Source organism: Quercus robur, chromosome 6 (assembly GCF_932294415.1).
Source record: "Quercus robur chromosome 6, dhQueRobu3.1, whole genome shotgun sequence".
In the NCBI taxonomy this organism is placed as follows: domain Eukaryota; kingdom Viridiplantae; phylum Streptophyta; class Magnoliopsida; order Fagales; family Fagaceae; genus Quercus; species Quercus robur.
Window position 1 is genome coordinate 49,580,226 of NC_065539.1, and position 143,736 is coordinate 49,723,961.

The following is a 143,736-nucleotide window of genomic DNA, read 5'->3' on the forward strand; positions in this document are numbered from 1 at the left end:
CCTTCTGTTCTTGTCAAAAATATGACTGATAAAGTGATTCTTGGTCTGCCATTTATTAACGCTTTGTATCCCTTTCTTGTTGAACATGATGGAATTACTACTGATCCATTTGGACAGAAAGTAAAATTCAAATTTGCTTCAAAGTTTGAAATTGATATTGATAATCTGTCTTATAAGAAAGACTCTCCCATGAATGAACTTGTTCAAGAACTAATAAAGAATTCTGATGATTTTAAAGGTAATTTTCATAACACCAAAATGTTAAAAACTATCCATTATCCTAACAATATTAATGATTCTTTGCAGGAATCGAATAATGATGCGTGGATAAATACCACTAATAAGTGGGACAATAATAATATTCATATTTATACCACTAGTAAGTGGATTATAATGGAAAGGAAAAACAAGGGAAAAGCTCCTGCACAGGACTATTCCCAAAGCAAAGGGTTCCCAGCGGGACGACCTTTTAAAATGCATGAAGGCGCATCTTCTGGTGTAAAACCCAGTGGATCAACATCCCTTCAAGGAGATGTCCCGGCGGAGGTGACATACTCCAATGGTGATATATTAATTGCTTTACAGGAAGTTTTGTCAAAAAATCTACAATTCCACAATGGTACCTATTCAGAATTACCAGATTCTATTAAATTCATTCTTGATAACCTTCAGTTTGCTTTTACCAAAAACCACAGTAATGTTTTTCACAAAACCCTTAGAGCCCTTGAAATCCACCTTGTTAACCTTACTGCTCAAAACGAGATTTATATGAGCCATTATGGTAACCTTATTCCAGATAATGACCTTGCTTCAAATATTGACTTTGTTCTAGAAAATAACCTTGTTTCAAAAAATGAGGCTCTTGTGAGCCGTCTTAAAGCCTACATTAGTCAACTCTTTGGCAAAGAGGAAATCCATTCGATGGATAAAAAGACTATAATGGGCACTGATTATGCTAGATTGAGTCTTAAGACCCAATCCATGTTAAGAAGTGCTGTTGCCAACTTGCCTTCAGATTTACAATCTCGTATTCTGGATAGCAAGGCTATGTCTAGGTCTTTTGACCTATGGTCCAAGTATTTCAGAAAACTTGTTACTGCTACTATTCCTGACCCTAATGAAATAGACGAAGGTGATAATGTCTTTATTCAGCTTGAATGGGAAGATCACTTTGGGAGCAGTCTCAGAGTATATGAAAAGAAACATCCATTTCCTGGTCTCCTTATTAATTTTGATGATGGTTCATATTTCACTGATGAAGATTCAGATGATAGTGATGATGATGATCCTAATTCTAGCTGGCTTTCCCAAATGTTTGAATATGGCTTTGTTAGGTTTGCAAAGTTAACAGGCTAGCCAACTTCCACAGATCATTCAGAATGCTATTAAAGGGTTTGAAAACTCTTCCACTAGACCTTTTGTTACTATTAGATGCTGGAGCACTCTACCAAAATGGGAGAAAAATAACTGGATGAATGTTAACCCCTCAAAGCATCTCATTCTCATTAATGGCTATACTCACCAAGGGCCATGGTTCAAGGGAAATTCTCAATTGTCCTTTAAAGATCCTTTTGGTCTTGCAAAATGCTGGAGAAATTATTTTAATAATCAAATTCGTGAAGTTGCTCATGATCTATGGAAAAATTATCATTTCATAGGAAGCACAGGTAGAATTGCTGTTTTTGGCCCCAAACCCTATGCTGATGCCTTTGTTCACCTACAAACAAAAGATCATCCTAATCTAAACAGTCTTCTTATCCCAGGAAAAACTCCAAAGTTTGAGCCAATTTTATATTGTGGATTCTGTAACAAGTATGCTATTTACCATGAGCATGTATGTGATTCTCCACAAGGTCCTTTTGATCCTTTTGATGGTTATCCCTCCGATGCTCCCTCTACTGATTGATGAGGTCACTACCGCTACAAGACTGGTGTTACTTTATTTGCCTGGCTTGCACAACAGCCAAAATATTCAGAACTGATACTCCGGATTCTGCGGAGGATTTTGATTCTCTTATTTGTCTAGCCTGCACAATGGCCAATGCTCCAATATTTACTACTACTAGAAGCTGGTTTTTCACCATTATGATGCTTCTAAAGGATCCCAAAGAATGATGTTCACGTGAAGACAACAAAGTGCATGCCTATTAGTGACTTCTTTCTTATTGGCTTCTTTTTGTCTCTTAAGGACACCAATAATGAGGCCTTGTTCCTACACTTATAGGCCTATTGCTGATGTCTAAGAGGGATTCCCATAATCTTGTGGATTCCTCACAAGATTGGGTCAAAAAGAGAAGAAAAATTCCATTTTACTATTCACCTGTCACTATTCATCTGTCACTATTCACTGTTACTGTTCATCCGTTACTATTCATGACACTGTTCACTCCGAATTTTGCCTATTTAAGGGGGGTTGTCCCTTATGTTTTGGGGTTTTTTCTAAGCAAAGTTGGAAGCAAAGTTTTAGTTCTGATTTCTCTTCCTTAGAACTAACCTTCTTAGAGAGAGAACCCACTTGCTTCTACTACTACTACCTTGTTTACTACCTTGTTCATCCTTGTTCACTACAAGCCTTGTAATCCTACAAACCTTGTAACTAGGACTAGTTCAAGCTTTGTAACTGTTAACCTGTAACTGTTGAGATCTTGTATTCACTACTACTACTGTAAGTATTTATCCTACTTTCAATAAGAAGTATTTTCAGTTCTATGTTCACTACCTTACTTGTTGCTACCACCATCTTGGACGGATTACCGCCATACCGGATGGTTCTAAATTGCTTTCATTTATTTTGAACTATTGTTCTTATTTACTTTGAATTATTTTGATATATACTGCTTGGCTGGTTCTACCGCCTTATTATTGTTTTTACATTCAAGCTATTTACTTTCAAGTTATTTACTTACATTATTTCCATTTACATTATTACTATGCTTCCGTCTCCTTCTCTTCAGCAGTGCATCCCCTTCCCCCTTTATGGTATCAGAGCCACTCTTTTCTGGCCGGTGGTAGTGTGGTTGTGTTCTTTGTCTCTTGTCCGTGTCTACCCGAACGCTTGATATTCCGTTGTTGTGTTCCCTTCTTACCGTCATTGGCGCCACCCTAGTCGTAAAGTGAAGTCCTAGAACCTAGCTGTAAGGCCCGTTTGAGCCAAGAGAGGGCGTGTAGGGCATGAGAGGTATAAGGTTGGTTAGGGTATGTGTTACGAAATGCAACGGTTGTGAGAAAAACATGATAACTGAGTGTTGAACCTAGGTTAGTATGGATAAGTTGTGGAGATCCAACTCCTCTATCAGCTCCAGGACTAGTTGTCCTCCTGATATTGTAAATGAAGAAGATCACACTATTGATGATAATGAGGTGATCCCTGATTTTCGTAAATGGACTATTCCTAAAGTTGATACTAAAACTATTTATTAAACTAGTTTTGTTGAAAGTGCTTTTCATTCTGCTTACAAAGCTAGAACGGTTGAACAAATTTTCTCTATTTCGAGAATTCATGAAAAATGCTGTTTGTTTACTAAAAAGAATATTAATGACTTCCTTGCTACTAAGAAATTCAGTTATTTGCATATTGGTATGGTTCAAGTTGCTATTAAACCACTTACCCGAAAGGGTATTAATGCTTCTGTTCTCATGTGTTTAAGAGATGCTAGATTTAAGATTTTTAAAGATAGCATTCTTGGTATGATCACTGCTTCTATGTATGATGGTCCTGTTTATTTTAACTGTTATCCTGATCTTACTCTTGCTTTGGATGATCCTAATATTGTTAAAGCTTTGACTTTGAATATTGCTTCATCTGGTTATCACATGGAAGAGGGTAGTAAGCCTTTTGCTTTGATCTACCGCATTTATTATAAACTTATGGGTACTCAAATGAATCCTTGTGCTATGATTCCTAGAGAACCTTCAGGTAAAACCATGTTAATTCAATGTTCAACTCCTGATGCTAAAATCCAAGTTCCAAAAATGATTCAATGGCAAGATGTTAAACTTCCTAATGATTGGTTGTTAGAACAAGAAACCCCTCCTGCTAAACCCATTTTTGATGAGCTTGATCTCACCCATATTCAACAATATCTTGATGGTACTGTTAAAATAAGTTTTCAAAACAATCTACCTTTGAGGATCAACGAAGGAAGACATTCCTTTGCTGGATCTGAAAGCATTTCAAAAAGAGATCGCGAGATCAATGAATTTTTGAAAAAGAATTTGGAAACATCCTTTGATTTAAAGCTAAAAGGTATTTCAAGTGATAAATCCCAATTTAGCTCTGTTTACTATTCAACTAAACCTGAAACTTCCACTCCATTTAGTAAAACTGCTAATGAAGATGAGGAAGACACTGTTTCTGTTACTCCATCTGATTTTGATTCTCCTATTGAAAATCCTCATGTTTACCAAAATCAATTAAGAGTTTTGACTGTTTTAAATGATGATTTTGAAATTGATTGGGATTCTTTGTACAATGAGTTTATGCTTGCAACAAACAAAACCAAGAGAAAATATTTCCAAAATAATTTTGCTCAGTCTGATAAAGACCGTGTTAAAAGAAAATGGTTGGAAATGATGAATCAATTGAAAAAACATATTTTGTTCTTTGATTTTCTTGAAAACCATTATGTTCCAAATAATGAGGTTTCAAAACAACATTTATATGTGATAAAGAAATCAAATTTTGTTAAGATTGATAAAACCATTGTTAGGTCTAGTCATCCTCCTCTTGATTCAATTTTGATAACTACTAAGAAAGATGAAGTGACAAAAGAGGAAGTGAAGGCCTCTCCTTTCAAAATTGCTGATGACCAAACTCCTATTGTTAGCCTTATTGAACAAAACAATTTTACTAATCAATCTTTGCATATTATTGGTCAACAGCTTGACCGTATTGAAGAAAAATTTGTTGAAAAAACTGTTTCTGTTTCTGAAAAATCTGTTCCTATTAAAACTGAGAAACCTTTGATTGATTTACCCAGTCAAAGAGAAAAAGTTATGTTTAAAACTTTTCAGTCCAAGACTCTTGAAATTGTTGACAAAATGCTTTCTAATCTAAAGATTAAAACTGAGGGTACTAGTACTTCTACAAGTACTCCAACTGCTCGAACTATTTCCAAAAAAGAAATTGTTTCTGAAGAAAATACAGATTCTGATACTGTTTCTTCTGTTCCTACAAAAGAATCTTTGATGATGATTTCCCAGAAATTAAAAGATTTGTTGGGAACTCCAAACCCATGTCCTTTACAAAAAATTGGTATCCAAAACCTACTCCTCCTGATATGCAGTTTGAAGAGAGATCTTTTCAAACACAGTTTTCTGTCTCTGCTGATAAGCTCTATGAATGGAATATTGATGGTTTGTCTGAATAGGAAATCATTAATAAAATGAGTCACATGTCTATGGTTGGTATTGCTTATCAAAACAACCATGATCTTGATCAACCTGAAATTGTTAACTTGCTTCTTACTGGTTTTTCTGGTACTCTTCGTGGATGGTGGGATTCATACATCACTGAAGAATCCAAAGAGTCTATTAAACATGCTGTTAAAAAGAATGAAGAAGGTTTGCCTATTTTTGATGAAAGTATTGGTCGTGGTATTCCTGATGGTGTTAATACCTTGATCTATACCATTCTCAAACATTTTGTTGGTACTCCATCCAATATTTCATCCCGTGTTTCTGATTATCTAAATAATTTGAGTTGTCCAACTATGTCTGATTACAGATGGTATCAAGATGTTTTTACTTCCAGGGTGATGCTCCGAAAAGATTGCCATAAGCCTTATTGGAAAGAAAAGTTTATTGACGGTCTGCCTCCTATCTTTGCTCATAAGGTAAAACAAGAATTAATGGGTAAAAATGATTCTATTGATTATGATAATTTAACTTATGGTGATATTTTCAGTACTATTAAAAAACTTGGTATTAATATGTGCAATGATGAAAAATTGTTAAAACACCAATTAAAGAATAAAAGAAAAGCTAAATATGAAATGGGAAATTTCTGTGAACAATATGGTCTGCCTCCTATTGCTCCTTCTAGGCAAAAAAGTAAAAAACATGATAAAAGCCATAAAAAATACAGAAATAACTTTATTAAACCTAATGATTTCTATGCTAAGAAGAAAAATGTTTCTAAAAAACATGTTAAACAAAGACCAAGTAAAGGTAAATGCTTTAACTGTGGTAAACCTGGACACTTTAGTAAAGACTGTAAAGAAAAACCTGGTAAGTTAAAAAACAAGTTCAACATGTTAAACATTGATGATAATGTGCAAGAAGAATTATTCAGAATCCTTGAATCAAACACCCCGTTTGATTCTTTGGAAGATGATTTTTCTTCTTCATCTGATTCTTGCTATCAATCTGCTGATGATTCTTCTGATTCTCCTAATATTAAAATTGGTTGTAGAGATTCCTGTTGCAATGTTATTAATGCTCTCACCAAGAGTGAAGAAGATGAAAAATTGATAATTCAGCTAATAAATCAAATTCAAAACCCTGAACTCCAGAAAGAATATTTGGATAGGTTTAAGAAAAACTTGATAAGAGATGAAATTGGTAAAAAACCAAAATCAACCATAAGTTTTGAAGAAACTTTGGAAAGATTTAATAAAAAGAAATCTAAAGAACTAACTGTTAATGATCTCCAAAATGAAATTCATATTGTGAAGCTATATATATATGGATGTAGATAGAGGATTGGCAATGGTGAAGCTATGAAGATTTGGCAAAGACAAATGGCTTCCACTCTAGCTAGTGACTTACAAAGTGACTACTACTCCCAAGTAAAATCTTAGGGGAAGATGCAAAAGTGAGTGAGTTGATTGATGGCTATACACATGCAATGGTGGAAATCGAATCTAATATAATATATTTAATCTTATCAAATGAATAGAGCTGACAAAGAAAAATCCCTTAGAGCATTTGCATTGGGCTTGCGAAATGCCAAATGTAAGGAAAATTTGGCATTCAGGTCCAAAGCAACTTAGCATCCGAAAGTGGGAACTTGTAAAATTCCAAAATTTTTTGCCATACTGCTACAGTACCATCCTAAATGTATGATGGTACTGTAACTGAATGGTATGTACGAAAATAATTTTTTAATACATTCTCTCTCCTCCTTTTTAATTCCCCGAAATTTCTCTCTCCTCTTCTCTCTCTTCCTTCTCTCTTTCTCATCTGCTTTCTCCTCTCTTCAGACCTAAACACCATCCTCCTCCCAAATCCAACATCACACATCAATGATCAAACCTAAACAAAACCACATCAGAGACCCAACCTAGTTTTGAAATAGCAAAACTTGATTCAAAGGCAAAAACACATCACGGTGGTTCTTTTTTTTTCTGGTGGGTTGCGATCCGGGTTGTGTTTTGTGTTTTGGGTTTTGGAGTTCTGGATTGATATGGATGATGGGTTGATTTGGGTTGATCAACGATGGAGGAAACGTTAGACGAAACAAGAAAGAAATGAAGATGAAACGTTGGACGAAACGTTAAACGATGAGTTGATCTGAGAGTGAGTGAGAACCAGAGAGAAGCACAAAGAAAGAAAAAAAAGAAAGAAATGGAGGAGTCTGGAAGAAGGTGAAAAGTAAAGGTATGGAGGAGTCTGGAAGGTACATATTGTTGGATATTTTTATAAAAAATATCTTATTTATTTTAATACTCATTTATGTGAATTGAGGAAATCAATTATCCCTTAATGTCAGATACGTTGATTGCTAAATTTTGAAAATTCAAATATAATTTAAAATTTGAATAGCTATTGTCAATGGTTTTAATTAGGAAATCTCTAAAAATTAATGTGAATTTTAATACCATATATTGCCAACTTTTAGTATACTTTCCTTTATAAACTTTTGCTTTAAAATGTTTCTTTTAATATATTTAATAGCAACATTATAGATAGAAAGTGTCAGATATTGTACAACTATATATTTATATAATTTATTGTTGATGGGTTATAGCATTATATATTACTTTCCATTCTTGGTTGTAATTATGGTGTATAGTCAAAGTTTCAAAGAAAAGCATTATTTGACAGCTTAAACACAGCCACGTTAGGGGCTATAAATTTTGTTTTAATGGCATTATGAGTTATGACACTACAAGACAAATTTGATTTGTTTACTAACTTACCTCACCTCAACATACACTTTGGTAAATAGTTTGACCGGTATATATATATATGTATAAAAAGAAAGCTATTCATGACATTGATTTCAATACCTTTATGACCATTTAATTGATATAAAATCTTTTTGATTTTTTGGCTAAGGACAAGTTAAAGATCCGGCTATATATATATATGGAAAGAAACAAAAGTGGTAGACATGCATTATTTTTGAATTACAAAGTTGAAAACCTTTCAAAAAAAAAAAAAAAATTTATTGTCCTAAACACTTACCATCTATTGCTTTTTACTACTCAAAAAAAATTCTATCTTTTACAAAATTTTCTGGGAAAAGAAAGTACTATAGAGAGCTTATATCCTACGAGCAATGTAGGCTCGCAAGGATAATCAGCAAAGGTGGCTGGGCTGTTGTATCCTAGGGACAACATGCAGAAACCATTTGTCTAACTACATCGGATATACCGTAGACGACACGATTTGTCTCAAGACAGTGACTTGGTCCACACCTCATCTCTGCCACCTCTTTTGGTAAAATCAAATTGTGTAATTTCCAAGGAAAATTCAGATATTATCTCTCATTTATTTCCAACACATATGCGTGTGGAGGGGAAAATTGGGAAAAAATAAAAAAGGAAAAAATATATTTTATTGTGTAGATATATTATTTTAATGAATAGAATAAAAAAATAAAAGTTGAGATGCTAGGTATATTGTAAAATAGTATTATATAATGGATAAAATAAGTTTTTGAGATGGTAAAATAGAATATGATAGAATTTGTAGATGTAAATGCTCTTATGCAGTCAACTTCTGCAAGATACTTTGATATGGTGAGCAATACAAAAAGACTACATTCTTGGTTGGAAAGTGGCGTGGAATGGCAAAAACAAATTAAGCAGGCAAGAAAATGCTTAATTTATAAGGTAATTCCGGAGGGTGATTTGTTGATGACAATGCAAGCTCTTATATACGTTAAACAACTGAACCTGTCCATGGCTGCAAAGGACATATAGTGGAGGAAATAAAAACGAAATCTCAGGAGTGTTAGAAAATGGTGGCAACGAAAGGCTACGCAGATATTAGTTTGATATGCATACATGTTGACAGTGTACATCACAGATATGAATGAAAGAAGCATAAACAATGTTTTACTATTGAAAAAACACATCTAATGTTACATATTTATAGTACTCAGGTGATTTTTTTTTTTTCGCAAAGTAATTAAAGAATTGAACAAAACAAGTCTAGGTAACTCTCAAAGTAATTACTGCACTTTCTTGGTGCAATGGTCACTCTACAAGTATAAGTGCTTGTGGAGTACAATGGGACAAGGGTTGTAGTTCAAGTTTTCATAAAGGAGTTTTACACATATATACACTTAAATTAGGCTAAAATAAAATTTCTATCTTTAAAAAAAATAAAAAATCCACTATAGAGTTCTTAAAATTCTATTTATCTAATTTAAAATTAATGAATTAAATTTTGTTATGTCAATATTACAAATTGACATAAATTGATGTACATTTGTTTAAACATAGGTGACATGACAAAATTTAATTTTATTAGTTTTAAAATGGATAGATAGAAATTTTGAAACTTCATAGTGAAGTTACGGTACGAAATCTAGAGATTTTTTTATATATAATATGAAGTGGTTAATGCCAATATCAATTAAAAGTATTTCAAAAAATAAAATAGCAATTAAAAAAAGTAAGCAAATTCAGGAATTTTGTTTCAGGCATTTTAAAATTTTCCAAAATAAAAATGGCATATTTGCAGTAATTCGAAAAAGCAAGGGCATTAAAGTCAGGAAGTGGAAATCATAATAAAATATGATTAGAAATAGAAAAAGCAGGTACTATTATTATTATTATTTTTTATTTTTAAAAAGGTACTATAATTTTTTTTTAAATAATTAAAAAAATAAAAAATTAGTGGGAGGGAAAAGAGGAGCTGATTGATTCCACGCGCTTTCCCCATGATGTAACCAAGTGAAACTGTCATGTGGGTTCCATTCCCATAGCGGTGCGCCTGCGTTACAATCACTTTATTTGCGCGTGGACTATCCCACCGCGTCATGATTATGATAATGAACTCAAAGAGCCTTTTGTGTCCATTAAGCTTTTTCACGTAGAAAAAATAATAATAACAATAATCTTAGAGACACATTTTCACACTCGATTTGTGCGATCCTGAACAATTGACTATCGAAAGTAAGCGACAAAATAACAATGAATCCAATATCCATTTCAAAAATAGTAGACAAAAAATACGGATCAATTGCGGTCGCACAAATCAACGTGTTGTGAAATTTAGCGCAGAATTGAGTGTCTTATCAAAATTATTTAGAGATCCATATAGATTCTGAGGAGACCAAAGTGACCATCCAAATGGTGAAGTGCCAGTCACCACTAAAATTCACAATGGTATGGCATCGTTATCGATATCATGTTTCGGTGATATCAATTTAGTATTTATTTGGGGTTGGCCAAGCGGTTCGGCGCTTGGTCTCAGAGTGCTTGTACTTGGCTCGACTAGGTGTGCTCCCTAGTTCGAGTCCTGCTACCTGCACTTTGAAAAGAATCCCTGGGCCAGTGCTTTACCCCTTCGTGGGCCGACCCGGCACGAACAGTGATTAGTCTCTGGTTGAAAGCTTTGAGGATACACTGTGGGAAACCAAAAAAAAAAAAAAAAAAAAAAAATAGTATTTATTTTGGTATTTTTTACCTAATAAATGAGTGATATCTGTTTCAAAAAACCATATCATACTACTCCAATAAATAATTAATTTATTGAAATAGTCTGATATGGTTTTTTGAAACAAATGTCACTCATTTATTGGGTAGGAAATATCAAAACAAATACTAAGTTGATATTACTGAAACATGTATACTCTTTCGTTATCAACTCGTAGTTGCTTTCAATGTTTGCCAATTTTTTCTCTCTAGTTGTAATTGCATACATGTTTGCCAATTTTTTTTTTTTTTTATTAGACAAAAGCTAGCAAGAAGCTGTATATCTTCGTGTTGCTAGTAAACGCTTATGGCTGTATCTATGCTGCTATCCATGAAAAGAGAAAATTAAAGAAACGTCTTAACTAATCTGTGCTTTGTAGATACACTGGGTCAACATTTAAAAAAAAAAAAAAAAATCTAACATAAACATTTAAAGCTTAATTTTTCAACGTCAACTATCAATTATAAAAAATAAAAATAAAAATAAAAGTAAAATCTAAAAAAATTTCTTCGCTCAACATAACATATTATAGGTAAGATAGGTGGAATACATTTTTAAGTTTTAAGGGGAAGACTTCAAGTAGAATTTTTAATAATTAAATAATATTATTTAACTATATATATAATAATAATTAATATTGAGATGCAAAATTACTAATTAAGTTTTAGTATTTTAGATTTTATTGACATCTCTTTTGTAAGGACACAATTCGTAACGACCCGTAATAGTGTTGGGTTCGCACATAAAAAGGCCCAAACAATATCATTTATAGAGCGTGGGTTTGAAAGGTTAGGCCTTGGTCACAAGACAGTGGGTTTTTGGTGGTGTTCATACATAATTAAATCGTGTTCGTCCTAGGAATCTTTCTCCTGGAGGCGGGCTGGGAGGCTCTGGTTTTTGGTCATTTTTCCCAGCCCTCCCCTCTGGATCGCTTCCTTTTCCTTATATAATAGCCTGTCTTCTTTATCCAACGTCCACGTGTGGATTCGACTTTCCAGGACTGATACTTGTCCCATCAGCCCATACCCAGAGTGGTTGGGGTGGTTGTAAAAACTGAAGAGTATGGCTCTGTCAGGTGCAGAGTATTGAATGGCAGTTAGGGCAGCTTTCCCTTTGTCCTTGGTCGTTAAACTATCCAGCGTATCCTTCTCTATTAACATAGATATTTTAGATTTTTTCCCAAACTGTTCTTATACCGTTTTTGTCCTTCCTTCCTGGGGGACCTCGGATGTGCCGAGGACAGAATCATCCTCGGCTGTGTCCCAAGATTATTTGGACTTTTATTATCTATCCTTGGTTATAACCTTCCTCGGCTTGGACCTTGGGCCCCAATGTAAAAATGGGCCTGGGCCACAAATTGTTGGACCCCACATCTTTTATACTTGATAATGACTAATCTACTTAATCAAAATATTCATAAAAACTTTTCTTGCGGTGAAAATTTTAGGGGATTTTAAGAGAGTTTAATTTTTATTGGCCCAATATTGTGGAACGTCTTGGAGGTAGGAGAAAGAATGAAAAACACATTTTTATATCTTTTGTTTACAGAAATATATATTTTTTTGGTCCTTATATTTTGGGCCTACTTTCATTTTGGTCATCCAATTTCACAACATTTGGTAAAGTATTTAATAGTTGAATAAGAGATTTGAAATTTAATCCCTGTTTACAACAAAAACCGATTGGTATGTTAGTTTGATGATAAAGAGTGTAATTACTATAAGCGAATTTCATAAATTGAAACTATATAAAAAAAAATGGTCTTAGGGTTATTAGACTGGTTGTCATTTAGTCCTAGCCGCCATTAAATCAATGATGAAAAGCTATTAGGCCAACAAATTGTAATGCTGGTATATAGGTGGCTAAAATAATATTATAAATATATAATTGCTACTAGAAAAGCCACATCAGCAATTTTAGAAAAAAAAAATCACAATTGAAAAATAAAATAAAAACATGCATATATCTAGCTAGCTAGTACTTTGCAATGTCTTCCCCTTTTTGGTTGAAATGCCACAATGACCCACACCACCACCCCCCCCCCCCCCAACACACACACATAAAAGTTATTACACTGGATAAATAATTTAAAAATCTAACTGTTAGATTATATGTTTTCTATATTCTTAGCATATTTACCAAATTTTTGTAATTAATTGGACATTATTTACTATTTGATCCATAAACTCATCTTTTATACATGATTTTAAACAACAAAAACTTGTTCTTTAAATTTTTTATCAATGACCTAGTTATTAATATTTGATTGTCTTAAAATTTTGCAAAAAAAGAGTATATACAAAAATAATGTAGAGTCATGCTAACGAATGCCCTTAGGGAAATAGTTAACAATCTATTTTAGGAAAGTTTTGACATCACTTTTATGGGAAACAGAAAAACCTGTTAAAATATTAATTGTTTCTTTTTCTTTTTTTATAAAAATTTTCTTTAAATAGATTATTAATCATTACCTTAAGGTAATCCAACTATAGATTTGTCAAAATTCGCATACAATAAAAAAATTTTGAATAGTATAATATTCTTTAAAGTTATATAAGGTATAACTTGAACCCAATCATGCACACGCGTGCGTGCACGCGCGCCCACACACACACACATATATATATATATATATATATATAATTAAACTTAATAGTGGAGAAGGGGGTTCAAACATTGGTTTTCATACATAAAATAAATTAGGTAGCCTTCTCCTTAATAAACCAAATAAGTCAATACTCCCTCTTTGTCTCTTGGATCACATTAATCATTGTGATCTTGTGCCTAACACCCACCCATATTGTGTTATTATCTTGTACTTATCACTTGGGCTCATTGTTTTTGTTGTGATCCAATCTATGCTCATCACAAACTCAACTTAATGGTGAAATTAATTACATAAAACCGGGGTAGGGGATTCAAATATTGGTTTTTATGCATAAAAAATTAGGTAGCCTTCTCCTTAATAAACCAAACAAAGAGGACACTATCTCTTATTGTATTACATGCTAAATTCAATACTCCCTCTTTGTTTCTTGGATCGCATTAATTCATTGTGATCTCGTGCTTAAAACCCACCCATATTGTGTTATTATCTTGTGCTTATCACTTGGGCTCATTGTTTTGTTGTGATCCAATCTATGCTCATCACCAACTCAACTTAATGGTGATCTACGTTTGTCTCTTAAGAGTGCACATGACTTATATCTTTATTTGTAATGAAATTCCCCGGCCTAAAAAACTCAACAAGATACGGGAGGATGAATAATTTTTCATTAGCCTAGTCTCAAGAATCTGTTATAGGCACTGTGGATTAGATAAAGCATGTCCCCAAAATCTTAGTCCTCGTGTCAAACTTAGGAAGCCTTATCCAACAAACAAGGTCTTGGAAGCTCCTTATAATTTTTCTTTAGCCGTGCTTGAAGTAAGTAATTTCCATTATTAACCATAAAATAAATAAAGTATATATTAATTAGCTCTTCAAATTTATTTGATAAACTATCACTTTGTCCCAAAAACTTAAACCGATAAAAAAGAAGAAGATGAAATTACATAACTATTACCTCCTCAACACCAAGGACAACTCGAATGCAGAGCATAGTAATCAATGTATTTCCTATTGGTCTTGAAAAGTGTATAAAGGGATCACTATTCTTGCTTTTGTTGTAGTAACCACTGTTGGGTGAGAGGTCAAGGGGTGCCTAAACTCTAGTATGCCCTTGGTAGATATGGATTTCAAATAAGGGAGATGTTCAGGATACTAATGAATGTTACAAACCTAGATATGGCAGCTGAATTCGCAACCTACATGCAGCATATATATGAGTCCATCCTCAAGAAATTGGGTGTGTTAATTATATACTCTAGAACATGCAACGGAAGATTTCATATAAATTAAGAAGTGCATGAAAAAGAATATAGATCCCATAAAGGGTTCTCCTCCTTAAAATCTTTTCTAAGGTGGCTCTCAATATATAAACACAACCTTGTAAGTTCAATATAAATATGGTGATCCCTCACCAAAAATAAAGGATGCAACATATGCAGGTTAAACCATAAATAAACACAATAAATTAAGTAACCTGAAGCAATATATATTAATCAATTTAATACTATGATATGGTGATACTACTAATTAACTATTAAGTTATTGATAATACTAAATACTTATCTAAAACTCAGGCTCGGCTAAAATAAAAGCAACTGATGCAATCATCTAAAGCCCCCAAAGAAAAAGAATGCCGCACTAGTAAATAAATACATAAATAAATAAATATTTATATAAATAATATTTATCTATATATTTTTATTAAGAAAAAAATTTAAGTATTTTTATTGGTCAATAAAATGCATTAACAATTCCTTATTATATTCTAAAATAAGGCAGACTACCGACTGCACTACACACTTCCTATAGCATATTATCACATCACAACCACATGGCCCACAAACTATCACTAAAGGCACTAACCTACGGTACCTACCCACTGATCAAATTAGTTTGAGCATTAAACATTAAAGTACCAAGATTTTTTGAGTTTTAGGTTTTATTAACAAAACATTCTTAAACCCACCCGCTATATACACACACAATACATGAATTTCAACCCAAAAAATCTTGAAATTTTAAAAGGGTTTGGCTTTGTACGTAAAAGGAATTTCTTTTTGTTTTAATGAGAGACTGTCACATTATTTACTAACTAAATAAAAAATGTGAGGATTAAAATCTATTAACACTTGTCATTGTATATTTAAAATAAAAGGATATGTCCAATTAAAAAAGTAACGGAGGTAAACCAAATTCATTTTAAAACCCAAAACCCAAAAAACTTAAAACCCAAAAAATCTTTAGTGATACTAATTTATTGAATTGTGTAATAAATTAATTTTTATTTATGTAAAGTTAGACTTTAAAGTATAAAGTGGTCACAGTGTTAGAAAAGTTGCAATAATCAGATTCTATTACTCTATACTTCAAATTTTATTTTTACTTAAATTATAATTTTTAATTATAAATTTTGTTTTATTTATTGTAAGGACTGAATTTGGATTGGACCCAGTATAGGATTGGCTTTTAGCCCAACAAGCCCAAACAATGAATTTGTAGAGCGTGGATGAAAGAACAAGTTCTACTCCAGAAGAAAGACAATAAAAGTTGCTGATTTAAGATCATTAAACACAAATAAGATAAGAAAATCTGTCCTCGACACGGCCTGAGGAGCTTATGTTATAATGTCTTGTTGATGAACAAAGTTACAAGAGTTCACAGTATTATTACAAAGATTTCTTGATTTTTTCCGATCCTGCTCCTTTAGGCCACCTTCCCATGCTATATACTATAATCTTGGTATCATCCCTACCATACACGTGTAGGTTATATTCTAGGAACTCCTTCTTGTCCCATCCAATACCTCCCAGAACCATCAACTAGTAGCTGTAAGGCTGCTTGACCACTGTTCAGGTATCACATCCACATTAATGTGGCCAGAGAGTTAGTTGGGAGGCATTTAATGTGGAGGTAACAGCTTTTGAAGATATTTGTTGTCTTCCTTTGCTCATCCCTTATCCAATGTCCGACTCTTAGTTGTGATGCAACCTTGAAGAATGTCCGGGATGATAAGACATTCTTATTGACCTCGGATCTCCGTTTCCGAGATGGCTTTTCTCCTCGGACGTATTTTGGACTATCACATACAATCTTTATTTCTTTTTCTTATACCATTCCCATTATAACCTTATTTGACCATCCTCGAATTGGGCCTAGCCCAATTCGATCATACAATTTTAATAGTACCTTCTAGATAATTGGCCCCCATATTTATTTATAAATATTTGCTCATTATAAATGTCAACTAGAAAATATTTATTTGGATATATGAAAATTTTCAAAAAAAGAAATATTAGAGAAACTTAAATACAAAAACTTAATTAGTAATTTTGCATCTCAAAAAGCAAAAAAAAAATATTTTAAATAAAAAAAATATTTAATTCATATTTAAATATAAAAAATGCCCCTAAGGCCCCAAAATTGTTGAGCCAGCCCTGCTAAAACTAACATTAGTTAATATTCTCCTCATCTTCTACTAGTTAAACCAAAAAAACAATTAAAAAAAAATTTTGCCATCGTTTTTCCTTCTCTTGTTGGATTTCCAAAATGAGGTAGAAATTTGGAGTAGCCCTCTTCTATATATGTTAAACCTTTGCAAATGTTGACAATAATCTCATCTTGTATTTGCACTTACTCTCTTTTCTGCGACTGTGTTGTGATCTTGTGTTCATAACCTTTGCTCATCATATGGAAGAACCGCACTCTCCACATATACACCAAGGGTACATTTGTTTTGGCTGAAAAGGGTTTCAGGAAACCATTTTACACCTTTCTGTGTGTTTGGTAAACACAGAAAATTCGGTCAAACGGAAATAAGTTTCTGTGTTGATCATAAAATAACCCTCTTTTGGTGTAAAACCATTTCAGGTTCTATTTTACCTTCAAATCAATTACACCCCAGGAAAATAGAAGAGAGAGAGAGAAACAGCAAGGAGATCGCACCAAAAGCACTGTCTCGTCGCACCTAGCACCGACCCTAACCCCAGATCGCACTGGTCTCGTCGCACCCCAGTACCGGCGAGATCGCATCCTAACACCAGCGAGATCGCACCCCAGTATCGGCGAAAAGCGCACCCATAGTCGCCACTAGAAGCTCATCGACGCCGCCATCTAGATCGTCACCACCTAAGCCCGATCCACCCAAAACCGATCTCGTCCTTGACCCACCCAAGACCGAGCTCGTTCTCGACACACCGATCTTGTTCTCCCTCTTGCTCAACGTCACTGACCACTAGCCCACTCCACTCCACCCCCAAACCCACCCGATCTGGCTGCTGTCGTCCTCCATGGAACTCTGATCTCTCTCTGGCCGCCACCGATATATCTCTCTTTCCTTCAATCTGTCGCTCTTTCTCCCTTCGATCTCACTTTCTTCCTCTGCTCAATGTTTTTATTTTGATTTTTGGTTGTGTTAAGCGTATATATTGAAATTTTCTGTAATAAAATTTGTTCGGATGCTGAGAAAATGTGAAAAATTTGTAGGAAAATAGCATTTTTAGAATGTTACCAAACACCGAAAATCATTTTCTGGACTATTTTTCATTGCACAACCAAACACCCGGATTTTTTTTTTTTACGGGAATTCACTTACCCCTACATTCATTTTACACTCAGAATTCGATTTACATTGAACCAAACGCACCCCAAGTTCAAACCCATGAGAATAATATGAGTCATCTGGCTCTATATTTGAGACCACAGTTCTTTTATAAGAATTGTTTAAAAGATTATAGATGACTATTTTCTTTCTGCTCACCTCCATTAAAATATCACCCTTTTTGGTGAAACACAATGGCCTCAAACGCTCCTCAAAATAGGGAATGACAAACAATTTTTCCCAAGATTCTTCCACCCCATATTTCTTCATTACACAAGTCTCAAAGTGGCTTCCATTGGGATCGTATGTTAGAGAAAGGCATCCACCTAAAACCCCCAGCTCAAACTTTGAATCCTTATCTAACATGCATGGTAATGGCAGCTCATAAAAGTCTTCTTTAGCCGGATCAAAATAAACCAGTACTAAGGTTACAGATTTAGAATTGAATTCCATATCATATTCTTCACGTTGGGTTCTTCGCCGTGAAGAATATAGTTTCTCAAAAAAAAAATATTCTTCACGGCGAAGAACCCAATGTGGAGCTCCATTCAAAGTAACCCCTTGTGTCTCAAAATAAAATTTGTAAGGAAAATCACTGTAACCAATATCTTTCCAAGTATTGGTCCTAAAAGAGTAGTGAGAGATCAGGAGCGGCTTAATATATTTAGGAGCCTAAGATGAAAATTGAAATTGAGGCATTTTATATATTTAAATATGATTTTTAAAAATTTAAATTTTACTTTAATTCAATTATCTTGTTTTAAATGCAAAATTACTACTAATTAACATGAACTATGTAGATTTTTTTTTTTTTTGAAAGTCTATAGACAAAAAATTTGACAAAACATTTCACACCTGTTGACGTGGCAGATTGATAATTTGATAGTGGTAAGTAAAAAAGTGATGTTAGTGGTGGACTTAGATAAAAACTAGTAAAAGTTTGTCAACTCAACTTATGAAAAATGTTGTGAATTTTTTTTTGTATTGCTCTTTTTTTTTAGAAGTGCTACATTCATAATATTTTCATTACAAATCTTTCGTGTTAATTTGTTACTGGTTTTAAATTGAACTCATCATTGAAATTAATTTTTTATCATCTATAATACCCTGTAACAACCTATCTCTTAGGATTTATTTTGAAAGTGTTGTGAAAAATGTTATGTACGTAACATTTTTTTTTTCTTGTTTTTTATTTGATAAAAAAAATTATTTTATTCATTGGCTAATATTTGGACTTAATTAATATTATTATAATATTAAAAAAAAACCCCTATTGATTAAAATTTGGGGCCATTTTTTCTACTTGGGGCCTTAGGCGGCCGCATCAATTGCTTTACATATAGAGCTGTCAATGTGAGAGATAGAGATAGATTCAAAACTATAACCACTGTTGGGTGAGCCTTGTGGACTTACTAAATGAGATACAAAAACAGCCTTGTAATCATCCGAGGAAGAATCATAACCAAGTCCATAGTCCAGTGGTGACGCCATGTACAGCTCAGGGTGTTCTCAGGAACACCCTGACTTGAAAAAAAATTTTTAAAAAATATATATATTTAATTTGTATTAGAAACACCCTCAAATAAAAAAAATAAAAAAAAAAGTTTATCTGTTCAACTTTCAAGCAAAAAAAAAAAAAAAAAAAGCCCAAAAAAAATTGAACTAAAATCTGAAGAAAAAAAAGAAAATTTGTAGCAAAGCCAAGCCCATGGCGAGCCCAACAGATTACAGAGGTAGCAAACCCACCCACGGATTCTCAAAAAAAAAAAAAACCAACACAGAGAATCAGAAATCAAACCCATGGTCATGTCACTGGCAGAGAAAGCAAAGAAAACCAAACCCCAATACAGAGCAAAAGCAAAACAAACTCCAATACAGAGGTGTTTATAAAAAAATAAAAAATAAAAACCCAATACAGAGCAAACCAAAACCAAACCAAAAATACCCCAATACTCGCTCGTCATCACCGTAGCTCGCTCCTTGTCGTCACTCGCCTCTCATCGCAGATCGTAGATCGCTTTGCTCTGGTGCTCGATGCTTCCTCCCTCAAGGTATTTCTCTCTTTTTTTTCTCTCTCAGTCTCTTTCTCTTTATCTCACTGAAATGAAAACTAAATTAATGAATGTCTCTCTCTCTTTATTCTTTAAAAGTCTAACTCAGTAACTCTCTCTCTCTCTCTCTCTCTATGATTGGCTGGCCGAATGAATGAGCTTTATTTATATTTTGCTTTTTGCCTGTTTTTTGTCTTTTTGAATTTGGTTTTATCTTATTCGTTGGTGTTGGTCAGTGTGTGTTGGTGTTTGTGAGATATTAATTGTCTTTTAATGTAATGTGTATTGTGATTTGTGATTTGTGATTGTGAAATTTTCTTATTGGCAGGCTATTGTAATTGGGGCATCAGGCATGAGGCTTGTGCTTGTCTGTTGAGTGGGGTGGGGGTAGATGGGCTGATGGGCACATGGGGTCGGGTAAACAATAATTAAAGCAGTGTAATGTGTTGCACATTACACTGCTTTAATTATTGTGCTGCACATGGGATGTGTAATGTCTGGCTCTTTTAGTGTAATGTGCACAAGGGGTTAAACAATATAACAAATTAAAGCAATATAATTAATGACAAACAAATTAAAGTAATATAGTTTATTGTTACGCTAAACAACAATAATTAAAGCTGTATAATTAACCAATACATTATAAAAGACAAATAAATTAAATTATGTTAGACTAAATAATAATTAATAATTTTATAATTAATGAAACAACAATATAACAAATTATAGTTTATAAAAGACAAACAAATTAATGAAACAACTAAACAACAATAAATAATAATTTTATTAATATTTCAAATGAACTTATAGTTTATTGTTTATTGTTTTGCTAGAATTATGGACAAATATTTGATAAGAAAACCACGTACCCAAGATTCATCTCCTATGCAAGACCTGTGCAAGATTCATTTCCTGTGCAAGATTCATTTCCTGTGCAAGATTCATCTTCATCTTCTAAGCGAATTCGTGTTGACTTTAACTTAGAAAATCTTCTTTCAGATCTTGGGCTACGACAAAAGATATCATTTTATCATCCTAATAATCATGATGAAATAAGAAGATATTATTTAACAAATGGCCCTTGTCAACCTGTTGTTCATGATTACCCTATATCATATTTTTCTGGAAAGCCCCGTTGATTTAGATTCGAATGATATGTAAATAAAAAGTCGTTGGAATATAGTATAGACAAGGATGCGACATTTTGTTTTTATTGCTACCTATTTGGGCGGCAAGACGTTGGTAAGTAAGGAGGAGGTGAGACTTTTGTAACGAAGGGATTCAAACTTTGGAATCAGCTTGTGAAGTTAGATTCCCATGTTGGAAGAGTTAATAGTGCTCATAACCAAGCTGTCAAGAAGAGTGAAGATCTACTGAGGGAAAAACAACACATTCAAAGTGTTTTGGTTAAGCAATCAAATAAAGATAAACTTGATTATCAGATTCAATTAAATGCAATAGTTGATTGCATAAGATTCCTTTTATGCTGGGGATTAGCTTTTCATGGTCACAATGAATTTCAAGGTTCAAGTGATAAATGAAATTTTCTTGAGCTTCTACAATTTTTGGGGAATCACAATAAATCTATAAATAAAGTGTTGCAAACAGCTCCGAAAAATTGCAAGCTTACCCACTCGGATATTCAAAAAGACATTGTGAATGCAATTGCACGTGAAACATCCAAAACCATCATCAAGGATCTTGACAATGGGTTCTTTTCAATATTAGTTGATGAGTCACGTGATATCTCAGTGAAAGAACAAATGTCCCTCGTTCTTCGTTATGTGAACAAAAAATGAATTATTATAGAGCGGTTTTTTGGTATTGTACATGTTGCAAATACCACCGCTTTGTCACTCAAATGTGCTATTGAATGTTTACTTTATGAACATAATTTGAGTTTTTCGAACCTACGTGGGCAAGGTTATGACGAGGCTAGTAATATGCAAGGTGATATCAATGGTCTCAAAACTTTAATTTTGAAAGAGAATAAGTCAGCATTTTATGTCCATTGTTTTGCTCATCAACTTTAATTGACACTTGTTGCTGTTGCTAAAAAAAACATTAACATTGTTGAATTTTTTTATGTGGTTAGTAATTTAGTAACTGTTGTTAGAGGCTCTTGTAAGAAATGAGATACTCTTCGAAATGCATAATTTGCCAAAATTAAAGAAGATTTAGAGAATGGTGTATGTAGAAGTGGGCAAAATTTGAATCAAGAGACAAATCTTAAACGCCTTGGTGATACACGTTGGGGATCATATTATGAGACTATTCTCAATTTGATTTTGATGTTCTTTGCTGTTGTTGATGTACTTGAGATTATTAAAGAAGATGGCCTTTCCAACCAAAAAGTTGAAGCTCGATCTATTATGAGATCAATTCTATCTTTTGAATTTGTCTTTGCTCTACACTTGATGAAAAATATTTTAGGGATCACAAATGAGTTGTCAATAGCATTGCCAAAAAAAAAAAAAATCAAGATATAGTAAATGCTATGAATCTTGTTAAAGTGTCTAAGCAACGATTGCAAGTGATGAGAGATGATGAATGGAAATCTTTATTGATTGAAGTGTCTTCATTTTGTAACACACATGATATCTCTATCTTGAACATGGATAAAATATTTGTAGTTAGTGGGAGGCCGCGATGCAACACTCAACAAAATACAAATTTACATCATTATTGTGTTGAGCTATTCTACAGAGTCATAGATATGCAACTTTAAGAGCTTAACAACTGTTTTTCTAAGGCGAATACCAATTTGCTACTTTGTATGGCTTGCTTGAATCCAAGTAATTCATTTGTGGCTTTCGATAAGGAAAAGTTGATACATCTAGATAAGTTTTATCCCTCTGATTTTCTTGGGACAGATATTTTGGCACTTGACTCTCAACTGTGGAATTACATTTTTGATATGCGCAGCAACAACTTCTTTTTAGAGCTTCAAGGAGTTAGTGAACTTGCTGAAAAGTTAGTGAGTACAGAGAAGCATGAGACTTATCCCTTAGTCTATTTGCTTGTGAAGTTAGCTTTGACCCTTCCAGTTACTACTGCAAGGGTAGAAAGGAGTTTTTCAGCAATGAAATATATAAAGAATGAACTGCGTAATCGAATAGGAGATCAGTGGATGAATGATTGCTTGATTGTGTATATTGAAAAAGATGTAGCTTGTAGTATTGATAATGAGACTATCATGCAATGATTTCAAAATATGAAAATTCATAGAAGGCAATTGTAAATTTTATGTATTTGCATGTTTTTTTATTGTTGTTGTTGTCAATATATAAAATTTTCTTTTTATTAAATTGTGTAATTTATGCTTGTTGAGGAATACTCTAACAAAATTTCCTGGAGTCGTCACTAGTCCACACATGAGTATATTATCCAGGTCAATATGACTGCATAATTTAAACATATTATGTGTACCACAAGATGGGTTCCACAGATAAAGATCAAACCAACAATAAACAAGTAAGAAATTGTTGCAAGAGCCAAAGATCTTAGGGGTTATGCTTTTATACCTTGGAGGAAAGTCGAGAGATTTCACTTCGAGCATGAAGCCATTGTAATCTATGATGGAGAAGACACCGGAATTTATTTCTTCATCACTTTGCTCAATGCAGGCGCATCTCTAAAGGGTCATGTTGTTAGGCTCGTTGGCTTTGTCATAGCATGCTTTGGCAAACTTAGAGCTTGAAATCAGAGAACACCATGGTTTGCATACAAACTTCAATCGCTATAGAGATTTGACGGGGAGTCTTTTTAGTACATCATGCATGATATCTTCTGCAACGTTTTGTGAAAAAAATCTTGGGTTTTCCATGATTTTCAAGAATTGGTTTGTGAAAAGGTTACTAGGTTTTTGGTTTTTTGGTTTTCTGATTTCTTCTATGGTTGATGCTAGGGTTTTCCTTCATTTATATGGTGGCGTTGTAACTTTTGAGACAGAGAATCTTTGTTTATTTGGGCCTTTTTTTTTTAGTGGGTTTTTATCTTTGGAAGTTGCCTCTTAATTTCCTTAGTAGTTTCAATGGTTGAAGATACGAAGCTAAATCCAATCACATTATACGTAATAGCCCATGGATGCATATGATAGCCCATTTATTTTCATTCTTGATATGAATATGAATCCATTTTTTTTGGGGGTGGGGGTGGGGGTGAGGGGGGGGGGGGGGGGGGTGGTGGGCTATATATGATTCTTATTTTCATTCTATCTCAATGTTAACACAAACATGATTTGGGACACTTATACCTCCACATGTCGAGTGTAGCAAACATTAAGGCCTCGTTTGGGAGGAGAGAGTAGAATGAAATGGAAATGAATAAAAAGAATCATTTTAGAATATTCTTCCATTCCCTTGTTTGGGAATTTTAATGGAGGGAATGGAAAGCCCATTCCCTTGTTTGGGAGTTTAAGTGGGAGGGAATAGACTGGGTAAGAGAGAACACTCATTCCTCTCTATTCCTTTAAAACCTCAAATTTTCATTCCCCCCGAAATTGGAAGGAATGGGAGGGAATGAAATTAGATTTAATGATTTTTTTACTAAAACTCTCAAAATACCCCTATATATTCAACTCTTTATTTTAAAATAGGAGTCTAATAGTAATATTGTTATAAAATAATTTCATTCCATTCCCTCCAGATTGCTCCCAAACAAGATTACTTACATTCCATTCTTTTTCATTCCTTTCCATTCATTTATTTTAAAACATCCAATCAAAGTTACTTAATTCCATTCCATTCCGTTCTTTTCCATTCATTTCCCTTACTTAAATACATTTCATTCCATTCCTTTCCATTCCCTTATGAACTCTCAAACGGAGCCAAAGAGAGCCACCAAGGATGAGAAAGTGCACACACACTTTAGCTCGCAAAAAATTCTAACTTATCAAGCCAAAAATATTATCCCAATACAGAAGGAATCTAGTGATGACGGCATGAGCATGCTTCAATAAGCGCCTTACCACTTAACACAATACTTGTGAGAGTGTAAACTCTGTTATGTATCATTCATTCTTTCATCAAGAAAACCAAGAAAAATACTCTGAGATGAAACAAATGTTAAAAGTATGAAATTTAGGCTAAAAGGATCATGGTTATATATTCCTACCTTAGATTGAGAAGTTAAGGCCCGCCATACTATTTCAAGAGTTCGGGTGGGGCAGTTTTTTCAATCTCAACTCCTAGGACTGCAATAGGAACCTTATCCCCTGAAATAATCTCCAATATTAACCAGTTAACTATGACACAAAATTGTTAATTTTTTTTTTCTTCATTGCACTTGTACCCTTTAATAGAATAAATAGATAAATTTAGTAAGTCCTGGTTTGCAAGCAACTTGAAGCTAGAAAAAAACAATTGGAAAAGCAAATGATTTCCCAAAACCAAAGAAAATGCGTAATTACAGCCAAAAAAAAAAAAACTGAAGCTAATCAATGCTTTGTTTTTTGGAACACATAATAAGGAGCTTAATATTAATCGAATACTACAATAAAATAAGTTCTTGACAACGGTCTCATCTTGTTCTCTTTTTATTTTTATTTTCAATGTTGAGTTGTGATCTTGCAAATTCTTTTAACATCTTGTTCATAGCCAATCCAACATACGGAAAAATGATACTTCCCACTCCCACATATACACCGAGTTCAAACCCTTGATTATTATTATCTGGCTTCATAAAATCCACCACAATTCTTTTACAATTGTTTTGAAGATTGTAGGCATCTATTCTGTTGTTTATGTCCATTAAAACTTCACCATTTGCAATGAAACATAGTGGCCTCAAATGCTTATCACAATAGGGACTAGTGCGGGATCAAATGATTCCCAGCTGATCGCAACAGGGAATAATAAACAATTTCCCCCAAGACTCTTCCACCCCATATTCCTCCATTGCCTAAGTCATAACTTTTTGCTACAAGGGAGACATCATTTATCGTAATTTTTGCCACAACTTGATAAGATGGTTGATGTAAGTGGTGGCCAGTCACTTTAAACTTATCATTTTTTTCCATCACTTGTAAATTGACCACCTCATAATGGTAATTCTGAAATGGTACACTCGTACCAATTGGTATCCAAACATTTCGTTCTCCTAGCAAAACTGAAACGGACGAAATTAACTCCCTTGCTTACATGACCAAACTGAAAATAAAATAAAACTTACCAAAATGTTGTTGGGTGTTAAGTGCTAAGACCACAAATTTTCCCACAATTTTTATCTTAATTTACTCATGTGGCAAGATGTGAGTGTTGGAGTAAAAGTGGTGGGTCCACAACTCCACCACTTGTGTCTTGCCATGTGAGCAAGTTGTGGTAAAAGTTGTGATCCTAGTAGTACTCTAATTTCCATGATTACAAAACCATAAAATAAATAAAGTATTTATTAATTATCTATTCAAATTTACTTATTGATAAACTATTACTTCGTCGCAAAAAAAAAAAAAAAAAAAAAACTTGAACTGATAAAAAAGAAGGAGAAGAAATTACATAACTATTAATGTATTTCCTATTGGTCTTGAAAAGAGTATAAAGGGATCACTATTCTTGCTTTAGTAGTAGTAACTACTGTTGGGTGAGATGGGTGTAGTAATATGATGATCAAGGGCAACCTAAACTCTAGTACCCTTGGTAGATATGGATTTCAAATAAGGGAGATGTTAAGGATACTAATGAAAAAAAAAGTGTTACAAACCTAGCAAGATCTGTTGAATTTGCAAGCTACATGAAGGCATATATATGAGTCCATCCTCAAGAAATTAATTGGGTGTGTTCAGGGCGGCCCAACAAATTTGGAGGCCTAAGGTAATATATTTAAATGGGGCATTTTTGTTATCACTTAAATAATATTTAACTAGTATTTAATATCATAATTTTTTATAACAAAAATCTATTCCTTTTATTTTGTAATATGTTTTTTTTTTTTTTTGGTGGAAAAATGCTAAAGATATAACAAACTTTACTAAAAAAAAATTCAAACGATATAGAAATGAATGCGATTAGTGACACTTCAAGAAGATAATAAACAAATATTTGAATGAATGATGTTAGAGATATTATAAATTTTACAACATAAGGCTTACAAATATGTATCATTAATCACAAAATATAATTCAAAAATGCATTTAATAGGTTATTGATGTCCATATATTATATTAATTGTCACATCAATTTGTAAAGTTTTCAAGTAAAATTAATAATATTTCTAACATTTCCCTATTTTAATTATTTCTTGCGTTTAGTGACACATATATTTGTAAGGGAAAATGCTAGAGATACAAATTATTTTACAAAAACTTTTACAAATTGACGATGTGGTAAAGGATTATAGATAAATAAAAAAGTAATTTTATCGGTGGGCCCAGATGAAAACCAATAAAAAGTTGGCTACAACAACAATTTGTAAAAATATTGTAAAATAGTTTGTAAAACTATAGTATTACTCTATTTGTAAGACTCATATATTTAAAGTTGTATTATCTCTAGTATTACTCAATACTTTGGGACTTCTTAAAAGTAAAGAAAAATTATAAGGCTAATTTTTTTCCTATATCTCCAAATTTTTTATTATTATAAATATATCAATTTTTGCCCCAAAATTTAGGGCATTCCTTTAGTAGGGGCAGGGATGGAACTAGGATCAAAATTTAGGGGGGGCCAAAACCTCAATAAAAAAATTCTTTAAAATACAAAGTAGCATATATTTAATGTTAAGAAAATATCAACAAAAGAAAGGAGAAACAAAATAACCGTTTATTAATACATTTAAAATTAATAATTTAAAAATAGAATTTAACATTCTTTTAAATAACAAAAATCATCTATAGTTGATTTTGTACTAAACTTTGCAACAATCTCCCTTTCAATCCTAATTTCTTTTGATTAATGATACATGAATTTATAAAATTTATATAATAAAATTTGTAATACTAATGACTGTACACTACACATTAGCACCAATTTATTAATGCAACTATTCAATTCTATAATACCCCACATAAAATTAAACTAATTTACTAATAAACAACCAACTAGTAAGTAGTAAGTTAAAAAATAAAAAAAATAAATATTTTAAGTTAAAAATTAATAGCCAAACACACCTACCATCTCACCCCACACATTGATTAATGGCCACCCACACACCCCACTCTCACTCACTACAAGTACATTAACTTGGTTTGTAATTTGTATTCATCTATCTTTCTTCTTTTTTTCTTTGCACATTTTTTTTTCTTTTCAGCAAAAATAGTCATATATTTTTCAAGAAAATTCAAATAGTCAATCTTAACACTCATAAAAAACATAGCTTGGATCTAAGAAGAAAGAGTAAGAAACAGCCAACACAGTAATACAGATATTGTAGTATAGTTGTTTGCCAATTGGGTTTTATCATTTTCATGGGCCAATTTGTAACTTATTTTTGGCCCAATTGTTAAACTATTCATTAAAAATTTTGGGGGGGGGGGGGGGGGCAATGGCCCCCCTCTGCCTCTTACTAGTTTCGTCTTTGAGTAGGGGGCCCTAGGTGGTGGCCTAAGCCTAGGGCCGGCCTTGGGTGTGTTATGTAACATGCATCATATAAAATAAGAAGTGCAAGAAAAAGAATTTAAGACCCCATAAGGGTTCACCTCCTTAAAATCTTTGCTAAGGTGGCTCTCAATATACACAACCTTGTAAACTTAATTTAAATGGTGATCCTTACCAAAAATAAATAATGCAACATATGCACTTTAAACCATAAATAAACACAATAAATGAAGTAACCTGAAGTAATATATATTAATTAATTTAATGAGAAATGATATGTCCACAATGACATGATAATATTACAACTATAAAGTTTTTGATAATACTAAATACTTATTTAAAACTAACATTAATTAGTATTCTCCTCACATCTTCTACTAATTAAACAAAAAAAAAAGCCTAAATCCTGCCATTATTTTTCCTTCTTTTGTTGGACTTCCAAAATGAAGTTGAAAATTGGAGTAGCCCTCTTCTAAATATATTAAACCTTGCGAACGTTGACAATGATCTCATCTTGTTTTTGCACTTATTCTCTCTTTTCTGCCTTTTCCCATCACTTTGTTGTGATCTTGTGCTCATAAGGGACCCATCAAATTCTTCTGACTCTGTGTTCATTGCTAATTCATCATTGTGGGGAGAGAGGTTTAACCTTTGCTCATCATATGGAAGAACCATACTATCCACATTATATACACACCGTCCAAACCCACAATAATTTGACTCTATATTAGGGATCACAGTTCTTTTAGAATTGTTTAGAAGATTGTAGATGACTATTTTCTTTCTGTTCGCCTCCATTAAAACATCACCGTTTTTGGTGAAACACAATGGCCTCAAATGCTCCTCAAAATAGGGAATAACAAACAATTTTTCCCAAGATTCTTCCACCCCATATTTCTTCATTACCCAAGTCTCAAAGTGGCTTCCACTGGGGTCGTAATCATCGCATGTTAGAGAAAGGCATCCACCTAAAACCCCCAGCTCAAACTCATAATGCTTATCTAACATGCATGGTAATGGCAACTCATAAAAGTGTTCTTTAGCCGGATCAAAATAAACCAGTACCATTGCTATAGAGTTATAATTGACTTCCGTATTATATTCTTCACGGCGAAGAACCCAATGGGGAGCTCCATTCAAAGTAACCCCTTGTGTGTCAGAATCAAAATTGTAAGGAAATTCATTGTCATCAATTTCTTTCAAAGTATTGGTCCTGAAAGAGTAGGTGGAGATGGAAAAAGATTCTAAAGTATAATAATCATTGTTGGGTGAGCCTGGTGGACTTTCTGTATGAGATACCAACACAGCCTTGTAATCATCAGAGGAAGAATCATAACCAAGTCCACACATGAGTACACCACAAGAATAATCCGTACTATCATAGTCTAATTCAAACATATCATGTGTACCAGAAGATGGGTTCCACAGATAAAGATAAAAACAACAATAAACAAGTAACAAATTGTTGCAAGAGCCCAAGATCTCTGGGGTTTCTCTTCCAACAATAAACGAGTCGAGAGATTTCGCCTCAAGCATGAAGCCATTGTAATCTATGATATTAAGCCAGGCGGAGAAGACACCAGAATTTATATCTTCGCGTTGCTCAATGCAGCCGCATCTCCAAAGGGTCATGTTGTTGTTAGGCTCGTTGGCTCTGTCATAGCGTGCTTTGGCAAACTCAGAACTTGAAATCAAAGAACACCATGTTTCGCATACGGACTTAAATCGCTGTAGAGATTTGACGGGGAGTCTTTTTAGTACGTCATGCACGATGTCTTTTGGAATGTTTTGTGAAAAAATTCTTGGGTTTTCCATGATTTTCAAGAACCTGTTTGTGAAAGGTTACTAGGTTTTTGTTTTTGTTTTTTTTTTTTTTTTTTTTTTTTTTTTTTTGGGTTTCTTATATATGGTTGATGCTAGGGTTTTTCTCCATTTTATCTGCGTTGTAACTTTTAAGGCCAAGAATCGTTGTTCATTTGGGCCTTTTTTAATTGGGTTGGCTTCCTTAGTAGCTTCAATGGCTGAAGATACAAAGCTAAATCCAATTACATTATACGTGACAGCCCATGAATGCATATGAAAGCCCATTTATTTTCATTCTTGATAAGAATCCAATTTTGTTTTTTTGGGGGCTATAATCTATATATGATTCTTATTTTCATTCTATCTCAATATTTGAAAGGTTAGCAATATCATGATTTGGGACACTACACCTCCAAGAACCTCTGATTTGGCACACTTTTATGTCATGTCCACTATTTGAGATTCGTTTATTTTACTGAAACTGAAAACTTTTTGTTAAAAATACTATAAATAAATGTAAAAATTAGCTGAAATAGTACAGTGAGACCCATAAATAATATCAAAATGTGCAATGGGGCCTATAAATAGTAGTAAAAATAAGCTGAATAATAAAATAAATTGGCAAAAAAGACACCTTGACTTGGTAGAATCTAATCAAAGAAACCCACCGCGCACAAAGTACACACACTTTGCTCTCGCTAGTAGAGTAGCTAGTACAACCATGCTTTCAAGTAAAGCATGCGACTTTGCTGCTATCCGTGTAAAGAGAAAATTAAAGAAACTTCTTAGCCAATTTGTGCTTTGTAGATACACTGGGTCAACATTAATAAAAAAAATTTTAAAAAAAAAAATTCTAACATAAACATTTAAAGCTTAATTTTTCAACTTCAACTATCAATTATAAAAATAAAAATAAAAACTAAAAAAATTTCTTCGCTCAACATAACATATTATAGGTAAGATAGGTGGAATACATTTTTAAGTTTTAAGGGGAAGATTTCAAGTAGAATTTTTAATAATTAAATAATATTATTTAACTATATATATATATATATATATAATATAGAGATACAAAATTACTAATTAAGTTTTAGTATTTAGATTTTATTAACATCTCTTTTATACTTGATACTGACTAATCTACTTAATCAAAATATTCATAAAAAAATTTTCTTGTGGTGAAAATTTTAGGGGATTTTAAGAGAGTTTAATTTTTATTGGCCCAATATTGTGGAACGTCTTGGAGGTAGGAGAAAGGATGAAAAACACATTTTTATATCTTTTGTTTGACATAAATATTTTTTTGGTCCTTATATTTTGGGCCTACTTTCATTTTGGTAATCTAATTTCACAACATTTGATAAAGTATCTGATAGTTGAATAAGAGATTTGAAATTTAATCATCGTCTACAACAAAAACCGATTGATGTCTTAGTATGATGATAAAAAGTGCAATTACCATAAGCGAACGTCATAGGTTGAAATTATATAAAAAAATGGTCTTAAAGTTATTAGACTTGTTGTCATTTAGTTCTTGCCGCCATCAAATCAATGATGAAAAACTATTACGTGGCTAACAAATTGTAATGCTGGCATATAGGTGGCTAAAATAATAATAAATATATAATTGCTACTAGAAAAGCCACATGAACAATTTTAGGAAAAAAAATCACATTTGAAAAATAAAATAAAAACATGCATATACCTAGCTAGCTAGTACTTTGCAATGTCTTCCCCTTTTTGGTTGAAATGCCACAATGAGCCACACATATATATAAATGTATATATATATATATATATATATATATAAAAGCTATTACCCATCCTTATAACTTTTTATTAGATAAATAATCTAAAAATCTAACTGTTGGATTATATGTTCTCTATATTCTTAACATATTTGTCAAATTTCTAATTAATTGAACATTATTTACAATTTGATCCATAAACCCATCTTTTATACATAATTTTAAACAACAAAAACTTGCTCTTTAAATTTTTGATCAATGACCTAGTTATTGATATTTGATTGTCTTGAAATTTTGCAAAAAAAGAGAATATACAAAAATAATGTAGAGTCATGCTAAGGGGTGCCCTTATGACAATAGTTAACAATCCATTTTAGGAAAGTTTTTACATCACTTTTATGGGAAATGAAAAAAACTGTCAAAATATTAATTACTTTTTTTCCCATAAAAACTTTCTTTAAATGGATTTTTAACTATTGCTCTAAGGTAATTCAATGATAAATTTGTCAAAATTTGCATATAAAAAAAAAATTTGAGTTGTGTAATATTCCTTAAAGTTATACATGGTGTCACTTGAACTGCACGTGTGCCTACACACACATACATACATACATTCATACACACACACACATATATATATATATATATATATAAAAATTAAACTTAAAAGTGGAGAAGGGGGTTCAAACATTGGTTTTCATACATAAAATAAATTAGGTAGCCTTCTCCTTAATAAACCAAATAAGTCAATACTCCCTCTTTGTCTCTTGGATCACATTAATCATTGTGATCTCGTGCCTAACACCCACCCATATATTGTGTTATTATCTTGTACTTATCACTTGGGCTCATTGTTTTGTTGTGATCCAATCTATGCTCATCACAAACTCAACTTAATGGTGAAATTAATTACTGAAAACCGGGGTAGGGGATTCAAATCTTGGTTTTTATGCATAAAAAATTAGGTAGCCTTCTCCTTAATAAACCAAACAAAGAGGACACTATCTCTTATTGTATTACATGCTAAATTCAATACTCCCTCTTTGTTTCTTGGATCGCATTAATTCATTGTGATCTCGTGCTTAAAACCCACCCACATTGTGTTATTATCTTGCGCTTATCACTTGGGCTCATTGTTTTGTTGTGATCCAATCTATGCTCATCACCAACTCAACTTAATGGTGATCTGCGTTTGTCTCTTAAGAGTGCACATGATTTATATTTTTCATTAGCCTAGTCTCAAGAATCTGTTATAGGCATTGTGGATTAGATAAAGCATGTCCCCAAAATCAAAGTCCTCGTGTCAAACTTAGGAAGCCTTATCCAACAAACAAGGTCTTGGAAGCTCCTTATAATTTTTCTTTAGCCGTACTTGAAGTAAGTAATTTCCATTATTACAAAACCATAAAATAAATAAAGTATATATTAATTAGCTCTTCAAATTTATTTGATAAACTATCACTTTGTCCCAAAAACTTAAACTGATGAAAAAGAACTAGAAGATGAAATTACATAACTATTACCTCCTCAACACCAAGGACAACTCCAATGCAGAGCATAGTAATCAATGTATTTCCTATTGGTCTTGAAAAGTGTATAAAGGGATCACTATTCTTGCTTTTGTTGCAGTAACCACTGTTGGGTGAGAGGGGTGGAGTAATATGATGATTAAGGGGTACCTAAACTCTAGTATGCCCTTGGTAGATATGGATTTCAAATAAGGGAGATGTTCAGGATACTAATGAATGTTACAAACCTAGATATGGCAGCTGAATTCGCAACCTACATGCAGCATATATATTAGTCCATCCCCAAGAAATTGGGTGTGTTAATTATGTACTCTAGAACATGCAACAGAATATTTCATATAAATTAAGAAGTGCATGAAAAAGAATATAGATCCCATAAATGAGAAATTATACAATCCTCTAGTGAATCACATTATTTGTTCACTATTTCACTAAAAGACTCTAATTTATTTTAAATTGTTGAGTCAGTAATTAGTTTCTGTTTAAAAAAAATTTCTAACTCAGCAATTTTAAACAAGTGAGAGTTTTTTAATGAAATGGTGAATCACGTCACTTGTCCACCATAAGGATCTTATAATTTTTCTCCAAGATTCACCTCCTTGAAATCTTTGCTAAGGTGGCTCTCAATATATAAACACAATTGTAAGTTCAATATAAATATGGTGATCCCTCACCAAAAATAAACGATGCAATGATAAATAAACACAATAAATTAAATAACCTGAAGCAATATATATTAATTAATTTAATACCATGATAAGATGATACTATTAACTATTAAGTTTTTGATAATACTAAATACTTATATCTAAAACTTAGGCCTGGCTAAGCTAAAAGCAATTGATGCAATCATCTAAGGCCCCCCAAAAAAAGAAGGCCCCACTTATATATAAATAAATATATATATATATATATATAATATTTATCTATATATTTTGATTAAGAAAAAAAAATTAAGTCCTTTTATTGGTCAATAAAATGCATTAAAAATGCCTTATTGTATTCTAAAATACAACACACTACTGATTGCACTACACACTGCCCATAGCATATTATCACTGTAGCACATCACAATCACATGGCCTCCACACTATCACTAAAGGGGATTCGGATCCTCTCCATTTCAAAGTGGAATGGAGAGCATCCATTTTATGGACAGGATTCATTTGAAATACATCTAGAGTCTAAGACGTGCCACGTCAATTAAAAGGCTAAAAACTTAACTCAACAAATTTAAACTTTGGGTAAACCAAGGTTAACTCAGCATATTCTTTTCTCCCAGCAAGCCAACTGAAATTTCAAACTCTCTTCTCCAAGGATTCTCTCTCTGCATCCCACAATCCTCACTATTACCGGTGCCACTAGCCATCGTGCGAAGTCACCATTGTTGCGCGGGCTATGTCTCACACCAACCTAGCATCATCAGAAAGTGCCGCCCACCTGTAGGCATAGGCACTACCCAATAAGTTTTCTCTATTTGCTTGGTTTCTGAGAAAACGAAGGAAATTAAACTATTGATTTTGCAATTTTGTTGATTGATTTATTGGTTCTGAATATGGTTTCTTTTTTTGTGCTATATTTTTTCAGTGGTTGGTTTTGAGTTTACAGATTGAAATCAGCAGGTGGTGTTTCAGCTTTGTAAGATTTATGGGTTGTTTCAATCTGAATTCGTTACTAAAATTATTTTAGTATTTGATTTTTTTTCTCTGCTTTGCCTAATTCCAAACTCTTGCTCCTCATCATTATGACAAATATGGTCATTAACTTTTACCATTTTAGCTTATAAGCTGAATTAAACCTTTTACTTTCAAATTAACTTGTCAATGTCAATACTTTTAGGTTCTAATAGGAAGAAGTCAATATGGGGTCAAATGCTCTTTCGAGGTGTAACTCTTCTATGATATAGAACTGCTTTGTGATATGTTCATTCCATTTTCAAATTCTTCTATAAAAAAATTCCACCCTTCCCATACCTTTATCAATTTTACCTCAAGAATGGTTGCTGCAGTTCTTGGCACTAATTCTAAATTTAAGAACTTGGTTAACAATAATGCTTGATTATGATTGGTTTAATGCAAAACATGCTTTTTTGAACTTCTTTGTGCATTAACAATACTTTTAAGTACCTTGCTGAAATTTATGTCCCTAACATTACTTATTATCAGTAGTGCTTTGTAGAATTATCATTTAATTTTTTATCACATTAGTTTTGCATCTTGGCATGCTTGAATTTACTCCTACATTATATCATATGCTTTATGTATCATAGCTATTTATCATGGTTGAGTATGTGAATCACTTATAGTTTGTTATAGTGTATTTGCTATATGTGTAGAACATTCATTTGGTGGTATGTATTTTTGTCATAATGCATTTGATTTTTATTTTTATAGAAAATGAGTTGAAGCAGCTAGCAGCCATTTATTAAAAAGTCTGAAGAGAAGGATATTTGTACAAAAGTCTGTAGAGAAGGTTATAGTTGTTGTTCAAGAAGTCAAGTGCAAGATATATGCAAAGCTTCATGTACCAAATTTTACACACTTGTTATCAAGAAAAGGTTTTGAAGTATTCGATGACCGATTGAAGACAACGTATTTTGAAGCTAGCAAGGCTAATTTTCAGTTTTAGTAAAGATTTAGATTTGATATATTCTTAGCTTGTAGGACAACTTGGACAAGTGTTTGCATAATTTGTAGTAACATTTGGATAGTTTTCATAGTTGGCTTATGAAGGTACTCATATATGTTGGTTTATTATATGTACATGTTTGAGTAGTTTTTAGTCAATCATTGTTCATAAATGTGACAAGTTATTTTCCCTTGAAGCATTGCAACTATGTATGTACCTTTGCATGACAAATTTTCCCATTTATGCGTTGTTTCATAGAAACCATAAACCAATGAAATTTGTACCACATACTTGACTACAAGGTCATAGAGTATCATAAAAGATAGAGCAATTGCTTCAAATTGATCCATTTTGATGTCGCATGAAATTTGATCCAACGGAGTAGACAAGAAAGGAATATAATAAAAAACAAACAAATTTTATTAAAATGTACACTTTGGTCACATAACAAGAATTCCATTGAAATATACACTTTAATTACATGATTATAATAACATGAAACTTTTGCAATTGGTGTGCCTATTGCTTGACTACACATTCCACCTCTTGCTTCTTGACTATACATTCCATCCGAAGTCCACAACTTTCAATTTTAGCTTGATCACTTTGACTTGCCTCATGTTAAACAACTTGTCCATCTCTTAATATGAATGTATGATGTCTCTTTGTTAGGTAAGTTCTTTTGGTATCAAAGCTTTGGGATGTATCATAGCTTTGAAATCCTAGGTTTCACTACATGAAATGCAGTTGCCTAGAGTATCTGGCACTCCAAAGGCCCTTCTAAACTACTGATGATTAGGATTGATGAAACCTACAAGCAATATTAACAAATCCCAATCCTTCAGAATTCTAGAGAATCCAATAATAGAAACTGTCCAAAAAACAATACAGACTTTCCAAATGGATAACCAAAAAGCTTATATCTCAAAATACAAGAACCAATCTACGCAAAGAGAGGCACAACAAACAGTCAGAAAATTCAATTATTCTTCCTATAAGAGCTTCAAATACCAACCACAAAAGGGTTCTTAACAGTTCATATTTTTGAAAATCGAAAATTCATCTACCTCACCCTAAGAGACATTCACAATACATTCCCTAAAACCTTTCATAATAGAGTGAACAATTAAAAACACAATACATTCCCTAAAACCTTTCATAATAAAGTGAACAATTAAAAATTAATCGAGTGAACAATTATGATTACGTAAAACAGTAAGCTTGTATTTTGATCATTAATTCTATTTCCTCCCACGCCCTTCCAGTATTAGCTTTGCTTGTTGTTTTCGTTTTTCAGATTTTTCATCCTAGTCTCAAGAAACTTGGGTGTGGTATCAAAACAACCAAAAATCTCATACCTTTTGGAACAGATTCAGATCAAAACAAACCATAAACCCTGCAAAGCTTAAACACCCACCAACTGTTTTGTTTTCAAACAATCCCAAAGCTCAAACCCCCCCCCCCCCCAAAAAAAACACTTAGAGAATAGAAACCAAACTCAACATGACGAAATCAATAAAAAAAAATAGCAGTATACTAATTTATTTTCCTTTGTTTTCCAAGGATTTAGTTTACACAATGGGTGTTAGTGACTATCGGAAAGATTGGTTCTTTGCTCAGGTTACCAAGTAAACTCCTTTCCAAACATCAACTTATCTTTTATATAATGATTGCAATAATAATCAAATAACAATTCAAATTGGAGTTATTATTTCTTGTAAATCATAAAATTGAATTAATGATATCTAGACATTATTGTGTGGCAGAAAATTAAGTGATGACACATATCAAGGAACTACATGGCAAATCAAGTTTGAACTTGACCTGGTGGATACAAACAGATCCTATACTCTGCGATTGGCACTTGCAACTGCCCATATGTCTGAATTACAGGTATGGACCTTCAAGATTATTGTTCATTATACTAATTTATTTTCCTTTGTTTTCCAAGCAACCAAACAGACTTATAATGAATAAATAAGATTGAGAAAATTTACCGAGCAGTGGGTTCGGTTATGTTAGGCTAGTGTGAGACGTGGTCGAAGAAACAACGGTGGCTTGCTGCCACGTTGGTGATTGTGGCAGCGGCGACGGCAAGGTTGAGAGAGAGCAAAGAACAACGATGGAGAAGAGAGATTGAGAGAGAGAGAGCGAGATGGGTTTGCTGAGTTAACCCTTTTGTTTAACTACAGTTGAGCTTCCAAAGTTAAGTGCTTTAAATTTTAATTGACGTGGCAATTTTGACACCCTTCATTTATTTTAGATGCATCTTGTCCCTTAACTGGACACTCTCCATTTCTCTTTGAAATGGAGAGGATCCGGATCCCACTAAAGGCACTAACTTAAGGTAGCTACCCACTAATCAAATGAGTTTAAGCATTAAACTTTAAACTATCAAGATTTTTTAAGTTTTAGGTTTTATTAACAAAACATTCTTAAACCCACTTGTTATACACATAATATACGAATTTCAATCCAAAAAATCTTGAAATTTTAAAAGGGTTTGGCTTAGTAAATTTTAAAAAGGAATTCTTTTTTGTTTTAATAAGAGATTGTCATATCATCCATTAACTAAATAAATTGTGAGGATTAAAACCCACTAACACTTGTTATTGTATATTTAAAATAAAATAACATGTCCAATTAAAAAAGTAATGGAAGTAAGCCAAACTCATTTTAAAGCCTAAAATATAAAAAACTTAAAACCCAAATAATCATTAGTGATACTATTTTATTGAACCATGTAATAAATTAATTTTTATTTATGTAGGTTTAGATTTTAAAGTATAAAGTTGTCACAGTGTTAGAAAAGTTGCAATAATCAAATTCTATTACTCTACACTTCAAATTTTATTTTTACTTAAATTATAATTTTTAATTATAAATTTTGTTTTATTTATTTATAAATATTTGCTTATTATAAATGTCTATTAGAAAATATTTATCTAGATATGAAAATTTTCAAAAAAATAAATATTAGAGGAACTTAAATATAAAAACTTAATTAGTAATTTTGCATATAAAAAAAATAAATTTAAAAAAAATAAAAAATTTAATAAATATTATTTAATTAATATTTTAATATAAAAAATGGCCCACTACCTAAGGACCCAAAATTGTTGAGCCGGCCTACTAAAACTAACATTAATTAATATTCTCCTCATCTTCTACAAGTAAAAAAAAAAAAAAAAAACCCTAAATTTTGCCATCGTTTTTCCTTCTTTTGTTGGATTTCCAAAATGAGGTAGAAAGTTGGAGTAGCCCTCTTCTATATATGTTAAACCTTTGCAAATGTTGACAATAATCTCATCGATCTTGTATTTGCACTTACTCTCTTTTCTGCCACTGTGTTGTGATCTTGTGTTCATAACCTTTGCTCATCTTATGGAAGAACCACTCTCCACATATACACCAAGTTCAAACCCACGAGAATAATATGAGTCATCTGACTCTATATTTGAGATCACAGTTCTTTTATAAGAATTGTTTAAAAGATTATAGATGACTATTTTCTTTCTGTTCACCTCCATTAAAACATCATTGTTTTTGGTGAAACACATCACCTCCATTAAAACATCATTGTTTTTAGTGAAACACAATGGCCTCAGACGCTCCTCAAAATGGGGAATGACAAACAATTTTTCCCAAGATTCTTCCACCCCATATTTCTTCATTACCCAAGTCTCAAAGTGGCTTCCATTGGGATCGTATGTTAGAGAAAGGCATCCACCTAAAACCCCCAGCTCAAACTTTGAATCCTTATCTAACATGCATCGTAATGGCAGCTCATAAAAGTCTTCTTTAGCCGGATCAAAATAAACCAGTACTACGGTTACGGATTTAGAATAGGCTTCCATATCATATTCTTCACGGCGAAGAACCCAATGGGGAGCTCCATTCAAAGTAACCCCTTGTGTGTCAAAATAAAAATTGTAAGGAAAATCACTGTAATCAATATCTTTCCAAGTATTGGTCCTGAAAGAGTAGTGAGAGATAAAGATAGATTCAAAACTATAACCACTGTTGGGTGAGCCTGGTGGACTTACTAAATGAGATACAAAAACAGCCTTGTAATCATCAGAGGAAGAATCATAACCAAGTCCACACATGAGTATATTATCCGTGTCAATATGATAGTATAATTCAAACATATTATGTGTACCAGAAGATGGGTTCCACAGATAAAGATGAGGACGACAATAAACAAGTAAGAAATCGTTGCAAGAGCCGAAGATCTCAGGTGTTATGCCTTCATACCTTGGAGGAAAGTCGAGAGATTTCACTTCGAGCATGAAGCCATTGTAATCTATGATGGAGAAGACACTGGAATTTATTTCTTCATCACTTTGCTCAATGCAGGCGCATCTCCAAAGGGTCATACTGTTAGGCTCGTTGGCTTCGTCATAGCGTGCTTTGGCAAACTCAGAGCTTGAAATCAGAGAACACCATGGTTTGCATACAGACTTAAATCGCTGTAGAGATTTGACGGGGAGTCTTTTTAGTACGTCATGCACGATATCTTCTGCAACGTTTTGTGAAAAAAATCTTCGGTTTTCCATGATTTTCAAGAATCGGTTTGTGAAAAGGTTACTAGGTTTTTGGTTTTTTGGTTTTCTGATTTCTTCTATGGTTGATGCTAGGGCTTTCCTCCCTTTATATGGTGGCGTTGTAACTTTTGAGACCGAGAATCTTTGTTTATTTGGGCCTTTTTTTTTAGTGGGTTTGTATCTTTGGAAGTTACCTCTTAATTTCCTTAGTAGTTTCAATGGCTGAAGATACGAAGCTAAATCCAATCACATTATACGTAACAGCCCAGGGATGCATGGATAGCCCATTTATTTTCATTCTTGATACGAATCCAATTTTTTTTTTTCTTTTTGTGGGGGGGGGGCTTTCATTCTATCTCAATGTTAACACAAACATGATTTGGGACACTTACACCTCCACATGTCGACTGTAGCAAACATTAAGAGAGCCACCAAGGATGAGAAAGTGCACACACACTTTAGCTCGCAAAAAATTCTAACTTATCAAGCCAAAAATATTATCCCAATACAGAAGGAATCTAGTGATGATGGCATGAGCATGCTTCAATAAGCGCCTTACCACTTAACACAATACTTGTGAGAGTGTAAACTCTGTTATGTATCATTCATTCTTTCATCAAGAAAACCAAGAAGAATACTCTGAGATGAAACAAATGCTAAAAGTATGAAATTTAGGCTAAAAGGATCATGGTTTTATTCCTGCCTCAGATTGAGAAGTTAAGGCCCGCCATACTATTTTAAGAGTTCGGGTCGGGCAGTTTTTTCAATCTCAACTCCTAGGACTGCAATAGGAACCTTATCCCCTGAAATAATCTCCAATATTAACCAGTTAACTATGACACAAAATTGTTAATTTTTTTTATCTACCTTGCACTTGTACCCTTTAAATGCGTAATTATAGCCAAAAAAAAAAAAAAACTGAAGCTAATCAATGCTTTGTTTTTTGGAACACATAATAAGGAGCTTAATATTAATCGAATACTACAATAAAATAAGCTCTCGGAAACAGTCATCAATTCCCTTTGAAAAGGTGATATGTTTCCATTTGCTTGTGGTCATCTCATTAAGGATACTTTATCCTATGTACACTCCTTAAGGAGTTTTAGTTTCTCTTATTCCTATAAACAAGGAAATTTTGTTGTTGATGCTTTAACAAAGAATGCTAGGTTTTGTTCGGGTTTAACAGTCTGGATGGAGCATGTTCCACCAGACATTAACGTTCTTGTATTGGCTAATAAGCTTTCTTCTTAATTTAATAAAATAGTGCGAAGCAGATTCTCAAAAAAAAAAAAAAAAGTCTTGTTCTCTTTTTTATTTTATTTTTTTCAATGTTGAGTTGTGATCTTGCAAATTCTTTTAACATCTTGTTCATAGCCAATCCAACATACGGAAAAATGATACTTCCCACTCCCACATATACACCGAGTTCAAACCCTTGATTATTATCTGGCTTCATAAAATCCACCACAATTCTTTTACAATTGTTTTGAAGATTGTAGGCATCTATTCTGTTGTTTATGTCCATTAAAACTTCACCATTTGCAATGAAACACAGCGGCCTCAAATGCTTATCACAATAGGGACTAGTGCGGGATCAAATGATTCCCAGCTGATCGCAACAGGGAATAATAAACAATTTCCCCCAAGACTCTTCCACCCCATATTCCTCCATTGCCTAAGTCATAACTTTTTGCTAGAAGGGAGACATCATTTATCGTAATTTTTGCCACAACTTGATAAGATGGTTGATGTAAGCGGTGAACAATCACTTTAAACTTATCATTTTTTTTCTATCACTTGTAAATTGACCACCTCATAATGGTAATTCTGAAATGGTACACTCGTACCAATTGGTATCCAAACATTTCGTTCTCCTAGCAAAACTGAAATGGACGAAATTAACTCTGCTTACATGACCAAACTGAAAATAAAATAAAACTTACCAAAATGTTGTTGGGTGTTAAGTGCTAAGACCACAAATTTTCCCACATTTTTTATCTCAATTTACTCATGTGGCAAGACGTGAGTGTTGGAGTAAAAGTGGTGGGTCCACAACTCCACCACTTGCGTTTTGCCATGTGAACAAGTTGTGATAAAAGTTGTGATTCTAGTAGTACTCTAATTTCCATGATTTACAAAACCATAAAATAAATAAAGTATTTATTACTCCCTCCGTCCCACTTTGTTTGTCCTCTATTCCATTTTGAGATGTCCCAAAATCTTGTCATGTTTCTAAAAATAAAAATCATTAATTTACTAATGTTCCTATTATACCCCTATTAATTTACTAATTCAATTTTTTGATAAATTTGTTTAAGGGTAATTTTGAAAACTCATACATTTTTAAAAGGTAGACAAGATAATAAATGGTGTTCCCTTAAAAAGTTTGACTTTTCAAACAGGATAAACAAAGTGGAACGGAGGGAGTAATTATCTATTCAAATTTATTTATTGATAAACTATTACTTTGTCGCAAAAAAAAAAAAAAAAAAAAAAAATACTTGAACTGATAAAAAAGAAGAAGAAATTACATAACTATTAATGTATTTCCTATTGGTCTTGAAAAGAGTATAAAGGGATCACTATTATTGCTTTTGTTGTAGTAACTACTGTTGGGTGCGTGAGATGGGTGTAGTAATATGATGATCAAGGGAAACCTAAACTCTAGCACCCTTGGTAGATATGGATTTCAAATAAGGGAGATGTTAAGGATACTAATGAAAAAAAAAAAAAAAAAAAAGGTGTTACAAACCTAGCTAGATCTGTTGAATTTGCAAGCTACATGAAGGCATATATATGAGTCCATCCTCAAGAAATTAATTGGGTGTGTTATGTAACATGCAATGGAAGATTTCATATAAAATAAGAAGTGCATGAAAAAGAATTTAGACCCCCATAAGGGTTCACCTCCTTAAAATCTTTGCTAAGGTTGCTCTCAATATACACAACCTTGTAAGCTTAATTAATTTAAATGGTGACCCCTCACCAAAAATAAATAATGCAACATATGCACTTTAAACCATAAATAAACACAATAAATGAAGTAACCTTTTTTTTTTTTTTTTTTTGAGAAAGAATAAATGAAGTAACCTGAAACAACATATATTAATTAATTTAATACCATGACACGATAATACTACAACTATTAAAGTTTTTGATAATACTAAATACTTATCTAAAAACTAACATTAATTAGTATTCTCCTCACATCTTCTACTAATTAAACAAAAAAAATAAGCCTAAATCCTGCCATTGTTTTTCCTTCTTTTGTTGGACTTCCAAAATGAAGTTGAAAATTGGAGTAAACCTCTTCTAAATATATTAAACCTTGCGAACGTTGACAATGATCTCATCTTGTTTTTGCACTTGTTCTCTCTTTTCTGCCTTTTCCCATCACTGTTGTGATCTTGTGCTCATAAGGGACCCATCAAATTCTTTTGATTCTGTGTTTCTAATTTATTATTGTGGTGAGAAAGGTTTAACCTTTGCTCATCATATGGAAGAACCATACTCTCCACATTATATACACACAGTCCAAAACAATCTGACTCTATATTTTGAATCACAGTTCTTTTAGAATTATTTAGAAGATTGTAGATGACTATTTTCTTAAGGTTCACCTCCATTAAAACATCACCGTTATTGGTGAAACACAATGGCCTCAAATGCCCCTCAACATTGGGAATGACAAACAATTTTTCCCAAGATTCTTCCACCCCATATTTCTTCATTACCCAAGTCTCAAGGTGGCTTCCATTGGGATCGTATGATAGAGAAAGGCATCCACCTAAAACCCCCAGCTCAAACTCTAAAACCCCCAACTCAAACTCTGAATATTTATCTAACATGCAAGGTAATGGCAACTCATAGAAGTGTTCTTTAGCCGGATCAAAATAAACCAGTGCCACTTATAAAGATTTAGAATTGACTTCCGTATTATATTCTTCACGGCGAAGAACCCAATGGGGAGCTCCATTCAAAGTAACCCCTTGTGTGCTAGAATCAAAATTGTAAGGAAATCCATTGTCATCAATTTTTTTCAAAGTATTGGTCCTGAAAGAGTAGGTAGAGATGGAAAAATATTTAAGAGCATCATAATAATCGCTGGGTGAGACTGTTGGACTTGCTGTATGAGATACCAACACAGCCTTGTAATCATCAGAGGAAGAATCATAACCAAGTCCACACGAGTAAACCACAATAATGACCCGTAATATCATAGTCTAATTCAAACATATCATGTGTACCAGAAGATGGGTTCCACAGATAAAGATAAAAACGATAATAAACAAGTAACAAATTGTTGCAAGAGCCCAAGATATCTGGGGTTTCTCTTCCAAAAATAAACAAGTCGAGAGATTTCGTTTCAAGCATGAAGCCATTGTAATCTATGATATTAAGCCAGGCGGAGAAGGCACGAGAATTTATATCTTTGCATTGCTCAATGCAGCCGCATCTCCAAAGGGTCATGTTGTCGTTAGGCTCGTTGGCGCTGTCATAGCGTGCTTTGGCAAACTCAGAGCTTGAAATCAAAGAACACCATGTTTTGCATACGGACTTAAATCGCTGTAGAGATTTGACGGGGAGTCTTTTTAGTACGTCATGCACGATGTCCTCTGGAATGTTTTGTGAAAAAAATCTTGGGTTTTCCATGATTTTCAAGAACCTGTTTGTGAAAGGTTACTAGATTTTTGTTTTTTTTTTTGGTCTTCTTATATGGTTGATGCTAGGGTTTTTTCTCCATTTTATATGGCGGCGTTGTAACTTTTAAGGCCAAGAATCGTTATTTGTTTGGGCCTTTTTTAATTGGGTTGACTTCCTTAGTAGTTTAACAGGCTGAAGATATAAAGCTAAATCCAATTACATTATACGTAACAGCCCATGGATGCATATGAAAGCCCATTTAAGTAGTTTCAGCTGGGTCCCACATTTTTCAGTGGATCCCGTACACTATTCACAAAACTCGCAAATATTTTTTCCAGTAAAAACAACTTCAAAACTAGATTCCATAACACTATTTACACATTTAAAAATTATTTTGCTACAGTGTTTTTAGTTTTTAATTTTCAGTAATAAGTGGTATCCAAACACATCCTTATTCTCATCCTTGATAGGGGCTATATTTGATTCTTATTTTGATTCTATCTTAATATTTGAAAGGTTTATCAACTATTGGAGAAATTATAAGGTCCTCATGATGGACAAGTGACGTAGTCCACCATTCCACTAAAAGACTCTCATCTGTTTAAAATTGTTGAGTTAGAAAATTTTTTTAAACAGAAATTAATTACTGACTCAATAATTTTAAACAAATGAGAGTTTTTTAATGGAATGGTGGACAAGTGACGTGGTTTACCAGAGACTGTATAATTTCTCCAATTATTGGCCACCCAACCATGGTGGATGGGGGTTTGGCCCAATAACCCATGGGCCACCAGGGGTCTTTGGTCAATGTTGAAGGCCCCACCCTGACAAACCCAACATAAATCCAACCACTTTTATTGCCCCACTTGGTAACAAACATGATTAATTAGGGACACTAGGGGCCGTTTGGTAAGAGATTTTTAGTAACGATATTTCTATATTTTGGAAATACATATATGTGAAAAAGTATAAAAATAAGTGTAATGTTGTTTAAACACTGAAAACTGTTGTTTAAACAAATGGTAACAAATAGCCCTATAACCTCCAAGAACCTATGATTTGGGACACTTATGTCATGTCCTACTGTGGCAAAACATTAAGAGACCTTCCAAGGATGAGACAAGACTTGGCAGAATCTTTGGCCATTTATACAGCCTCAGAGGCAATACAAAGAAACCCACCGCGCACAAAGTACACACTTTGCTCTCACTAGTATAGTAGTACAACCATGCTTTCAGATAAAGTTTGCAACTTTTACCAATTATTCACAAATTGATTTGATCAGACTATTACATATTACATATTGAAGTTTTATTACTCCCAAACATTTGGAAAGAACAATATTAGACTAAGGTACACACTGTAACTCATATAATAATATAAAACCCAGGCGTAGCACAAAAGTAGCTAATTTGACATTGTCACTTAATATACTTGGCAAACCAGTCCAACAGGTTCTGATGGGCCTCCTCAGCAGACTTCACAGCTACTTCATCTTCATCCTCGTACCTAGTTGTCCACCCATGTGAGACTTTTGGAAATATCTTGACATAGAAATCCACCTGAAAAGAATCAAACATTATTTGATTACTATCAAATGGAAAAACTAGGAAAACATTAGAGAAGGTAACACCAAAATAGCTTGATTGCACCAACAAACTATAGCCTCAATATGGAAGATTGGCCTAAGTTAGTTAAAAGGTATTTAAAGGAAAAAGGCAGATCACCATGATGAATATCTGTTTATTGTTTAAAATGATTTAATAACATTAACTAGCCAAAACCAAAGATTCTATGATCACATCATCAAAACCAAAGCCAAAGATCCATCATCAAATGCAAAAATTGGGAGAACATGGGAAAAAGTTACACTAATATAGATTGATTGCTGATTGCTAAGAAAACTATAGCCCTAGTAAGAAAAGATTGACCTAAGTTAAGGTGTTTCAAGGACAAGATGATGAATCACCATGATGAAAATTTATTTGTTTGATTGAAAAGATTTGACACATTAACGCCGGCCAAAATGGGCATTTACCCCTAATTTAAAAACTATGTAACAAAATGCCCTTGTTTTTTAACCTCAAAGATCCATCAAATCAGGGGTAAATACCCATTTTCCCCTACTTAGCCTGCCCCAACCTATATGTTTACAACAAAAGCCCAGCTCAAAGATGCCTTAACATTAGTAGCCAAAATGCCACCAAAGAAGAAGTCATGATATAACAGAGGATAAGGCAAAAGATTCATGTAACCAATTTCATGTTTTGAAAACTTTTGTTACATAGAAGAAATACGTGCAGTTAGCTTGCCAAAAATTGTAATTTATCAAGCCAAAAATCTTATCCCAATGCAGGAGGGATCTAGAGATATGGCATGAGCATGCTTCAGCCAGCGCCTGGCCACATAACACAAGATTAGTAGGGTGAACACTCTATTACCATTCATTCTTTCATCTAGAAAACCAAGAAAAATACTCTTGAGATGAAACTAATGCTAAAAGTATGAAATTTAGGCTAAAAGGATCATAGTTATGTTCCAAATATTCCAATACGTAAAAATTAAATGCAGCCAGTCAACCCTCAATAGAAGAATGATGAACCGGCATTGTTACCAAAATGTTATTATCTAAGAAGAAGAAAAAATCATAACCAGAAAAGGTTGAGGTATATAAAATAATGTAACAGCTAAGCACTGTAAAGAAGCACGGTAAGGATTTGATCTTCCTACCTTAGATTGAGAAGTTAAGGCCTCATCATATTGTTTCAAGAGTTCGGGTGGAGCAATATGGTCAATTTCAGCTCCTAGTACTGCAATGGGAACCTTAACACCTGAAATCAATCCCCAAATACCAGTTAACTATGACACAAAATTGTTATTTTTTTTTCTTCCTTGTACTTGTACTCTTACTAGAAAATAGATAAATTTAGCAAGTCCTGGTCTGCAAGCAACTTGATTGTAGAAAAAAAAAATATTGGAACAAGAATTGATTTACATTTTACAACAACCAGGGGAAATGCAAAATTATGACAGAAAAGGAGTTATGTAAGATTAAATCATTGTAAACCTGCATGCCAATAGCAAAAAATATCCTTTGACCTCGAGAAAGGAAAGAAGCAAACTTACAAAGTCAGGTACTTGTGATTACTAATGACTTCCAATATTTTAATTGCTAAAGTTTAATAAGAGCTAGAAGTTTTTTCTTGAGAGTCCTTCAAAAGACACTGTTACATTCTGAAATTGCAAACTAACAATCTAGCGAAACTAATATAAAGCTCTTGAAAAAGTTATGCAATGGGATCCATTCAAATCCATACCCTTGATATCATCCACTGTTACCCATGCAGGATGTAATATCACTGCAGCTTGGATAAGTTCAACTTTTGAAAGTTCAACCACAACCTTACCTGAGCAGTGAGAAGAATGTAAAATTTCAAATGTCAGAATTTTTTTCAAGCAATAAAATGCTGTATAAAGTTACAAGAAAAGAAAGACAAGAAGAATTAATAGAGAAAAACTCACCACCCCAGCAAAAGCCTGCAGCCCCAACTGAAGAAGCACCTTTACTTTTCAAAGTTTCAATTATTGGCTTTGCCTCTTCAAATCCTTTATCCTATAGAAATAATAATTGAGCTTCAGATACTATTAGTGAAAACTGAAATTTGCATAGCAATATGTAGAAAACTGCGATATTAGGGTCAGTGGGTCACCAATTTTAACCCAGGTCACAGAAAGTGGACACAGCCAACTAGTTCAATAATTTATGAAGTATGAACCATATGTTGCTTACAGCAATAACAATAAAGCAATTGTACAGCTGAATTCATACACATATTCAGACAGCCTAACATGCAAAATACCAAACCCCACAATGGAGGCCTTCAGAATATAATCTCAAATGAAAATGTAGCAATACATTCAAGTTTCACAAAAGGTTCACTGTGACAAAAAAAATTTCTCTTTGATAAGTAAAAAACAAACTTATAAACAATTTCCAGGCAAAAATTAAAATCTAGAACCAACCGTTCCATGATCCTTCAACCAAACTTCTAGAGGATTATTAGCAATATCTTCGAGCACAAAGGGTTCTCGTATGAAGTCAGGAACTACCACATAATATCCAGCAGCTGAAACCTTGTCTGCAAGCTTCCTTTTATATATAAAGCAGCTAACATTAGTTTCAGAAGCTAAAAAAAGCACAAACTCACAATGTTGATTATTTGTGACTGTCTTTATGAACATGCATGAGAGATCACAACTTCACTTTTTTAGTGGAAAAATTATGATTGTTGCACTTATTATTCAAAGCAACATAATATAGCTTTGAATAGACAATTACACGCTAGTATTTGAAAGTGTATTTGACCAAGTTAGGCCAGCTAAATTTCAGAGTGATGGGTTTAAATTTTAACAAATATATTGCCACCTAAACGAAAAATCGCAATGTAAGTTATGCCTTACATACAGAATGACTTGTTAAAAACAGCATAATCTGATGGACTAGGCAAAATTCATAAACTAAACGAAGAAAAGAGAGAGAATTAAGCATACCTCAATTTTGGAGCTTCATATCCTGCAGGAAAAATCAAACACAAAAAGTTGGAACATGATAGTGGTAATGAATTAACATAGCCAATAATTGTTCAACAAGAATTTCACCACTTCCATATTAATTTTCGATACCCAACCAAGCCCAGAACAGAAAAACAAATAAATAGTATAAAAACAATAAATAAATAAATAAGCATTTTTTTTTTTACGTGAATGCCTAAAACAAATACACTTGTGACTAAAAGTCTCTGTCTCTCTGATAAATTATACAGGGGAGGGTTTGGATTTTGGAGCACTTAATCTCTCATTTTAATCCTATAACAAATTACCAATTCTCTTTTGAAACAATAAGAAATGATGAATTTAATTATTTACAATATTATTCTAAGTTCTCACACTCTGGTTACTAGTAAGGAGAAACAGAAAAGGAACTAATTTAATATATATAATAGGACTAGATTCAAATACTTAAACTTTTAAATTAAGTAATGTATCACTATATAGTATTATGAGCCGTAATAGTTAAACATTGTGTACAAGACAATTGAAATCGTGTTATATAATTATAAAATTGTGTTTTCAAAATATGATTTCACCGTCTCATAATTATAATTGAAATTGTATTTTCAAAATGCGGTTTCAGCTCAAATGTGTAACTCATTGTGTGTAACAATAATTAGCACAATATTATATTAAGGAGTATTGTATATGTTAAGGAGTGTTGTTACAGACAAAATTCCCTTTAAATTAGTTTGGAGAAAAACTTTTCAAACTCCTCTTATATATTTTTATTAGATGTGAATTTTGAAATTCTAACCGTTGAATTGCATTTTCTTTATATTCTTAGTACACATGTCAAATTTCATTCAAATCGAATATTATTATTTTCTTTCAATCAATATACTTATTATTTATGCATAATTTTATACCACAAAAACTTGAAATATAAACATTTGATTGATGACATAAATATTGATATTTAATCTTTTTGAAATTTTGTAAGTATAGAGAATATAATAAAAACATATATACAATCTAATGGTTGAATTTTAAAATTTTATATTCAATAAAAAGATATATGAGAAGTTTGGAGGGTTTTGAAGAGAAACATTTTCCTATTGTTACCAGATGATCTCGGTAACACTCCAATCATTAGGAAAATAATACTCATATTTTGAAGCAACATACAGATTAATGAAGATAAAATATGAACCTCTGATACTAATAGAAATCTTTTTTTTTTTGTTTTGGGTTCTCTCCAGAATTTCCAAGGATCAGGAATTTCGAAGGCCCCTATGTTATCACAGAATTTCCAAGGATCAGGAACTTCCATTTCTGAATGATTACTGGAGGTGCTAATCAATTTACCGCCAGATTCATGTATATATAACCCAATTATTCATTAACCATAAAAGTCAACGCCTAGGTTACAGTTTGGAGTGAAAAACCAATAACTTTTCACAAAATATTTTACAGCTACTTACTGAGGTGACAAATTCTTAATAGTAGATTATAAAATGATGTATGTAATGGATCTATACTAAAACTAATAAAAACCCAACAGTTGTGAAAATTATTGCCTTGGAAAAAAGTGAGTAAAGAAGCCAAGTATCAAAGAAACGTGCAAGTACCAAAGATGTCAGAGATGAGAATGATGGCATGCTTGGCATTAGGGGAGCCAGTGACATAGGTGCTGAGACCACAGAGTTGTTCAACATGGCCAGCTCCAGCACTTGGGTCTAAAGTTGGTGGGTTAGAGCAGCACTGATGTCCTGCCATCCTTCTTCTTATTTGATCAGCTGAGCAGCACAGACAGTCAAACACAAAAAAGTCACAAACACAAACACAAACACACTCTCCACAATCTTTGAGGTTGTGAGATTTTTGTAAAGAAATAAGGGTTGATAATCATATATAGATGTCACTCGGGCCACCACCTGGTCTGCCCAATAGGTCGTGTACTGTCATCTATTAAAAAATATTTTATATCAAATAATACCATTTTATTAGTATCAAAATTTAATAAATGAAATATATGTGTACAAAAATAACTATTCATTAATATATCTTTCAATTATTAGTGTGATTTAGTTATTTTTTACTGATATATATCACATTTATTAAATTTTAATATCACAAACATGATATTTTTTTAATACCAAACACCTTCACGCCATCAATGACGTTACACATGAATTGGACCATTTATTATTATTATTATTATCAAAGTTCGTCATTCATGTTAATGATTGTCAAGTTTGAGTACTTATTTGTCTATTTTTGTACAGTTTTAATTTACTTCTTTTTTTTCTTTCCTCCAATCTTCACTATTTTTTTTTTTTTTGGTAGTTCTTGTTTACAAGAAAAGGGGACTATTTATTATGGGTCATATTAGCAGATATCCTTGAGGCAATTTTTAATAAATCATAATAGGAAAGTTTTGACACTACTTTCATAAGAAATATAAAAAATTGTCAACAACATTTATTATTTTATCATTCTTCCAATAAAATGTTTCTAAAAATAGCTCCTAAACCAATGCTCATTGGTTAACATTTCCCATTTACTATTACCACTTTGTACTTTACCAATCACAACTTGTTATGTGTGATTTGGGCCACAACTTGTTATGTGTGATTTGGGCCACCCTACTAGTCTTGCAATGGGTCATGTTGTGTCATCTCTCATGTCACTACTGATTTTATATAAGAATATGTAGGTCACCCCTAAATGGTTAAACATGCATTAAATTCAAATATAAGTTCTTTTAGGATTATATCACATATCATATTTTTTGCGTATGATTTTTTCCACAACATGATAAGATGGTTGATTATAAACGGTGGACAGTCACTTTGAACTTATCATTTTTTTTTTCCCATCACCCACAATCAACCATCTCGTAGCAGTAACCCCACAACAGTATACCAATATCAATTAGTACCAAAACATTTTGTTCTTCTAGCAAAACTGAAACGGTCTATGGTATGAAATTAATAGGACCAAATTGACAAAAATAAAATTTATGGGATCAAAATGACAATTGACCAAACTTAATTGATGTAATTTGCATTTTTGTTTTCTTTTTTTTTTTTTTTTTTGCACGTCAAGTCAACTGATGATAATTACGACATGGTAAAAGAACTTATTACAAATTTACTCCAATCAATTATGCATTTTACCTAATCATTCACTTAAAATTTTATTTTGATACCCAAAATAAAATTATTAATTTGATGTTTCGTTGAAGACATCTCCTTTGCCAAGAATTTTGGAATTAAACTACCAAATCTTAGCTAAAATCACTTTTTTCATTTACCAACAATGTTTTTCTACAAGAGCCAGATTATTTATTTTTAATAATTCAACAGTTACAATAGGGAGATTTGAACATTGAATCTCTCTATTAAAAATATTAGGAGGTGTTAATTAGTTGAAGTACAAAATTGGACCTACACAACTAATAAAAGTAAAGTGTTGGTAATAATATGAGAGTACTGTGAGTGTGCTAAAAGCCTAAAAGGAAGAAGTTCCATAGTTGGGGTTAATTATATAGAATAAGGGCTAAATTTGACAGCAAATTTTGTTGTAGTTTAAAATTACAACTTTACTCAATACTTTTTTATTGGATGTAAATTTTGAGAAATCTACTGTTGAATTACATTTTCTTCTTATATTCTTTATGTTTGCAAAGTTTTCAAAAGATTAAATATCAATAGCTATGTCATCAATCAAATGTTTAAATTTTAATTTTTTGTAGTCTAAAATTATGCATAGAAATAAGTTTATAGATCGAATAGTAAATAAAATCCAACTGGTAGAAAATTTTACATGTGTGTTAAGAACATAAAGAAAATGCAATTCAACGATTAAATTTTCAAAATTTGTTGTCATGTTAATTTTTTAAGTGAGAGTTATAACTTTAAACTACAATCAAATTTGTAACCAAATTTTGTCCATAAAATAATATTAATTAACATATAATTAGATTATTTTACACAAAATATAAATATTAGTTTTGTTTTTCCTTCCTATAGTAGAAACTTAAAGCACAAGGTCATTCTAGGAGATTTGATCATCCTTTAGATTGGCTAATTAAAATTGATGAGACCAATAGAGTATAGAGTCATAGAGTGTCACTAATTTTATTTTGTTATTTTTTTTTTTTTTTGAAAGCTGACCATTCTATTAGTATCATCAAACCGAAAGGAACAGGCTAACGAATAACTATAACAACAACAAATAGAAAATACAAATAAAGCAAACCAACTCAACTATCTTGTATTCTAGTTATAATAACAACAAAACAAGTAAGACAAACACAAATAAAACGAATCAACTCAAATCTCAATATCAGAATCCGTCTTAACCACCCCGCCCCCCCAAAAACAAAAAAAAAAAATATATATATATATATATATATAAAATAAAAAAAAATAAAAAAAAATAAAAAAAAAAAACAGAAAGGAAGAAGAACATGGATAGAAATAGAATTTTATGAATGCGGGCCAAAATAATTATAATAAAAAATATAAAATTGAATCAATTTAATAGTATCATATAAGAAATATGAAGAGTTTGGGAGGGGGGTTAACCATATTTCTTTTGAAAATTTTAGGTAAATTTAGAGGTAAAAATCTAATATTTAAGAAGTTTGGAGGACCAACCATATATTTTTTGAAAAATTTAGGAAGCTTTAGGGGTAATTTTATAAAATTAGAAAAGTTTGGACGGGCCACCCTTCTAAGTGGTCCGCCCCTGAGAAGAAGAAGCCAAATTGGAACAAATAACGAAATAAAAATGAATTCTTAAAAAGTGAAAGAAACACATAATGTTTGTGATTATCATTTTTTTTTTCCATCATCCACAATCAACCATCTCATAGCAGTAACCCCACAATAGTATACCAATATCAATTAGTATCAAAACATTTCGTTCTTCTAGCAAAACTGAAACGGTCTATGGTATGAAATTAATAGAACCAAATTGACAAAAATAAAATTTATGGGATCAAAATGACAATTGACCAAACTTAATGAATGTAATTTGCATTTTTGTTTTCTATTTTTTTTTTTTTTTTGCACGTCAAGTCAACTGATGATAATTAAGACATGGTAAAAGAACTTATTACAAATTTACTCCAATCAATTATGCATATACCTAATCATTCACTTAAAATTTTATTTTGATACCCCAAAATAAAATTATTAATTTGATGTTTCATTGAAGACATCTCCTTTGCCAAGAATTTTGGAATTAAACTACCAAATCTTAGCTAAAATCACTTTTTCCATTTACCAACAATGTTTTTCTACAAGAGCCAGATTATTTATTTTTAATAATTCAATAGTTACAATATGGAGATTTGAATATTGAATCTCTCTATTAAAAATATTAGGAGGTGTTAATTAGTTGAGGTACAAAATTGGACCTACACAACTAATAAAAGTAAAGTGTTGGTAATTGTGGAGACTTTTTGCCTCAGCTCGGCCAATAGCTTGCTTGTAACCAATTTTGGCTTGAATCCCACATCGAAGGAAAACCCCCCCACTTGCTGCCTTATAAGCTGTGAAGCTAAGGGAGTAGTGTATCACCAAGCATCTGATCAGAGGCTTGGTGGTACACTACTCCCTTAGCTTCACAGCTTATAAGGCAGCAAGTGGGGGGGTTTTCCTTCGATGTGGGATTCAAGCCAAAATTGGTTACAAGCAAGCTATTGGCCGATAAAGGCTAAATTTGACAGCAAATTTGGTTGTAGTCTAAGACTACAACTTTACTCAATACTTTTTTATTGGATGTGAATTTTGAGAAATCTACTGTTGAATTACATTTTCTTCTTATATCCTTTATGTTTGCAAAGTTTTCAAAAGATTAAATATCAATAGCTATGTCATCAATCAAATGTTTAAATTTTAATTTTTTGTAGTCTAAAATTATGCCTAGAAATAAGTTTATAGATCGAATAGTAAATAAAATCCAACTGGTAGAAAATTTTACATGTGTGTTAAGAACATAAAGAAAATACAATTCGACGGTTAAATTTTCAAAATTTGTTGTCATGTTAATTTTTTAAGTGAGAGTTGTAGCTTTAAACTACAATCAAATTTGTAACCAAATTTTGTCCATAAAATAATATTAATTAACATATAATTAGATTATTTTACACAAAATATAAATATTAGTTTTTTTTTTTCCTTCCTATAGTAGAAACTTAAAGCACAAGGTCATTCTATGAGATTTGATCATCCTTTAGATTGGCTAATTAAAATTGATGAGACCAATAGAGTATAGAGTCATAGAGTGTCACTAATTTTATTTTATTTTATTTTTTGTTGAAAGCTGACTATTCTATTAGTATCATCAAACCGAAAGGAACAGGCTAACTAATAACAATAACAACAACAAATAGAAAATACAAATAAAGCAAACCAACTCAACTATCTTGTATTCTAGTTATAATAACAACAAAACAAGTAAGACAAACACAAATAAAACGAATCAACTCAAATCTCAATATCAGAATCCGTCTTAACCACCCACCACCCCCCCCCCCCCCCATAACAAAAAAATATATATATAAAAAAAAATAAAAAAAAAGTAAAAAAAAATAAAAACAGAAAGGAAGAAGAACATGGATAGAAATAGAATTTTATGAATGCGGGCCAAAATAATTATAATAAAAAATATAAAATTGAATCAATTTAATAGTATCATATAAGAAATATGAAGAGTTTGGGAGGGGGGTTAACCATATTTCTTTTGAAAATTTTAGGTAAATTTAGAGGTAAAAATCTAATATTTAAGAAGTTTGGAGGACCAACCATATATTTTTTGAAAAATTTAGGAAGCTTTAGGGGTAATTTTATAAAATTAGAAAAGTTTGGACGGGCCACCCTTCTAAGTGGTCCACCCCTGAAGAAGAAGAAGCCAATTTTTTTTTTTTTTTTTTTTTTTTTTGATAAAGAAGAAGAAGAAGAAGCCAAATTGGAACAAATAACAAAATAAAAATGAATTCTTAAAAAGTGAAAGAAACACATAATGTTTGTGATGTTACCTCAAATGTGACCACATCTAAGCAAAAAAAGTCTAATAAAAAAGAGAGATATTTATAATTTGGGGAACCAAATAACCAAATGTATATTCTTAGAACTTAAATATGAAGAAAAGGAGAATATGAAAAGATTGAGAGAAATTAACGAGACAAATTGGCTAATAAATTGAAAATAAAAGAGAAAAAGGATTATCTACATGGCATTAGGAAAAAGGAAGGAGAAAAAGAAACTGTTTTTTTTATTTGTAATTTAAGTGTTTAATTACAACATGTATATCATAACTTGTAACTTTTATTATATATTATATTATATGATATGAAATCGTTCTCAAAAAAAATATTATATGATATGAATCAGTTGAAAATGCATGTGATTAACATAAAATTTTGATTTAAAGGTCTAAGTCAAGAATGAATCTAGACAAATGGTAGTCAATATTCGCAATGACATGCCGAATGGAGTGAGGGTGTAATAGTCTATATAGACTACTTTAAGTTTAAGGAGGGCCCCTGAACTCAAACATCACTCTACCTTGAATGATGGGTCAAAACTCCAACCATAAGCATTATTTAATAAGCAGATGAGTAATTTGGGAATCCCGTGCAAATTGGACTCAAAAGTGGACTGTACTAATTAAAGTGATAAATTTACTAATTTCTTCTTTGAAAAAAGTAATTTTATAGTTGTACAGGGATTTAAATCCTGAAGGCTGTGTTAGAAGCAGTAAAAAGTGCCGAAGTCTCCGCTAGAAGCACTAGAAGGTTTTACAGATCGTAGTTGAGTTACAAAGCTCTTAGAGAATCTATCTACTTAATTGCTATTGACCTTACCTCTCTTCTTGTTTTCTATATTCTTGTTTTGGATTGAAGGAAGTGGCTGACCATACAATGAATGAGTGGTCCCTTGACATGTGCCTGTATACCGTTAGGCAAACAAATATGTTAATATTTTAGCTGACGGTGGAAGGATACAACATACTAAAAGTGCATAATCAGTGTACTATTTTTGTATTTTACGTTCTATTTATTTGATTGTAAAATGTTTTACAATAAATATTTACAGCACTTTACCGGCTTCATTATAAAATTTGACCAATCAAAAAAAATGTTTTTTGCTATGCTAACTATAAAATCATTTGTAAAATGTTGTAAAAAGTATTATCTTTATAAATTTGGTAAAACATTTTATAAAAATACACAAAGGCTCTCCCCCATCTAATGATTGGGTCATTGGTCTAATATAATTCGGTGTTGACAATTCGACAGCTAAAACTGCTAGTATTGGCTTTTGATCACCAAACCTCCGACACTGACAGCTATGGTGATTGAGCCACTAGTTTTTGTGGTTTGTATTTGAAAATTTTACAATTCACACTAAATATTTGAAAATATTTTATTGAAAATGTTTTAGAAAGTGAAACAAACAGAGCTTTGAGGTGAATAATTTTATATTGCTACATTCCAACTCCCAACCCCTAATTTTTGTAATCATTTTTTTTAATGCACCTTCCATTAGCATTAAATAAAATCTGGGCCATGTTACTTGCTAGCAAGTGTTCTAAAGGGACATGTTAAGAATAATGAATATTTAATTATGAATTGTAATATATAAGACCGTCACGAGACAATTTCATCAAACATTTCTCTTACATGTGGGATTCACATGCATGGAAACCAAAAATATTTTAAGAACGATATCTTTATAAGACATCTTTATAAGACCATCTCATAAGATAATTTTTCATTTTTTTTAAGAGAGTTTTAATATATAGCGTCCATTTCTAATAATAGCTATTTATCATCAAATAAAGATATCAATTGGTTTTTGGAGTAGGCAGAGATTGAACCATAAATCTCTTATTCAATTATTAGAGACTTTATTAGTTGAGCTAACTAGAACCCACAATTTTTCATTAAAGATGATTGAGTAGTTTCTTGCTAATGCTAGCTATGGTCTAGAATAAGGATTTCTAATGTAAATACTTTTTAAAGTCATATATTTTAGATCTTATTTTATATGGCAATTATTTGGGTATCAAAAGATTCTTCTTTTTTGAGAGCATATCCAATATCTTCAAATGTTAAAAAGTAGATAGAGAGAGAGGAGTTATTTTATCAATTTTTCACAAGTTGATGTTTTCTAGTTGAACACAAGAATAGAAAATGTTATCCTTCATTATAATTTATATACCTTTCTTTTTAGATATAATATATATGTTTGATCCGCAAACCTTTCTTTTTTAAAACTACATCACTATCTTACTCATTTCACGAGTTGATGTTTTTTTTTTTTTTTTTCTTTTTTTTGAGGGAAAGTTTCAACCTATGGCGTTCGTTTCTGATAATAGCTCTTTATCATTATACCAAGACACCAATCAGTTTTTGATGGAGGCGGGAATTGAACTCCAGATCACTTATACAACCATCAGAGATTTTACCAGTTGAGCTAACTGGAACCCACACAAGTTGATGTTTTCTAATTGCGCATAAGAATAGAAAATGTGATCCTTCATTATAATTTATAAACCTTTCTTTTTTTATACTATATATATGTTTGATCCTTCACCACAAGCCTTTCTTTTTTAAAACTACATCACTATCTTACTCATTTCACAAGTTGATGTTTGTAATTGCGCACAAGAATAAAAAATATAATCCTTCATTATTGTAAGGACTCGATTTGTAACGACCCAAAATGATACTGGGTTCACACGTAAATAGGCCCAAACAATATCATTTATAGAGCGTGGGTTTGGAAGGCTGGGCCTTGGTCACCGGACGGTGGTTAGTCGTGGTGTTCATACAGAATTAAATCGTGTTCGCTCAAGGAGTCTTTCTCCTAGAGGCAGACTGGGAGGCTCTGGTTTTTTGGCCTTTTTTCCTAGCCCCTTCTCCCGGATTGCTTGTTCCTCTTTTTATATTAGCCTGTATTCCTTATCCTTCGTCCACGTGTAGGATCGACTTTTTCCAAGACTGATACTTGTCCCATCAGCCCATACCCAAAGTGGTTGGGGGTGGTTGTAAAAGTTGAAGAGCATGGCTCTGTCAGGTGCAGAATGCTTTATTGCAGTTCTGGCAGCCTTTTACTTGTGCTGTTTCCGCACTGTGATCACTCTTCCTTTTAGGGGCATTTATGGCATGCTGAGCAGGAGCTCGTCCTCGGCCCTTTCCTTAGGCCATCCTCGACTCTCATGGTGCGTCATCGGCCTTGTATCTCCTCGGCGCAGGCCCTGAGCCTTAACATGAAAATGGGCTGGGGTCACAAATTCTCTGGCCCCACAATAGCCCTTCAAAATCTTGCTATCCGACCTCTTGGTCGGAGAGGAGGGTTTTGGTGATGCCACATTTTTATTGTGGTTTGCTTAGATCTACCCTTCATCAATGCGGGTGTCTCTTCATCTATCTAGGAAACACGTCGGACTACGAGACATTCCTTTAAATTCATTCACGATGCGCTCTTGCCGTTTCAATGTTCGAGACGTGTCTTTAATGATTTCCCTTTACGAGACCATTTAAATCCGACGGTTATTGACGGCGCGGGGAAGTGGAGTGGGTATATTCCCGTTTACAGATTTTCTTGGAAATTTGGATAGATTAAATGCCTCCCGTTTTGTCCTTCATATAAGAAGAAAGGCAAGAGGTTACTTCTCTTACTCAGAGACCTTTTAATCCTTTTAAAGTCTGAAACCCTTAGCCTCCCCCAGAGTTTCCCTTATCTGCTCGCTTACACCTTGAATTGTGATACGTCTGAGATAGGAGCGGGAATGAAGAGACCATACCCATCCCAGAAATGCCATGTTCTTCTGAAGCTCAAAATGGCTCGGTTAGGGCAGGGATGGCAGAGACTCAAGATACTTCTCATCCTCCCTTCAGCCAAAATCCGAAGTAAGGGCTCGTCGCGTCAAACTTTTGGTGCGACTGAGCTGGGGTCACCCGTTATCAGTACCAGTCGCTCTCTTATGAGCATAGCTAACATGGCACCAGCGTGTTAGGAGTCAGGACTGACGCAGGGACAAAGTATCCCTGCTTCTTCCTCTCTTCCTTCACTGGTTCCTCCTTTTGCCTCCCCTTGTTCTTCTTTCCCATCACCAGATCCATCCTGGTACTTTTCCTTCTTCCTCTTCTTCTCCTCTTCCACCAAGGGAGGTCCTCCTCTCAATATGGGTGCTACTGGGGCAGAATTTGGAAAGACTTCGGATCAGAGCTTAAAAAGACTTCTTGTCGTTTGTTTGTTTGTTTTTTTTTTTTTTTTTTGCAATTCGTTTTCTGTATAGGCTTGTTTAAGCCCTTCATTGTACGCTGCAATACCTCTTTATATTAATAAAAGTCAACATCGCTTTATTTTGTATATTCTACCTCTTTTTTCTGAAATGGTTATGCCGTAAATAGACGTACTACCATATGACTTCTTTTTTATTTTTATAATCTAAACAATGCTTAGGGCCGAAATCCCAGTTAATAAAAAGACCTTGCTCTATGCTTATTGAAACTATCCGGCACAATAATGCCGACTTGAACAAATGATATTTAGGGAAAAAACCTTTGTTTGAGAGAAAGATGCAATTCTGTACTTATCGGGCTATTCGGCTTGATAATGCCGTCCTAAAAAAGCAATACTTAGGGCTGAAACCCCTGCTAAGGAAAAGATGTTAAGAAAAAGATGTTATTATGAACTTAATAGAGCTGTTCGGCACAACAATGCCGACCTGAGAAAGCGGTACATACCCCAAAACAGCCAAGATGACAGCTGAATACTCGGTGCGGTGTAAGAGGTAACCATCCGAGGATGGGTGGTTCAAAGGTGGACCGTCCATGGGGGCCGCCAAGTACTTAGAGTGTTTCGCCGCCTTCCTAATGGCTTTTGTAGCCTTGGTCCTTTTTTGGTATCTAGTCCGAGGACCGAGGTACGATCATGCCGAGCTCAAACGCTCGTTCGCATCAATTCCCTTAGAGCTGAGGCTCTGAGGACAGATCGAGATCTTCATTATGCCTAGGACTTAATCCGACTTTTAGTAAATGATCTTCCTGTAGGTCTGAGTAACCTAACATTATTCTTAAGTAGTTGGTTTCCCCATAGGTTTGAGTCCGAGAATCATGTAATACCTTGGTTCTGTCCAAAACTTGATTTCTAAGTAGTTGGTTTCCCCATAGGTTTGAGTCCGAGGACTATGCAATACCTTGGTTTTGTCCAAAACTTGATTTTTAAGTAGTTGGTTTCCCCATAGGTTTGAGTCTGAGGACCATGCAATACCTTGGTTCTGTCCAAAACTTGATTTTTAAGTAGTTGGTTTCCCCATAGGTTTGAGTCCGAGGACCATGCAATACATTGGTTCTGTCCAAAACTTAGTTTTTAAGTAGTTAGTTTCCCCATAGGTTTGAGTCCGAGGACCATGCAATACCTTGGTTCTGTCCAAAACTTGATTTCTTAAGTAGTTGGTTTCCCCATAGGTTTGAGTCCGAGGACCATGCAATACCTTAGTTCTGTCCAAAACTTGATTTCTAAGTAGTTGGTTTCCCCATAGGTTTGAGTCCAAGGACCATGCAATACCTTGGTTCTGTCCAAAACTTAATTTCTAAGTAGTTGGTTTCTCCATAAGTTTGAGTCCGAGGACCATGCAATACCTTGGTTCTGTCCAAAACTTAGTTTTTAAGTAGTTGGTTTCCTCATAGGTTTGAGTCCGAGGACCATGCAATACTTTGATTCTGTCCAAAACTTGATTTCTAAGTAGTTGGGGGAATTAACCCCTCGGCTATGGCGTGGGACCTTGGTTTAGGGGGGTTAGCTCCTCGGCCAAGCCCCTAGAACCATCTGTGCTGCTATCACTATGAAGCGCAGCCCCTAGTGAAGAAACGTAGCCCCTAGCGGAACTCTACGCCCACCGCTTGTGCCAACACACAAGCCTTCCCCACAGACGGCGCCAATTGTAAGGACTCAATTTGTAACGACCTAAAACGATACTGGGTTTGCATGTAAATAAGCCCAAACAATATCATTTATAGAGCGTGGGTTTGGAAGGTTAGGCCTTGGTCATCGGACGGTGGTTAGTCGTGGTGTTCGTACAGAATTAAATCGTGTTCGTTCAAGAAGTCTTTCTCCTGGAGGCGGACTAGGAGGCTCTGGTTTTTTGGCCTTTTTTCCCAGTCCCTTCTCCCGAATTGCTTGTTCCTCTTTTTATATTAGCCTGTATTCCTTATCCTTCGTCCACGTGTAGGATCGACTTTTTCCAAAACTAATACTTGTCCCATCAGCCCATACCCAAAGCGGTTGGGGGTGGTTGTAAAAGTTGAAGAGCATGGCTCTGTCAGGTGCAAAATGCTTTATTGCAGTTATGGCAGCCTTTTACTTGTGCTGTTTCCGCACTATGATCACTCTTCCTTTTAGGGGCATTTATGGCATGTTGAGCAGGAGCTCGTCCTCGGCCCTTTCCTTAGGCTGTCCTCGACTCTCATGATACGTCCTCGGCCCTGTATCTCCTCGGCGCAGGCCTTGGGCCTTAACATGAAAATGGGCTGGGGTCACAAATTCTCTGGCCCCACAATTATAATTTATAAACCCTTCTTTTTTTGATACTATATATATGTTTTTTTTAATACTATATATATATTTGATCCTTCGCCAGAAGCCTTTCTTTTTCTTTTTTAAACTACATCACTATTTTACTCATCTTTTGTGTTCAGTGGTTGTACAATGTTGATCCCATTCAAATAACTCTTCCTCTATATTAGGGAGAGACCTATCCTTTAGACTAAATGGGGCCATTCCCAACCAGCACCTATATGCAAAAAGTTTAAAATTTGGGTCAAAATTATTCCTGTTATGTTCCCTCTCAAAAAATGAAAATTAACCCTAAGAACCAAAAAATATTTAAATTAGTTAATTGACACATTTGTATTTGCCTCCCAAAACAAAATTGATATTTTACTTCTAACAAATCCCTAAAAGTTTAAAAAAAAAAAAAAAATTCATTAACCTTGATACTTTCAAAAATAATAATCTCCTATCCATAAATGCTGCAACCTATTACCATTCGCTAAGTGTGCATTTGGTTCCAATTTGAGAGCCCAAAACGCACGTTTTCAAACCCAAAACCCAAAATGTGTGTTTGGTAAATTATTGTCATCGCACGTTATCAAAAAGTAACTTTTCCAAATACAAAGGATTCTTGCATTTTTATATTGGACCCTCAGAGCTGCAATGCAAAAACGCAAATAGGATTTGTAATGTTACCGTTGGTCATTTTAATATTATCCCTAAACTACCTTTGTTTTTTTTTTTGAAATCCCAATTTTACCCATATCTCTATATATAAATAAATAAAGAATACCATCATGGAGCTGGAGAAGAATTTCTCTATGCTCTATGCTCCCTCCTGGTCAATTGCAAGAAACCTAAAAGAAGATTCTCATCTTGCCGATAGTAGTGGTTCTTCTTTCTTTTCCTTACCCTCAAATTCAACCAAACAGACTGCAAAATTCTAAATCAAATGTGCAATTTTCAATTCTAACATAAACCCATAAACCCACTTTTGTTGCGGTCTTCTTCTTCTTCTACTGTGAGCTTCTTCTTCTTTTGCTGCGGCTTCTTTTTCTTTCATTTTTGTGTGTGTAAAATATATCTCTTTTTTTTTTTTTTTTTTTTTTTTACAAGATAGAATTTATACTCTAGCCTTATCTAAGTGTATATGTGTGTAAAGTTTCCTCATGGAGACTTGAACCCCGACCTTTACCCCCCCCCACACTCCACAAACATTTATATTTGTGGAGTGACCACCGCACCAAAGGTGCACTGTGGTTTTGGATGAAGATGAGAAACTGAAGAAGATTAATGTATTTGTGTTATTTTTTTTTTTAAATTATAATATTTTATATTTTATAAAAAAAATACAAATAATTCTTTATTTCTAGTGCCTATTTGGCCAAGTAATAACTGCAGAGGTTTAGTAATAGAGCTTAACGTAAAAGCTCTATATATAAGAGCCCATGATGCCACCATCTGCTTGCACTCGTAAAATAATGGAAATAATTCTATCACAATATTTGAAAGGATAGCATGAATGATTTGGCATACACAGTAAACCTGTGAAGTGCAATGTAGACTGTAGCAAACATTAAGAGAGCCTCCCACAATGAGGCAGGAATTCGGCCATTTATAGAACCTCAGAGGCAAGCTCTCCAGCTTTTCTTAGCCTCTGATAGCTCAAAGGCATCAGCATTGATCACTCTTGAGGTAATACATATGCAATAATGACATGGTCACATGAACCAATTCAAAGCATTCGGCAAATTTATGATCTATATTGAAGGCATTCAGTCATAACTCATCAGAATTAATCCAGTCACAGATTTTAGAGCCGCCAAGGCAACACTTTCAGTGCATTATAGCCTCAGACAGCTCAAAGAGCCAAAGGCACCGATATTGCCATGGACATCAGAGAATGCATGGTGTAATGACAACCACATGAACCACATACACACACATTGCTCTCACTACAGCCATAAGATAAAGCATGCAATTTTCACCCTTTATTCATAAACAAGTTCATTCAAATTCTTACATACTACAGATTGAAGTCTAGCTACTCTCAACACTTCCAGTGCATTATCGCCTCAGACAGCTCAAAGAGCCAAAGGCACCGATATTGCCATGGACCTCAAAGAATGCATGGTGTAATGACAACCACATAAACCACATACACACAGTGCTCTCACTACAGCCATACCTTCAGATAAAGCATGCTATTTTCACCCTTTATTCATAAACAAGTTCATTCAAATTCTTATATACTACAGATTGAAGTCCAGGTTCTCTCAAGTCTCAACCATATGAGAAAACTAGCATTTTACTGGGTCCACACTGCTACTCATAATATTATAGAACCAAGACATACCATAGATATATCTAATTTGACGATTTCACTTCACATACTTAGCAAACCATTCTAACAAGTTCTGATGGGCCTCCTCAGCAGACTTCACAGCTGCCACATCTTCAACACTGTACCTGACTGTCCACCCGTGTGCAACTTTTGGAAATATCTTAACAAAGCCATCCACCTGAAAAGAATCAAAACATTATTTTATTATTATGAAATGCAATATTTGGAAAAAGTTACACCAAGATGGATGCATTGCATGGGCAAACCATGGCCTGGTTTCGAAGATAGACCTCAGGCATTTCAAAGACAAGATGATGAATCACCATATGAACATTTAGTCATTTGTTCAAAAAGATTGATAACACTTACCCCAACCCCAACCTATCTCTTTACCACCAGAGCCAAAGCCAAAAATGCTATGACGAACATTCATCAAATGCCAAGGCCAAAAATCCTTAATAAATGCAAAATTTGGGAAAATATGGGGAAAAATATTCTACTTATCAAGTAAAAAAAAACTATCCGAAGAGTCATCTAATCATTGAAGAAATGTGCAAAAACAAAGCTGAATAAATAACATGACCAAAAAAATTACTCTCTAAAAGAAACAAATGCTAAACTTAAAGCATGAAATTCAGGCTAAAGGGCTCCTGGCTATATTTTAATATGTAAAAAATTAAATACAGCCAATCTGCCGTCATTAAAAGAATGATGAAACATCAGTATTAGATTTCCTTCTTTTTTATATAAAGAAAAGAAGCTTTCATTATTAGAAAGGAAAAGGCATTAATTATAAGATTTCATAAGAAAATAAGGATTTGGTTTTCCTACCTCAGGTTTAGCAGCTAAGGCCTCTTCAAACTGTTTCAAGAGCGTGGGTGGAGAAAGATGGTCATTTTCAGCTCCTAATACTGCAATAGGAACCTTAACCCCTGAAATGAATTCCAAATATTGATCAGTAAACAATGAGACAATCCATTTTTTTTTCCCTTGCACTTGTACCAAAACAGAAGAAATTTAATGTAGAAAAACTCAAAAACACCATTGTTAAAGAAATGATTTCTGACAACCAGAATGTATTTTTTAAACAGAAAAGGCATTAAATAAGATTAAATCATTGCAAATCAGTATGCCAGTAGCAAAAAAAAAAAAGAAAAAGAAATCCATTGACCCCAAGAGGAAGGGAGAAAAAGCAACTTATAGAGTCAGATGCTTGTAATTACTGCCAACATTTAAATTGATAGAGAATTGATGAGAGCTAGAAATTTTTTCCTGAATGTGCTAAAGACATTTTTAATTTCTGAAATTGCAAACTAATAATATAATAAAACTAATATCAAGCTTTAGCAAATTTCAAGCACTAGAATCCATACCCTTGATATCATCTACAGTGACAAATGAAGGATGACATAGCACACCAGCTTGGATAAACTCAGCCTTTGCAAGTTCAACCACAACCTTGGCTGAGAAGAACACAAAAGTTCAAGTATCAGCATTTTTTTCAATCAATAAAATGCTATCTGACTTAAAATGTTAGAAATTTAGAATCCTTAATCAAACTTGTTTCAATAGAAAAATAAAGAAACTTAGTCAGGGGAGGGGGTTATAGTGAAACTATGAAGATACACAAAACCAATTCTTCCCTAACAAGAAATAACTTCTGCACTAGGGTGCTAGTTTGGGAACAAAGAATTAATGATAAAAACTCACCACCCCAGCAAAAGCCAGCAGCCCCAACTGCAGAAACACCTTTACTTTTTACAGCTTCAATTACTGGCTTTGCCTCCTCAAATCCCTTATCCTTTAGAAAGAATTATAGAGCTTCAGACACTATTAGTGCATACTAAAAATCACATAGTAATTAGCTGAAAGCTGCAATATCAGGATCATCAATTTCAATCAAGGCCACAAAAGGTTTACACAGCTAGGTAGTTTAATAATTTATGAAGTAAGAACAATCTGTTACTTTCAGTAATAATGATAAAGAAGTTATGCAGCTAAATCCACACACATATTCAGACAGCCTAATATGTTGTAAAATACCAAACTCACAATCTCAAATGAAAAATGCAGCAATATTTTCAAGTTTCGCAAAAGGGTCCACCATGAGAAAATCAAAATTATAAACAACTTCCATGCAAGTATTAAAAGATAGAACCAACCGTTCCATGATCCTTCAACCAAACTTGTATAGGCCTATTAGCATCATCCGGCACATAGGGATCTCCATTAAAGAAGTCAGGAACTACCACAAAAAATCCAGCAGCTGCAACCTTGTCTGCAAGCTTCCTTTAAAAAAAAATTAAAAAAAAAAAAAAGAAAAAATTAGTTTTCAGAATGTTACAGATCTGCGTGTCTAAAATGTGTAGAGTACAACTCCAACTTTTAACAGCAAAATCTTTATTGCTGCACTTCTTATTCAAAATAACATGGCATAGCTTCAAATAGAGAATTACAATCATCTATGTACTCCACTTCCAAATTAGAGAAAAATGAAAGTATTTTAAAGTGCCTAATATTTGACCGAATTAAGTCAACTAAGTTTCACACTGATGGGTCAAAATTTTAAAGAAATATATGTGTCACCTAAACTAAAAAGTCATAATGTAAAAGGAGTTCACCAACACATAAACACTGTTATAACAACCTAATCTGACAGACTATGCAAAACCCATAAACTAAACAAAGAAAAGAGAGATGAAAATTAGCCATACCTCAGGTTTGGAGCCTCATATCCTGCAGGAAAACTCAAACATGTTAAGATGGAATCATGGAACATGATACTGGTAATGAATTAACATAACCTATTACATATTTTATAGCAGGTACATATGTATCCATAGCATCTATATCAATTGTTCAACAAATCCATTCCCACTGCTTCCTTAATACTCATTTTCGATATCCCAACCAAGCCCAACACAGACAAACATATAAATGGCATAAAAGAAGGCAAGAATATATTTCCCATAAATGGCTAGAACAAACACCGATCATCAAGAACAGAATACGCTAGAGATTACCAAAAATAAAATTTAAAGCTTTTCAACTAAACATATAAATTCAAAGGACAACTGATGGTGCTAATCAATTTTCCTCGAGATTCATAAATAAAGCTAATATATATATATATAAGTGTAAAAAAGGAAAAATTCAGCAAAAACCTATATTAATCCTCAATCACAATTCGATTGCACTTAAATTTGTTGCATTTTGAAACCTCGGGGTCTCATTTGTTATTTGTTACAATCCTAAATTATAGAGTTCAAAATGTAATTTTTCCAGAAACCAAAACACCATTTCCTCCACCAATCACCTAAAATGAATCTAAACAGCCCCCCAATGGTATCCTCACAAGCCAAAATCCAACACCCAGATCACAGTTTGAAGTGAAAATTAGAGCACACCACAAAAGCAAGCAAAAAAAACTGAAGTGTCAAAGAAAAGTGTGGGCACCATAAACGTCAGAGATGAGAAGGATGGCAAGCTTGGAGTTGGGAGAGCCAGAGACATAGGTGCTGAGTCCACCAAGCTGTTCAACATGGCCAGCTCCTGCATTTGGGTTCAAGGTTGGTGGGTTTGAGCAACACTGGGGACCAGACATCCTTATTCTCTTTTTTTCTTTCTTTCTATGATCAGCAAACACAACACAGGACACAATATCCCGAGTCTTTGGAATTTGGGATTTTATAGAATGTTTGATAAAAAGGAACCTTCTAGTTCCCACGTCACTACAAATTTTGGGGTAAATTATCAGTTCTCGAATAATGTACAGCATATTCCTCCTTTTGTCGCGCAATAAAATTTGACAATATTTTTACATTTATTGAGTTGGCATTTTATTTCTAATTCTTATCTGAACCATCATTGATAACATTTTTTTCTTACTACTAAAAATTTGCCACATCAACTTAATGTCAAAATTTGTATCTCTAGACTTTCTCTAGATTTAATTAAATAAATTTAATAAAATACTCAATTTCATAATCTAGTGAAATGGTCAATGTAAATGGTTGATACTCTACCCACCACCACAAGTTCCTACACTAAATTGTGCCATTTTATGGGTGAACTGTGGTATAAGTTATGCTATTTTATGTGACACTAGCATTACTCTTCCACATTGCAAAGTCTACTATTGGTTTTTAATCAATAGGTATTATTATAAATCCAAAAGAATGGAATACCACCATATCTTTGTACCTTGAGACTCAATTTTATGGGAAACTAAATAGTTTAGTTAGTACTAAAAAAAAAAAAAAAAAAGGATTTGAACCCTAGTGAATAGTTACTTAATGTTATGGAAGACTAACAATTAGTTAGTTACTAAGGTGGATTTGAACATTGATGTCTTCCTTAGCTTTCAAAATATTATTTAAATATTATTATTTTATAAAATGTCATATATATATATATATATTACTCAATAAAAATGGCCCCATAATAAGTAGTAGTAAATGTTGGATACCTCATACTCTTAATAGCTTATTATAAAAACCAACTGTAATAGGATAAAGTTGGTATTTAACAAAAATGGCCCTATTTACTAGTATTTATGAATAATAAATAATAGTAAAAATTGGACACCACAGACTCATTTTTTAGCTCAAAACCGTTATTGGATATAAAAGTTGATTAAAGAGAAATTTTACAATTTGTCCTTTGCTTTTTTATAGTGTACTACAACAACATTTTCCCCCTTAATGGAAGAAGAGTGCTAGAGCCAGTAAAATATACAGACTTTTTTATACCATCTCATTAGGATTCACCTCATCTAGACTCCACCACAATACAAAAATAGTAGGGTGTAAAAATTTCAGGATATATTTTTTGTGCCCCTAGAAATTTCCTTAATGAAAAATGAGACTTATTTATTATACAATTGGTTACACTTGGGGGGCATGTGGTAACTTTTATCATCTTTGCTTAAACCAAGGCCTCGTCACGTGAAAGTGGTTATTTCAATTGGCTTTTATTAAGTAAGTACATTTGAGTATTGGATGTGATATTGCCCCCAACAAGTACTATTCAAAATTGATCATGTGTTTATCTTATGTCTCATCCAATGCACTGGACAAAAGCCCCTCCCTTTTCAATATATTTTATTTTTGATTCAAAAATGTTCTCTTGAAATTAGTATGTTTGAAATTTCCTATTTATAAAACATTTTTTTTGAAATTTTATTTAAAAAATATTATAAAGTTATATTTTGTGAAAGGTAAGTTTCTATCAATAATTTGGACATATGATCGATACATAGGATTGTTAAAGAAATTCAACCCTCCAAAATACTTAGGTAGAGATATTGAACAAGGGAGAGGTTCCAACTATTTTCAAGAAATTACTGGAAAAGTTCAACCCTCAAAAACTCATTGGTACAGAAATTTGGACATAGAAGAGACTATTTTTCAAAAAGAAATTATGAGCTTCAAGTCTCAATTGTTATTAACATTTTTAATTTTATCAATCTAAAAAAATCATTGGCTTTCATAAATTGATTTGTATTATTCTTTTATAAACATAAGTGCTAAGTTCTAACAATACTACCGGTGAAAACTCCATATGGGAAAATGATCAGGGAACAATTCCTTAGGTTCTCTAATTAAATTAAAAAACGTGGATTATATTAACCAATGAAAAATGCATAATTTTATCTTTTTCAAGGACAACTAAATTTAATACAAGAAATTTAAAAAGAAAAGAAAAGGGAAGAGACTCAACAAAGTGATGGAAGGGAAGCCAGGGTGGTCTTGGATGATGAAATGGCTTTTCTTTTCTTCTTCTGCATTTTTTTTTCCTCTCTGGAACGCAATCCAGATCACTTTGTGTATGCTTTTTCTTGAAGCTTGAACCCTGGGATTGGAGGACTCATGGGTTATTCCCTGTAGGTTGAGGGGTAGAACATTTTATATTGTAGGACGCATGGAAAATCTTGCCATTTGTACAAATGACTTGTACAACAGGTTTCACTTGACATTAGGGGTAGCAATTTTTATCCAAATTCATGAACCCACCCATTTGCCATCTTATTTGGATAAGTCTTAACCCAGTCCATTTGAATATTTGGGTTAAACGGATAAAGACTCATTGGGTTATTTAATTATAAAGGTCTTAATGAATAAACCCACTAATACCTACTAAAACCCATCTAAAATTCAAGTAAACAACAAAAACTCTAAATTTCTAGGCAAGCTAAACTAAAGATTACAAAATTACTTTCACCAACAACAAAAAAGTCCAAATCTCTCCCTGTTTGGTTACTAAGAAAGTAGCGGAAAACGACAGAAATAGGAATTCTGAACCTAATAAGATTGTTCAAACAAAATCGGAAACTTTACCACTCAACTAAGCCCAAAAATAGCCGATTTTTTCATTTTTCTGATAATAAAAGCAATGAAAAAGAAAGGATCCCAGAAAAGGATCACTTTATTTTCTTTTCCTCCATTTTTTGAGCAACCAAACAAAAATTTCACTACCTTATTTTCCCTTAAATTAAAATTGAAAAAGTAGAACAAGAATGCAAGAAAGTACCAGAGAGAGAGAGAGCTAGAGAGATAGAGAGTTCGAATTTTGAGAGTGATCAGTTTTCAGTGAAGCTTTCTTTCTCTCTTCTCATTACCCTTCTTTTTCCTTTCTTTTATTTATTTTTAATGTAAATAAGGACTTTTGAAGTCTTTTCCTTAATACTAATTTGGCTGTAGCCTCCCACCCCACACGTAACATGTAATTACTGGGAGAAATCTTTTAGTGGTGGCCTATGATATTGATAAGGACTTTTGAACCCAAGACTTAGGATTGTATATGAGTCAAGTTGAGTATTAAAAGTTCATAATTGTTCATTTAATTCTATTACAAATGCGAGCTAAATTTGAGATCATTCCTGAACTAAATTACATGTTCAAGCTTAGTTTTTTTTTTTTTTTTTTTTTAAATTTTTTTTTTATCAAACACGCTCAAGCTTATATGCAAACTTCTTTATTAACTTATTCTTTTTCCCATAATAGTGAACACCACAAATAATATTTTGTACCCTTTTATCTATCTTTGCAAAGTAATTAATAATTAAATTAAAATTAAAACTTTATTATTTGAGTTAATTAGATGTAATGATTTTTATTTATGCAATTATAAAAAAAATTAGATTCACAAACATTGCATTGTTAAAAATTATATATAATGTTTACTATGAATTTGACTAATTTATGTTATAGTGTTTTAAAACTAATAATTTGATATCTTATGAATTTAGACAATCTAGTCTCAAGTCTACATAAGTATATTTATATATATTTACACATATAAACATATAATATTATATATACTTAAATTGAGTCTCATGTTCACAAGCTTATTTACAAATACATTATATGTTTGAGTTTGGCTAAATTAATAGTCGGGCCAAAATTTGGGCTTGATCTTGTCTTATTTGCCAAATAAACAAAAATATACAAGTTTTTTCTTGAATCAAGTTTGAGCTATTTATAAAAAGTTTTGTTCATTTATAGTCATACCAAGACCTCATTAATTTCGTTAGACATTGTGAACCTCTAGAGTAACATCATAAAAGTCATTGAGCCACAAGTAAGGGTGTGTATGGGTCAGGTTGAGGGGTTTTTTTCAACCTAACTCACCATGGAGGGTTAAAAAAAATTCCAACCCAATCCATCACAGGAGTCTAATCCAACCCACCTAGATCGGGTTGGATAGTTTTTTTTTTTTTAATTACTATTACTATTACTATTACTATTACTATTATTATTATTATTATTATTATTAAAAAATTGAACATTATAACAACACCACCATAAATAAGAGCAAATTTATAATCTAATAATGTTGAGTATAACAACAAACCAAAACCAACACAAACTAACTGAGGGAAACTTAGAATTTAGATTTTATTTAGGGCTTAGAATAGGAGAGAGAGAGAGATAATAAGGAGATTGCAATGAGGAGAATTTAGAGTTTGAATTTTTATTTAGAAAGAGGGGCAAAAAATTAAATAACAAAATTGTATAATATTTTTTAAAATTTAAATATATATCAAATATAGATGGGTCAGGTTGCGTTGAGTTAGGCAGATTTGTGAATTTTATGACTTGATTCGAACCCAACCTACTATAACTAAAAAAAAAAATCGCAACCCAACCCAACCCACCAATCCCTAAAAACCAATCCAACCCAATGAATTGGGTTGGATTTGATCGGTTTTGGCTACACACTCCTAGCCATGAGGCCTTTTTTTTTTCGCATCCTTTATTTATATTCAATAAATAAATAAAGATGTATACATTGTCCACATTAACTTCTCTAACCTTATAAATTGATGTTTTTATGATTTATCTATTACATAATTTACACCATTTTTATATTGGAAAATCTTATTGCACACCTTTACCAGTTTTACATACAAACTTCACCACACAATTTTGGTTCGGTTATATGACCATGTGCCTAAGGCCCTAAGGTGATTGTGTAATCCTCTCATTTTAGGCTCCGTTTGGAAGTTCATAAGGGAAGAGAATGGAATGGAATAGAATGATCATAAGGAAATAGAAATGAATGGAATGAAATGGAATGTATTTAAGCAAGAGAAATGAATGGAAATGAATGGAAAAGAATGGAATGGAATGGAATTAAGTAACCTTGATTGGATATTTTAAAATGAAGGAATGGAAATGAATGAAAATGAATGGAATGTAAGTAATCTTGTTTGGGAACAACATGGAGGGAATGGAATGGATTCATTTTATAACAATATTACTATTGTACCCTTATTTTAAAATAAATAATTGAATATACAGGGGTATTTTGGGAGTTTTAGTAAAAAAATCATTAAATTTAATTCCATTTCCTCCCATTCCTCCCAATTTCGGGGGGAATGAAAATTTGAGGTTTCAAGGGAATAGAAAGGAATGAATGTTCCCTCCTACTCATTCCATTCCCTTCTACTTAAACTCCCAAACAAGGAAATGAACTTTCCATTCCCTTCATTAAAACTCCCAAACAAGAGGAAGGGAAGAATATTCTAAAATTATTCTTTTTATTCCTTTCCATTCCATTCCATTCTCTCCTCCCAAACGAGGCCTTACTGACCTTCTGGTATCTTCCCCTCTCTTTCCCTCATTGGCAAGCGGGCCGGTGGACTGTAATTTCCTAAATCCGTGAATTCACATTTCAATTTTTGTAGCTTTTCGGTCACTGCTTCAATTTCCATTTTATTCTTCCCTAATTTCATCATTATATTCCTCTCTGCCTGAGCCTGTGTGTTATTCTTCAAGAATCAAAACCAATTTGATTGATTATATTTCCGATGGCTTTTATGGACACAGAAAACGCTTCCTCCTCCTCTTCTTCTTCTTCTTCTACGCCCGGATGGAAATACGACGTCTTTCTCAGTTTCAGAGGCACCGACACCCGCAAAAACTTCACAGACCATCTATACGCGGCGTTGAGTCAGAAAGGCATATTCACATTCAGGGACGATGAAAAGCTTGAGCGAGGAACGTTCATTGCCCCTGAGCTCTTGTCAGCAATTGAAGACTCGAGATTTGCTGTTGTGATTCTCTCCAGAGACTACGCTTCGTCGAGTTGGTGCTTGATTGAGCTAGCGAAGATAGTTGAGTGCATGGAAAAGAAGGGGCTCATAGTCCTGCCAGTTTTCCACTACGTGGATCCTAGTGATGTGCGCAATCAGAGAGGGGCTTTTGCTGAAGCGTTTGTTAAACACCAAGAGCGTTTCAAAGATAAGATAGAGGATGTGTATACGTGGAGAGCTGCTTTGACACAAGTTGCTAGTATTGCTGGATGGGATTTACACGATAAGTAAGATTTTATTTTTCAATTTAATAATGCTACTTATTGATTTTGTACTTTTAATATTGTTTAATAGTAGCCCAAGAGTTAAGTCCAAATCTGATGACATCCTTTATGGATTTGAAAAAATGGGTTCTTCATCTTTGAAACTTTGAGCATGACATCTCTGATTTTCTGTCTATATATGATATAGATATTATCTTCCTTGCATGCCTTGTATTAACCCATTTGAACTCTGCTTCCCATTGATCAATCTGTCTATATATATATATATATATACAAACAATCCAAAAAGCACTTCTAGATACGTCTTGCGAAACTGTAGTCACAAAAAATTGCAGAACACACTTATAATATTACTTTCCTTTGTTTGGTTGGGAGGAAGAATGGGAGGAACTTATCAAAAAGAAGAAAAGAAGAAGATACAATTAACATACTACAACATGTCTTAGTGAAATAATCTAGAAACAATTTCAACAAATAAAGAATCATATAAAATCAAATTGTCGCTTTCAAAAGGTTTATTGAAGGTTGTCAATTTCTAATTTAAATCATACTTTTCAATCATTCTTGACCAAGACCACTATACATTTTCTTTTAAAATTTTATTTGGGGAGGTAGTGAAACTATACATATCACCATCACCCAAATTATTAATTTTTTCCCCCACAACAATGGCTTACTAATTTATATATTTTTGCAGAACTGCTTAGATAAGCAAAGACAAAATCTTTTAAGGCAAATAGTTGGGTCAAAATGCCCAAATATTTAGTTAGTTGCTTGCAGGTTTTACTAGCTAGAAGTGAGTCCAAAGAGCTCTTCTTTAGAAAGGTTCCTTACATTTTCAGAAAAAGATAAAGAGCTCAAATACATGTTTTATTTGGTTTATTTGTTATATCTTTTCGTATTATGGAACTTAGAGTTCTCTTTCCCATAACGCATAAATCTAAAAAATATACATTTGTTGAATCTTTTCCCTCGTTCTAGCCTGTGCTAACTCAATAAAATTATTGTCTATCTTCTTTGTAGACATGAGGCAAAAGTTATTGAAGAGATGGTCAGAAAAATACTTGGTAAATTGAATTCTACATACTCTGTTGTTCACAAGGATCTTGTTGGAATAAACTCTCGTATGGAGGAAATGGTGAACTTATTAGCCATAGGGTTGAATGATGTTCGCTTTGTAGGAATTTGTGGTATGGGTGGAATGGGCAAAACTACTCTAGCACGACTCATTTATAACAAACTTCATTATTGTTTTGAAGGTAGCAGCTTTATTGCAAATGTTAGAGAGGAAAGTAAAAAACATGGTCTAGTTCCTTTACAGAAACGACTTCTTGCTGATATCTTCCTTGAAAAGAATATTGATTTTCTAGATGTTCAATGGGGAATCAATATGATAGGGAAAAGATTATGTCATAAAAGGGTTCTTGTCATTCTTGATGATGTGGATCAACTTGATCAATTAGAAGCATTAGTAGGTGAGCGAAATTGGTTTGGTCAAGGAAGCAGAATCATTATAACAACTAGATATCAACATCTATTGATAAGGCATGAAGTGGTTAGAGTTGAAATATACAAGGCTAGGAAACTGAATGACGATGAAGCTCTACATTTCTTTAGTTTGAAAGCCTTTAAGAAGGATTATCCATTAGAAGGTTATGAGGACTTATCCCAGAAGGTTATTTGTTATGCTCAAGGCCTTCCTTTGGCTCTTGAAGTTTTAGGTCGATTCCTATTTCGTAGAAGTGTAGATGAATGGGAAAGTGCACTATGTAGGCTAAAAGAAAGTCCTGAAAGACAAATTTCGGATGTTCTTAAAATAACTTTTGATGGCTTGAGGGAAAGAGAGAAAAACATATTTTTAGACATTGCTTGTTTCTTTAAGGGAATGGAAGAAGATCATGTTGTAAATATATTACAAGCTCTCTATGACAAGCCAAAAATTGATATAGTTGTTCTTCTGGAAAAGTCTCTCATAACTATCTCATTTGGAAAATTTTGGATGCATGATTTGCTACAAGAATTGGGTAAGGAAATTGTTCGCTGTGAATCCCCTGAAGAGCCTGGCCGACGTAGTAGGTTGTGGCTTACAGAGGATGTCATTCATGTATTGAAATGTAATACGGTAAGATGATTATGTAGGCTCTCAAGCTTTCTTGTGGTATATATTTATGAAAATTCATCTCTATAGCTATACACTCAATCTTTATTTATTTTCTTAACTAGGGAAAAGAAGTAGTTAAAAGCATATTTCTTGACTCACCTCCAAGAAAAGAGGAACGCTTGAATGCTGAAGCCTTCTCAAAGATGAAAAACTTGAGATTACTTAAAATCAGTAATGTGCACTTTCCTCAAGGGCTCAAGTATCTTTCTAGCGAGTTACGTTTTATTCACTGGGATGGATATCCTTTAGAATCCATGCCAACAAGTTTTGAGCCAGAAAAACTTGTTGAACTCATTATGCCTTGCAGCCTTGTCAAAGGATTATGGAAAGGAATCAAGGTAAGGTTTTTTTTTTTTAAATAAAATTTTTAAAAAGAAAAATTAATGTTTATAAGGGCTTAATTTTCTCCATTTGATTGGTGTTTTATAACAGAGTTTAGAGAGGTTAAAACTCATTGACCTTCGTGACTCTTGGAACTTGATTGAGACTCCGGACTTCACTGAAGTCCCAAATCTTGAGCAGTTGATTCTTCAACATTGTACAAGATTGTCAAAGATTCATGAATCCCTTGGAGAACTCAAACGGCTTATTCTATTAGATTTGAATGGTTGTAAATGTCTTAAAAGCCTTCCACACAAGATTAGCCTGGAGTCACTTAAAGTTTTTATTCTTTCTGGCTGTTCAAGACTAAAAACGTTTCCGGAGATTGTGGGAAATATGTCATGTTTGTTGGAACTTTATTTGGATGGAACTGCTATAGAAGAACTTCCATTATCAGTTGAGTGTTTAACCGGCCTTATTAAATTGGATCTAAGTGGAAGTGCTATAAGAGAATGGTCCCGCACTTTTCCCTCCAACAATCTTAAAATACTTTCTCTCTCTGGATGTGAAGCACTATTATCTAAATCATCGAATAGGTTTTTCAACTTTCCTCTAATGCCAAGAAGAAGTACTTGTCCCATGGGCATGTTACAGCGTTCTTTATCAGGCTTATGCTCTTTGACCCAGCTGGATCTAAGTTATTGCAATCTTCAAGCAATCCCCGATGTTCTTGGTTGCCTATCCTCTTTAACAGAATTATATCTAATGGGAAATAATTTTGTTGGTCTTCCTAAAAGTATCATTCGACTATCTAATCTAGAATTTCTTTTTTTGAGTGGTTGCACATTTCTTCGATCATTGCCAGAGCTTCCAATTAATATTGGTTATATTCTAGCAGAAGGTTGTACATCATTAGAAACATTACCATTAAGACCAGAAGATTCTTTTAAGCCATATCTCTCTCTTTTCAATTGTGTAAAATTGATTGACAATCAAGGCTACGACGACATGTTGTTAACAATGCTAAGACATTACTTTCAGGTTTCTCTCTCTCTCTCTCTCTCTCTCTCTCTCTCTCTCTTGTGAAGTTCTAAACATCTTGATTTGTGTGTTTCAGGGCAACTTTAAAGAGACATCTGGATATGATATGATCATTCCTGGAAGTAAAATCCCAAAATGGTTTAGTTATCATAGTGAGGGGGCTTCACTGAATTTGCAAGTGCCTTCGTTATTATGTAATAAATTGATGGGGATCGTTCTGTGTGTTGTTTTTGCACTCCGTGAGCATCATCCACTTGACCTAATTGATTCGGCAAATTGGGGGTTTCTTAGAATTACGCATCAGCTTACCTGTTCCTTTAAAGTCAATGGATATGACAAACCCAATAAAAAAGAGTATTGTTTTTCCGAACAATATGGTAAGATTGAATCGAATCACCTTTGGGTGAGTTATGTTCCCCCCCCATACTTCAATCAGGTGGAGGAATTAAGTCAAATTGACGCCAAGGTGGAGGAATTAAGTCAAATTGATGCCAATGGATTCAATAAGATTGAGTTTGAATTTGAAACCTTCGGTCCAGGATTGGAGATTAAGAAATGTGGGGTCCATTTGGTATTCAAGGAAAATATTGAAGATTGCAACCAAACTATGGCTCAGTGCAGCAATAGCAACATCACTCCTTATGAGGATGAATTTGATGATTCAGCAAAAGATTCAAAAAATAAGCGTAGGCGTAGCCATGATGACTATGATGGGGCTAGACCTAGTGAAGAAGGTAGCTTTAATGACCTACTGCACCCAAAGAGAATACGGCTCCCTAATATCATTGAAAGATTTGTGCCACGTTTGGGAAATTTGATTGGGAATTTAAGCACACAAGATGACTCTGACGATGAGAAATCCCAGTAAAAATGGTAGCTTTGATGAATTCAAAAGGCAAATAAACTTCCTCCTCTAAAATTTTTGTAAGCCACCACCTTGCCTTCTTTCACAGACCTTGGTAGTTGCATATTTCTTTCTTTTTTTTATTGATTGGGCATATGCTTGCATTTATTTTTATATTTCACTTGCAATTTTGCCATGCATGTGGCATTCTCTTTAATTTTTTCTGAGCCTAGCTGTTACGACAAGTGAAGGCCAAAAATTGGTAGAATGTGTATCTTCAAACTGTAGGACATGCTCTTCTTGTTAGTATTATGTATAAAACCTTTTCTAGATTTGATTTTTTACAGGTTCTGGGGAGAGTTGAGGCAATGCATGAGTCAGTTTGGTGAACTAGAAAATGCAATGGTGAATTGGTGATGAAGGTACTGTGAACAATTCCTGTGTGATTTTCTCTATTATAGATTTGTTGGTTAAGGATACTTTCATTTTTGGTTTCTATGTTCAGTATGTGTCCTCTGTTCATGCAAGATAATTTTTTTGGTGGTTAATTCTCTCATTTGTTGTGAGGAGCCTTTGCTGTCTTTAATATTACATAGCTTTGGTAAAATTCTTCCGTACAAATGATAACTATAGGTTGATGATTACCTAAGTTTCTACTGGCGCTAAGCAGAAAACTAACATTTTACATGCCTTGGTCTGATGAGCAATCATTGACCTCACTTTTAGTGTTAATCCTATCATGCATTAGATAGAATACATTTATTATGTTTCCAGATTAAATGTATATCGGATGGTGAGTTTTTACTTTTTGCAGCTTGGTGACTAACTGGTTTCTGCTATGGTTGTGGGATCGCACAAGAAGATGTTCTTGTGGATTTAGCTTTCACATTTTAACTCTTCAGAAGATTCCTAGGTATTGAGCTTCTAGAAAGTTAATTTAATCAAGGTAAGTAGAGCAACTGGACATTCTATTATCTGATATTCATGCTGTCAGAAAATACTTGTAGCACAGCATACCCATAATGGGAGGACACTTAGGTTCAAGTTGCTACCCCAAATGCAAGTTCTGTTCCTAGCTTAAAAGAATTCTTCTCCTTACATGGATCACCCTCTTGATGGTACCTTCTGTATTTGGATGATTGGGCATGTTGATATTTATAGATGATGGATCTTTTATCTGTCTTGCCTCAATCAGCAAAATGAGATTCATTGTATTTTTCTAAGTTTCATCCTTTGGGATCCAAACAAATATTGCATGTTTCTTTGAGTTCTTTTAAAGTTGATATGGGCATGTAGAGAGAATACTTAGATATATGACCGTCAATTCTAATGAGTTGGTGCACATTTAAAGTAGTTTGATGTTTGTCAATTATCATCCATTAATTCCATGACACGGAAGTATGAATTGATCTTGTCAAACTCTCTCTCTCTCTCTCTCTCTGTGCATTTCTTTTTGTTATTATTTTTGGGTTGATTGTATGTTGGAGTTTGGGACATGAGTATTTTATTTGTTATGCATATACATACATACATATATATATATATATATATATATAAGTCTCTTTACAAATTTTGAGGTGTAAAGGCTATTACCCAATATTGATCCAACTAACATAAGGTGCTGGAAGCAAAAATCTGGAAATGGTTCTAATTGTGAGATTTTTATATGAGCGATGCTATGATTATATATAATACGAAGTATATTTAAATAATGTAATTAAGATTTATTTTGTAGTTAATTCTTGATAGTATACATGTGTTAGTAGATGAAGATATGTATTAATACAAATTGAAGTTAAAAGCCAAAATACATTATGCACAAAGCTTGCCCAGAATAAGCTGCCTGCAGCTTAATAAGAGCTGTCTGAACTATCCAACCATTTGATCTGCGGAAGAGGGAAGAACCTATGACCTTGGTGTAGTACTAAATAATCTTTTTATTAATCTAAATCAATTTATATGTGTTTAAACTTAAATTACCTGTTGTTTTGCTCCCCACTCTTTTTTACTTCCTTACGTAACTTATGTTTAGTAGCCATAGAAATAAAAAGAGGGGAAAAAAAATCTTTGGCAACTGGAAAACAGAAGCTATAGCTGCTTTGAAATTGAAAATTAATTGGTTGAACTTCAAATAATTGTAAGTTATGATCCTTGGTCCTTGTGATTAAGTGTTAGGGCTTATATCTACATGGATGAAGTATATGTTGATATTATATTGTGAGGAGCTCTTGAGTTTCTTTCAAATATGGTAATTTTGGGTGAGCAACCTGAACAGCCCATGTTAAGTTATTGAATTCTCCCTCCATGCTCTTAAAGCTGGCTCATAGGTATCAGTCATGACCAATTTGTTACAAAGATGAATTGGTTACCTCTTACCAAAGAAATTCCTCTATTTATATATTAATATTACAATATACTAATTCTATGACAGAGATTATTTAAAAGAGAGTATAAAAGATAGAATGCTAAAGAAAAGCTAGCCATGAGTGGACCTCCTCCATTTTGGATACAATAAGAAACTGAGGAAAGTACAACTTAGGGAAGGTTAGCACAAAAGACCTTGCGTGTATATTGCTCTACCTTTAGGTATATTGTCACTTTTTCACTTGAAATAAGAACTTGTTTGCATTTCAGGATCCAGTGACAAAACAACATGTTGGAATTGGATTTGTAACATATGAAAATGCAAGTGGAGATTGAGTAGCTTTTGTATTCTCTTCTTGTTCAAGTGAATTTGTAGAATACATAGTGTTAAGCAAGAGATTCTAAACTATAAAGATAGCGTTTGAGGTGTTGTTTGGAAGATTGATAATTGCAGAACTTCATCGTTTGTTGTATTGATCTTCCATTTGACCTCATAGTATGCCTGGTATGTTTTCAGATTCAGTAGACTGGCTTATGTTTGAAACACATGAATTTAAAGGTTCTATAGTTGCTGCAGACCGAGGGTCTCCAAAGGTGCGCCGCTTCTTGTATTGGGAATCAAAACAAGTCTCAGTTTTAAGGTGATGGTAGACCTGCATGGTAGCTTGAATATATTTGGCGTGGTAGTATAAAATTTAAATCTCGACTTCAAAAAATTTGAAACAGTTGATTTGTAAATCCTGAAAATTTTCAAAATTTAAAAATTGAATCAATTATTTTTACAGTTATATTTTGATGATTTTGTTATGTTTGGTTGATTAGAAAGCTGTGGAAAATTTTCCTTTTGGAATTTGGTCCAGAGTGAACCCTGGAAGTGGGCCTGTAATAGTTGAATCTTGTTTAATTTTATTTTTGAGCCCCAAACCTCCCTCACTCTGTCACACATATTAAATTCCAAGCTACTTAGTACGAGTTATCATTTCCACTCCATTAGAATCTGCTAGATTGCTACTCAATTAACACAATGACTCTCTTAGGCAGTATGAAGATGTTAGATCAGTACACCTGTATGCTCCCCGAGAATTATTTCTTGCATCTCAGGCCTAGTTTTCATCGCTTAATTTCTTATATATATGCCATTTTATTTAACAAGAAGTAGTGGTTCTAGTTGAGTCAACATGCATTTGAGTTTAGATCAATCTAAACATGATGTTTATTATTATTAGAAGTTGGTTCATTTCTATGATGGAGAACATCTTCGTAAGGAGTGATGCTGCTGTTGCTGTAGCTGTAGCTTGTCAGAATTTGTTTGTGATTATTAGAGACATGCTTGAATACCAAACCCTCCTCACATTTCTTAACCTCCAAGCCTGGACTTATAATATCTTCTAGCCCTTCAATTGTCATTGTGTATGGAACATCATTAGAGCTACCTTGTCCACTATGTTCAGTCCCATCATAGTCATCATGTCTTCGGCTCTTCACTTAATTTCAGTGTCATTTTCTGCCATTGCTGAATCATCAAAATGATCATGGGCAGAGTCCACAGCCTCATAAGGAGTGATGCTGCTGTTGCTGCACCCAGGCATAGTTTGTTTGAGGTTTTCAATGTCTTTCTTGGATACCAAACAAACACCACATATATTGGCTGGTAATGGGAACAAGCAAATGAAAGTCTGCACATGTGCATAGGTTATATGTAAGCAAGTGGCACCCCTCGAGCTGATATTTGTAAGAAGATTAATTCTACTGTGTCAATTTTGGTGAGTACAAGATTCTACTCTTAGAAAGCTGCATATGATTTATTAGGACACTTTTTGCTAACCAAAATATCTCAAAGGGCTTGGGGTAAGGAAAACTGAAATCTATACAAACATATAAAAAATGGAGCACTTAAAACATTAATTGAGGTTGCTTCCTGCTGTGCCACTCCAGACTTGTTGTCCCTCTCCTCCCTTCTGCTTCAAAACCGTTTCAGATCACCACCCTGTTGATCTTCTTCAATAAAATGGTTAATGGCAATTGAGTAGATGCTGTTGTGCAGCAGTGCCAGTATGTGAGCTGGTCTCAGAGATCATGGAGTCGGCAGCATGTTAGTGGATATGATAAGTCATTATATTCATTATTCATTCACTTAATATCTCTATCTATTTTCCATAATTGTGCCCTTAATTTAAGGAGAATTTTATAAAAACAAAAATGTTAGATATATATGCTACTGTGTCCTAGGCCCTCACCATGTCAAGGTCCTAATGTTTAAGGATTTGCCTTATTGCTTGTTGATATTGTATCATATGCTATATCTATATCTATCTAGAAGTTAAAGCGTAGTATTTAATGTTACTACGCTCCAGTTAAGCCACATCAGTATTCACGTCATTATCCTTTTTCTTTTCAATTTTACTATAATTTTTTTTAAGATTCACTTATTTTTTAAATACTTACACTTTCTCCAATTTTTCTCCTTTCCTTAACTTTTCATCTTCCCACTACTCTCTACTTTGATATCACTATTCATCTTTTCCTTCATCTATTTGTCTCTTCTTATTCACTTCTTCTTACTATAAATTTGTCATTCTTTCTTTCATTCTTTGTATAGTTTTCTCTCACAAAAAAGTTATTTCTCTATCTCTCTCTTTCTCTCTCTCTCTCTCTCTCAATTTTTTGGTGGATTTTTATTTTTCTTGTATCTCTGCTTTAGGCGTATATTTTTTGTGTTTTTTGGAACTATAATTTAGGTTGATATGATTTAGTTTTGTGTTTTTAAGTTATTATTATTATTTTTTTATTCTCTTTAATTGTTAAATATTATCTGATTATATTATAAAGAATTATAGATAGTAGATAAGAATATAATATTATTCTATTATATAGCATGATTTGGATAATTTAGTGTTTACTGTTATATCTTTTTGTCCAATTTCTAGGTTGAGATATTCTTCTCCCCCCTTGTCTTCTTTTGTTTTGGAGTTGTAGATACACTGGAAAAATTTAGTGCTGCAAAGCATCACTTCTCTTCTGAATCTAGCAATTACTCTTTTAGTTGGAAAGGATTGCACCTTCTTGTGCAATGTGTTACAGATATTATTAATTCTATAAAATTCATTGCTGTTATCAGTTATCTCATTAATTATCATACACAAAGTTTGTCAAAACCAAAGCCCCCTTCAGTTAGAGTTTAAATCCAAAGATTTCATATTCTCTCTCTCTCTCTACTATTTTTAAAAATATTTTATTACAAAAAATTATTTATATTTTTTGTTTGTTTGAAACTTAACTCGTGGACCGTGGTTAAACATGAAAGTATGACCGTTGTAGTCCGGATTGTCTCCACCAGGATTGTTTGTCTGCTTGTATTGACTTCACTGCTTAGGATGGCTTAGCATCACCACCAAGCTATAGAGAAACTCAACTCATTATTATTACTATTCTTAAATTCAATATCCCAGAAGTTTACTGGAGCCATGCTTAACACCATCGAACCCATTCAAGTTATTGGCTAGGATAATAGGAATGGGATTTGCATGACAGATTGACTGATATTTTGAACATGTACCAATGCTATGTCTAATGGATTTTAGGGTTTAGTGCTTTTAGGAACACATCAACAAGGAAAGCTAGAATCATGTCATTAATACAATCCCATAAAAAAAACCCCAATCAAAATAAAAATCAAACTTATTCAAAACTCAAATAAAGCAAAAAATCTAGTTCAAATCGGCAAAATACCTAGTGTCTGCACCAGTGTACAAACCAATTTTCACTTAACATACTTGGTAAACCAATTTAACATGTCCAAATGAGCCTCTTCAGCACTTTTTACAGCTGACTCATCCTCAGCATTGTACCTTACCGTCCATCCATGAGCCACACCAGGAAATATTTTCACAAAGCTATCGAACTGAAAGATATAAATAATAGGAGGTTAAGAAAAAGGCCACTTAAGTTTTTACACGGAAAGCAGAAACTGAAAATCACTTCAATTTTGTTATGGGCAGGAGAAATAGCTTTTTCATAAAAATAACAAGAAATTTTACTCTACTTGCGCTAATACTGGAAGAGATTATGCTCCCTCATCTTGGAAGACATGAAATTCAAGCATTTTACCCAGGATTCATTAAATGTGGGAAATCTTCTATGATGGAAAATTACATTAAAATGTTTATAATTGGAACAAAAATTTTACAGTTATTGAACTAAAAATTGTGATGACAGAATTTAAGGTTGACCTCTCATTTGGACTCACCTCAGATTTTGCTGACAACTTCTCTCCAAACTGTTTCAGTTGTTCCGGTGGGGAAATATCGTCATTCTCTGCTCCCAATATAGCAATAGGAACTTTCACATCTGAAACAATGAACTTTAACATCTGAGACACCATGCAATCTGTAACAAATATTTAGCATGAGCGTGAGAAATGGGATACTTGCCATTGATTTGATCTTCTGTGATCCAACCAGGATGCAAAAGGACTGCAGCGTGAAGGTCAGTAGAACTTGCTAATTTCACTGATACCATCCCTGAAAAATATGCAAGAAAGCTAGATATGTTAGCAGATAGAGCACTTACGTTTACCATGCAAAAACCATTTTCAAAGATTTCAAGCATTAAGTTTCTTGTCAAAGTTGAATTGAAAGCAAACCGCTTACCTCCCCAGCAAAAGCCCGCAGCCCCAACTGCAGAAACACCTTTACTTTTTACAGCTTCAATTACTGGCTTTGCCTCCTCAAATCCCTTATCCTTTAGAAAGAATTATAGAGCTTCAGACACTATTAGTGCATACTAAAACTCACATAGTAATTAGCTGAAAGCTGCAATATCAGAGTCATCAATTTCAATCAAGGCCACAAAAGGTTTACACAGCTAGGTAGTTTAATAATTTATGAAGTAAGAACAATCTGTTACTTTCAGTAATAACGATAAAGAAGTTATGCAGCTAAATCCACACACATATTCAGACAGCCTAATATGTTGTAAAATACCAAACTCACAATCTCAAATGAAAAATGCAGCAATATTTTCAAGTTTCGCAAAAGGGTCCACCATGAGAAAATCAAAATTATAAACAACTTCCATGCAAGTATTAAAAGATAGAACCAACCGTTCCATGATCCTTCAACCAAACTTGTACAGGCCTATTAGCATCATCTGGCACAAAGGGATCTCCATTAAAGAAGTCAGGAACTACCACAAAAAATCCAGCAGCTGCAACCTTGTCTGCAAGCTTCCTTTAAAATAAAAAATTTAAAAAAAAGAAGAAGATAAAATTAGTTTTCAGAATGTTACAGATCTGCGTGTCTAAAATGTGTAGAGTACAACTCCAACTTTTAACAGCAAAATCTTTATTGCTGCACTTCTTATTCAAAATAACATGGCACAGCTTCAAATAGAGAATTACAGTCATCTATGTACTCCACTTCCAAATTAGAGAAAAATGAAAGTATTTTAAAGTGCCTAATATTTGACTGAATTATGTCATCTAAGTTAATTTTAAAGAAATATATTTGTCACCTAAACTAAAAAGTCATAAACTCATAATGTAAAAGGAGTTCACCAACACATAAACACTGTTATAACAACCTAATCTAACAGACTATGCAAAACCCATAAACTAAACAAAGAAAAGAGAGATGAAAATTAGCCATACCTCAGTTTTGGAGCCTCATATCCTGCAGGAAAACTCAAACATGTTAAGATGGAATCATGGAACATGATACTGGTAATGAATTAACATAACCTATTACATATTTTATAGCAGGTACCTATGTATCCACAGCATCAATATCAATTGTTCAACAAATCCATTCCCACTGCTTCCTTAATACTCATTTTTGATAGCCCAACCAAGCCAAACACAGACAAACATATAAATGGCATAAAAGAAGGCAAGAATATATTTTCCATAAATGACTAGAACAAACACCGATCATCAAGAACAGAATACACTAGAGATTACCAAAAATATAATTTAAAGCTTTTCACCTGAAGAGATGAATCCAAAGGATAACTGAAAGTGATAATCAATTTTCCTCAAGATTCATAAATAAAGCTAATATATATATATATATATATATATATAAGTGAAAAAAGGAAAAATTCAGCTAAAACCTATATTAATCCTCAATCACAATTCTATTCCACTTAAATTTGTTGCATTTTGAAACCTCGGGGTCTCATTTGTTATTTGTTACAATCCTAAATTATAGAGTTCAAAATGTAATTTTTCCAGAAACCAAAACTCCATTTCCTCCACCAATCACCTAAAATGAATCTAAACAGCCCCCCAATGGTATCCTCACAACCCAAAATCCAACACCCAGATCACAGTTTGAAGTGAAAATTAGAGCACACCACAAAAGCAAGCAAAAAAGCTTAAGTGTCAAAGAAAAGTGTGGGTACCAAAAACGTCTGAGATGAGAAGGATGGCGAGCTTGGAGTTAGGAGAGCCAGAAACATAGGTGCTGAGTCCACCAAGCTGTTCAACATGGCCAGCTCCAGCATTTGGGTTCAGGGTTGGTGGGTTTGAGCAACACTGAGGACCAGACATTCTTATTCTCTTTTTTTCTTTCTTTTTATGATCAGCAAACACAAAACAGAACACAAACGGAATCCTCAGTTCTTGGGATTTGGGATTTTATAGGGCCAAAATGGGTAATTAACCCTGATTTTCCAACTATTTAGTTAATAGGTCTGGTTTTCAAACTATATTATTTATTAGCATCTCGAGTCTATAAAACTTGATTTTGGCCTATAAATCGAGTCTTGAGTATTTTCATGGTCTGATCATATGTGGCATTTTTTCCACATGGCGACCACATGGAAATCGAGTCTTAAAGACTTGATTTATAACCTTTATTACTTTATGTTGTAATGAACACATCAAAGAAGAACCTAGAGAGAGAGAGAGAAAAAAAAAAACAAGAAACAGAAAGAGAGAGAAGATCGAGATTGGAGTGGGTGAGCCACCACTGTGAAACCAAAGAACCCATAGCCACCACCGTGCGCAACCCAAGTAGATCACCATCGTGCGTGACCCAGCGCGAGACCTAAGTCGCGCACCGTGTGCGACCCAGGTTGCGCGAGACCCAGGCCACGCGCGACCTAGGTTGAGCTCTCTGTCTCTTATCTGATTTGAGTCTCTAGATTCTTTCTCCCTCTGAACTGATTGTATTGGGATTGGGATTGTTGTGTTTCTGGATTTCTTAAATTTTTTTTGGGTATTTCGGCTTGTACGAGAGACTTGAGGCATAAAATTTTTTAAATTTTTTTGTTTATAAATTGAGCTTTAGAGACTCGATTTCCAGGTGTGAAAATATTGCCACATCGAACATGATCAGACCATGGAAATCGAGTCTTTGAGACTCGATTTATAGTGTAACGCCCCAAAATCATAGGCAATAAAAGTCTATTTAATCTGAATAATCCATAAAAAATATTAAATAAAAGGAACTAGCAACCTTGAATCTGATTACAAAAGTCAGAGCTCTAATTCACCAAATACAAAACATCCACAAAATAATTCTCCAATACAAAGTTTAATGCCATAAAATAATAAAAAAATCCTCAGTTCCACAAAAACAGTTTGTAACTTCTGTCTCCCAAGAATCTCTACTCCAGTAATCCACCTAATGTATCTGTAATGGGAAATAAAGGGGGATGAGATAACTCAATAAGTGGAATTCACTAACATTGAGGTGTGGGAACAAACCTTTCAAATAAATAATTCTTTCAACAGATTCACAACTTATAACTCACCAATATTTTGTCATCAACTATTTCATGTAAAAGAAAATAATATCTTTATATTGTAAGCCATCATAATATATATATTGATACCATCACATAAACAATTCCCTAGGCTTTTCTCGTGGTCAACGTTTACGCCCCGTTGACTGGGTTGTGCTGTCCCCTTTTTTGGGACTGGAACCTCCTTTCATCCCATTTCTCAAGGATGGCTCATTTGGAACCTAAAGGTACACTCCCTTGCTAAGGAGCTTCCTTTTGGATCCTCAATAGTATGCTCCCTTGCTAAGGAGCTATCAAATGTGCACTGTCCCCTTTTGGGACCGTCCCTTGCTAAGGACTAGCTGCAGCATGATTGTCCCTTGCTAAGGACTAAATATCATACCGAGCTTCTAATCACGACTTGCCATAGGTTTTCAAAACATATTCAATATGCTCACAAAATAATCCATTCATACTTCTCAAGATATAAAGACATATTCACACATACAAGTTTAAATAAAATTAGGTTGTCCCACAAGTTTTTCATAAAACGAATAGCCAATGTGCACATCAAACATTTGTAAAATATTCATTTATATATAAAATATCAACATATTCTTTCATATAAAATAGTTTAATAATTAACACTGTTTTGGGAAAAACCCCCAAAATTAGTAAACACCACTTACCTCTTAGTTGCAAAAATAAAGGAAATCAACCTCCCTTGAATCACAACAATTCAGTAAAATTAGAACCTAGCAATACCAAAAATAGGTTCATCAATACACAAATTCCCACTTAAAAATCTATTTTCACACTTAAAATGGTTTTATCCTAGACAATATTGATTTATCCAAAATCCTCTATTTATTCACCTAACTATCCAATTTACTTTCAGTTTTGATAAGATTTTTGGACTTATAAATATTGCTGCCTAATTAGAATATTCATGAAACTTTAATCAATCTCAGAGCCAATAGAGGTATGACTATACATACTATTCATACATAATCAAATTTCAAAGCCTGGACCATACGGCTATATAAACAATTCTTATTATAATATTATAATCATCACTCCAAAGACCCAAAATCTATTACACGGTTGAACTAGTGTGAAAGCAAAATAACCAGTCAACAATTGTGGCTTAGTGTGAATGCATAATAACCGGTCAATGGCTTAGTGTGAATGCTTAGTGTGAATGCAATAACAACCGGTCAACAATGGTGGCTTAGTGTGAATGCAATAACATAAGCATTCTTTTCACTTTAACATGGTGACCAAGTCCAAACATATTACTCTATTTGGCTCAATCTCACGTCTGTGTTCCTTCCTGACATATTGACCAAATCTTTATCTAATATAATACAATTATAGGAACCCTTTTTCTATTAGAATAATGATAGTCTAGGTTCATATCAATTGCAAGCTATTTGACTAATCAAACTTCCTAAATCTTGAGCATGAGAAAAATCATACCTGAAGACTCCCACCAACGCCACAGTGGAGAAAGGCAGAATTCAATTGTCGGCTGAAGCAAAAAGAAATCCCATCAAAAAAACACGTGTGACCTAAGAGGAAAAATGCTAGGGTTTTTAAGACCCATATATGTACTTATGTCACCTCACTTGGGCTTCATATTCCATAGAATTTATCTTCTTTTTAATACCTTAGGCCCAAATTTATTTAATCCATTTTAATTATAGGCCTCCATTAAAAATTTACGTATAATAATTTAATTGGTATCAAATTATGGGGTGTTACATCTAGGCCAAAATCGAGTCTTATAGACTCGAGATGCTAGTAAATAATATAGTTTGAGAACCGGGCCTACTAACTAAATAGTTGTAAAATCAAGATTAATTACCCATTTTGGCCATTTTATAGAAGAGAATGTTTGATAAAAAGGAACCTTCTAGTTTCTCCACACAAAAAAAAAAAAAAAAAAAAAACCCTTCTAGATTCCACGTCACTACAAATTTTACAGTACTCGAATAATGCACAAAATATTCCTCCTTTTGTCACACAATAAAATTTGACCATAGTTTTTTTACATTTATTGTGGTGGCACGATATTTCTAGTTCTCCTCCTATTATTGACATTATTTTTTTACTTACTGCTAATAATATTTTTTATATACCATTAATAATTTGCCACATTAGCTTAGTGTCAATTTTTTTTTTTGTCAAAATTTGTATCTCTATACTTTCTCTAGATTTAATTAATAATAAATTTAAGTAAATACTCAATTTCATAGTCTAATGAAATGGTCAATGTAAATGGTTGATACTCTACCCACCACCACAAGTCCCCACCCTGAGTTTTGCTATTTTATGGGCAAGTTGTATTACAAGTTGTGTTATTTTATGTGATACTAACATTACTCTTCCATATTGCAAAGTATAGTATTGGTTTTTAATCAACAGGTATCATTATTAATCCAAAAGAATGGAATAGCACCGTATCTTTGTACCTTGAGACTCAATTTTTTGGGAAACTAAATGGTTTAGATTTTTTTTTAAAGAAAGCAAATGGTTTAGTTAGTAGTTACAAAAAAGAAGGATTTGAACCCTAGTGAATAGTTACTTAATTTTATGGAAGACTAACAATTAGTTAGTTACTAAGGTGGATTTGAACATTGATGTCTTCCTTAGCTTTCAAAATATTATTTAAATATTATTATTTTATAAAATGTCATATATATATATATATATATATATTACTCAACAAAAATGGCCCCATAGTAAGTGGTAGTAAATGTCGGATACAAAAATGGCCCCATATTATAAAAACCAACTGTTATAGGATAAAGTTGGTACTTAACAAAAAATGGCCCTATGTACTAGTATTTATGAATAATAAATAGTAGTAAATATTGGATACCTCAGACTCATTTATAGCTCAAAACCATTATAGGATACTAGCCTCATTGCACGCGCGAAGCGAGTGTGATGAGGCTTTTTTTGTTTAAAAAAAAAAAAAAAAAAACTGTCTTTTTTGGGTTTAGTGGTCTTATTTTATAGCCAAAAAAAAAAAAAAAAACTTGTATCTTTATTTTTTATATATAATTTTTATTTTGAAAATCTAATTAATAAGTAGATAAAGCAATTTAAAAATCAACAGGACAGTGGCCTTGTTAGGCAACGTTTTAGTGGAAGTTAGATTTGTATTTTTACCAGATTGTCCTTTAGTTTTGTTTCTACTTAAATATAGGAGTGTAGAGTTATTTTTGAACAAAAAATTGAGAAATCTAAATAGAAAAAACTCTTTAAATAATAGTATAGATAAAAGTTGATTAAGGAGAAATTTTACAATTTGTCCTTTGCTTTTTTATAGTGTACTATAACAACTTTTTCCCCCGTAATGAAAGAAGAGTGCTAGAGCCAGTCAAATTTACAGACTTTTTCATCCATCTCGTAAGGATTCACCTCATCTAGACTCCACCACAATACAAAAATAATAGGGTGTGAAAATTTCAGGATATATTTTTGGTGCCCCTAGCAATTTCCTTAATGAAAAATGAGACTTATTTATTATACTTTTGGTTCAAAAAGTACACTTGGGGTCATGTGATAACTTTTATCATTTTTGCTTAAACCCAGGCCCCGTCACGTGAAAGTGGTTATTTCAATTGACTTTTATTAATAGTTCGTTTAAATATAGCTTATTTTACTGAAAATTGAAAATAATTAAAAAAAATTAAAAAAATTACTGTTCATTGGTCAGGTTATTGTTCATTGACCTAAATGCATTGTTTATGTCGCATGAACAGTGCAAGAGGTGCTGGTTCAAAAAAAAAAAGCAAACGTAGGAACTAGACCCAAATGCAAGGAACCCAAACGCACACTAAATGTTCAAAATTGATCATGTGTCTATCTTGTATCTTATCCAATGCATTAGACAAAAGCCCCTCCCTTTTCAATAGATTCTATTTTTGTTTCAAAAACGTTTTCTTGAAATTAGTATCTTTGAAATTTCCTATTTACAAAACTTTTTTTTTTGAAATTTTATTTAAAAAATATTATAAAGTTATATTTTGAGAAAGGTGTAATCAATAATTTGGACATATGATCGATACATAGGATTATTAAAGAAATTCAACCCTCAAAAATACTTAGGTACAGATATTTGAACAAGGGAGAGTTTCCAACTATTTTCAAGAAGAAATTACTGGAAAAGTTCAACCCTCAAAAATACATAAGTAGAGAAATTTGCACATGGAAGAGACTATTTTTCAAAAAGAAATTATGAGCTTCAAGTCTCAATTGTTATTAACATTTTTAATTTTATCAATCTCAAAAAATCATTGGCTTTCATAAATTGATTTGTATTATTCTTTTATAAACATAAGTGCTAAGTTCTAACAATATTACCAGTGAAAACTCCATATGGGAAAATGATTTAGGTATAGTTCCTTAGATTCTCTAATTAAATTAAAAAACGTGGATTATATTGACCAATGAAAAATGCATAATTTTAACTTTTTCAAGGACAAGTAAATTTAATACAAGAAATTTAAAAACAAAAGAAAAGGGAAGAGACTCAACAAAGTGATGGAAAGGAAGCTAGGGTGGTCTTGGATGATGAAATGGCTTTTCTTTTCTTCTTCTGCATTTTTTTTTTTCTCTCTGGAACGCAATCCAGATCACTTTGTGTATGCTTTTTCTTGAAGCTTGAACCCTGGGATTGTAGGACTCATGGGTTATTCCCTGTAGGTTGAGGGGGGTAGAACATTTTATATTTAATGACCACTGTAGGACGCATGGAAAATCTTGCCATTTGTACAAATGACTTGTACAACAGGTTTCACTTGACATATAGTTAGCAATCACGACCTGTAGCATGTGTAACTAAACAACTTGTACCACTCAAGGATTCCACCCTTTTTCTACCTCCAAACCAAAACAAGCAAAATCCTATCTCTAGGTAAGTCCCCAGACAAACAATACTACCCAAAACTGATTTGTATGATGAAGCCTTAAGCATTTCTTAGAAACTTTCCTACCATATAAACCTCTGGATCCCAGGCTCATGGTCCCAATGGTATGGCCAGAACAAAAAAATCATCATTGTGAAGATGTTGACGGCTAGATATAGAAGTCCCATGAGAAGCCAGCTTTGATAATCATTAATGTGGGAGTGAAGTACTATGAAATAGAATGGAATCGTGTAGTATCTGAACTCAATCAATGGAGCAGGTACCAGAACTGCAGCAGTAGCCAAGAAAAATGCTAACACCCATATCTTCCTCTGAACTCTCCCTGCCAATGAAAGATATAAGCACCCTTAGTGATGCAGAAAGAAACTACAAATGGAAGGATGCAAAGATTCAATAACCATAGCTTCATTTGCTCCATTTTCAGTAAATGTTGGAAAGAAAGTATTTGTGACAAATATTGATAGGAGCTTGTACTAACCCAATGTAATGAAGATGGAAAACCATGAATAAACATAAGGCGGGACTAGAAGGTATTTCATTGACCAATGAGCATTGATGACCTTCCGCCAGAGATAGAATGGGTAATGTCGATTATCAGCAATAAGATAGGGATGAGCTATGCTGAAACAGTCATTAACCATGTGAGGAAACAGTAACATAAACTAAAAGTACGTCAGTTTTTGCAATCTACTAAAGTAAAAAATACCACTTAAACTTTCCCCCCTTGGATTAGAGAAAATTGTAAGAAAAACTTTTACAGGACAAAAAGGGTCTACAGAAGGTAAGTGAGATTGCTAAAGGCACTCAAAAAATAACCTTTCATATAAGAATGCTTTGGTAAGTCCACCACAAGTAGTAACAAAACCCAATTCACACCCATAAATTTACAGATCAAAACCAGGAATAGCATTCTCTTCAATTAAGTTTATGCTATTATTTCTCTAGAAGCATCAAGTTCAATTAGGTGTAGCAGAAAAGTAAAAAAGATCCCTATAGCAATTTGCTCAGGGTACTAACTGGTTCTCTGACCTGAAAAAATGTACAGAGAAGAAGCCAGCAATAACAGCTATGAAAACTTGAAAGAAACTGATAGGCCTTCTCTTCCAAAATGACCGGAACAGGTCCATGACTTGACCTTTGCTGCAGTGTAAAGGAGCCACAGCAAGAGCAGAAACCAAACCAAAATACATGATCTGTGCAAAATGTGGAGAAACTGTGTGAGCTTCTTTTGCACCTGTCATATCAGGACAAGCAGTGAGAGACAAGCAACAAAGGCCCTTCATATGCCTCAAAGTTAAAAGAAGCAACATGAACAATACCTAGAACTACACTCCCATTCCAACGGATAAAAGCCAAAAAAGCCACAAATACCATGAGAAAAGGACTAAAGGAAACCAAAAGCTCCCACTTCATATGCCATAATGCTAAAAAGATGACCTTGACCTCATCAAGTAAACCTGCAACACAGTGCCAGTAACTGAATCATAAGGAATAAGGATCAAGAACAAAAAAGTATAGATAGTGAGGGAGAAAGAACCAATAACTACCATATCGGCGGGCTAATCTTCCATTACTTATAGAAAATGGAGAGTAAATATAGTAAATTAACTTTCATCATAACATAACATGATTACATATATTACAAATAACAAACCTGATGAGTGGTTTGTTGAAACCAAGCTTGCACTAGGCATAGAATGTTTATCAGTACCCAGGGAATTACTGAACTTTCGCAGTCTCAAATTTGACCCTGATGTAACATCATTGTTGGATGTTGATCGATTAGACTTCCTGATAGCTGTGTCAATATCATTTACTTCGACATTATCTCTTGGACGGACCAGAGTAATATTTATAACCCCAGTGCATGCAACAAAAAGCATCCAAACTATATTTGTCTGTCGAATGACAACAGCCAAGGCACCAAGCTGCATATAACAAAATGAAATTAGTTTACCACTAGAATGAAGTTATGTATTTCTTTGTTTAAGTATGTAATCTGTTGATTTTCAAAAAAATTTAATGGTTAATGGAAAAAGACTTAAGCTAAGTACCTTACCACTGCACTTAACCAGTAATTCTTCTTCAAACATGCAAGATACATAGCAAGCACTGCAGTAAGTGATGCAACATCTGTATAATAGAGAAAAGTGAAGAACCAGTGAAGGGGATATAAAGCTAGGACCACTGCAGAAATTGTTGCTTTTCCTTCGCTAAGAGTTGGTCTCAAGAGGGTAATAATGTCATACACAAGAATACTGCATAATACTGCCAAAACACCATTTACAGATCGAAGAATCGCAGTGGTGCAAACTTCAGAAAATGATGAGGCTGCTTGTACTATAGACATGCCTGGAAACAAAGAAGCAACATGGACAAGTGAAAGGTAGTACCTGCAAAAGTTTTAAATCGCATGTATCAACCCCTTTATCAAAATATTTGTTCTGATTAGGACTTAGCTAACCCAATAACTTACTGAGACCTAAGCAGCCCTTGTGTGTTATTCTGGTAAGGCATTTGGAAATATATGGACCATGGTAAAATCTTCATTTTAAACCCCTCAGCTGAAAATAGGCGATATCCTATCACATGCATAAAATGATATACCAAAAGAAAATCATTCTTGGAACAGCTTAAAGGTCAACTACTATTTCCAAGCAGCTTACTGTTTCATCAATAAATAGTCACGGTGAAAAAAATATTATAATATATAATACCTATAAACCCCACTTCCATACAACGTTTTCTTTGCTTTGTGCCCTTAATCCAGAATACAAGTTCGAGAATAGTAGAAGCCACATTCAAGCTAATAACCATAATTTCAAAAGCAAGGTACAAATTTCACATTGTAACACCAATTAATGAGTGGAAGTTAATTGGTAGAAAATTCACATTGTAACACCAATTAATGAGTGGAAGTTAAATATGACCCACTTCAATCTCTCATTTTATTAAATCTTTCTTTGTTAAGTTGTCCATTCAAGGTAATCCCCAATTCAGCTATCAACTAGTGGAAGTTCAAATTCCTCAACAAAATTATTAAAATTTATAAAAAAAATAAAAAGAAGAAATGCAAAAGGTTTAAGAGGACGTACAGGCCAGGAGGGGTGGTAATCATGGGATCCCAGCTTCTGAAATTGCCAATGCAGTACTGTTGTGCTTGAGGTATGTGGAATATTTCATCCTATGCAATCAACAAAATAAAAATCAGCCAATTTTTCAAAAACATTCATATTCTTTTGGGTTTAGGGTTTGGGGCTTACCATGTAAGGCTCAGGAACTATATGGTTAACAAGGATAGAGATAGAAATGACCCACAAACTCACAATCACTGCCACAGCTACTTTTCCCATTTCTCTCTCTCTCTCTCTCTGTAGCTGTCTCTTTCACAGAATCTTTGAAGCTATAAGAACTGTGCTGGGCTCATCCTTCCTTTCACTCCCAAGTCCCAATCCAGCTCTCACTCATGTATGTTCAAATCAATACTGGGTTCTGAGGTATTTCAAAAGAAAGTCAGGCTTTTTAATTAAGAGGCAAAAGGAGAAGCTAAGCTCTCTGTTTCAGCATGGTTGTATTCAATCTGATCCTTTCATTATTATTATTTTTTCCTTTTCCTTTTAGGATATGCAATAATGAATTTAGTCTGATCCTTTTCATTCTTTTTTTTTTTTTCTTCCCTTTTTACTCTTTAAGATATGTATTTCAAGTAGATGCACATCAATGCGTTCTTAATAGTGTTAGCACAATCTGAGCTATATTTAATACCATAGCTAGTATCTGCAACAAATCATTTTGGAAACTCCAAGTAAAAGTTTTGAATAACATGAAAAAATTTATTAGAATTAAGAAAATGTAAAGAACTTTGCAGTGAAATAAAATCATTTTACTTTCATTGGAAAAGAAGGCTAGCTGCATATCAAGTAGAATTTGACAATGTACCATGTCTGCCAAGTTATTTTTAGTCAATTCAACTAGCTATTGCATGTAATGGGATTCAACTAGTGACAATATGTCATCCTAATTTTGAAATTTTATGGAGCACATCGTGTTAACAGTTAGCAGTATTTGGAAATGGGGAAGAAACCCAATCCAAATGTTTGCCAATTTAACAAGTCAACATTCATAAGCAATATTATCATTTCATTAAAGAAACACCCATACAAAAAGGTCACAAAGAGAGAGGATAAAAGAACCAATCCAGTGAAGGGGGAAAAAAACTCATTAAGCGGAAGACAAGATTTTCAAAAACAATTCAAACCACGTAATAAAGAGAAGATAAGATGAGTCAAAGTCAAAATTATAAAATGGGAAGTAACTTAACAATCATGTGAAAAGAAATTCAAGAGTACCAGAAAAAAGAAAAAATAAGTAAAGAAATATGAAAAAGGGAAAGAGTTCAAGAATTATATTCTTGTCCATGAACACCATCAAATTAACAACCAAATATACCTGACAATGACATCAAAGAAAAGACTTGAGAGAGACTACAAAAAAGTAATAACACAAGGAACAATCCCAAATCAGCTTGAAATCAAATGGGAATGTAAATTAATTTCTAAAAGCATACACTTAAGCAAAGCACTGCCTACTAACTTAAGAACAGCTAAACGAAAGAAAATGTCATAAATTATCTACACACACAAAACTTCTTATGAATGCAACCCAGATCACCTAAAACAGTTCATTTCCTCTGTTTTCTAAGTGGCAAATCCAAAAACTCCCAAACAAACACACACCCCAAAGAAAAAGACCTTAGTGCCTTAAGCCTTAGAATAAATCTGGAAAAATATGCAGTTTTGCATTTTCCACCATAATAAATATGAAAAAAAAATTTGCTCTACACATTTGTTGCACGCATATGACTTAAAACCAACATATAAGCATATGAATTTATGATAAACCCAAATTTCCTCCAAGCATATTGATATATAAAAAACACACACTTCATCAACAATGAGACAGATTATTCAACCATAGAAACATAGAAAACTGCTTCTTAATAATATAAACCAATAAATTCTAACAGGCCCAACTCAACCAAATGATGTTCATAACAATGCCTATATCTCATCCATAGCCAAAGCTTATGCAGATAAATAAACAGCTAAAACTTAAGTTTTTTTTTTTTTTTTTTTGGGTGAAGAAACAGCCAAAACAACTTATTAGTTATCTCTCCATTTGAAATGGATCCATTTCATGGTTTAGATTAAATATTACAAATCTAAAGATGCATATAGTGCCACACCATTTCAAAAATCTCCATTTGAAATGTATCCATTTCACGTTTCAGATTCAATATTACAAATCTAAAGGTGTATAGAATGTGGCACAGCATATAAAATCTTAATTGTGAAGTGAACTCTTTTCATTTCACGTGAAATGGAGGGGATCACAACATACAACCTCATGCAACCAAACCTATCTCTTGTAAAACAACACACACACACACACAGAGTTCGCCATAAAAACACAGCTTCACCCATCACAAATTTTAAACCCAAATACCCCAAAAGCAAAACCCAGTAGTACCAAGCATAGTTTTAGCAATACAATCGAAAATAGCTTAATACATATACAGAAACATCTAATGCAAAACCAAATATGAAATGGGCACCCTAAAAGAATAAACTTGGCTACAATTAACTCATTGAATATCCTTGATTAATTAAGTTTTATATCAAAGAAAACCAAATTTTAAAATTTTTCGAAAATAATAATTTTTCTACACATTACTCACCGCATTCCATTCAAAAGTGCGAACATGTGATGGTAATGGCATGTGGGGAATAGCATTTGATACTAAATAACACAAATTGAGGTTTCAGATGCTTCTGTTCAATAGGTTTATTAAACAAACAATAGAATAGATTAACAAAATTTCATACCCTTTTGGCCTTTGAACGATGCGAAGCTAAGCTAAGCGAAGATGGCAGTGAGTGGGTCGAGAGCTATCAAGCGTTTGTGTTATGGACTCTGAGAGAGAGAGAGAGAAAGAGAGAGAAGCTGTGTAATAGGTTGGGGAAAAAAAAATCATGGTTTTTACTTCCAATGTGTGGGTAAAAGATAGAGAAGTGTGTTCTCCTTTTATTTATTTTTTTATTTTTTTATCTTTTAGATACAATTGTATTTCAAGTTCAACCTAAGGTATCTCTCCACGATAATGATAATGATGATTACCTTTAAGTTTCTTATTCTACGATTAAAAAACTTTATCATTAAATTGATTTAAGAATTGAAGAAACGAGAATTTGGTATTAACTCAATTTTTAAGAGAACTCACATCATGATAATACATACATAATAGGATGAGATAACTAAATTAACCGCAATTGAGTGCTAAGTTAAATAAGACCTCGGGCTTGTTTTGGGTTTTAAGCTCAAAACTTAACATTGGGCCAAACTCCGAAGATAATCAATGGCTACTATTGCATTTTTTCCTGCTTCCAAGAGAAAGGAGGCCTAAAATTTGAGAAGTAAAGTTTCTGTGATAAGTGAGCTTTGATTTGTGCACAAAGATGAGAATAATATAAGTCCAATAGTGAGGAGTTAAAAAAAAAACATTGAGTCTCCAACAATAGAAAGAAACAAAGCATTATACTTCCATGGATTAGGTGAAAAGCAAAAATAATACACGTTTGGTGATAATATAAAACTGAAACAAAACAGTCTCAACACTTATGGTATGATTGTGGGTTCCAGTTAACTCAATTAATAAAGTCTTTGATATTTAAATAAGAAATTTAGGGTTCAATCTTCATTTATACCAAAAACCGATTGATATCTTGGTTTGATGATAAAGACCATCAGTAGGAGCGAACACTATAGATTGAAACTCTCTCTAAAAAAAAAAAAAAAAACACTTATGGTATGGTTCATTATCCAACAAAAAAAGAAAAAACGCCAATAATAGTTCTCTTTTGGTTCATTTGGACATGCATACGTGTTTTAATTCCTTCATGAAATAAGAGTTTTTTTTTTTTTTTTTCTCCGCCCAAAAAAAAAAGGGTGATTTCTCTGTACATACCTATATATTAGATGACTTGTGTATACTTATTAAGTTTACAAAGATGATTAATTATCTATCTTATTCAAGTAAGTTATGACTTAATTTAATATTAGCAAAAATAAAGATTTTTTATTCTTTCCATGGAGATGGAGTTGTGAAGCAATGTTAAACTTTTGGCACCCCAAAATTTATAATTGTACACTTTATTTATTTATTTTTAATTAGAACCAAAAAATTTGGTCTCCCAAAAATAAGACAAATATTCCTCTGGTTATTGCGATCGCAGGGAGTTGATTAACAATTTGCTTCATCAAGAGAACAATTAGAAAGTTTACAAAGACAAAAAACCGAACTGAGAAGTTGAGAGAAAAATGCCTAGGGTTATAGGAAGAAGGTGAACGAGGAAATGGTTGAAACAAAAATTGCGTAATTGGTAAAGCAGAGAAAAGTAGCCCTTTCGAATTTCAAATGATAAAATTGTCGTGATAGACATGTTTTGTCTTATTATTTTCAATAACACAAACAAAAAATTGGCTATAACCTATGCCAATCACGTATGGGGGCATTTGTTAACAACATAATTAAAAGATAGGAGGGTATTTGGTATAATTATTTAAATAACAATTTTCAGTGTTTAAACACTGAAACATGTATTTCCACTATATTTTTTAACTCACACGTATTTTCACAATACTTGAACAACGATATTAGAAATCTCTAACCAAACGGACATTAGGCAACACTAGAATAACAGAACACATAAAAAGTATTATTAGGAGACCACAAGGACGGCAGTGCTAACATATTTAAAATGTGATGGTGAAGTGACAACTCCCAATTTAAAGTATGAGAAGCTTATCGTGCCAATCATTAGAGTTATCATAATCCAAAAAGAAGTTAACACGTGATGACAACTTATTGGATAAGTGTCCTATGCGATGAATGATAAAATTCCATGTGTTACAACAAACTAGAAATAACCAACAAGACCTCGAGTATCTAAGTAAAGGCTCATATCCTAAGAAGAGACACATCTCAAATTAATTTTTTCTATTGTATCACTTGTTTAAGGCTATGTGTAGTTTTATTAGGGTGTTGATGCAAGTAAGTAGCTATATATATATATATATATATATTGTAATTTCTTATTTTAATTGTATAATGTCATTGTAATTAGTATCGATAGAATAATCACATTATCTTGTAATTAGCATTGCCCATAGTGCAGATCGTTGTAGTTTCTAAATAGCATCTTAACATTTTTTCTCATCGATTACTTAATATTTGCCTTTATAATCGACATAGCATTGCTGACGTAGTTACCATCAATTTGAAAGAATCACCCTTAGGTGTTATTTGCTGATTTGCATGGTCATTGGGGTACCACATGTAGCCGAAATAAATATAAGAACATGAAGCTCTTTTGATTAGTAACGAAACAAGCTGCAATGAAGAAAATAATAATTTTTCTACACATTTCTTACCGCATTCCATTGGAAATTACGAAAATTTGGTAGTAATGGCACATGGATAATGAGAAATTTGGAAATGTTTGGATAGAATAATATATTAAATAATACAAAATTGAGGTTTCATAGGCTTCTGTTCAGTAGGCTTATTAAATAAACACACATTATAATAGAATAAGATAGAATGGAACCAACAGATCCTCTTTTCATACCCTTTTCCCTTTGAAGCTGAGCAAAAATGGCAATGTGTGGATCGAAAGCCTTATTGAGTTGCGGCTTGTTTTACTTTGTTAATGTTGAAAAATTATCATATGAGACAGTTATGATTTTATAATGTCAAGCTCTCAAGTATAAATAGAGGTTCACATTCAAAGAAAAGACATATCCCAGACTAATTTCTCTTGATATTTCACTTGTGGCTTACTAGTTTAGGATTATATGTTGTCTTATTAAGCTATTTGATGCAAGTAAGTAGCTATGTACTCTTGTAATTTCTTAATTTGATTTTATAATGTCATTGTAGCTTTACATTATGTTTAAAGATTAGTATTGAGAGATTAATGACATTATCTTGCTATTAGAACTGCCTATAATGGTTTCTTAATTGCATTTTAACATACATATAGTTATTTCTGTCTATTTAATTAGTATCACTTAATATTTGCCTTTTCTAATCCACATAACGTTGTTGAAGTAGTTTCCATTAATTTGAAAGAAGTAGTTCGGAAATGACGAGTTAATCAGAAAACTCACCACCCCAGCAGAAGCCTGCAGCCCCAACTGCAGAAAATCCTTTACTTTTTAAAGCTTCAATTACGGGCTTTGCTTCCTCAGTTCCCTTGTCCTATTGAAATTATTATAGAGCTTCAGACACCATTAGTGCATACTGAAAATTGCATAGCAATTAGTAGAAGGCACAGCAATATCAGGGTCGCAAATTTCAATCAAGGTCTCAATAGGGGAAGGTAGATCAATATATTATGAAGTATGAACCATATACACACATATATATATATATATATATATATTTCATAAATAACAATAAAGAAGTTACACAGCTGAATCCAAACACATATTCAGACAAAATATGCAAGATACTAAACTTTCAATGAGGCCCTAATAAGTAAATCAAAATTATAAGCAATTTCCAGTAAAGTATAAAAATATAAAACCAACCGTTCCATGATCCTTCAACCAAACTTGTAGGGGCCTATTAGGATCGTTGAGCACAAAGGGTTCTCCATGTAAGAAGTCAGGAACTACAGCATAAAATCCAGAAGCTGCAACCTCGTCTGCAAGCTTCCTTTAAAAGAGAAAACAATTAACATTAGTTTCCAGAATCAAAAAGTAAGCACAAACTCACAATGTTAAGTGTGTTTGAACAAGCATGTGTAGATTACTTTATATTTTTTTATTTATAAACAACATGTGTATATTACCACTCCATATTTTAATGGAAAGATCTTTATAGTCGCACTTCTTATTCAAAATAACATAATATAGCTTCAAATAGACAATTACAATTATTTACTGTAACCTGCTTGGTGTGGTGTCGCAAGCAACCAAAAATAAAACCTATACTCTTAAAAATATATGTAGTAGTGTGAGTAAGGATCATTCCCATAGAGAGTATCTGTCTAATTTTATGCTACGTGAACAAGGAGGGGGGGTTGAGTATAGTGAAAACAATTTTAAGAAAAAAAACAACTAAGGAACAATTCAAATTAAAGTATTGAAATCAATCAAAAGAACAAACATTAGTCTAAGTCAACATCCACCATTGTAATTTTACAACTGATTATCGACGCAAGTATATATCAATTCACATTTTGAATATTCACCGTTGGAACTATTTTCCTATCTCTCCTTAGTCTTAGTTAATTAGAAAACAAGTGATCTAATAAACTCTTACTACTAAACAATCCAAAACAAGCACTAAAGGTTTAATCTAGTAGCAGCCTTAAGAATTAGAGAGATTGATGAAACTAAATAACACAAGCACAAGTGGTTGTATTTAATTTAGTCGAGCGTTCTTCCTAAGATCTAATAATTTCTAATGCAACAAATCATTAAATCTTGGTTGCTTCACAAGTTAGAGAGATCAAATAATTACGGATTTGATATCTAACCTAGCAGTAGATTGCAACGAATAATAAATCAGTAGGCCTCTTAGTAATTGAATGAGACAATCATGAAAATAGACACAGAAGAACATCCAATATTTAAAGTATAAATTGAACAATAAAAACAAATTAGATCTCACAGTTTTATTGATTCTAAGGCTTCAGTTTCCTTCGACCAAGTATAAAAGTTTTAGCCACGCAGGGCCATGATGAAAACTCGAAGGATAAATTAGAGAAGAGGGGAGAGAGAGGCGTCTCTCAAGTCTGATTTTTTTCTCCCCCTTTTCCAAGCCTACAAGATCTCCTAAAAATATTCGAAATTCCAAATCTGACTAATTAAGAAAAAATATTAAAAATAAAACAAAGTTCTAATATAACTAGGAAAGTGGTGTTTTTCAGCTGGAATTTTTGTGCATCAGATCTGAAAGCTTCCAAAAATAAACCACATCAGATCTGCGTATTAGAATTGCAGGCAAAGGAACATTCCAGAACGTCAACAGTGCAGGTGCTGCAATTTCAAGCCCGATTTCAAACTTGATGCAACTCATATCTCTCAAAACTCAAAACATGAAAATTGTAGAACTTTGTCTTGGCATTCCATAGCATTTTGAATCATCTCAATCGGAGCTCGGATGAGAGAGTTATTCCCAGATTACGAAGCGATGTCAAAGCTGTTTAGAATCGCCCAATTAACTACGTTTTGCACTTAATGCCTCAATTTGCATCCTAAATCAAAATATAAGAATAATGAGTACATTTAGGCACCAAATAAGTATAAAAGACTAAACATTAAGAGAGAAAAATATGACATTTTGCATTCTCATCACTGCTTTCGGAATGAAAGAAAAATAAAAGCATTTCAAATATTAAATCAACTAAATTTCAGAATGATGGCTCTGAATTTTAAAGATATATATATATATATGGCACCTAAATCAAAAAGACATAAGGTAGAAGGAGTTCTTTATTAATATAGAGAAAATCTAGGAACAAAACTTTTATCACAATTCTAATATGATCATATGTGGATAGTGAAAAAAGAAAGAAAGTGGTGAGTCTATGTTTAAGTGAATATCACCACTTACAATCAACTACTTCAGTAAATTTTGCCAAAAGCGTTACTAACAAAACCCATAAACTAAAAAAGAAAAGAAAAGAAAGAGATATGAGATATAGCCATACCTCAAGAGTGGAGCCTCATATCCTACAAGAAAAACTCAAACATGTTAAAGATGGAACATGATAGTAATAATAAATTAACATAGCCAATGATTTAATGGCAGGTACAGACAAACAAATATATATATATATATATATATATACATATATATATATATACACACACATATATATATATATATACACATATTTATTTACATAAATGACTAGAACAAACACCGATCATCAAGATAAGTACCCAATTTTCAAAGCAACATCAAAGAGTTACTGAATATAGAATGTCAACCTTAGATGCTGATCAAAATCCTTTTTTCTTTTTTTCCTCCTTTTGATTCTCTAATGCCCTACGTTTTCCGGTTTTCACAGAAATTCTTTATTCATAAATAATTCAATTAAAAAAACAATGGTTGTTAGTTGTTACACGACCAAAATTGGAATTTAACCATGATTTCCCAACTATTTAGTTAGTAGGCATGGTTTCAAAAGTATTTAATTTACTAAGAGACTCGATTTTGGGCTTGTAAACCGAGTCTCAAAGACTCGGTTTTTATGGTTGGATCAGATCTAATGTGGTGTTCTTGCCACTTGGCATCCATCTGAAAATCGAGTCTTAGAGACTCGATTTCCAGTTGTGTGTGACATGGCAATTTGTATGTGACGTGGATGATCCACGTGGAAGCCACCTGAAAACTAAGTCTCTAAGACTCGATTTCTAATAGGGCTTTTTTTAAATTTAACGCACTTTGTCTCTCCACTCTCACTCACCCTCTCACTCTCTTAGCCTCACCGATCCCGACCCACTCTCACTCACCCTGTCACTCTCTTAGCCTCACCGGTTGGACCCTCTCACTCTCTCAGCCTCACTGACCAAGACCCACTCTCACTCACCCTCTCACTCTCTCACTCTCTCAGCCTCCCCAACCCTGACCTCGACGCATTCACCCTCTCAACCTCACCGGTCGGACCCTCTCACTCTCTCAGCCTCATCGACCCTGACCCCGACCCACTCTCACTCACCCTCTCACTCTTTCACTCATCAACCCATTGTCACACCTCTCTCAGTCACCCTCACACAGACACCCTGTCACCCTCTCTACTCTCTCACTCACCCTCTACTGTCTCCAGTCTCAGTCATTATAGAGTTTTGAGTTCCTTTAGTCTACGCGGTCTCTGAAAACAAAAACAAAAAAGTTAAGTCCCTTTATGCAAAATGCAAAGTGTGTTTCACCGTTTGGTTACTGAGAAATAGTGGGAAAAATCAAAGAAACTTTGGTTTTAGTTCTTTTTTTTTTTTTTTTTTTTTTTTTTTTTTTTTTTTCTATTTTGGTTTCTGTATTGAATTTCTAATAGAACTGTTAAAAAAGATAGAAGCTTTATTGTTTTTTGAAATTTGAATTGGTATGTGGAATCGGATTATGTTTTTGGGTTTGTTTATATTTGCTGAGGATTTAATTTTAGTGCTTTGTTGATCAAAATTTACTTTGATCTAAGTTTGATTTGGTCAGTTATGGTAAATATGTTACTAAGAATAGAGAAATTGGAGATATATATATATATATATATATTTATTTATATACTTGTTGGGTTGCTGAGAATTTAATTTTTAGTTGTTTTATGGAAAAAATTTACTCTGATTTAGTGCTTTTTTTTTAACAATTACAGTAACATTGGCCTACTAGGTTACTAAGGATTTAATTTTAGTCCTTTGTTGGAGAAAATATAATTTGATTTAGTGATTTTAGAGATGTTAGTAATATATATACTTTTTCTCTAAAATCATTATTGTTTAACATGAATGTAAATCATGTCATGTTTAGCTCAAAAAAAAAAAAAGGTGAACTTAATTTATGATTTTATGAACCAAACAATCAGTATTGTTTAACATTATTGTGTTAAATTTTATTTAAGAGCCATTTTGTTAACATTAGCTGGTTTGATGTGGATCAATCAAAAATTATGATATTAGATGGCATTCATTCATAGGTAATGTAAAGGTTATTAGGTAGAAATCAAATTGATGGAATTTTATTTTATTTATTTAAAAAATTGGTTTAAACACTATAGACTCAATCATTCATAATATAAATGATGACATGAAGTTGAGTTAAATAAAACTAAGAAAATAAAGTAATTGCTTGTTATTCATTGGCTTTGGCCTTGGGAAGATTATGTTCAAGATATAGGAAATAGAAATGACTTCATTGTGTGCAACAATGTTAAACTGTCTAAACGGGGAGACACTTGAATTTACCTTTTTTTTTTCTTCCTTTTTCTTAATTGGGATCTGGGTTTTCAGGTGAGGAACCCTCCCTCATCCTCATGGGCCATGATAACTTGATAAGTAAAAATGAGTTCTCCATTAATCAAACATGTTTTATCATCGACATAAGTTGGTTCTATTCCTTTTCACTGATCATATTCTTTCTATTGATTGGGTTAAAAAAATCATTTTGTGTATGACAATTTGGACATGAAATTTTTGTATAATCTTCTTGGGAACTTATATTTTATGTTGATCATAAAAATTATTTGGCTTTGAAGGCATTTTTGATTATTTTGATTGATGCTATCTAGTACTAGTGGCTAGGGATGGCAATTTCTACCCGATTCGTGGGTACCCGGCCCGGCCTAATCTTAATGGGTCGGATTTTACCCGGCCCGATAAAGAATAGGGTCGGGTTTGGGTTTAAAAAAAAAAAAACCCGAAGTGGGTCCTAGTCGGGTCTGGATTTTGGTAAAAACTCGGCTTGACCCTAGACCCGACCTGACCTGTTTACAACTAAAGTAAAATTACTAAAATACCTACCTACCTACCTATATATATATATATATATATGATAGTTTTTAGACCCCTTAAAAACACAATTGGTTTAACCTAGGTAATTAGCTAAGTTGTTACTTAGATCAAATTCCAAATCTAGGTTATCACAATCAAATAACCATGTCATGCAAAGCAGTGGAAAGATAAATAACACAATGATATGATCACCCAGGAAACCAAACTGGTAAAAACCTGGGGAGGATTTAACCTAACTATCCTCAAGTAACCCTGAATCCACTATGAAAGAATCAAAGTTGTTCAACAGGACTTAGACCACTAACATCCTATTACTACCCACCAATAGAAACTTACTGACACTACCACTTGCAAGCTCCGTAACCACGGACTCCTTCTTTCTTGGATTTTCCAGCAAGTACAAGCACACCCGCTTGTGTTTCTTTAAGTTCTTATGGCAGCAACTGAATGATCATCAAGCTCTTGAAGAAATCTCCTTCTTGATAATCCTAACCTTGTGTAAAGGAAAGCTCCTCTCAGATCTCACAAGAGATTTACACAAACAGCAATATGAGCAACACTAAAACGTGGCTAGGGTTTGCCTTATATACCTAGGTCAAAAACACAAAACCCTAAACGTTTTAAATAAACTAGGGCTGAGTTGGAATTCTGCAGAAAACGCATTCTACCCGAATTTCGATTGATCGAGTCTAAGTTTCGATCGATCGAACCAAGCTAAAATGTTTTATTAAATCTGCATCAACTTAAATCCAACTTTACATAAATGAACCAACTTTGAGCAAGTCTAAACATGACTAAACACTTTGTTTTGATCATGGTTTGCCAATAATACACATTAGAGTTTTAAATACATAAGATCCTAAGTCTTTAGAACCTAACAAACTCCCTCTTTAGCAATCCATGACAAAACACAACTAAAAGCTCAAAGTTTACAAAGAAAAGCCCTTTACATAAAAATGCTCATAAAAACAAATTCAATCCTAACTACTATCCATCAGTTGCAAGTTTAGACAGCAGCTCAATTTAATCAACTTGTATATTTCCTGAAATACTAAACAAAATGCATAACCACATGTGTGGAAAATACAAGTAAACAAAATAAATTCTTAATTTCAACCAACACACAATAAAGACATATATCAATGAATAACTCATAAATATTAATCAATAAGCAGTTGAAACAAGAAATATATAAAATAATAAAAGTATCTCCCCTTAACATGAATAGCCCAAACAAAACAAAAATGAGCTAAAAAGGTAAATACAATGTGAAGCACCTAGATACAATCTAAACTCCACAAGCTCCAACCAACAAAAAATGCTCTCCCCCTAAAAACAAAAACTCTACAAGTGCACAAATATGTACTCCCCTTTTTTTGTGACAGAATGCCAAAGGGCAATTAAAATCCATCATCAAAAGGAGGTAGCGGTGAAGATCGTCGAAACTGTGCCAACTCTACGCGTAAAGCACGGATCTCATCGAGCACATCCACCAAAATCTATCCATGAGTTGCCTAAACGATTAAGACATGATCCAACGTACGTCAAATGTCTGAATCATCCGAAGTAGTCGGTGGAGGAACATCAGGATCAGCAGCAGCACCAGACGCCTCAGCTGTATTAGCACCTGTAGAAGAGGGAGGAAGGGGAACAACACCAGATGACGCACCTCTAGGACGCGTAGGACCAACTCTCAAGTGAGCAGCCCTCTGCCGAAGGAAGGTGGCACCTATGAGAGCTATGACATGAACGGGCTCACCGGCAAGGAAATCAGCTAGACCAAGAAACAACAAAATCCTATGAATGAAAATAGGATAGATAAGAGCATGCGCTACGGCAGAACTCCTATGAACTTCGTTCAAAGAACGAAGAAACAAATGAGGAAAGCTGATAGACGCACTAGAAACAAAAGCGTACAAAAATACACATCGTTTAAGAGGGATGGTGTGGAGATGAGAAATAGGCCACAAAGAATGACACACTATCCTAAAGAAAAGATAGGCAGTCTTAGTAAGCTTAGCAGACGTGATCCGAGGATCGGAACCCCACTGGATAGAAGACCCAGTGATGTATGACATAACGTCATCTAGGGGTGGAGACTCCTTATAGGGATAGACAGGCTCCCTAACGACTAGAACCCCAAGAGCTTCAGCCACTATCCGAGGGGTAATAGTGAACTCAACACCTCGTATCCAACTCCTAACAAGAGTGTTGGAATCATAGACGTGGCAAGAGAGATTCGAGAAGAACTCTCTAATCAGGGCGGTCGGGGGTGGATGATCTACCTTTAACAAAGGCAACCAACCTCTACTCTCAAGGTTTTCCCTAATGGCAGGATCAACCTTATCTAACACAACAGAACACTTAGCCCAAATCTTACGCTTACAGTTCAGTTTCTCATAGACCTCTCTGCTTTTGTCATTCCTAAACAACTCACTCCTAGAGGGAGACACAGAGGAAGTGGAGGGTGTCCTATGGGCTCTAGTTTCCTAAGCATGGTGCTTGGATAAGGACCAAGACACAAAGAAAAAAAACAAAAACCAAGGGCAGACTGCAAGTTAGCACAAAAAAATATAGAACAAAAATCTATATGATGCATGAACAATTTAAATGTCATGATGCATGCTCTAATGCAGTGCAATTAAGTTCAAATTTAAATTAAGTTCACAAAATTGGCTTGAGCATAGAGTTTCTAACAAAAACCCCAAAAATTGAAAAACCACTTGTTCATTTTGTAAAAAATTTGACCAATTGATCATTACACAAGTTAGATTATATAAAATAATGATCAATTACATCAATTCAACAAGCCAATTTTATCAATTGAAATCAATTTGAACAAAATCCCCAAATTCGGATAAAAACAAGCTCTAGAACTTTCAATTTCTCACAAAACACCAAATTAATCAAATTAATCATCATAGATCATGATTATAACATTATAGGAACAAAACCCAATGATCAATTTCAGAAGAAGAAGCTTGAATCAACAAAAATCCCAATTTGAAAAGTTTCGAAAATACCCATGAAATTCATGTAAAAATGCATGAACACTTGAACTAAAATGCAAAAGGAAGGTCAAAATAGACTTACTAGCTTAGAGAGAGGAAAACCTTGCAAAAAATCTGAAGGAAAACGACAAAAAATGGTAGGTGAGCTTTGTCCAAATTGGAGAGAGAAAAAAGTTTGAAAAGAACTTTTGAAAAGTAAGTCTGAACAAGTCAAATCTGCCTTTTAAAAAACTTGATTCATGACTTTTGATTGATGGAAAATCAGTTTCGATTGATCGAAACAGACAGAGGCTTCTTTAAAAATTTTAAAACAATTTCAATTGATCAAAAAACAGATTAGATCAATCGAAACAGACAGAGGCTTCCTTAAGGCTTTTAAAACAATTTCGATTGATCGAAAAACAGATTGGATCAATCGAATTAGACAGAGACTCACAAAATTTTTGAGAAAAAACACAGTTTTTGAAAATAACAAAGACACATTTTAGAAACACCTCAAAGCATTGAAATTGATGATCAAAATGCACGAGTATGTGATGTAATGTTTATAAAAAACAAAGTTTTAAGCCCAGTTTTCCCAAAATTAAGATTTTCAAGCATTTTCCTTAAGATTTTCAAGCATCAAAATTGTTTTGCATAAAAACTCAAAGTATTTGCAAACTTGGTTGGTCAGACCAAAGACATACACAAAGACATATACAATGTTTAGCAAAGAGAAACTTGTGTAGTGTGTGCAATTAGCAAAAACTTGAGATACATGTGAGGTAATATGAGTATAGCAATTAAATACAAAGTTTACAAAATTCATCACATAGAATTTGAAAGAGACTATTACCAAAAGAGTTACATCATATAACTCCCACATCTCTTAGATCATAAGCTTGCAATCATGTAAGTTTCTTGATTTTGCCTCATATAGTACACACAAATTTTAATTATTTAGAAAATTATTAAAATAGCCGGGATAATGTACACACCAATTTTAGCAATTATTTGATTTAGCTTTAAGTCCAATAATGTACATACCAATTTCGGCATTTAAATCGAGGCTACACCTTATGATCTTTTTGTGCATGTGCTACACTTTCTCGAGTACAAAATTTTACGATATGCACTAAGGTGTTCATGATTGGCTAGTGAACAGTGGTGAGATGGTTATTTATGCCTTTCTCAAAAGGTTCAAGTCCGACAGTCAAAGACATGTGATTTAAAGATCAAGACAAAGTGATCAAAACTATAAACATCTTTCCCACACGACATGCACTACAAAGCTTTAACTAGTAAAGTGCAATAAGTAAGCTCATCAAAGCTAAACAAGGTACAAAAGACATGTTATGTGAAAATAAATTGACCAACCTTGTTTTCAAAAACCAAGAAAATAGTGCAAAACACAATTTGATTCCTTTTTCTTCCTTTTTTTTTTATTTGAAAAAGATAAACAAAAACAACCTAGAATAAAATGCATGAATGTTATGCAATGCAAATCCTAGAAACAGAGAAAACAAAAACCAAAAAATAATAGTCACGAAAAATAGTAATGAAGCACAAAGACCATGTCAGAAGGACTCAATTCGATTGAGCCTTTTACATCCAAAACTTTTTAGATGCACCACGAGCATTAGAGTTCTTATTCACACGGGAATGATTACCAACTCCAGGATTGGAATAAAGATTTAGAGCCTTTACCAATTCACAATGAGTACCTTGGATTTTGTGCTTGAAGCACAGGTACTTTTGGTTTGTTTGCTCTCTTAGCAGCTTGTAGCTTGTAACAGTTTGGACGAATGTGTCTAGACTTTCCATAAAAATGACAAACCCATGCAGGCTTATCATGTGACTTGTCCTTAGAAAGGGTGGACTGCTTAAATTTAGACTCTTTTAGTTCAACTCTAATCTTCCTAGGAGGTGTAACTTCTAAGGGTTTGACAACTTCACTCACAGGGGGTTCAGAAGAAGATGAAGGAACAGAAATAGTGGAATTGGGTGCAGACACATTGATGCTTTCTACAAAACCTAACCCAGTTTTGTTAGAAGTAGACTTTTGAACACTAAGCATATGATCAAGTTTGGAACTAGCGGACCTATTAAATTGTTCTCTAGCAACAGAAAGCTCATATTCCAAATTCTTAACTTTATCAAGTAAAAGCATGTTCTCAGTCTTCACATTATTCAAAAGTTCAGTAGCATTAAATAGTCTAACAAGCAAGTTTTTCTTATCAAGCTCAAGAGAAGCAATTTTCTTCAAGCCTAATTCAACTTTCATAGCATTCTTTGCAGTAATTTTGCAAATTTTATTGTAGGCTTCTTGAAGATCTGCGTCCTCAGAGAGTTCCCCATCACAAGGGTTCTCTTCAGCAGATACGCTTTCATTGACTACAGCACTAGTAGTACAGGCAATGAAGTTTCTATCCTCGTCACAACTAGACTCATCATCAGAAACTTCACCATCACTAAGGGTACAGCCATAGTCTTACCCTTAAACTTCAAGTAAATAGAACATTCAGATTTTATGTGATCATACCCTTGATATCCAAAACACTAAGGACCCATAGAATTATTAGAATATTGACCTACTTTTTCTCTAGGTTTATCAATGTTGTTAACCTTCGTGGGACCATTCTTCTTAAAGTTTCTAGGTTCAGCAGTGTTCTTATCTCTTTCCCTTATGTTGTTGTTTCTGAGGAAATTCCTAAAGTTCTTGGCAAGGTAAGCAATCTCTGTAGTAGATAACTCATCATCAAATCCACCAACATCAACATCATCAACTGACTTGAGAGCTATTGATTTAGATTTGCTAGTCTTAGGTAGGTCTGACTCATAGGGTTGAAGAGATCCTACAAGTTTATCAATAGGGATGGAGTCCACATCTTTACTCTCAGTGATGTTAGTCACCTTGGGTCTAAAATCTTCAGTCAAAGATCTAAGAATCTTCTTAACAATTTTAAGTTGATCATAGATTTCACCCAAGTTATATGCAGAATTGACAATATTATTAAGTTTAGCATAGAATTCGTTAAAAGATTTATCATCAGACATCCTATTGCTTTCAAATTTAAAAGTTAACTGCTATAATTTATTGATTTTGACAGCCTTTATGCCTTCATGCACAGTCTAGAGGATATTCCAAGCAGTATGAGCAACCTTAACATTAGATATTCTCTTAAATTTCTCTATAGAAACAGCGTTAAAGATAGCATTCATAACTTTGCTGTTGAACGCGGCTGCTTCTTTTTGAGAAGTTTACCACTCACTAACCTCCTGTCCATATTTGACGGAGTTCTAGACTCTCTCATCAATTGACTTCAGGAATGCTTTCATCTTTCCTTAAGCATAGTTATTCCCATCAAAGTGAGGAGGAATAACAAGAGAATATCCGTGTTCTATGACAATAGGGGTCAAGGATCAGCTCAATAATCAAAAGATCAACAACAAAAGAGCAACCCACTCTGATACCACTTGATAGTTTTTAGACCCCTTAAAAACACAATTGGATTAACCTAGATAATTAGCCAAGTTGTTACTTAGATCAAATTCCAAATCTAGGTTATCACAATCAAACAATTATATCATGCAATGCAGCAGAAAGATAAATAACACAATGATATGATCACCTAGGAAACCAAACTGGTAAAAACTTGGGGAGGATTTAACCTAGCTTACCTCAAGGTAAACATGAATCCACTATGAAAGAATCGAAGTTTTTCAACAGAATTTAGACCACTAACATCCTATTGCTACCACCCAGTAGAAACTTACTGACACAACCATGTGCAAGCTCTGAAATCACGGACTCCTTCTTTCTTAGATTCTCCAACAAGTACAAGTACACCCACTTGTATTTCTTTAAGTTCTTATGGCAGCAACTGAATGATCATCAAGCTCTTGAAGAAATCTCCTTCTTGATAATCCTAAGCTTGTGTAAAGGAAAGCTTTTCTTAGATCTCACAAGAGATTTATACAAACAGCAATATGAGCAACACTAAAACATGACTAGGGTTTGCTTTATATACCTAGGTCAAAACACAAAACCCTAAACGTTTTAAATAAACTAGGGCTGAGTTGGAATTTTGCAGAAAATGCATTCTGCCCGAATTTCAATTGATCAAGCCTAAGCTTCGATCGATCAAACCAGGCCGAAATGCTTTATTAAATTTGCATCAACCTAAATCCAACTTTACATAAATGAACAAACTTTGAGCAAGTCTAAACTCGACTAAACACTTTGTTTTGATCATGGTTTGCCAATAATACACATTAGAGTTTTAAATACAGAAGATCCTAAGTCTTTAGAACCTAACAATATATATATATATATATCACTTATGTCAAACCCTAATTCATTTCTCTAATATCTCTTAGCTCCAGCTGCCTCTCTCAATGCTTTCACCTCACCCTCAATAACTTTCTATCTGATTTTCTCTCAAGCCACCCCACATGGTCTCACCCAGTCTAGCAGTCACCCTCACCCTCACTCTCATTCACTCACCAACCAACCCTCACCTTCACTCTCATCACGTGGTGGTTGCTATTTGCCAGGGAGAAGCACGGAGGTTAGATTGGAGAGAGATGTGCTAGGTTTAGGCCGTGACAGGTAGAGTGGCCCAGCGCCGATCATCGAAGATCTTGGTGGTCTGAGATAGAGAGAGGCTGAGTAGGAGTCCAAGATCGGAGATAGAGCCTTAGTGGACTGAGTTCTCCAATATTTTTTTTGGGTTCATGTTCTCTCTCAAATCTGAGTTTGTGTTTGTGATTCTGTGAATCTATGTTTGTGAATCTCTGTTTGAAAGGGAAACTCCTTTTTTTTTTTTTTGAAAGATTGTATGGCACAACAATGGCGAACACAACAACGCCGTTGAGTTCTTCAGGTCTCGTGGCATTCAGCCTCTCTTCAGACAATATATGGTGGATGTTATGTGTATTTGTCAAATACAAAGTACAAAAAAAGACAATGCCAAAAACTTTTTCAATATTTCGTTATGCTTTTATATGTATATCTGAAAATTTTATTACATAAACACGAACACAACCATATTTTGTATGTGTACGCCGTTGAGTTCAATTTTTTTTTTTTTTTTGGTTGGGCCACAATTTGGGCCGCCGCTAGTGCCCAAATCTGGTTGGGCTAAACGGGGCCTGTGGGGCCCAGTGGGCGGGTCTGGGCTCCGAGAAAAAAAACCCATTTAATAATTGGGTCGGGTCTGGGTCGCAGGTTTAGACCCGTGGGTTAGGTCCGAGTATGAAAAAACACAGCCAGAACCCGACCCATTGCCATTCCTACTAGTGGCTTATATATAGTCAATGCCTTCAACTTCTTTTAGTTTTCCTTGTTTGACCATGGTACTTACCTATTAATTCATATGGGAGTTAAAATCTGTTGTCAGTTGGTAGGGTTCTTTCTAGAGTATTTGCCGCTAGGCTATAGAATTAATTGCTGCCTAGCATGTACAACTCAGTCGATATTCAATTTGCTAAGGGTCATGGGAGTTAGAATATGAAATCCGTGGAAGGGAGGGAGTTGGTGACTAATGCAAGGGAGTTGAAAAACTAGTTTTAGGAAGGAGCAGTTATACCAAGGAAAATAATTGTATAGAATTAATTTTTTTTTTCAAGCATTAAGAGTGAAGTAAACAATACAAAATTGCTAGTTGAAGACAAACAGTACATACAAACATATACTCACATTTGCATATACTCACCCCACATTACATACAAACACACAATCATTATCATTCCATACTCAAACAAAAAAATCTAAAGACAAAACTCACCCCCATTACAAAAATATAAATAAAAATATCAAACCAAACAACAATACAATCATTAAAAACCTAACAATACAAATATATCAAGAATACATCTTAAATATATCAATCATTATTTCATATATTTCATACTGAAGCAAAAAAAAAAAAAAAAATTAAAGACAAATATAAAACCAAACAACAAAAGAAATTCATGATACATACCCATGATAAAAACCTAATAATACACAATGATTTTCATACTCAAGCAAAAAAAAAAAAAAAAAAAAAAAAAAAACTATAGAAAAATATCAAACCAAACAACAAAAGAAATTCATGACACGTACCCATGATAAATTTATAAACTACATTTTCTATTATTTTATTTTATTCTCAACTAAATAAATGAATTTTTCATCCATCTATTTTTTTCATCTTTTTAATATTTTTCATCTTTAACCAACTAGAGCCTTAGGGAAAAAATTTGATATTTTTAAAAAGTCTTAATAATACTTAGTATTAGCCAACCTAAACCTTAGGATTGTTTGTGTGTTTTATCCTAGATTTATTGTTTGATTAAAGTTCGTGACTTGCAAGTTGTAACATTGTGGGTATTTAATTAAAGTTCGTGGCTTGCAATATTGTGGAAGCATAAAACATCACCTTCGGCAACAAGCATTTCTTTTGAATTCTTTCTGCGATTCTTTTTAATTATTATTTGGGAAAAAGGCATTGCTTTGATGAAAACCTCTAGTAGTTTTTTTTTTTTTTTTTTGGTTAAATAAAAACCTCTATTAGTAATTTGTATGCATTGGTTGTCTCAAAAAAAAATTACAGACGACATTGGTTACATAAAAAAACAATTTTATTTTATTATTATTTTTTTTTTTGTTGAGAAAGTAACAATTTTATGGTCTTGTCAAAATAGTTGGTAGAAATTGGGCTATTGGCTTGAAAGTAACCAGAGTGTTAGGAAAATAGAGTAGACCCAAATATCAAACCTAACAATACTCAATGATTTTCATACTCAAGCAAAAAAAAAAAAAGTAAAGAAAAATATCAAACCAAACAACAAAAGAAATTCATGATACATACCCATAATAAAACCTAACAAATACAATCAATGATTATAATTTCATACTCAAGCAAAAAAAAAAAAGCCAAAAAAAAAAAAAAAAAAACCTAAAGACAAATATCAAAACCAAACAACAAAAGTCATGATACATACCCATGATACAAATATATCTTAACACTGTATACACTAACACTAGCAAAATCCACTAACACTATATACACTAAACAATCAACAGACCCTTACCTGACATGAGGATGTGCAAATGTGCTAAGATTGTATGAGTGAGAGGGGGAGTGAGAGAGGAGAAGACTACAATGACTGTTGGGAGTATGACTTGCTGAACATGTGTATGAGACCCAAGAGACCCAAACAAAAAATTAGATCTGATATAGGGACCTAGACATGATTGCCATGTGGAGTAATTTTTCACCATAATTTAAAAATCGAGTTTCTGAGACTCGGTTTCACTTTTAGCAAACTGAGTCTTAGAGACTCGATTTCCATGTGGTGTCTACGTGGAATCTTAGACCATAGAAATCGAGCTTTTGAGGATCGAGTACGAAAATCAAGTCTATAAGATTCAATTTCCACGTGGAAAAGAGCCACGTCAGGATGCCTCAGAACATAAAAGCCGAGCCTCTAAGGCTCGGTTTATAAGCCCAAAATCGAGCCTCTTAGGCTTGAGATGTTAGAAAGTTATATAGTTTGAAAAAGTGGCCTACTAATTATATTGTTTGGAAAACGAAATTAGTTTCCCAGAAAGGCCCTTGTTACACTTACACTGTACACACACACACATGTTTTTTAATTGAAACACGCGTGTTTTTTAATTGAAATCATACTTGTAATCATACAAGTACGATTTCAGTTAAAAACATGCATATGTGTACTGTGTATGTAAGAGTTATTTCCCAGTATCATCAAAATCCAAAAGTCAACAGCTAGATGAGATCACAGTTTGAAGTGAAAATAGAGTAAGCAAAGGAGTGAAGTGTGGAAGAAATGTGTAGGTAGTTAGGTACCAAAAATGTTAGTGATGAAAAGGATGGCAAACTTAGAGTTGGGAGAACCAGAGACGTAGGTGATGAGACCACCAAGCTGTTCAACATGCCCAGCTCCAGCATTTGGGTGCAGGGTTGGTGGGTTTGAGCAAAACTGAGGACCAAACATTCTTATTCTCTCTTTTTGTGTTTCTTTCTATGATCAACAAACACAAAATGAAACAAAATTGTTTGCTCCTCGGACTGTTGTTTTGTTCTTGTACGATGTTGGTTAGAATATATATAAGGGTCCAGTTGATGTCATTAAGGGTATGTTTGTTTAGAGAGATTTTAGAGAGGATGAAAAATTGAGAAGAGAAAAGTGGAGAGAAAAATTTTTTAACGAAAAAATGATATGTTCACAATATTTTCACAACACTTTTACAATAAATTATAAGTAGTAAGTTGTTATGATTTAGTAAAAAAGTAATTTAAGTTGTGAATTCAAATTCAAATCAATAAAAACTTACCATATGCGATTTGTTGTGAAAGTATTGTAAAAATATTCTAGGCATAGCACTTCTCTTTTGAGAAAGTGGTTGTTTGGTTGGGAGGGAGAGAGGAAAAAAAATATAGGAGAATTCGAATGTTTTCTCCTTGAGCCACCAAAATGTTCTCCCCAAAATGGAGAGAAAACTAGGTCGTAAAATTCAATTTGTTGAGTTGACGAAATTGCTAGTGCCAGTAGGTTTTGTCTAGTTGTTTTTTTTTTTTTTTTTTTCCCCTCTGATTTTTGCTTCATCCAGTTGCATTTTTGTTTTTTTGTTTCTGCTTTATTCTTTTTTTTTTTTTTTTTTTTTTTTTTTTGCTTTTCTTGTATTTCTTAGTTTTTTTTTGGTGTGCTCATCTTCCTTTGGCTTGTGCTATTTATTAAAAAAAAAAAAAAAATTTGAAGTGTCCATACACAATTTTTTTTTTATAAAGAAAAGTGTTACTTTTTTATTTTGATTAATGGGGACATAATTGTAAATTATACCAACTTCATTTTTCATCCTCTCATTTTATTTTTCAGCCAAACAAATAAGTTTTTCATCTCTCCACTTGTTCAATCTCTCAACCAAAACATAAATGGAAGAAAACTAAATTTCTTTTATCCTCCCACTTTTTTATTTTCCCCTACTTGTCCTCCAATCAAATGAACTTTAAGGACATATATTAATAATCCATTTTAGGAAACCTTTTATAGAGAATTGAAAAGACTATCAAAAAAATTAGACCCTTTTTCATTTTCTTGTACAAATATTTCTAAAATAATTTATTAATGTACATTAACAAAATCTTATATATTATATTATAAATGTCTAATTTGGGACATCTTGGCTCCTAGTTCACACCGAATCATGTCCCCATTTCTCAGTAGTGCTTTTTTTGTGCTCATTTTTCTTTGACTTGTTCTGTTTAAAAAAATTTTGAAGTGTCTATACAAATTTTTTTAATAAAAAAAATGTGTTACTTTTTTGTTTTATTTAATAAGGACATAATTGTAAATTTATCCAACTTTATTTTCATACTCTTTTTTTTTTTTTTCTCAACCATCTCCACGTTTTCATCCATTTAACCAAACACAAATGCAAGAAAACTAAATTTATTCTATCTTCTCATTTTTTTTTTTATCTCCTCTCTATTTTATATTCTCTCATACTTTTCCACTTCTCCATCCAAACAGACATTAATGACATATATTAATAATCTATTTTAAGAAATCTTTTATAGAAAATTGAAAAAACTATCAAAAAAGTTGAACACTTTTTCATTTTCTCGTACAAACATTTTAAAAATAGTTTTTTTTTTTGATAATCACATTATAAAAATAGTTTATTAATATACATTAGCAAAATCCTATATATTGTATTATAAATGTCTAATTTGGGACATCTTGGCTCCTAGTTTCTACTGAATCGTGTCATCATTGATGTCACCTTATATATATAAATATATATATATATATATATATATTTTTTTTTTTTCAATTCTACAGATTATTGTTTGAATCGTCATGGGCGGCGGGGATGAATGTGACCACGGTATAGAATATATTTTTGATAAGGTGGTATGAATTTGGATCCACCATTGATTCAAGGTAGAGTGATCTCACTCACGTACGTGCAGCGTTCTTTGGGCTTCTTATATATATGGTTGTAAATTAGTCTTAGACTATTCCACTGTCACTCCATTTGGCATGTGATTGCCAATATTGACTACCATGCGTCTAGATTCATTCTTGACGCAGGAGGGCAATATTGGGATGGAGTTTGAAATAACTTTGAGTCACCAAACTTGACTTTTCAATAATATTTAAGGTGCATTTTTTTTTTTTAATCAATGCTATTTTATAGTAGACTTTTTTTTTTTTTTTTTGGAAAATACTTAACTAATGTGACAGAGATTTGAATCTAGATGTCATGGACACACCAAAAAGTATCAAGAAGTTGAGTTACAATACTCTTAACTTAGACCTTTAAATCAAATTTTTATGTTCATCACATGCATTTTCAATTAATTCATATCATATCATATAATATAAAATAAAAGTTACGACAAATATGTTGTAGTTAAACACTTAAATTATAAATAAATAAAGACAGTATCATTTTCTTTTTCCTTATTTCTAATGCCATGATGGTCCTTTTGCTCTTTTATTTTATAACACAAACACTTTTGAAATAAATTTTGATCTCCTCGACTCTTCAATTTATTAGCCAATTTATCTCAATCTTTTCATATTCTCCTTTTCTTCATATATAAGTTCTAAGAATGTACATTTGGTCATTTGGTTCTCTCAAATTATAAATTGTACGTTTTTAGACCTCTTAAAACACAAATTGTTTAACCTAGTTATTTAGTTAAGTGATTATTTAATCAAATTATTCAGATCTAAGTTAACACAAATATATTATATCATGTAAAGCAGTAGAAAATAAGTAACACAAAGATATAATGACCCAGGAAAACCAAACCGGTAAAAAACCTGAAAATAATTTAACCTAACTATTCTTAAGGTAAAACAGATCCACTATAAAATAATTGAAATTTACAAAACGGCGACTTAGACCACAAATATCCATTATCAACCCTTATTTCTTTACAAAAACCTCACAACCTCAAAAGATTGTGGAGAGTGTTTGTGTTTGACTGTCTGTGCTGCTCTGCTGATCAAATAAGAAGAAGAATGGCAGGACATCAGTGCTGCTCTAACCCACCAACTTTAGACCCAAGCGCTGGAGCTGGCCATGTTGAACAACTCTGTGGTCTCAGCACCTATGTCACTGGCTCACCTAATGCCAAGCATGCCATCATTCTCATCTCTGACGTCTTTGGTATTTACACGTTTCTTTGATACTTGGCTTCTTTACTCACTTTTTTTCCTAGGCAACAAATTTCACAACTGTTGGGTTTTTATTAGTTTTAGTATGGATCCATTACATACATCATTTTATAATCTACTATTAAGAATTTGTCAACTCAGTAAGTAGCTGTAAAATATTTTGTGAAAAGTTATTGGTTTTTCACTCCAAACTGTAACCTGGGCGTTGACTTTTATGGTTAATGAATAATTGGGTTATATATACATGAATCTGGAGGTAAATTGATTAGCACCTCCAGTAATCATTCAGAAATGGAAGTTCCTGATCCTTGGAAATTCTGTGATAACATAGGGGCCTTCGAAATTCCTGATCCTTGGAAATTCTAGAGAGAAGTAGAGAACCCAAAAAAAAAAAAAAAAAAAAAGGATTTCTATTTAGTATCAGAGGTTCATATTTTATCTTCATTAATCTGTATGCTGTATGTTGCTTCGAAAAATGAGTACTATTTTTCTAATGATTGGAGTGTTACCGAGATCATACGGTAATAATAGGAAAATGTTTCTCTCCGAAATCTGAACCCTCGCCCATATAATTTATTAGAGACTTTTTTGTTGGATAAAATTTATCAGAGACTTTTAGTCACACGCAAATTTCTTTTAGGCATTTACGTAAAAAAAAAAAAAATTGCTTACTTATTTATTGTTTTTATACTATTTTTCTGTTCTGGCCTTGGTTGGGTATCGAAAATTAATGTGGAAGTGGTGAAATTCTTGTTGAGCAATTATTGGCTATGTTAATTGATTCATTACCACTATCATGTTCCAACTTATTAAGTTTGATTTTTCCTGCAGGATACGAAGCTCCAAAGTTGAGGTATGCTTAATTCTCTCTCTTTTCTTTGTTTAGTTTATGAATTTTGCGTAGTCCATCAGATTAGGCTTTTTTAACAAGTCATTCTGTAATGCGTAACTTACATTGTGACTTTTCGTTTAGGTGGCATATATATTAGTTAAAATTCAGACCCAACACTCTGAAACTTAGCTGGCTCAACTTGGTCAAATAGTGGTCACTTTCAATTACTTACATTTTTCTTTCATTTAAGAAGCAGAGTATAACAGAAATAACATACGTGTAATTGTCTATTCAAAGCTATATTAGGCTGTTTTGAATAATAAGTGCAACAACCAGGGTTTTCCCACCAAAAAGTTGAAGTTGTGATCTATCATGCATGTTCATAGAGACACTCACAAATAATCAACATTGTGAGTTTGTGCTTTTTTTAGCTTCTGAAACTAATGTTAGCTGCTTTATATATAAAAGGAAGCTTGCAGACAAGGTTTCAGCTGCTGGATATTATGTGGTAGTTCCTGACTTCATACGAGAACCCTTTGTGCTCGAAGATATTGCTAATAATCCTCTAGAAGTTTGGTTGAAGGATCATGGAACGGTCGGTTATAAATTTTAATTTTTTCCTGGAAATTGTTTATAAGTTTGTTTTTTACTTATCAAAAAGAAAATGTTTTTGTCACAGTGACCCTTTTGTGAAACTTAAATGTATTGCTACATTTTCATTTGAGATTATATTCTAAAGGCCTCCATTGTGGAGTTTGGGTATTTTGCATATTAGGCTGTCTGAATTTATGTGTGAATTCAGCTGCACAATTGCTTTATTGTTATTGCTGTAAGTAACAAATAGTTCATACTTCATAAATTATTGAACTAGCTGGCTGTGTCCACCTTTTGCGACCTTGGTTAAAATTGGTGACCCACTGACCCTAATATTGTAGTTTTCTACTAATTGCTATGCAATTTTCAGTTTGCACTAATAGTATCATAATTATTTCTATAGGATAAAGGATTTGAGGAGGCAAAGCCAATAATTGAAACTTTGAAAAGTGAAGGTGCTTCTTCAGTTGGGGCTGCAGGCTTTTGCTGGGGTGGTGAGTTTTTTCTCTATTAATTCTTCTTTTCTTTCTTTTTGAGTATCTTTATACAGCATTTTATTGCTTGAAAAAAATGCTGACATTTGAAATTTTACATTCTTCTCACTTCTCAGGTAAGGTTGTGGTTGAACTTTCAAAAGTTGAACTTATCCAAGCTGCAGTGATATTACATCCTGCAGGGGTAACAGTGGATGATATCAAGGGTATGGATTTGAATGGATCCCATTGTATAACTTTTTCAAGAGCTTTATATTAGTTTCACTAGATTGTTAGTTTGCAATTTCGGAGTGTAAAAGTGTTTTTTGAAGAACTTTCAAGAAAAAACTTCTAGCTCTTAGTATACTCTAGCAATTAAAATATTGGAAGTAACTAGTAATCACAAGTACTTGACTTTATAAGTTTCCTTCTTTCCTTTTTCTTGAGGTCAAAGTATATTTGTTTGCTTTTAGCATGCAGATTTACAATGATTTAATCTTACTAAACTCCTTCTCTGTCATAATTTTGCATTTTCCCTGGATGTTGGAAATCAATTCTTGTTCCAATATTTTTTTTTCGACCTTCAAGTTGCTTGCAGACCAGGACTTGCTAAATTTATTTATTTTCTAGTAAGAGTACAAGTATAAGGAAGAAAAAAAATTAACAATTTTGTGTCATAGTTAACTGGTATTTGGAGATTGATTTCAGGTGTAAAGGTTCCCATTGCAGTACTAGGAGCTGAGATCGACAACTTTGCTCCACCCGAACTCTTAAAACAATATGATGAGGCCTTAACTTCTCAATCTAAGGTAGGAAGATCAAATCCTTGTCTAGTTTTATTTTTAATTTTTTATATCCATTTTTATATGCTTCTTTATAGTGCTTAGCTGTTACATTATTTTATTATATATCTCAACCTTTTCTGGTTATGATTTTTTCTTCTTCTTAGATAATAAGTAATAATATTTTGGTAATAATGTTGATTCATCATTCTTCTATTGAGGTTTGACTGGCTACATTTAATTTTTTACGTATTGGAATATTTGAAACATAACTATGATCCTTTTAGCCTAAATTTCATACTTTTAGCATTAGTTTCATCTCAAGAGTATTTTTCTTGGTTTTCTAGATGAAAGAGTGAATGGTAGCAAAGTGTACACCCACACTAGTCTTGTGTTATGTGGCCAAGTGCTTGCTGAAGCATGCTCATGCCATATCTCTAGATCCCTCCTATATTGGGATAAGATTTTTGGCTTGATAAATTACAATTTTTGGCAACCTAACTGCACTTAAATGCTTGATTAGGTCTTTCTTCTATGTAACAAAAAATTTTCAAAAAATGAAATTGGTTACATGAATCTTTTGCCTTATCCTCTGTTATATCATGACTTCTTCTTTGGTCTTTTCTTGGCATTTTGATTACTAATGTTAACCGTGGCATCTTTGAGCTGGGCTTTTGTCATAAACATATAGGTTGGGGCCGGCTAAGTAGGGGAAAATGGGTATTTATCCCTAATTTGAAAACTATGTAGCAAAATGCCTATGTTTTGAGGCTTAGTAAAATGCCCTTGTTAAGGAACTCGATTTTAACAAAATCAAGTTCAGTGTAAAACTTAATATCCTCAAAATCGAATTCTATATATATTTTTAAGTAGAACTCGACATTAATTCCACTTAAATTTTACTAATGTCAAGTTCCACCTATAACTTGATTTTGTTAAAATCGAGTTCAAAAAATAGGGGCATTTTGCTACATAGTTTTCAAATTAGGGGTAAATACCCATTTTGGCTGGCGTGTTTCAAATCTTTTCAATCAAACAAATAAATTTTCATCATGGTGTTTCATCATCTTGTCCTTGAAACACCTTAACTTAGGTCAATCTTTTCTTACTAGGGCTATAGATTTCTCAGCAATTAGCAGTCGGCAATCAATCCATATTGGTGTAACTTTTTCCCATGTTCTCCCAATTTTTGCATTGGGTGATGGATCTTTGGCTTTGGTTTTGATGATGTGATCATAGAATCTTTGGTTTTGGCTAGTTAGTGTTATCAAATTATTTTAAACAATAAACAGATATTGATCATGGTGATCTTGCCTTTTCCTTTAAATGCCTTTTAATTAACTTAGGCCAATCTTCCATATTGAGGCTATAGTTTGTTCATGCAATCAATCTATTTTGGTGTTATCTTCTCTAATGTTTTCCTAGTTTTTCCATTTGATAGCAATCAAATAATGTTTGATTCTTTTCAGGTGGATTTCTATGTTAAGATATTTCCAAAAGTCATTCATGGGTGGACAACTAGGTACGAAGATGAAGATGAAGTAGCTGTGAAGTCTGCTGAGGAGGCCCATCAGAATCTGTTGGACTGGTTTGCGAAGTATATTAAGTGACAATGTCAAATTAGCTACTTGTGTGCTACGCCTGGGTTTTATATTATTATATGAGTTACAGTGTGTACCTAGTCTAATATTGTTCTTTCCAAATGTTTGAGAGTATTAAAATTTCAAGTTACACTTAGTGTAAATCTAAACAGTGTTACATCATCCAATAACTTGTTATAGAATTCATATTTTGAAAATTCCACCTTTGAATTACATGTTCTATATGTTTTTACATTTATACCAATTTTCATGTCAATTGGATGTTATTTACCATTTAATCCGTAAACTCATCTTTTTTGCATTATTTTAAATTACAAAAACTTGAATTTAAACAATTGATTGATGACATGACTATTAATCTTTGATCACCTTGAAATTTTGTAAGCATGGAGAATATATGAAGATAATGTAATCTAATGGTAGATTTGTCAAAATTCGCATCCAATTAAAAAATATTGACTGGTGTAACATTATTTAAAATCAGACCAGGTGTAACTTAAAATCAATATATATATATATATATATATATATAGATTGATTGATTACTTAATATTTGCTTTTCCTAATTGACGAAAAATTGTTGATGTAGTTTCATTAATTTGAAAGAATCACAAAATGAAATGCTTAACGCAGGCCATTAACACTACCTATGATCGAATCAATACTTAGAATTAAAACAAGTAAAAATAATCATCATAGTGGAAGTTCTATCCCGATATTTGGAAGGATAGCATGAACATAATTTGGCACATGTTACATGTAAACATCAAGCGACCCATAAAATGTCATGTACCCAGAATCTTGTGGCTCGTAGATTGCTCGATTTTCTGATGAAGGAACAAATTCCCTCCCCACTCCCCACTTGTTTTTAAAGAAAAAAAACATAGACAAACAAAAACTTGTAACGTGCCATGTAAATTGAAGCAAAAATTACTCCCACAATGAGACAAGACCTGGCAAGAACTTGGCCATTTATAGAGAGCCTCAGACACAAGCTCTTCAACTTTTCTCAACCTCTAATAGCTCAAAGGCATCAAACATCAATCACTTTTATGGTTATCATTACAGTGTGGCAAGACCCTACAGAAACTTCTCCATTTTCAAAGCCCCCAGTATACCATTTTAGTGCATTTTAACCGCTGATAGCTCAAAGGCATCGATATTGAAGTTGAAATCATCGAATTTATGATGTAATGATAACCATATAAACCATTACAAAGCATTCAAAGAACTTTTATGGCTTAGGTGAAAACATTCATCGGACAACAGTGAAATTATTCAGTGCATCTGGTGTATTACACTTTCTTCTCACATAACGGTGAACCTATATGTGTCTAGCATATGAGACCCACATTTACTCAAGAGGAAAGTGTAATATATACAATTGATTTATTAAATAATTTCTCTAGAAAAAGGGACTTTGCTCTCACTACAACCATACTTTTAGATAAAGCATGCAACTTTTATTCACCATTTATTCATAAACTCATCCAAATTCTTACATACCACATATTAAAGTATAGCTGTATAATGTAAAGCCAATACATAACACAAAAGTATCTAAATTGACAATTTCACTTCACGTACTTAGCAAACCATTCTAACAGGTTTTGATGAGCCTCCTCAGCAGACTTCACAGCTGCCGCATCTTCAACACTATACCTGATTGTCCACCCATGTTCAACTTTCGGAAATATCTTAACAAAGCCATCCACCTGAAAAGAATCAAGCATTACTTGAATTAGCCAAAACTTAGTAGAAAAAAAAAGAAAAAAAAAGTTTCATAATTAGAAAGGGAAAGGCATATAAATTTAGTTAACAGCTTAACGCTGAAAAGTAGTGTTTAAAAATGAATAACCAAGGCCTTTTTTTTTTTTTAAGAGGACAAGGATTTGATTTTCTTACTTCAGATTTAGCAGCTAAGACCTCTTCAAACTGTTTCAAGAGTGCGGGCGGAGAGTTTCGGTCAATTTCAGCTCCTAGTACTGCAATTGGAACCTTAACCCCTGAAATTAATTCCAAATATTGATCAGAACAATGAGACAATCCATTGATTTTGTTCTTCTTGAACTTGTACCAAACCTCAAAAAAAAAAAAAAGCAGCCATTAAGTACGATAAAAGCAGTGATTTCTAAGAACCAGGTAATGTATTATTATATCAAAATGCCAGTAGCAAATAAATAACCATTAACCTCAAGAGAAAGGGGAAAAAAGTAACTAACAAAATCTGGTACTTGTAATGACATCTAACATCTTAATTGCTAAAGTTCGATAAGAGCTAGAAGTTCTTTCCCGAAGGTGCTTCAAAAGACACTCTTGAAGTTTTGAATCTTTAAACTAACAATCTAGTGTAACTAATATCAAGTTTTGAGAATTTTTAAGCATATGAATCCATACCCTTGATATCATCTAGAGTGACAAGTGAAGGATGTAATAGCACAGCAGCTTGGATAAGCTCAGTTTTTGCAAGCTCAACCACAACCTTGGCTGAGAAGAATACAAAAGTTCAAATGTCAGTATTTTTCTTCTCAAGCAATAAAACGCTACATTATTTAAAATGTTAGAAATTTAGAATTAATAATGAAAAAAAAAATTAATTATAATAAAACTCAATAGGGTGCTAGTTTGGGAATGAAGAGATAATAAGAAAAACTCACCACCCCAGCAGAACCCTGCAGCCCCAACTGCAGAAACACCTTTACTTTTTAAAGCTTCAATTACTGGCTTTGCTTCCTCAAATCCCTTGTCCTGTTGCAATAATTACAGAGCTTTAGACACCATTAGTGCATACTGAAAATTGCATAGCAATTAGTACAAGGCACAGCAATAATAGAGTCGACAAATTCAATTAAGATCACAAAAGGGGGACACATCCAGGTAGATCAATATTTTAGGAAGTATGAACCATATATTGCTTTCAACAATAACAATAAAGAAGTTACAAAGCTTAATCCAAACACATATTCAGACAACCTAATATGCAAAATACTAAACTCACAATGAGACCCTATAATCAGCAAATCAAAATTATAAGCAATTTTCAGTGAAGTATAAAAATAAAAAACCAACCGGTCCATGATCCTTCGACCAAACTTGTATGGGCCTATTAGCATTGTCAAGCACAAAGGGTTCTCCATGGAAGAAGTCAGGAACTACAACATAAAATCCAGAAGCTGCAACCTTGTCTGCAAGCTTCCTTTAAAATAGAAAACAGCTAACATTAGTTTCCATAATCGAAAAGTAAGCACAAACTCACAATGTTAAGTGTGTGTTTGAACAAGCATGTGTAGATTACAACTCCACATTTTAATGGCAAAATCTTTATAGTCGCACTTCTTATTCAAAATAACATAATATAGCTTCAAATAGGCAATTACAATTATCTATTGTAATCTGCCTCCAGAATGAAAGAAAAATAAATGTATTTCAAATATTTGATCAAATAAAGTCAGCTAAATTTTAGAATGATGGCTCTGAATCTTATATATATATATATATATATATATAATATCAGGGGAATCAAATGATTCGCTAGCAGATCAATAATTAGATTCACTTGAGGTTAAAATATCAATATTAAATGAAACAGAAGATTGTGACTCAAGTATCCAAATCAAATCTTTTTTATCACTGTTATCAATATTTAAAATATTAAGTTTATTTTTCAATTTACCAGTTTTTTTGTTTGCATTCTTTACTAAAGTGACCGTATTTTCCACAATTGTAACATTTTCCTTTACCAAATTCTATTTATCATGTTTTTTTGTAAACATTTTTCTTTTTAGCAGAAAAGTCATCAAGTTTCGTGTATCTTTATTTTTTATAATCTTTATAGATTTGATCATCACTACCAAAAAAAAACTGCCTATAGCAACTTTTTTTTAGTGGCGGTCACTACATGCATGTTTCTTTTTCCCTTTTTGCCTTAGGGGTAAACTAAATTATTCACAAAATTTACCCATTTTATATTTAGCTTTTTTATTTTTTTTTAATTGTTGTATCAAGATTTTTGATAGTGCTATATGCGTGTGTGTGTGTGTGTGTTGGGGGATCTAAACCGGAAAGTCAATATTAGAAGAGTTCATCATTGATATAGAGAAATCTAGGGCGACAACTTTTGTCACCATTTTGTTATGGTCATTGGTCATATAGGAATGGTGGGTCCATGTGTTTTTTATTTTTTATTTTTTTATATGATTTGGATCCATGTTTAAATGAATGGTTATGAGATATAGCCATACCTCAAAATTGGAGCCTCATATCCTGCAGGAAAAACTCAAAATTGTTAAGATGGAACATGATAATGTTAATAAATTAACATAGCCGATGATTTTATAGCTGGTACAGACAAACAAACATATATATTATATTGCATAAAAAAATAAAAAGCGAAAACATTTACATAAATGACTAGAAAAACACCAATCATCAATAAATATATCCATTTTTCAAAGCAACATCAGAGAGTACTGAATGTAGAATGTAAACCTTTGACACTGATCGAAATCCCTTTTTTTTTTCTCCTTTTGTTTCTATAATGCCCTACGTTTTCCGGTTTTCACAGAAATTCTTTTCATAGTAACATTTCATTAGAACAGAGAAATTCCAAGGATAACTGAAGGTGCCAATCAATTTTCCTCAAAATTCATAAATAATTCAATTAAACAAAAAACAATGGCTATTACACATGCGCATGCGTGTTTTTAACCAACTGAAATCGTACTTGTACGATTACAAGTACAATTTCAGTTAAAAACATGCATATGTATAACAGTGTATGTAAGAGTTATTTCCGAATATCTCAGAACCCAAAAGCCAACACCCAGATGAGACCACAGTTTGAAGTGAAAAATAGAGTAGCCAAAGAAGTGAAGTGTGAAAGAAATGTGTACGTAGGTAGGTAGGTACCAAAACCGTCAGTGATGAGAAGGATGGCAAGCTTGGAGTTGGGAGAGCCAGAGACGTAGGTGCTGAGACCACCAAGCTGTTCAACATGGCCAGCTCCAGCATTTGGGTTCAGGGTTGGTGGGTTTGAGCAACACTGAGGACCAGACATTATTATTATTCTCTCTTTTGCGTTTCCTTCTATGAACAGCAAACACAAAACAAAACACAAACTGCTCCTCGGTCTTTGGGCTGCGGGGATTTTGTGTAGTACTTGTACATGGTTGGTTGGATACTTGGATATATATAAGAAGGTCTAATTTGGGACACTCTGGATCCTAGTTTCTGCTGGATCGCATCATCACTGATGTCACCTCAGATTTTTTATTTTTTCATTTTGGTAGCTCATAGTTACAATGAAAAGGAGAATGAACCTAGACGTTTCGGATTGAAACGGCATTCCTAGATATCTGACCACCATATATTTTGTTAGTGATATATTAGATATATGAGCTTAATGTAATGGGTTTAAACTCACTCCTACTTGTACTAGTAGTCTAGGGTTTAGTCGCTTATATATATTCATGTTATGGTTTATTGTAACACATGTAATTATACTACAATTTTATACAATAAAGTTATAGTCTTTAAGGGTTTCCTCCATGAACGTAGGCCAACAAGACTGAACCACATAACTCTTGTGTTTAGTTGTTCTTATACTATACTTCCACTTCCACTCTAAGATATACAACATGGTTTAGCATATCGCGTTACTAATATATTTAACATATTTTATGTATGACATTACAATGATTTTATTGATACATAATGGGAGTAGGAAATGGAATTCAAATTACAGACATTTGGTATGATAAAAAATACTAGGGTAAAGATTGAGGATTATGATAGGTGTACACTTTTTACCAGTGACGACTCTACATTATAGTTAGGGAGTTCACAAGAATACCCTGAATTCCAAAAAAAAAAAAAAAAAAAAAAAAACCTAACTAACTTGTTTTGTCAACCCTAAAAAAATATTGACACCCTGACTTCAGAATTCTAAGAATTTGATTCAAGATAAATAAGAGTAATGCTATGTTCATAACATTTTTATAACAAATTATATGTGGTAATTAAGTTGTTACTGGTTCTAATATGGATTCACTACTAGTATCACTTTTTTATCCACTAATAAAAACTTGTTACTTAGAATTTGTTGTTAAAATATTGTGGATATAGCATTACTTCAAAAAAATCTTGGCCCCAAACATAATCTTTAACCCTTAAATAAAAAATAAAAAATAAAAGCCCAAATAACTATAATAAAAATTGGCTAAAATAAGAAGTGAATAAGAAGTGTTTTGGGGGGGTGGGGGGTGGGGGGGGGGGGGAGGGGAGGGACCACAATTCAACTTCTTAGAACCAGTCTAAAAACAGGCTCGTAGGACGTGATGTTAAATGCCATAAAAGATTTGAATATGTCTTTTTTTTCTTTTTCTTTTTTTTCTTTTTTTGATAATATGAATGTCTTCCTGATCATCACCAATTGATTTTGAGGTATAATGGTACAACTCACGGTTCGACAAATAGCATCATGACCAAGGTCATGGATTTGAGTCACTGGAGTGTCATTACAAGGAAGGGATTGTTAGGAGGACCACAATTCGACTCTACTCTCTCTCTCTCTCATCATTTCAAACTCTATCTCACTTATTACTCTCATCTCAGCATTCCTAGTTCTCACTTTATCTCTCATCAGTCATTTTTTTTATTTTATTTTCCTTTTATTAGTAGAAGGAAAATTTTTCTTAAAGCCGCCACTTCTTTTTACCGTCTGTCATGATCTTGAATGATTAAGTACACAAAAACATTAGACTCAAACCAAATGCTTACAATAAATACTAGTAGTTGTTATGTATTATCATGAGTCATATAAGTCGATTAACATCTTTTAGTATTTCCATTGAATACATATTCAAATTCTCTTTTTGTGTTTTCAGGGAATTTGTTTTCAAATTCTCTTTTTGTGTTTTCAAGGAATTTGTATTCAAATTCTCTCCAACCATGGAATTTTTCGGGTAAAGAAAATAGTAGTACTATTCTCAAATCCTTACGCAAAACGTGCGGGAGGCTGACATAAGGGAATACGACATGAGATTAGCACTTGGCAGATGGCATTGGCAAGATGGTGAAAGGGATAGTTTATATTGTATTATGTTGCCCGCTAGTTCACATAATTGCGGCCGAAAAGTATTTAGTTTCCAACTCATGATTGGCTTTTACCATGAAATCTTATTATTGAGAACTTTTAGATTTATCAAAATTACTTCACCACAATAAATAAATATAATATATATATATATATATATTTTTTATATTGGCAACCACATATTGGTGGCGGCCAAATGTTTTGAGAGATTCGATTCTACACCACTATTAGGAGTGGTACAAGTGCATATGTCGGTTGGCCCAAAAGCCATTGACAACTTTATGGAGATTTCCACAACACCACCCCCCCCCCCCCCCCCACCCCCTTCCAAATTTATGAAGTGTGTTGAGAACAAATTTTTCACAACACATGGCTTCATTTTATTGACAATCCGCACCACGTCAACATTATCATGGATTGTGGAAAAATCTCTTTTAAAGCCCAGAAGAATCTATATTCACAAAATGACGTTGAAGCCCATGGTTCAAAACTCATGGGAATATAACCTCATCAAAGCCCATAATTCGAGCTCATGGCACAACATCTCATTTTTGGCTCATGATCCAAGCTCATGAGTCTCATCGAGGGAATTTTGGGAGTCGTGGTTTAGAGGGCCAAGAAATATGTTCAGTAAAGCTCCAGTAGTTCAAAGTTAACAAAGGAAAGCATGTTGTTTAGCATGACTTCCCCAATTCCCTGAACTCTGACAGGTCAGTGTGCAAAAAGTAATATTTGGTAAGCCTCTCATATCACATAATACTTAAAATGATAAAACTCTCCATACTCTTTACATAAAAATTAATGTTCATCATATAATATAAGTTCAAAAATGTAATTATAGTATTTCATATAAATTATATTATTATTATCTAAATCAATTTCAAGCACATGGCTAAATATATATCAGTATCTCATATCTACCTTTAAATGCTCTCCTTACTGTCCAAGATTTGGTTAAAATACAAAAAAATCATAATTACATCTCTAAAACTTCATCAAATATCAACCAACTAGTCTATTACTTACCCAAATTATATATGAACTAAACATATAATTTTCCAAAAAGAGAAAACTTAGCCAAAAATACCAACAGCAGCTCTAGCAGAAGCTGCAACAGCTCCAACAGAAATAGCTTCTACAGAAACAGCTTTTGCAAAAACTGCAACAGTTCCAGCTGTAGTACCAGAAATAGAAGGATCTCATAAAGATTATGTTCAAGATGTTTGGTGAAATGCCAAGCCACCTATCTCTCAACATTCTCCACCTAATGAAAAGTGCATTGACATCTTTGCTTAGGAGTACAACACGATGCTTAGTTTAGATCCTGACTTGGTGATACATGCTCTCAATGTCAAGCCATGGAGAGATTTATCATGACATATGGACTTTCCATTGCTGTACTCATGTCATTACACTGCTGGACTGTCATAACTTCATTGATATATGGCTGGAGCCTTGAACTTTCAAGATAAGTCACCACATCACTATCTTTAAATCTATATTGAATATATGTTACTCTACTAGCACTATACCACTTAATACAAATTACTTTAATATTATATCATATACATCATTCAATCAAATCTATCACGTTAAGTATATATTACTTTATCTTGAACATTATTGCAATCATTGTACAAAACATATTATTTATTTCAATAATCATCATGATTTTTAAATATTGGGCTTTGTCTATTTTGTAGGCATAAAACCCATAAGAATTTTCATCCCAATATAGAAGCCTCATCCAAGAAATTCAATAACTCCTTGCCGCTGGAATCACCAATCTTGTTCCAATCAATAAAAGAAAGTTTTTCTGAATCATCCACTGAACCAAGTAGATTGGAGATCATCAAATATGCTTTATTAACCCCATCAAGGCCATGGTAGCCCCACACATATTCAAGGCCATGGTAACCCCATGCACCCTAAAGCCATGGTGACCCCATACATCATATTACTAGAATCATCAAATTCACATGAACCATATCATTGGAACCTTTGGAATCTTAAGCATCATCAAGGATGTCAACTACCTCACACCTGGGGGCTTTGATCTAAAAGGCCCAATCAAGCCAGCATCTTGGCACCCGGAGACCTTTATCTTGTGAGGGAGGTTTACGATAGTGACTATTATTGTCTAGCCATGGTGGAAGGCAAAAATCTCCCAAAACCTATCAATGGCAAATGGTTGGAGCTATATCATGCTTAACTCAATCATCATATTTCCAATAAACTACCTCGAAAATAACTAGTAAGCATTATCTTTTGCCTTAAACCAACTATGAGTATTTCAAGATATTTTTTCTTACGTCAATATTTGTATTTCTATCTTACTCGCAATGATGACCTTTTACAACTTGGTATCTCCAAAATGAACTATCATGACTCCGACAAGTTATTTTCACAAAATAAAATGTATAACTTCCATTACCATAGTTTTGGTTTAAGTGCATCAATTTTTTTTTTTTTTTTTTTTTTTTTATGATCAAAACATATTTCAAACTTATAAATATTCAAATTTGATAACAACCTCTATGGCTAGACCTTCTAAAAATAAAATGGTCATGTGATTTCAAAAATAGATATTGCCTCCATGACCATACTTTGATATACTTGGCAATTTTTAAAAAGCCCATGAGTCAAGTCGATGGCAAAACTATTTTATCAATGGGATTCAACCCCATAATTAAAGCTCATGATTTAAACCCATGGCAAAATTATTTCAACAATGGAATTCAAATACCATATTCAAAGCCCATTACTAAATGGCACCATCAAAGCCCATTACTAAATGGCAACATCAAGCCCAATTTTCATTGGAAACATCAATAGCCCAATTCTCGCTGGCAACATCAAAAACCCAATTCTCATTGGCCACATCAAAGCCTAGTTCTCGCTGGCAATATCAAAAACCTAATTCTCATTGACAACATCAAAAACCCAGTTTTCACTGGTGATAGAGCTGTCCATCTCACCCGCCGACCCGCCCGTACCTAAGCTCCAAAACCCGACGTCGGCAGTTTGGTTTTGGTTCCCTTCCTTCAAAACCCGTTCAACCTGACCCGCCGGAAGAGAGAACGACGAGTTGCAATTTCAAGCTTTCCAACGAGTTTTCCAGCACAATTTGGCAGATTTCGACGACTAAAACACCAGATCCAGCGATTCTCGACACGATTTGGGGGAAAAAGCATCAGATTTGGCGAAATCTCTGCAAAATCCGGCTAGATTGCACAGGATCTTGGACGGATCAAGAGAGATCTCATCGATTTTCTAATTTTTTTGTCCTCTCTGGCGGGTTTCGGCCTTGCCCGAAACCGCCGCTCACCCTACAGGAAACCAACTTGTAAAACTCGACCCTAATATGGGTCGGTTGTGGGTTCGGAACCTCCATTCTCGATCTCCGGTGGGTCGGTTGCGGATTGGGCATAAACCCAACCCGCCCGACCCGTGGACAGCCCTAGCTGGCCACATCAACAAGCCCAATTCTTATTGGCAACATCAAAAACCTAAGCTAACTACTTAGCACTATCTTATCAAAAGCCCAAGGTTATTAATACTTGGCAAATATTATATTCTAAATATATTACTAAAAGCTCAAGTACTATTTTCAGCAAACCATCATTTCCAAAAAAAAAAAAAAATCCAAAAACAACTTACAAAAATATTATATCTTACTCAAAGCCCAAAGTTAATAACCTTTGGCAAAATGGATTTTTCTTTAGCAAACACATTATACTTAAAGTCCAAAGTTAATAACATTTAATAAAATTAAATTTCATAATAAGTACATAAGCTAATGAATCATGGCAAATATTTATACCATATTATCTATCTTATGTAATAACACCATTCATTTTTCCAAAACCCATGGCAAACATATATCAAGCTCATGGAGAAATGTGAGTGTATGTCATTAATAATTAAGCCCATAGAAATTATATTCAAAACCTATGGCAATTTTATTTATTTTACAAACCCATGGAAAATATTTGTAAAAATCCATGGAAAATTATGTTATCAAAGTAATTACTTATTCAATGATTATAATAATCAAAAAGCCCATGGTAATTATCTTAAGCCCCATGGCAATTATTATTTACCTTGCTATTTCACAAAAACACATAAAAGACTCAAATAAAATTATATTATTTCATTATGATAGTTATTTATCTTATATTACTAACATTTAAAGCCCAAGACTAATAATACTTGGCAATATCTTAAGCCTAAGGTTAATAATACTTGGCAAATACTATATTATAAATATTTGAAACCCAATAATGAACAATTTTTTACAAATTATATTACTAAGCTCTTAAACTTATAGCTATAATTTATACCATATTATAAACCCATTGAATCTATTTTGTAAAACCCATGGTAATCATTTATCTTATATCGCATTATGTATCTCTCCACTAATCAAAAGCCCATGGAAATTATTTTAAACCCCGTGGCAATTAATATTTACCTTACTATTTTACAAAACCCATGGAAATCATGATAAAAAACAATATTATCATGAAAATTATAATTATTTATCTTATGTTATATTATTTATCCCATTAACATTCAAAGCCCAAGACCAATAATACTTGGAAACATTTTATCAGAAGCCCAATACTATTTGGCAATATTTTAAAAGCGCAATATCATTTGGCAAACATTATCATAAAGTCTTAAAAGTCCAAGACTAATAATACTTGGCAAATAAATTATTTCAAATATTTTACTAAAAGCCCAAAACTAATCATATTTGGCAACATAGATTTCCTAACATATATATGTACTTATCTATACCACAAGATTTATATAAAAACATAGTAACTATTTATCTTATGGCTAACATACATCAAGCCCATGTAGAAATAGGAACTTATGTTACTAATATTCAAAACTCATAGAAGTCATATTTGAAACCTACAACAATTACATTTATTTTACAAACCCATGGCACACATTTGTCAAAAGCCCATGGAAAACTATATTACTAGAGTAATTATTTATTCTATAATTACACTAAATAATAAAAGCCCATGATTCAAGTTCATGGCAAAACTATTTTATCAATGGAATTCAATCCCATAATCAAAGCCCATGGTTCGAGCCCGTGGCAAATTATTTATCAAAGCCCAAGCACAATAATGCTTGGCAATAGCTTATCAAAAGCCCAATACAACATTTTAAAAGGCCCATGATTCAAGTCCATGGCAAAGTTATTTTATCAATGGAATTCAATCTCATAATCAAAGCCCATGGTTCAAGCCCATGGCAAATTATTTAACAAAGCTCATGTAGTTAAGAAGAAATTGCCAACGGTTCAGCAATGATACTTGCAACAAATCTAGCTCATACTATTTTACCACTTGAACTCATACCAACCATACCTTCCTAAGAGCTTCTAACAAAGAGATGGAAATCCGATGCTCTCAATTATCATCATTTACTCAACAACCATTAGTACATTTAGCAAGTCATAAAGCCGCCAAGGAATGAGGAACCATTTATTCAAATCAAGAAAAGATTACTCCAGCTGTAACTAAACACATATCCAGCAACCTGCCTAGACAAACAAAACAAGCTCCTTATGGCTAGAAGATCTCAACTATCTCTTTGCTACCAAAAAAAAAAAAAAATGATCATCTCAACTGCTAGATACGCCATGTCCTAGTTTACAAAGGAATCCAGTGGTTACATTCAAATCAGAACTCTAGTTGCTCATGTTCAAAATACCAGCGATATTGTAGTCTATACAGACACCTCCAGCAGTCAGACTTCTACTAATCAAGCATATTCAAGCAAAACATCATTATATCAGATCATTACCACAGGTGTCTGAGCTGTTTCAAACATCAAAAGTGCCAAGATTCCACTGCTAAACTTGTCAAGGTGCCTCCCACATTCCCCATCTATGCTTATCCAACGCCTCTACGGGCTTGATTCATTGATTCAAAGGTTCCATTTCTGGGGGCTACAATTGGGTATTGATCAACAAAGCTACCACTCCATCTGTGGAAGTTTCAACTACATCAATTTATTATCGTTGAACCCATGAGATAGCCAATGCAACCCATATGTCCAACAATGCCTATTTTACCATCAGCCATCATCTCTAGCAGCCAACAACATTAGATTCGCTCATTTACAAAGTCTTCAAGAAACATCTTCACTCGTGCATGTCCTTGCAAAACAAGCCCTTGCAAGACAAGCCCTTGCAAAGCAAGCCCCTACACTCGGGAGGCTGAATGTTGAGGACAAATTTTTCACATCACATGGCTTCATTTCATTGGCAACCTGTACCACATCAACATTATCATAGATTTTGGGAAGATCTCTTTTAAAGCCCAAAAGAGTCCATATTCACAAAATGACATCGAAGCCCATGGACCAAAACTCATGGCTATATAATCTCATCAAAGCCCATAGTTCAAGCTCATGGAAGAACATCTCACTTTTGGCTCATGATCCAAGCTCATGAGTCTCATCAGGGGAATTTTGGGAGTCGTGGTTTGGAGGGCCAAGAAGTATATTCAGTAAAGTTCCAGTGGTTCAAAGATGATAAAGGAAAGCATGTTGCTTGGCATGTCTTCCACAATTCCCTGAACTCTGACGGATCAATGTGCAATAGGTAACATTTGGTAAGCCTCTCATATCACATAACACTTAAAATGATAAAACTACCCATGCTCTTTACATAAAAATTAATGTTCATCATATAATATAAGTTCAAAAATGTAATTATAGTATTTCATATAAATTATATTATTATCATCTAAATCAATTCCAAGCACATGGCTAAATATATATTAGTATCTCATATTTACCGTTAAATACTCTCCTTACTTTCCAAGATTTTGTTAAAATACAAAAAGACCATAATTACATCTCTAAAACTTCATCAAATATCAACTAACTAGTCTATTACTTACCCAAATTATATATGAACTCAACATATAATTTTCCAAAAAGAGGAAACTTAGCCAAAAATACCAATAGCAACTCCAGCAAAAGCTGCAACAGCTTCTGCAGAAACTACAACAGCTTCTGCAGAAACTACAACAGCTCCAACTGTAGTACCAGAAATAGAAGGATCTCATAAAGATTATCTTACCATTTTTAGCCAAATCATGAATTTAATACCAAATATTTTCCTCCAACAAAAGTTGTCATTCAGATGACATTAGCTAGCTGTAACAACTGTGACTGACAACTGTAATAGAAAACAGCTGTAACAACAGCTCCAATAGTATTAAAGTCTCAAATTTTCTTCTTTTGTGTAAAAAACAAAAACTCACTAATGAAATCACTTACTTTGTCAAAGACTTTTGCTTATTTGCTAAATTTCCCTTCAACTAATTCTAATTTAGTTACATACTTGGCTCTATATAAAGAGGACCAAGCTACACACTAAAGGGGCCCATCCCTCTCTCATCCTTAATATTCTGAAACTTCATTCACTTTGCTGCACATATTTCTAAACTTTTCCATACTTCTCCATCTCCCTTACAAAAATATCTCTTCTTAGATAACACCATTACATCACACCTATTACACCACACCATTATACACTATCCATCTTTGCCACACTTTAATATTCTGAAACTTCATCATTTTGCTGCCCAAAAATACATCTCCATTTCATTCTTTATTTCTCATACAAGATCTCTCTTCTTAGAAAGTAACATAACCCATGACATAACACAAAAAACCACTTCGGCAGCAGCTATAATCTCATCTATTTACTCTATTTAACCTTCATATTATCTATCTCACACTTCCATATATTTTATAAACACATTCCTCACAAAATACTCATACATATTTCTCATATATCTTTAAACTCCATGTCTCACATAATATACATGTACAAGATCCATGTCCAACAAAGTATCTACATATAATTCCTATACATATTACAAACACCATATCTCACAAAATATATATATTTCCTTCACACATCTTAAAACATATCAAACACTCTTCTAAGAATTTGTTACTAAAAGCCCTTTCCCATGGAAGACGTATATTTATAATAAAAGCCCTTCTTATGAAAGGCAAAAACTTACAATACTAAGAGTCATTCTCATGGAAGGAAACATCACTCATATTTGACTAAAAAACTAAAAGAGCATTACATGGGAAAAGTCATTTACGTGCATGATGAAAGGGGATAAACTTAACCAACCTATGTACATGACTGAACATGCTCTCTCTCCCTCCAGTTGCACCCATTCTTCTCCTTCAATCATGAAGTCACCACAGAAGGACTCACAATATCATATTGTACTGCTGGACTCATTTTATCATGCTACTGAAACACCATAAGTCCACTGCTGTT

General features: G+C 33.2%; 11 protein-coding genes across 18 annotated transcripts; 2 read left to right on the forward strand and 9 right to left on the reverse strand.

Moving 5' to 3' along the window:
* Nucleotides 1-29,058: 29,058 nt before the first annotated feature.
* On the reverse strand, nt 29,059-30,474 carry LOC126690326 (F-box/kelch-repeat protein At3g23880-like). The gene has a single exon (XM_050385433.1). It carries the CDS (start codon nt 30,472-30,474, stop codon nt 29,059-29,061), a length of 1,416 nt encoding a protein of 471 aa, XP_050241390.1.
* A 9,270-nt stretch (nt 30,475-39,744) lies between these two features.
* LOC126690327 (F-box/kelch-repeat protein At3g23880-like) lies at nt 39,745-40,926 on the reverse strand. The gene has a single exon (XM_050385434.1). The coding sequence runs from the start codon at nt 40,924-40,926 to the stop codon at nt 39,745-39,747; it is 1,182 nt and encodes a 393-aa protein (XP_050241391.1).
* Nucleotides 40,927-44,327: 3,401 nt separating this feature from the next.
* LOC126690328 (F-box/kelch-repeat protein At3g23880-like) lies at nt 44,328-45,567 on the reverse strand. Its single transcript, XM_050385435.1, has 2 exons — nt 45,123-45,567; nt 44,328-44,755 (listed from the first exon to the last, which is right to left on the reverse strand). Exons 1-2 carry the CDS (start codon nt 45,565-45,567, stop codon nt 44,328-44,330), a joined length of 873 nt encoding a protein of 290 aa, XP_050241392.1.
* A 1,206-nt stretch (nt 45,568-46,773) lies between these two features.
* Nucleotides 46,774-52,002, reverse strand: LOC126689269 (endo-1,3;1,4-beta-D-glucanase-like). Its single transcript, XM_050384409.1, has 7 exons — nt 51,741-52,002; nt 50,110-50,131; nt 49,582-49,708; nt 49,081-49,171; nt 48,876-48,965; nt 48,289-48,389; nt 46,774-47,120 (listed from the first exon to the last, which is right to left on the reverse strand). The coding sequence occupies exons 1-7, from the start codon at nt 51,886-51,888 to the stop codon at nt 46,980-46,982; spliced, it is 720 nt and encodes a 239-aa protein (XP_050240366.1). The 5' UTR covers nt 51,889-52,002; the 3' UTR covers nt 46,774-46,979.
* Nucleotides 52,003-65,661: 13,659 nt separating this feature from the next.
* Nucleotides 65,662-69,711, reverse strand: LOC126689270 (endo-1,3;1,4-beta-D-glucanase-like). Its single transcript, XM_050384410.1, has 7 exons — nt 69,493-69,711; nt 68,751-68,772; nt 68,199-68,325; nt 67,747-67,837; nt 67,410-67,499; nt 66,868-66,968; nt 65,662-66,214 (listed from the first exon to the last, which is right to left on the reverse strand). The coding sequence occupies exons 1-7, from the start codon at nt 69,638-69,640 to the stop codon at nt 66,074-66,076; spliced, it is 720 nt and encodes a 239-aa protein (XP_050240367.1). The 5' UTR covers nt 69,641-69,711; the 3' UTR covers nt 65,662-66,073.
* Nucleotides 69,712-75,106: 5,395 nt separating this feature from the next.
* LOC126689266 (disease resistance protein RUN1-like) lies at nt 75,107-81,644 on the forward strand. 4 transcript variants are annotated; one of them, XM_050384402.1, is made up of 7 exons: nt 75,107-75,861; nt 76,882-77,980; nt 78,082-78,357; nt 78,452-79,381; nt 79,458-80,305; nt 80,557-80,647; nt 81,040-81,644. In XM_050384402.1, exons 1-5 carry the CDS (start codon nt 75,350-75,352, stop codon nt 80,247-80,249), a joined length of 3,609 nt encoding a protein of 1,202 aa, XP_050240359.1. In that variant the 5' UTR covers nt 75,107-75,349; the 3' UTR covers nt 80,250-80,305; nt 80,557-80,647; nt 81,040-81,644. The 4 variants fall into 4 exon arrangements, with proteins under 4 accessions (XP_050240359.1, XP_050240358.1, XP_050240357.1 ...); XM_050384401.1 differs by having other exon boundaries at nt 80,573-80,647; XM_050384400.1 differs by having other exon boundaries at nt 79,458-80,647.
* A 4,551-nt stretch (nt 81,645-86,195) lies between these two features.
* LOC126689272 (endo-1,3;1,4-beta-D-glucanase-like) lies at nt 86,196-89,209 on the reverse strand. Its single transcript, XM_050384413.1, has 7 exons — nt 88,989-89,209; nt 88,237-88,258; nt 87,691-87,817; nt 87,239-87,329; nt 87,020-87,109; nt 86,836-86,936; nt 86,196-86,490 (listed from the first exon to the last, which is right to left on the reverse strand). The coding sequence occupies exons 1-7, from the start codon at nt 89,134-89,136 to the stop codon at nt 86,350-86,352; spliced, it is 720 nt and encodes a 239-aa protein (XP_050240370.1). The 5' UTR covers nt 89,137-89,209; the 3' UTR covers nt 86,196-86,349.
* A 5,822-nt stretch (nt 89,210-95,031) lies between these two features.
* Nucleotides 95,032-101,304, reverse strand: LOC126689268 (dol-P-Glc:Glc(2)Man(9)GlcNAc(2)-PP-Dol alpha-1,2-glucosyltransferase-like). 4 transcript variants are annotated; one of them, XM_050384406.1, is made up of 9 exons: nt 101,140-101,304; nt 98,518-98,746; nt 98,350-98,438; nt 97,314-97,647; nt 96,909-97,182; nt 96,626-96,711; nt 96,284-96,447; nt 95,733-95,875; nt 95,032-95,576 (listed from the first exon to the last, which is right to left on the reverse strand). In XM_050384406.1, exons 2-9 carry the CDS (start codon nt 98,605-98,607, stop codon nt 95,317-95,319), a joined length of 1,440 nt encoding a protein of 479 aa, XP_050240363.1. In that variant the 5' UTR covers nt 98,608-98,746; nt 101,140-101,304; the 3' UTR covers nt 95,032-95,316. The 4 variants fall into 4 exon arrangements, with proteins under 4 accessions (XP_050240363.1, XP_050240361.1, XP_050240364.1 ...); XM_050384404.1 differs by having other exon boundaries at nt 96,284-96,488; nt 96,574-96,711; XM_050384407.1 differs by lacking the exons at nt 98,350-98,438; nt 98,518-98,746 and having other exon boundaries at nt 96,284-96,488; nt 96,574-96,711; nt 101,140-101,287.
* A 3,161-nt stretch (nt 101,305-104,465) lies between these two features.
* On the reverse strand, nt 104,466-120,825 carry LOC126690329 (endo-1,3;1,4-beta-D-glucanase-like). Its single transcript, XM_050385437.1, has 4 exons — nt 120,678-120,825; nt 107,035-107,056; nt 104,906-105,032; nt 104,466-104,573 (listed from the first exon to the last, which is right to left on the reverse strand). The coding sequence occupies exons 1-4, from the start codon at nt 120,823-120,825 to the stop codon at nt 104,466-104,468; spliced, it is 405 nt and encodes a 134-aa protein (XP_050241394.1).
* A 2,948-nt stretch (nt 120,826-123,773) lies between these two features.
* On the forward strand, nt 123,774-128,499 carry LOC126689271 (endo-1,3;1,4-beta-D-glucanase-like). 2 transcript variants are annotated; one of them, XM_050384411.1, is made up of 7 exons: nt 123,774-124,012; nt 124,852-124,873; nt 125,321-125,447; nt 125,850-125,940; nt 126,057-126,146; nt 126,628-126,728; nt 128,171-128,499. In XM_050384411.1, the coding sequence occupies exons 1-7, from the start codon at nt 123,865-123,867 to the stop codon at nt 128,309-128,311; spliced, it is 720 nt and encodes a 239-aa protein (XP_050240368.1). In that variant the 5' UTR covers nt 123,774-123,864; the 3' UTR covers nt 128,312-128,499. The 2 variants fall into 2 exon arrangements, with proteins under 2 accessions (XP_050240368.1, XP_050240369.1); XM_050384412.1 differs by lacking the exon at nt 123,774-124,012 and adding an exon at nt 124,110-124,541.
* Nucleotides 128,500-129,743: 1,244 nt separating this feature from the next.
* Nucleotides 129,744-133,471, reverse strand: LOC126689274 (endo-1,3;1,4-beta-D-glucanase-like). Its single transcript, XM_050384414.1, has 7 exons — nt 133,211-133,471; nt 132,544-132,565; nt 131,372-131,498; nt 130,960-131,050; nt 130,700-130,789; nt 130,208-130,308; nt 129,744-130,017 (listed from the first exon to the last, which is right to left on the reverse strand). Exons 1-7 carry the CDS (start codon nt 133,356-133,358, stop codon nt 129,877-129,879), a joined length of 720 nt encoding a protein of 239 aa, XP_050240371.1. The 5' UTR covers nt 133,359-133,471; the 3' UTR covers nt 129,744-129,876.
* Between the last annotated feature and the right edge of the window lie 10,265 nt (nt 133,472-143,736).

What these genes read in the sequence shown, in the direction of transcription:
- LOC126689270 (XM_050384410.1), bottom strand. Translation starts at nt 69,640, where the DNA reads ATGTCTGGTCCCCAGTGTTGCTCAAACCCACCAACCTTGAACCCAAAT. An exon ending in TGCTGGCTTTTGCTGGGGTG is followed by an intron (nt 67,500 to 67,746) that starts GTGAGTTTTTAT and finishes TGTTCTTCTCAG; the next exon opens with CCAAGGTTGTGGTTGAACTT. An exon ending in CCTTAGCTGCTAAACCTGAG is followed by an intron (nt 66,215 to 66,867) that starts GTAGGAAAACCA and finishes GATTCTTTTCAG; the next exon opens with GTGGATGGCTTTGTTAAGAT.
- LOC126689269 (XM_050384409.1), bottom strand. Translation starts at nt 51,888, where the DNA reads ATGGCAGGACATCAGTGCTGCTCTAACCCACCAACTTTAGACCCAAGT. An exon ending in GGTTGAAGGATCATGGAACG is followed by an intron (nt 49,172 to 49,581) that starts GTTGGTTCTAGA and finishes TTATTTCTATAG; the next exon opens with GATAAAGGATTTGAAGAGGC. An exon ending in AACAGTGGATGATATCAAGG is followed by an intron (nt 48,390 to 48,875) that starts GTATGGATTTGA and finishes GATTGATTTCAG; the next exon opens with GTGTTAAGGTTCCCATTGCA.
- LOC126689274 (XM_050384414.1), bottom strand. Translation starts at nt 133,358, where the DNA reads ATGTCTGGTCCTCAGTGTTGCTCAAACCCACCAACCCTGAACCCAAAT. An exon ending in TGCAGGGTTCTGCTGGGGTG is followed by an intron (nt 130,790 to 130,959) that starts GTGAGTTTTTCT and finishes TATTCTTCTCAG; the next exon opens with CCAAGGTTGTGGTTGAGCTT. An exon ending in CACTCTAGATGATATCAAGG is followed by an intron (nt 130,309 to 130,699) that starts GTATGGATTCAT and finishes AATTAATTTCAG; the next exon opens with GGGTTAAGGTTCCAATTGCA.
- LOC126690328 (XM_050385435.1), bottom strand. Translation starts at nt 45,567, where the DNA reads ATGGAAAACCCAAGATTTTTTTCACAAAACATTCCAGAGGACATCGTG. An exon ending in ATTAGACTATGATATTACGG is followed by an intron (nt 44,756 to 45,122) that starts GTCATTATTGTG and finishes CTTGCATGTTAG; the next exon opens with ATAAATATTCAGAGTTTGAG.
- LOC126689266 (XM_050384400.1), top strand. Translation starts at nt 75,350, where the DNA reads ATGGCTTTTATGGACACAGAAAACGCTTCCTCCTCCTCTTCTTCTTCT. An exon ending in ATGTATTGAAATGTAATACG is followed by an intron (nt 77,981 to 78,081) that starts GTAAGATGATTA and finishes TTTCTTAACTAG; the next exon opens with GGAAAAGAAGTAGTTAAAAG. An exon ending in TGCTAAGACATTACTTTCAG is followed by an intron (nt 79,382 to 79,457) that starts GTTTCTCTCTCT and finishes TGTGTGTTTCAG; the next exon opens with GGCAACTTTAAAGAGACATC.
- LOC126689271 (XM_050384411.1), top strand. Translation starts at nt 123,865, where the DNA reads ATGGCAGGACATCAGTGCTGCTCTAACCCACCAACTTTAGACCCAAGC. An exon ending in TACGAAGCTCCAAAGTTGAG is followed by an intron (nt 124,874 to 125,320) that starts GTATGCTTAATT and finishes TATATATAAAAG; the next exon opens with GAAGCTTGCAGACAAGGTTT. An exon ending in AACAGTGGATGATATCAAGG is followed by an intron (nt 126,147 to 126,627) that starts GTATGGATTTGA and finishes GATTGATTTCAG; the next exon opens with GTGTAAAGGTTCCCATTGCA.
- LOC126689272 (XM_050384413.1), bottom strand. Translation starts at nt 89,136, where the DNA reads ATGTCTGGTCCTCAGTGTTGCTCAAACCCACCAACCCTGAACCCAAAT. An exon ending in GGTTGAAGGATCATGGAACG is followed by an intron (nt 87,330 to 87,690) that starts GTTGGTTCTATC and finishes TTCTTTCTAAAG; the next exon opens with GATAAGGGATTTGAGGAGGC. An exon ending in CACAGAAGATCAAATCAATG is followed by an intron (nt 86,937 to 87,019) that starts GCAAGTATCCCA and finishes TCATTGTTTCAG; the next exon opens with ATGTGAAAGTTCCTATTGCT.
- LOC126690326 (XM_050385433.1), bottom strand. Translation starts at nt 30,474, where the DNA reads ATGGAAAACCCAAGAATTTTTTCACAAAACATTCCAAAAGACATCGTG.
- LOC126690327 (XM_050385434.1), bottom strand. Translation starts at nt 40,926, where the DNA reads ATGGAAAACCGAAGATTTTTTTCACAAAACGTTGCAGAAGATATCGTG.
- LOC126690329 (XM_050385437.1), bottom strand. Translation starts at nt 120,825, where the DNA reads ATGTTTGGTCCTCAGTTTTGCTCAAACCCACCAACCCTGCACCCAAAT. An exon ending in TTTCATCACTAACATTTTTG is followed by an intron (nt 107,057 to 120,677) that starts GTACCTAACTAC and finishes TTTTTCTTGTAG; the next exon opens with GATATGAGGCTCCACTCTTG. An exon ending in GGTTGAAGGATCATGGAACG is followed by an intron (nt 104,574 to 104,905) that starts GTTGGTTTTATA and finishes TAATTTCAATAG; the next exon opens with GACAAGGGAACTGAGGAAGC.
- LOC126689268 (XM_050384404.1), bottom strand. Translation starts at nt 98,607, where the DNA reads ATGGGAAAAGTAGCTGTGGCAGTGATTGTGAGTTTGTGGGTCATTTCT. An exon ending in TTCTCTGTACATTTTTTCAG is followed by an intron (nt 95,876 to 96,283) that starts GTCAGAGAACCA and finishes TGACTGTTTCAG; the next exon opens with CATAGCTCATCCCTATCTTA. An exon ending in TTCCATCTTCATTACATTGG is followed by an intron (nt 95,577 to 95,732) that starts GTTAGTACAAGC and finishes TTTCATTGGCAG; the next exon opens with GGAGAGTTCAGAGGAAGATA.